This window comes from Triturus cristatus, chromosome 3_1 (genome assembly GCF_964204655.1).
Source record: "Triturus cristatus chromosome 3_1, aTriCri1.1, whole genome shotgun sequence".
NCBI lineage: Eukaryota > Metazoa > Chordata > Amphibia > Caudata > Salamandridae > Triturus > Triturus cristatus.
Window position 1 is genome coordinate 791,986,847 of NC_140583.1, and position 144,179 is coordinate 792,131,025.

Genomic DNA, 144,179 nt, shown 5'->3' on the forward strand with positions numbered 1-144,179 from the left:
CTTAAGACACTCATTAGTTACGCCTGAGATGAGAAGGTTAGTGAATAACCCTAAAAGTTTTAACTGAAAGAACAGACATTATTTTATCTCAAGGGAGGCGTACATTACATTTTCATGAATTGAGCCTTACGTGCTTAAATCGTTTGTCTTAGACCCAAATCAAAGTTGGTTGCCCCCTATCGTAATAACCCACAACAAGGTACAAAACAAAAATGTTACTTTAATGAAAATGCATTAAGGACATTTCATGTCAAAAATTATAATTTTTGAAAGCAGCAACAATTACATCTGTTCTTCACAAAACAAACCCTATTACCCCACACATTGTTTCACCGACAGTCATAATCATAGTTCCATTTGAATTGCCATTTTATTTGTTATACGTCCACGATTTTTAATGAAAGGGTAAGTTTGTTGTGCTCATCCCTAAGGACTGTGCCTTTTTCCCAACACTCTTCTCTGTTCACCAGCTGTGTCTTGGTAATATGTTATTATGTGCCCATTCTAGATGTCCAATTGGAGTCCCAGTGGAGGCACTAGAAAGGTGACTTCTCCTATCAAGGCTGGCTAGGCAAGCCTCACTTAAAAAGTTATATCTAGGGGATGAAAGAGGTCCAAGAAATGGGGGCCGGGAAGGAGCAAGTGATTCTTTACTCTTCCTTGGGGGTGGGAGTCGGTAGCAGATATTCCTGTTGAGAGGTGCTCTAACGTTCAAGGGAGTATTCTGCAATAGTTCTTTCACCAATGAGGATATGAAAGGGTTAAGGGAGAATCATATCCCTCACTCTACTTTTGACAGGTGTCCAGAAATTCAGCGCCGGGAGACAACACCGACCTTCAACTCTTGGAGAGTACCAAGGAAAAAATTGCCGCTATCACCTGTGGAAGCTGCTATGAAAAATTGATAAGATACTATATCGCTCATCCGTAGGGGGTTCCATAGAGTTGGGGAGGGGAGACTACTCCGGACATACACAACAAACTTCCTCAATGATGGCCATAGTGGGGAAGGACCGGGCTAAAAATATAAATTACACCTAGTAAAAGGGAGCACATACTGGCCACTCCACATTACAAGTTCACACCAACTCTATCAGAGATACGCTGGAACCAAAGCCAAAGATGTAATTGTGAAAAGGAGGCAATATATTGAGGACACCTATCTTCCACATCACCCTCCACTCAGGAAAAATGTGTGAATTTGCGAGAGTGGGTTTGTAATAAAAAATGAGTGAGCTTTACAATTCTCAAAGAATAAGTTCTCTCACATGAGGTCTGAAATACATATAGACATACATTTGGCTACTGTTGTGGGGCCACCATTACTCTATAGGACATCTGCTTATTCTTCTAATATCTTAATGCATTTGTTTAACAATACCCCCACCCTCAACACATTTAGGAAGAATTGGGCTAGTTCGAAACTGATATCGGTTGGATGTGCACGCCTTCCCTGCAAAAGTGTCATGATGAAAATTGCAGTTTTTCGTCTGGGGTCTTAAATTCCTTCTGGGATGATAAGAAATTCCACATTTTAAGGGATTTGGACAACTAATTTCATCCCATCATGTCTTCTTTCATTAGTAGAGAAATACAGTAGATGTGAGTGCAGCATAGTAGGTAGTATCACTGACAGGCACAATGTTACATTTTAATAAATCAGTCTTCAGTGGGCTGGGGTGGATTAAGGGAAATGAATAAGGAAATTGTGACAGTAATTTATTAAAAAAAAAAAAGAAAACTAAATATTCTGCTTCTTCCTATTCCTCTTGATAAGACTCGCTGCTGTCTTCCAGGGCAATGCAGGCTTGGGGAGGGCGTCTGTAAATCGGCCTCTTGATGCCCTCTTCCGTGACACCCCTCCTGCCGAAGCGCCCTACTGGCCGGATACCACGTCCGGTGTACCAAGAGGGGTCGATGTCTGGATCTGCAAGGGGTACAAATATATCATATTTGGAAATGTTGCAATGTGAGTCTCAGCTATGCACAGGGCAACAGAAAAAATGTAACATGTGAGACATGCAAACCTCACACAAGTTAGATAACAAAAAATGTACGTATATGTGCTAAAAATGTAGCTCGCAGGAAGGTTTATATTTTTAGTCGTGAGAATTCTTAGGGCCCGATTCAGAAAGGTGAAGTGAAACAAAAGTTTAACTTTACGTCTTTCTGTATTCACAAAGGGCATTTACTACTCGTAAACTCCCTTTGTGAATACCGAAAATCTAACTTTACGACTTTCAGTATTCACAAAGTTAAACTTTCCTCTCAGTTTTCCTTTGTGAATTGGGGCCTTAATTTCCAATGGAGTGTTATGGTGTGGAGTAGCAGAATAAGATGTAGTGTCAGGTGATGCAGTGTAGTATGGTAGCGAGTGGTCCTGCATGTGGTGTCTCTTACGCTGTGGAGTTCAGTATTGTGATATATGTTGTTGTGGAATGTGGGTGTATTGTCAACTGTGTTGTGGGTTTTTTGGTGGTGTGATGTGGTACATGTCATATGGTGATGGAACATGAGGTGCTGTATGATCATATAGGGTGTGCTATCAGAGTCCTTGGGCTCAGATTTACTAACGTTTGGCACGACACAACGCAGAGAGACAAGTTGCTGCCGTGCGCTGAGTGAAATGGAGAGTGGTTCCGTTGGGTGAAAGAATTACTTTACGCATTAGGCATAGTCAAGCGTTATTCAGATAATATGCGATATTCTACTGTAAGCAACACACAAAACAGTTCATATGCAAATCAAATTCTTTATATATAAATTACGTCATTCATATATATATGCATCGATATTTTAGTGACACAGTGAATAGTAAGTGCTCAGTGACAATGTGCGTGATATGTACAATAGTTTAAAATCGAGAATATTTGAAAATGGCCAGCGGATTCAGGAGGGGTGAAACGTCGACTATTATGTGGACCATTACATGGAATCTGCGCCAAAAGGAACTCTTCCATCACGCAGCTTTACTATTGAATCCGCTGGGCATTTTCAAATATTCTCGATTTTAAACTATTGTACATATCACGCACATTGTCACTGAGCACTTACTATTCACTGTGTCACTTTTATTATTACACTATTGCTTGACGGCCTTCCATAAAATATCGATGCATATATATATGAATGACGTAATTTATATATAAAGAATTTGATTTGCATATGAACTGTTTTGTGTGTTGCTTACAGTAGAATATCGCATATTATCTGAATAACGCTTGACTATGCCTAATGCGTAAAGTAATTCTTTCACCCAACGGAACCACTGTTTACCTTATAACTTACTGCCCAGGTTCTGAGGGATACTGGGTCACCCCATTATTTGTTTAACTAGAGTGAAATGGAGAGAGCAGGGATGTGCTATATTTACTAAGATCTGGCGGATTCATGCTATCTCTGTGCACTTTCACACTAACTGCTGCCTAGCACAGACGCAGAACCCTTGCGCCATGGTACTAAGAAGCCTGCATTACAGGCAGGATTGTTTTTGTGCAAGAAGAAACACCTTCCTGCACAAAATCAATCCTTAGAGGCATTTTCCTCTTTCTAGGTGTGCTACAGAATAGGAAAATAAAAGGACAAATAAACAACTACTGCTGTCGGATACACCAGAGGAGCAGCATAGGTTACAAATTAAACAGGAGGAATACAGGTATACAGCCGAGAAAAAAGCCAGAGCACATCACCGTGCCACCTTACATCGACTCTACGAAGTGGGTGACAGGACAGGCAGGTTGCTGGCCTGGCTAGATAGAAGAGAACAAGCTTCTAGATGGGTGTTCAAAATCACTTGAGGAACAGGGGAACGAATTAGAGACCGACAGGGAATAGCAGATGCTTTTGCAGCCACTATCGTCAACTATACACGTCGACAATACAGATTACCCAGATGGAAGCACGGGACCTGCTGTCCACTCTTAACATGCCCTCCCTCGAAGAGACAGACAGAGACAGTTTAAAAGAAGAGATACAGAAAGCGAAGTGATGCAAGCCATTGAACACTGGTAAAGCGCTGGGACCCAACGGCCTGCCGATTGAATTATGTAAAGTAACAGCTTCCACAATGGCTCTGTATCTATTACGGATGTTTCAGGAAAGTGTCAATGCAGGGACACTGCCAGATAGCCAAAGACTGGTCAATATTGTTGTAATCCATAAACATGACAACCCACCAGATGACTGCACGTCATACAGACCGATATCTCTGCTTAATGCAGAGGTGAAGATTTTAGCTAAAGTTCTGGTGAACTGCCTGGCTCCGTTGATGCGTAAGTTGATTCACCCCGACCAATCAGGATTCATGCTGGGTAGAAATACCGCACTCAACCTAAGGCATCTCTATGGAGTGTTGGGAAGAGCCGAGAGCATTAGGAAAGAGGCGGTTGTAATGTCACTGGATGCTAGGAAGGCGTTCGATATGATAGAATGGCCCTTTTTATTCGCGGTCCTAGAGAGATTGGTGACACATTTTTGACATGGGTCAGCGTCCTGCACTCCGAACCCCTAGCGCAAGTGATGGTGAACAGGGGACGATCAAAGCTTTTTAAACTTCACAGGAGAACTAGGCAGGGATGCCCTTGGCCCCTGTTGATATTTGCCCTGGTATTGGAACCTCTGGAGGTGTGTATACGGGGCGACCCACTTATCAGAGGACTTTAATGGACAGCAGATGGGAAGATAGAATCTCCCTCTACGCAGATATTCTCCTCTATCTTGCCACTCCTTACTCTTCCATACACAGAGTGCTTCACATATTTACCTTATACCAAAAACACTCAGGCTACACTATAAACTGGGATAAATCGTTGATATACATTCTCTGGGGTGCGTGGCTGTGACTCCCCAGAACCTGTATGGCTTGTGTGGTGACAGAAGGATTTAAATACCTGGGAATCTATGTAACCAAAGACCCAACAGTGATCTACAATCGCAATTTAGACCCCCCACTACGCTGCCTACAGAAGGATGAGCGGCATTGAAGGACATTACCTCTGTCATTAATAGGCAAGGCTGCCCTATATAAAATAATGGCACTTCCCCAATTTGTATACATATTGCAAAATACACCATACCTGGTCCATCCTGGGAACTTTAAAGCACTTGAAGCAGAGATACAGGCACTTCTCTGGGATGAATGAACTCCACGGACAGCATTAAACAAGTTGACCAGGAGTTGGTACGATGGAGGGATTGCACTTTCGGTGTTACAACACTGCAACTGGGCAGCGCAACCCATAATAATTAACCGTTGGGTCCATGAGCCAGCCGATAGTATGAAGAGGCATAACATGAGATCAGGGGGCTACCTTAGGGCTATTTATGGCAGGAAACAGGTGGCATCACGTATCACCCCAACATCAACGACGGTCAAAATATGGCACATGGCGCAAACAGCGCTGGGGTGGAAAGATAAGATAACTCTTGCCACGCCACTATGGGACTCGAGCAGCCTGGGACTACTGGGGGGCCAACCGGGCTTCAACAAGTGGGACCTGATCGGTCTCTACCGAGTTGGCGACCTGTAGGTGGGGGGAAGATTAGACCCTTTGCTGACCTTCAGAAAGACTACAAATTGGCTCCCACAGAGACCTTCCGATACCTCCAGATACGGCAGTCACTTCAAGGAACCATCCCAAGGGACACAGATCTCCCAGCCTATTCCCCTTTGGAAGATAGGCCCCTAGACGACTATTTAGACGAAAAGGCAATTTCATTAACATACTGGAAAATATTAAATTATTCCCCTGGAACACTGGAGAAAGCGCGTACCAAATGAGAGGATGACATAGGGAAGTTGGATGGCGAGGAGTGGCTAGAGGCACTCGCGTCTCCTCTGGAGGTGGCTATACTGTCCCGCTTTAGGCTGATCCAACTGAAACTACTCCATAGGACATATTATACATTCACCACATTAGTTAAAATGAATAGAATCGGCTCAGCACTTTGTCCTAAGAAATTTACCTTTTTGCATCAATGGTGGGACTGCCCCAAGATAAGAGACTACTGGAATAAGATTGTTGCGCGCATACAGACGTTATGTAGCAAGGAGGTGGAGGCATCCCTACAAGAGTGTCTATTAAACATTTGGGGGAAAACTGACCTAACAGTGGGAGAGAAACTTTGGGCCACATTGGGCTTTATGGTAGCTAAACATAGCACGTAAGTAGGGGGCTGGCTCCGGACCTGTGTTTAACGACTGGGAAACTAACATGGACTGGTGCATGCAAGCAGAACGGGTGGTCTACGAGGGAAGGGGCTGCCCACACAAATGGACGAAGATCTGGGAGAGGTGGAACGAGAGCTGAGGGATGGTCTGTCTGCCGGTCAGCAGCAATTTCCTATCCGGAGATGTATAAGGATGAAATATAACAGCAATATGATGGTGCCCTGCAAAAGGGGGAGGGGACAAACAGAGTGAGATGGCATACCCAAACAAAAACAAAAAACAGAAAGGGAAGGGGAATGTCCTGATATATGTACGACATGTCATTTGTAACGATAAGCCGATTGAGATGAATATTTCTGTCTTTTGTTGCTGTACTTATATTGCAAAAAAAAAAATTATTTAAAAAAAAAGGACAAATAAACATATTTCTCCTCTTGCGCGTGTTAAGATGGCGTAGCATTTCGACCCATTACCAGGTTTACTATTCTTAGTAAATCTGGGAATGTGCCAAAATCCCTGGATGGATGCGTGGGAACACCGACGCTCAATCCATGGAACGCCTTCCCAAATCAGTGTAACTCAAGGCAGCGACTTGCGCTGCCTTATGTTACTCTAAATTTACTAGGCCACACAGAGCTACGCAAGGTGGCTTTGAGTGGCATAGTAAGTCTGGCATAGTAAGTCTGACTTAAGGGTGTGCGATGCCATGCTTCATCTTGCATGACGCAATGGCAATGCAAGCCCTTAGAAATTCTGAACCTACGTGTGGGACACTGTGTTGAGGTTTTGGAAGATGCAATGTGGAAGGGGTCTATCATCTTAATTATATAAATGACATATTCTAATTAAAAGCTATCATTGTACCCATAGGAGTATGTTCTTGCAGTGGTTTGTAAGTAAAAGCAGTCCATTGAGCTTCAGGGTGAAAGACAACTTCTTGCTACGTGCGTCATCTGAAATAGATTTTTGGTCCAGGTTCACTTTTTTTTTTTTTTACTGGGGCAATACATTTTATTGGGAGATATACATCGTAGTGGGTATTTATGTGTGAATTAGTCCAGCAGCTAATTAGCTACTGTTGCAGCAGTAGAGCTTATGTGACTTCAGCCTTGCAGGTCAATGGTGTGATGTCAAGAATGGGGCAGGTAGTGGCTGAGTTCTGTATATAGCTAGTTAGGTAGGGAAGTACTAGGATGCTCAGGATTTAGTTCTTTCCAAGGTTCCCTGAAAAACCATTCTTGATCTGAAGATTAAGGGTAGCTCGTATTTAAAATGTGACCAGAGGACCTGCCAATGATTGGCATGGGATAGAAACAAGGCTCCTGGAATTTTTGCTCTAGCCACTATGACCATTCATCATATAATAGGAAGCATTGCTGTTACAGGCGAACTCTATGATTATACGATCATGGTTGAGTCATCGGGATCCAAATATGTATCCCTAACATGATGACATCTATTTACCTGACTAAAGACCAGCAGCAGATGGTACCAAAGTTACTGGAGTGAATGATGAATTAGTGTGTCCTATAAAGTTGAGGGCCCAGAGTTCCTATGTTAGCATTAGGAAGATTCTCAATATAGCCTCATAAAAATTCTTCATTGTGGACAAAGTGCCTTAGGTACTCTATGAACCTTGGGTACCTGACTGGTAGGGGCACAAAATAGCTTTGCTATTGCAGTCTTAAACTTCAAGGGTATGATACTTTACTATATTTACGTATTAATAGGTTGACACGGGTCGGTTGGCACTATATGTACAAGGATTATAAAGACAGTAGGGGTTCAGGGTTCAATAGGAAAGTCTGAGGCTTTCCTTGGGAGCAAAAGCAAATCAAACCAGCTTCAATAATAAATGTAAAAGAGATGAGTGGCAGCCAGGTCCTTTGGAATGGGCAGTAGAAAACTCTAAAACAGAGATGGGAAAACAATCTCTAGCCTGATTGACCTGGCTGTCATAAACATAGTTTACTGGGTTTTTGAAAAAGCAGTGTGTAGGAGAGTAGGATCTACTTCTTATACTTACCCCCACTTTTTGTGATGTGACACTGCTTTCGACTTAGTCTGACTAGGATCCTGCTATCCAGGACCCCAGTCTAGCTGCTTTCTCCTCTAAATTGATTGCATGTACTTTAGGTACACTCCAGATTGGATTCTGGGGTACACTTATAAGTCCCTAGTATATGGTATACTATGTACCCAGGGCATAGGTACCCCAGAGGCCTCTCAGGGGCTGCAGCATGTATAATGCCACCCCTGGGAAACCATTCAAAATGACACCACAGGTTTGCTACAGCAGCCTGTGTAAGGTGGTGCATGCACCCCTTACTTAGATATAGGTTCACTATATCTACTCCATATCACTGCACATATACCTATCATTCACCCTATAGCAGGCCTTAGCAATCCTGAAGGCAGGGTGCTGGGTTTTATTTGAGAGGGTGCACCTGCATGAGCAGAGCCCCTCTGCAGCCTTCGGAACCTATATTCCGGGGTTGTTTGTGATGCAGCCAACCATATATACTTAAGTGCATTATAACCTCGCGGTAAATGCTAACTTTCAAATGGCTGCATGGAAACATGTTGTGTTTGGTGTCAAATACCTTGGAATCATACCTTCACACCAGTAACTAGTGTGGGAGGTATGATTCCACCCTCCTAAAGGGATATATGGGACACACCGGTACACCCGGTGCCAGCTTTCTCGACCTAGGCATCACAAAATGGATGCTGCCAGCCACAGACATGAGTCCGCCCTCCTGCTGCTGTACGAAACTCGAGCAGAGGAAGGCCTAACAATAGGTTTTCTGTCACAGGGAGGTGTGATCACCTCCCAGACAGGCTTTAGTGTATTGGGGCTGGGTGGGTGCATTCTGAGAGTGCTTTGATGTCTGCACTGGGGGCACATTTGGTGTCCCTGTGCATAGTCCTGCTCAAACTGGTTGCAGGAGACATTTGCTCCTGCTCGGGTGCAAAACTGGACAAAGGACATGGGTGTAGCCACCCCTCTGTCCTGACTCTCCCAGAGGCGGGTCCCCAGAGTTTGTCCTACCCCTTCCTTGGGTATAAAGTAGGAACCCCTGACTACAAGACTTTGGATTTTACCTGGGCTAAACTCTGCTACAGAAATCAAGTACTTCGATGATCTGCACGATGCTGGATGACTGAAGAATCTCCCTTGGAGTAAAGGAGTTACTCCACTGCAAGGCAGGCACCTGAAACGCATCTGACTAGTTTGCATCTCCCAAGCTCCTGAGGACTTCGAAGATTTCTGCAACACAGGAGGTGGGTTCCCGAGGTCTCTGAGATTGATCTGTGCTCTCAGCAATTGAGGCCCTTATCCCTCGTGGGGACCGTGCAACCCGAACCCCTGTGCAGTGTGTACATTTGCAGCAGCATATGCTTTTTGACAATCCCTGAAGCTGTGCTTTGGGCTACTTGTAGTCCTGACCCCGAGCAGTAATTCCACCAAAGATTTGTGGCCTACACTCAACTAGTGTTCCGTGGGCTGGTATTTAGTGATTCAGCTCGAGGTCCCTTTGCGATCCCTGGTCCGTCGACCTGTGGGTCCCTGTGAAGGTAACTTTGACTTTCCGTGGGCTTTCCTGGTTGCTCCAGATGTTCCCTGGCTCTCCGTAGCTTGGAGAGTCCCCAGGACCTTGCTGGTCCTCCCCGAAGCATCTTTCCTCTGACCGCATGGGTTGCAGTTGCCAAGGCTTGTTGGTGTTCAATCCGGACACTGATCCCCCAGCACTCGACATCCTTTATGGGGCAGCTCACCTCCAGACTTTGGTCATCGTCGACATCTCCTGGTCCCCGTGGCTGCAGAGTCAAGCTTCACCTCTTCTCACCTGAAACACCCGACATCGGTGGGCATTCGTCTATCGTGCCCCTGGTCACTGTGAAGTGACCCAGACTCTGCCCCCTCTGCTTTCAGGTTCTTCTCAGATCCGATCCAGGCTTGGATCACACCGGACACTTTTCATCTTCCCGGCAGCAGCACTTTTTCGCATCACGCCATTGAAAACGACGAAGATTTCCGACATCACTTGACCCCTATGCACCCGGCTCCTCTGGGATAGGCAACACGGGTATCTCGGTACTCTCAAGGGTGCTGGTCTTAGAACCTTCTATGTTTAAGTGGGTTTGCTTAAAGTTCTCTCCGAAGTGTCCCTAATCTTTGAAAATTCCAACCGTGACTTTCCCACAGAGTTGTACGGAACTCGCGTCTGTGTTCTCACACTGCACCCGTCCTCTGTGGGTCCCCTGTGTCACTACCTTGGGTGGTTCCTTGGGGTCCCAGCGATTCTACGTGCTCTAGGCACTGTGTTTAGTCAAGTCGTGGTTGTTATTCCACTTTCATAGTATATGGTTTGGTCTCCCCCTGGAGCCCACTGTGTATTGTTCTATTTACTGTCGTTCTAGTGATTTAATATTGTGTGCTTTGTTCTCTAATCTCATAAAGAGGTTAGTAGAGAGTGTTTAGTAATAAATACATATATTTTATATATTCCTTGTGTGGTTCTCCTTTCATTTGGTCATTCAGAGGTTATATACTGGTAAAACAAGCTGCTTTACATTCCTTCGAGACTTAGCCTGAAGGCTGCTCTCCATAGCTACCACTAGGATAGCTTTCAATAAAGGTTGTCTTTAACCTAATCATCAATAAGGGTTGTTTGGACTGGTACAAGGTGCCCACTTTAATTAGTGGTCAGCATATACCAGGCCAACTTCTCACACAGTGGGGTGAACCAACCTGGAAGCAATGGGATACATAAAATCACAAATAACAACAAACAACTCTTTTGATATATTGGGGTCCAAAATATGAACCCAATCACTCAAGCATAGCCTTTAAGTGGTGTTTTAAAGGCAGCAGTATCGCTGTGACCATGTAAACATCTTTAGGTTCATTCCAGTACACCCAATTCAGCTTCCTTTCATAAGCTAGTTAGTGCACTATGTGATAGCGGTGATTTCTTACCTTAAGAGGTTTAGGGCGTATTTACAAGCCCCTATCACCACCACAACCTAAAGTGTCTCTCTGGCTACTAGTGCTGCTTTTTTCAAATGAGAATGGTAAAGTCTGCATTTTTTAGTTTGATTTGGGAACGATATTTCTCAGGCTTCCTTCAAATATGTTCCAAAGTACAATTTAAACATTTTGGTTTAGAATCAATATTTCGAACATTTAATAAATGTACAAGTGGATATATTGTGAGAGGCAATGCAAGGTTTGAGAGATGAAATTCTGGAGTAGATTTGTGTATTTCATCAAGTTTGGTATTGTTTGTGTAATGCCTTATACAGCTTTAAAGCCTTTGAAAAATTTGATAAATATGAGGTAATCAGATTACAGCACATTTATTACAAATAACCTATATAGAGTAGCATTTTATTATATATAGTGCTACAGATTTACCTTTCCCTATACTCCACAATTTGGGTTTACTTCCACATCGTGGCTTCAGCCACTCCCGTATGGGGAGGAACAACTCTCCGACTTACTTCTGATATCCATAGAGCGCTGGTAGATGCGGCTCTCTGCGTGGGGCAGGGCCAGACTGGTCAGTAGCAGGCAGAGGAAACAAACTGTCAGCAATTTCATTCCTTCCTCCTCTTCCAGGCCTGGGGGCGCTCGAGCCAGAATTCTATCAAACTCGTTCACCTCAGCCAGGGCGTGGCCAGGAACCTATAATCAAAGAGGACAGAGGAAGGAGTTACCAGTGCTGAGGTCAACAATTGGAGTCTTATCCATTTACAAAATCTGCAAATAACGTCAACAGATACATAGTGTTGCTTAATAGGACTGATAGTCCCATCTAGTCTGTTCAAGTCCTCACCTGTTACAGACCAGACACACCATCACTATCATCAACACTTTATTGTATTAAGTTAATAAATAACATGGGGCCGATTCACAGAACTAATCTGAGATAAAATCCTAAATTTACTACCTTTGATATTCACTAAAGGCATTTAGTAGTAGTAAAGTTAGGACTCCTAACTTTACTACTACTAGTAAACTGGGATAAAATCCTAAACTTACTACTTTTGGTATTCACAGAAGGCATTTAGTAGTAGTAAAGTTAGGACTCCTAACTTTACTACTACTAAATGCCTTTTGTGAATACCAACTGTCGTAAAGCTAGGATTTTGTCTCAGTTTAGTTGTAAAGTTATGGCCATGTCTGAACTGGGGTGGCAGAGTGGGCTAAAGAACGGTGATGGATTAAACCCAGATCAGTTGACTGGGGGTGAGTGCTTGCAATGTTCAACCCTCCGTCCATCATTTCCTTTGATTTTTTCTTTGTTCGCCATAAGTTGGCAGGGTATGCTCATACGTGAGTCCCTTGCTCACTTTGCCACTGGATTCAAGCAAGCCTGGCTGAAGACGGCTGAAATGCCAGAAACCGGTCCTAGGAAGCTTGTTTCCGGTCCAGGGAAGACATGGCTTGGCAGTTCGGGCTGGACTGTTCCCATGAGGCACAGGGTCAGACTGATTTGCATATGGCCATGTCTGAACTGGGGTGGCAGAGTGGGCTAAAGAACGGTGATGGATTAAACCCAGATCAGTTGACTGGGGGTGAGTGCTTGCAATGTTCAACACTGCGTCCATCATTTCCTTTGGTTTTTGCTTTGTTTGCCATAAGTTGGCAGGGTATGCTCAGACGTGAGTCCCTTGCTCACTTTGCCACTGGATTCAAGCAAGCCTGGCTGAAGATGGCTGAAATGCCAGAAACCGGTCCTAGGAAGCTTGTTTCCGGTCCAGGGAAGACATGGCTTGGCAGTTCGGGCTGGACTGTTCCCATGAGGCACAGGGTCAGACTGATTTGCATATGGCCATGTCTGAACTGGGGTGGCAGAGTGGGCTAAAGAACGGTGATGGATTAAACCCAGATCAGTTGACTGGGGGTGAGTGCTTGCAATGTTCAACACTCCGTCCATCATTTCCTTTGGTTTTTGCTGAGATAAACCTACACCATATCAGCCATCATCTTTTTTACATTTCACTGATTAGTTACAGCCAACTAAATGGCCCCATTGACTAATCTTTTGGCCATTTCTGCCATACCATTCCATTTGGAATTATATAGTAAGGTACGAGAACGTTTTATTCCACACTGCTCCAGAAAATTTACCATTTCCCAAAATGTTAACTGAATCCTATTATCTGGAATGGGCACCAAGTGACTCCTTCTTCCTCAAAAATATTTTCCAAAATCTCTATAGTGGTCTTGGTGGGAACATCTTTCAGAAATTTTACAATAAGCCACTTGAAATGCACATCCACCAACACAACCGCAAATCTCAATTCATATGACAATTCTGAAATAGGACCAATCACATCTAAACACACTGTCTACCAAGTCTTACCCGGATCCTCAATGTGACCCCCCCTCACTCTTGTTACCAACTCTCAATTTTTTCTCACTCTCCTTATGAATGCGACAATTGGCCACCTTTTGACTTGTTCGTCCAAGCCAGGCTACCAAAACTCACACTTAAGTTTTTTGCTAGTCAAGCCCTGACCCAAATGTCTCACAGGAGATAGATCGAACAGCTTTAGTTTCAAACCTCCAGGAGGTACAAAGCAATCTCCTCTCATCATAACATTTTCACCATACACCGACAACTCATCAAACAGCTTAAAATATGACCTCATAAACACTGATAACGTAGTCTCTCTCATAGCACACTCAGTTGCGGCTCCTCCGCTTTGACTGAGGAGTGTCACCATCCACTGCTTTTAAGCTGTGCAAAGAAGAAGCATAAAATATAAAATTATCATAACTTCAAGTTATTATCATTTTATGCTTTGTGATGTGTACTACTTCTTTGCGGGCGGGGCTGCTCTGCTCACTGAGCAGGGCAGGAGAGGAGTTGTCCACTCCTAAGTGCACAATGAATGTTTGGTCAGCCCTCTCGGGCCGCCCAAATCAGTCATGTGCACTTTCCCTGTTCTCCATGCAGGCTGAATTACAGCCTGCATGGAGAACAGGCCCAGGCTCCCATTCCCTGGATGAGCATCCAACCCGGACGCTGCATTACAGTGTTGTGTTTGGTCAGAGGAGCCTGGGTGCCTACCAATAACAATGCTGCACTGCACCTTTGTGATTGTTTTGTGGGGCCTGGCTGTGCTTCCGTCTGGAGAAGAGCAGCAGCGAAGACGCGGGACCCGGCGATATGGTACGTTTTTATTTAGTTTTTTATTATTTTTTTTTAAATATGTGCAACTCTATCTCCCCTCGTGTGAATTGCCCGCCCACCCGCGAGCTATGCCGGCCGTGACTGAGCACACTTATGGATCATCTTGATAACCTCCTTAAGAACCACATCATATTTAATTTCCTCTTCTCATTCCAAACTCGTGAAAGGACCTAACCCACTACAAACCACATCCTGAACAGATGCTACTTCTCCTTCGGCGTCAAAGTTCCTCACAGCCAGTCCATCTACCACTTTCCAATCCAATGGCATTCTTGAAAGGCAATCCACCTGTGAATTCTTCCATCTCTGAACAAATTACCACCACATATAAGTATTCTTGTCGTCTTGTAGCTAACTTGGCCAGTCTACGGACCCCCTACCTGCTCCTCCAGATGACAACATTTTGATCATGGGCTTATGATCAGTCCGCGTAGCAAAATGCAGCCGCCATAAGTACCCTCGCAGCAGCTAAAACTTTACGCTCTATTAGAGAATAGTTCCTTTCTGCCCGTGTGAGGGTGTGTGATGCAAACACAACTGTCTTTTCTTTTCCTCCATGTATTTGGGACACCTCAGCTCCCAACCCAGTTGCGCTAGCATTCACTGTGAGTACAGACTGCAGTTTTACATCAAAAGCACTAAGAATCTCTGCATTGCAAATCTCATTTTTAATATTGTCAAAACATTTCTGCTCCTCCTCCCACACAAATGTATTCCCTCTGAGCAATAGTTTTCTTAAGCTTTCCGTTTTGTGTGCATACCTCTCCACAAATATTGCTTGATTTTCTATGAGGCCTAATAACGACCTCAATTGATCTTTATTAATGTGGAAAGGTACCAATCTAATGGCTTCCAACAAACACCTCTAAGGCTTAATATTACCATAAGATATAGGTGCCGATCACGATCCGTTAAAAACCGCGTACGAACCGTCGGTCGGAGCGAATTCCCCGTCCGACTCGTACCCGGTTGTAAAACCTTACAAACATGGAATTACGATTCGCACGGAAACACCATTTCCGTACGAATCGTAAAAAACACCGACCGACGAAAATATACATACGAATGTGATCCGGGAATGCTGCGACGTGACGTCGGGACGCTTTCAGGCAGCGTTTCACGAACCAGGAATTACGATTCGAACCGACAGCAGTCCGGACGGCAATATTTTCACGGCACCCAAAAAGTGCCGCAAAAGCGAAGTACGGCGCGAATCGACCAGAGTAGGTGGCCCGGTACGCGCCAACCCCCCCCCCAGCCCCCGTAGGTACGCGCCGACCCCCCCCCCAGCCCCCGTAGGTACACGCCGACCCCCCCCCCAGCCCCCGTAGGTACGCGCCGACCCCCCCCCCAGCCCCCGTAGGTATGCGCCGACCCCCCCCCAGCCCCCGTAGGTACGTGCCGACCCCCCCTGTGTGTACACCCGTGTACGGTGCGTACCCCCCGTGTACGCTCGAGTCGAACCCCCCCGTGTACGCTCGAGTCGAACCCCCCCCGTGTACGCTCGAGTCGAACCCCCCCGTGTACGCTCGAGTCGAACCCCCCCCGTGTACGCTCGAGTCGAACCCCCCCGTGTACGCTCGAGTCGAACCCCCCCCGTGTATGTACGGTGCGTACCCCCAGCGCGTAGCGCTGGGGGTACGCACCGTACATACACGGGTGGGGGTACGACTCGAACGTACACGGGGGGTCCGACTCGAGCGTACACGGGGGGGTTCGACTCGAGCGTACACGGGGGGGTCCGACTCGAGCGTACACGGGGGGGTTCGACTCGAGCGTACACGGGGGGGTCCGACTCGAGCGTACACGGGGGGTTCGACTCGAGCGTACACGGGGGGGTACGCACCGTACATACACGGGGGGGGTACGACTCGAACGTACACGGGGGGGTCCGACTCGAGCGTACACGGGGGGGTTCGACTCGAGCGTACACGGGGGGTCCGACTCGAGCGTACACGGGGGGTCCGACTCGAGCGTACACGGGGGGGTTCGACTCGAGCGTACACGGGGGGGTCCGACTCGAGCGTACACGGGGGGTTCGACTCGAGCGTACACGGGGGGTACGCACCGTACACGGGTGTACACACAGGGGGGGTCGGCACGTACCTACGGGGGCTGGGGGGGGGGTCGGCGCGTACCTACGGGGGCTGGGGGGGGTCGGCGCGTACCTATGGGGGCTGGGGGGGGGTCGGCGCGTACCTACGGGGGCTGGGGGGGGTCGGCGCGTACCTATGGGGGCTGGGGGGGGTCGGCGCGTACCTACGGGGGCTGGGGGGGGGTACGGCACGTACCGGGCACCTGTTTGGACGTCTCCATGGTTGTTATGGGAGTTCGGTGCGGACGGTCTTTTCACCATACGGTTGTACATTCGGACGCCCGGGATGGATCGTGATTCCCCGGTCGGAGTTCACCTTTCACGTTTGTACGGTGAATCGTCCGAGGACGTGTCGGACACATTTTCCGACCCGAGGACGTGTGGGGAAATATTCCCAGTGCGGTTCGTAAGGACTTTTTACCATGCGAATCGTGATTGCCAGTTCGTACGGCACTTGTACGATTCGTACGGTAAAAAGACCCGATACGAGTCGCACGGGGGAATTTTTTACCGGATCGTGATCGGCACCATAGTGTATCGAAGATATTGAATTTGTTCCGGTAAAAATGTACGATTCAAAAATGTCATCTTGAAAATAGACATTTTCCATTTCCTTAAATATTTTCGTCATCATACGCTGAAACACACATACAGCAGACGCTAATCCGAATGGCATGAAAGTTAATTGAAATGTACCTTCAGACTTTATGACTGCTGTCAAAGCTTTGGAGTCTTCATATAAACTGATATGATGGAAAGCACTTCTCAAAACTAATTTCGAGACATACTTACCACCCTTCACAGATGATAACCGCTCATTAGTATTTGGGAGAGGGAATCTGTCAGTTACAATTTCCTGGTTTAAGGCAGTTGTCTGGGTAACTATCACTGGAGGAACCCAAGGAGAAGCCTCCACAGGTTCAATTATGCCTTTCTGCAACATATCACATAATAACTCTTTAACCTAATTTCTCACAACCAAAGACATCCTTCGGAGTTTGTGTTGTTTCAGCACAGCATCCTCTTTCAGAACAATTTCATGCACATATCCTTTCAAGCATTCTATAGTTTTATCAAAGACTCTTTGAGCACCTTTCAAGATATCTCCCAATTGAGCTTCCTCCACAACCATTACTTGATTAGGTGCCCTAGGGTTAATTATGATATTGAGATCGAATTGGTGCATCCATTCTAGAACAGAAGGACTATCTACCTATACATACACTTTGCCCTCTATGCACCACGTTCCATCCAGTATGCAAGCAACCGTGTACCCTAATAAATCAATGAATTCCCCCTGAAATCCACTAGGATTAATATCTTTAGGTAACAATCCAACTTCCATCCAATGTGCCCTAAACAATCTCTCTGGAATGAGCGTATACATTGATTCAGAATCAATCATAAGATACACCTCACACCCTACATTTAGCTGTAGGTCAACACATTCTTCTATTATCTCACGACAGGACACTTTTATCCACTCATTCTTCTACACACTGGTCTACCACCAAGATCCTGTCACCGTATCTGGAATTATCTGCCGCCTCCACTAGACTCACTCATTTATAATCTGTGCCATCTTTGTTGCTCTCTAAACATATGTGCATAACGACCTTTGCGTCCACATTTATTGCAATCTTTATTGACTGCAAAATGCCTTTTAGAGTCTGATATATGATTCATGCTCCCACACATCGAGTACATTCTTTTACCTTATCCCTTGACAAAGAAGAAGCACCCCATTTAGCACCTTTTTCATACCGCATTGACATTTCCTTCCATACTTTGATTATCATTAACCACCACAGACTCATCACTAGTTTTCTCTCTTCTGTTCAAGTCCCTCATGCAACATTGTGACTCTTCAGATACTGTCCCCATTTCAACAGCCTCTTTAAGAAGGATCCTTCACTGCCCATAACCTCTCTTGAATCTTCTTTTCTCGACATTGAATTGGTCACGTATTAGCTCATCAGTCATAGTTCCAAAACGACACTTGACGAACAGCTCCCTCAGCCCTGCTACAAACTTGTCAATTGTTTCATGTTCATCTTGAGGTTGGGTGTAAAATATATATCTTACCATAACTAGATAAAGTTCATTTGCAAATCTGATCTCCAACCTTTTAAGTGCTTCTCTGTACACATCATCCATAGGCTGACCATTAGGACCCATTGCCACCGGCAAATACTTGTAAATGCGCTGACCATCACTTCCCAATGCACTTAACAAAAAGCCTTCTTTCGAGCCGGTGACAAGTTCTGCCCATCTAAAGCTGTAATGTAATTTTCCAACATCTCCATCCTATCCTCTCAAATAATTACAGGTGACCCTGTCTGCGATAAGAAAAATGGTGGACTTATAATGTTACTCTGGGAAGCTATCTTCAACCAGTAAAACGCCGTAAAATGGGCGTCAAATTTATAATTATCCAATAAAAGTGAAGATCAAAATATACCCTAACTGCAAAAACAAATGATGAATGCTATGTTCAAGTCAATGCAGCAATGCACACTAATTCAATACACAAATAGCCTTTTGTGAGATCAAACGTACTGGGCAGTGACCAAATCCATCACAGGCATTACCGAACACAGCTGCAACATGCCGCTATCAATTGCTTGGAAAGCCACCGGTGTGCAAATCACAGCTGAAGTTGCCTGCAATTAGCCAAACTCAACAACATTCACCAACAATGGGTGTGAAGACCACCCTGACAAATGCTTGCACCTCCTTCCACAGCCTCTGGGACATCGATTAATCTTGTGCGAGCAACACTCTCCCAAATTCAACTGTTGGCAGAAAGCGGAGTTGTGCAGTAATTAACATTGTGCAAATCACCGAAACAATAACCTGCACAGGTATGTTATGGCCGGAATATACACCCAAGATGGCATCACTGTTCATTGATGTTCCTATGGCGGGCCAGGGTATGACGACATCCACTTTTACCTGGAATGCTACTGCAGCTGAACATTCACTGCCTCCACATGCACATGTTGTCAAGTGCTCATCGTGGACCACCGGTGGATGCCCCAAAGGTAACATTACTGAAGAATTATAGTACCTTCCACTAATAATTCTCCGATACAGGGCCCCACAACCTTCTCACGGCACCATCTGACTCCTCCAGTGTTGGTGTGGCTTGACCCCTGTCCATGCTGTTCAGTGTTTGTCTCGCACCACACACCAGGATCACCCAGGTTGTGTGCTGGCTCCTAACACACACATGTCACTGTGATAAATTGTCGCAAAAAATGTTGTAAGGAATATCGGGTGAACACAGGACAACAGTAATCTTTTTGATAAGATTTATTGGAGTACACAATCTGGTGAAAATCCTCAGGCATAACTGACTCTCTCGGAACACTCAGCACCTCACATTCTTCTTAATTTCAAATACTTTATTGAATTTTCATAATAAAACAGTTAAGTAAATTGATAATTTATCAATATACCCCAAAGTATGGCAACAATCAATATATATGCAAAAAATATGATAAGGAAGAGAAACTAAAGCAAAAACCAAGGAAAGGGAAGGAAAAAAAGAGAAAGAAGCGAATAAAGAAAAGGAGAGAAAAGAAACAAGTAACTGATGAAGTGAATTCCAGGGAATGCCTAACATGATATATCTTAAAAACAACATCAGGCCTGCTGTACAGTTGATAGTTATAAACAGTTATATCACAAGTTACCCATCAACTTTACATATATAAATCTGTAGAACAATTGCAGAGGTTTATGTGACTTGAAGTAAATGTCCAAAGTGTTCCACATAGCTCTGGAGGAGGCTTTCCATGGAGAATTCTGCAGAGTGATATTGTCCGCCTCTCTAAAATGAATAATCCAGGTAATCCATCCTTTAAATGAAGTTTTATGTGTATTCTTCCAATTGTTCAGTACCATCTTTACTGCTGACGTAAATAAAAGATCTAGTAGTGTTTTATCTGCTTCATTACCTGAGTCTATCATAAAAGAACCAGTTGTTAGGGTAGAAAATTCCCTCCTCAGCTCGCTTTTGAATGACTTTGAAAGAAAATCGAAAACATTGTCCCAAAAAGTTAACAAAGCCTTACAGTAAAGGATAAGGTGGGCAAGGTCTCCATTTTCTTCTTTACAATTCCAACACAATGGATCATCCCGAATATGTAGTGAGTGCAAGCAAGCGGGTGTCCAAAATGCCTTATGTAGCAACCAAAATTTAGTTTGAGACATTACCGGAGATATCTTGTTACGAGTAGCAGAACTCCACACTTGAGGCCAAATAAGTTCAGGTAAAGGGACAGAGGAGTGCATCTCCCAAAAAGCTATCAGCTTATTATTAATCTTGGAGGTTTTGGGACGAAGAAGTTTATGAAAATGTGACACTTGGTGACCTAGTTTATTAATTTGTGATACAAACAATGGTAAGGATGGAGACAGGTTATTCAATTTAGCCTTCGATATAGCCGTCCTAATTTTTAAGAAGTTATAGAATTCATTATTGTCTAAATTATATCTTTTTGAAGTTCCGTAAAAGTAATGGGAAATTAAGAATGTTCTAGCTGGTAGGGGAAAAATATACCCACATTAATCCATGTAACAAAATGTAGGTTTTTCCCTTTATATAAGATATTACGATTATGCCAAATAGATTCCATCTTAGATCCCTTAATACTGGAATCGAGTTTCTTATCTACCTGGAGAAGCGCCAATTTCGTATTTTTGAAGATAGTTTTAGTACTATTTGGATAGAGTTGGTTAGAGGTGAGAAGGGCCAAAGGATTGAGATTATCAAGAATAGATCTTTCAACTTCTAACCATACCGGAGTGTAGTGGACAGGGGGTGAAATCCAATAAGAACCCTGCTTTGGCAGAAAAGTTGATTGATATTGTTTAAAATCGACTAAGTTAACTCCACCTAAGGATTTGTCAAGCCTCAGCCTTTTGAGTCCAATACGGGCCTTCTTGCCGTGCCATAAAAATTTTGTAAGGAGAAGATCTAGCTTCTTATGAAAATCGTCCGTCAGAATAAGTGGGAGTATGTTAATAAGATAATTAATCAAAGGTGTCATCATCATCTTTATAGTTTATACTCTCCCCCAGCATGTGATGAATTTTGGTGACCGTGAATCAAGGAGTTTCGTGACTTTCTCCAATATAGGTTTCTCATTGTGATGGAGGGTATCAATTCTATTGCTTCCAAAGTCGATACCTAAATATTTTATATATCCCGGTTGCCACACCAGGCCTGAGTTACCTAAAATTTCATTGGTACTGTGAATATTCAAGTGTTTGACCTACGATTTGTCTCTATTAAGTTTATAACCTGAATGTGTCGAGTATTCTCCTATAGTATTCATCAATGCCTTAATTGAGGGTTCTGGGTTTTCAGTTATTATTAAAATGTTGTCCGCATTTGCGGCTAATTTAACTTGAGTATCAGTAAACCCTACCCCCTTTATATCAAAATTCAACTTAATGTCTTGAATTAAAGATTTCAAAGCTAAAAGAAAAAGAGAAGAGACAAGGGACATCCTTGTCTGGTGCCTTGTTGCAGGGAAAAAGAGTCCGATAGTGAGCCATTGATTGCAATGTGGGCCGAAGACATTAGATAAAGTGCCATAACCATATTTATATATGAATCCCCCAAGTTAAATGAATGCATGGAATGTTGTAAAAAAGACCACGAAACCCTGTCAAAGGCCTTTTCTGCATCCAATGTGATTGCTACTGTTGGATTTTGGTTAATCGCTATGTGTTCTAAGACATGGCATAATAAACGGGTGTTATCATATACGACTTTTAGGAAATTCTACTTGAGAGTTGCTTATTAAATGAGGGAGGACATTGTTAAACCTCGTGGCTAAAATTTTTTGCGTAAATTTTACAATCTACATTTATGAGGGAAATTGGCCTATAATTCTTTGGTAAAAGAGAGCCCTTACCCTCTTTAGGTATCACTATTATATTAGCTTTTGTCATGGAGTCAGTCGTGCGGCCTACCTTAGCTATATTATCAAATACTTTCAACATAGTCGGTCGTAATTGATCTAAAAATGTTTTATAGAAAGTGGCAGTAAAACCATCAGGTCCAGGAGCCTTATTATCTTTCAATGCCTTGATCGAGGTCTCCACCTCCAACACGCTAATCGGTTTTCCCAGAGTAAGTTTGTCAGTTTCGTTTAATTTGGGTAGCTGTAGCCTGTTCGAGTATTGAGTACATTCATCTGAGTTAAAGTTCAAATAATTTTTATATAGGTCTTCATAGAAGGATTTAAAAGTGTTTAGAATATCCTTTTGCTTAGTGTGTGTTAGGTTATTAACATCCTTGATGGCCGAAATAACATTTTGGTTCTGCTGATGTTTACGGAATTAAGCCAATAATTTTCCTGCTTTATTGGCTTCTCAGAGTTTAAGGGCTTTACATTTGTTCACCCATACCCCCACCCGTTTGCTCAAAAATGTATTATCTTCGTATTTCTTTTGAGTTAAGAGGTTAAGAATCATAGTATCATTTAATGAAATAGCATGGGAGGACTCCAGAGATTTAATTTCCGATTCCAATTTAACTAATTCAGAATTAAGATTTTTATTGATTCGTTTTAATTGTGTTTGAGATAATCTGAAATTGCCTCTTCAATTTTCTTTTTATCCTCAGGATCTGATAAAACATCATTATTAAAGCGCCATCTTTTTGGCGAAGGTACATTATATGGCTGCCAGCCAATTTAACATTGATACAGGAGTGGTCTGACACTAACTTGGGCGCTATATCTGAGTGTTCGATTAGATGTGTGAAGGAACCAGAGATAAGAATGTAATCTATGCTAGTATATGAGTTATGTGGGGCCGAGTAAGAGGTATAGTCTCTGGCATCTGAATGCTGCAAAAGCCAAGCATCTTTGAGATTAAATTTGGCACATACATTATGAATTATGTTTGTGAACGTGTAACATGATACTTACATGTAGAATTACGATCTATTATAGGATCTAGCGGAATGTTGAAATCACCTCCAACAATGATGAGGTAATTCTGGGGCAGAGTGTCCAAAGTGTTCGAAACATCTTCCCAAAATTGTGGGTCATCTAAGTTGGGACCATATATATTCACAACATGTATTAAGTCCTCACCTATCTTAAAATGAGTGACCAGTAATCTACCGTCACTATCATGAGATTGTGAGACTAATGAAATATTAGCTTTTATTTGCTATTAAAGTAATCACTCACTTTTTTTTCGATCTGCTGGAGAGCAAGCAACCTGTGTAATCTAATTATGCTTAATAAAAGCAGCATCTTCCCCTGAAAGCTTTGTTTCTTGTAATAATATTATGTCTCCTTTAGATTTGGCTAAATAATAAAAAATGTCCGGCGTTTAATCGGGTGATTAAGATCTTTGACATTTAAGGATACTATATTAAGATCTTCTGTAAGCTTATATGAGCTATTGGAAGCCATCTCCAATACCTTAGAGGGCGATATTATTTAAGCACATGTAACAAATATAGAGTTAGGAAGAACCATCTAAACATACAACCATTTTCAAACACCATTGATAAACAAGGTAACTTGAATCGATCACAAGCATATCAAAAACATTTTTGGAGAGAACAGCAGGTAGGTGCCCCTGCTTGCGCGAATCAACATACAACCAGCTCAATACTACGAAAAGAACGAAGGACAGAAAGTAAAGAAAAAGAGAAATAAATGAAAATAGACAACCACTGAGAGTGCCCCAGGAACATAGCTCAACACTCACACTAAAATTCCGCATATCCTGGGAACTCCCCCCCAAACTTCCCTCACCCCCCTCCCTCCCCAACCTACCCTTCAAACCTCGGATGTAGGAGGTGTGATGACAGGAGCGTCAAACTGTCGAACGGAGTAACCGTTTAAATCAATCTTATAATAACTTCCAGAGATTCTCTTATAAAATAAATCAGCACCACGTTTAGACATCTTATAATCCGATAAATATAATAGCAATAAACAAATCCTTTGTCGTGAAGACTTATTGATGGAACAATACCTGACCTTAGATCTCCAAATACCCACCCAATTTAAGCACAACAACTAACGGGTATAAAAATATGCAGTTCTACATCCTATGAAAAACAACTCAACGATGTATAGCACTTGTTATCAGGTTAATTAGGGATATGTGAATGTCATGACTTCCTTTTATTGGAGGAGGACTAGGCAAAATCCATGACCATGAGTTGGCGGCTCTTCAAGAAAATTCAAAGGTCTTTAGGGTCCGTGAAATAGTGACGATGATCATTGACCATGATCTTGAATTTAGTGGACCAACAAAGGAAAACTGGATGTTTTTGGCTCTGAGCTTGTCTCGCAATATGAGGAAACCCTTCCTGGTGTTCACTGTAAGCTTGAAGTAGTCCTGTGTGAAACTTATTTTGTGACCATTCCAGATCAGTTGGCGACTTTTACAGGCAAAGTTGAGGATAGCTTCAGTATTCTGAAATCTCAATGGTTTACAGATAATAGGGCGGGTTATTTGACGTGTAGAAGAGCTAAAAGTTGGCACTCTATGTGCTCTATACACTCAAAAGGGTGCGGAAATTTTATGCCACTGAACTGAGGTATCCAGTCTTCCAGGAAAACTATACACGAACCTGCTGAATCCTCTGAACCTTCTGGAACTCCTAAAATTCTTATGTTCCCTCTCCTTTTTCTAACTTCAAGCTCTGCTGTTTGTTTTTTAAGATTGGCTGTCATATCACTGATACATTTCAATTTTTTGCTGGATTTAAAAGAAACATCCTCAACATCACTGATTCTCTGTTCTGCAGCTGCCATTTTAGAATTGATTGTACTCAAGTCCGCTCTGATGGCAGTTAGTTCTAACTGCATAGTGTTCGTATTTTGTTTGGTGAACTTGGCAAGATCTGCTACTTTTTTAAGGATCTTATCTATTGTGATATTAATGTCTGCTTTGGCCTTTCTGGGAGAATCAGATGGAAGAGGGTCTCCTTTGTTTTTTTTAAACTGCATTCTGGACTCCTTTTCAGCCATGGTAGCAACCTTGTAATGGAAGGATAAAGTCCTACCCAAAGTGAGCTTGCTAGCACTGATAAAAATACAGTTGTTGACCTATTAGCGATGTGTCCCGTTAAGAAGACGTTGTATATCCGGTCCCTGCACTCTACAACAGCCTGCTTTTAAATGTTTATGAGTACTCAAGGAGCAGAAAGCTTACTTGTAGCACATGTCAATGATTTAAGGAAAAGAAAAAGAAAAAAAAAATTCATAACACACACCGAGATTTTAGAATTAAATGCTGTATTAACAATCAAGTGTCAACTATGCAAGGCTGTCGCAATTTGCAAATTCAATTGCAAAACAAGATAGGTGACTGAAGTGAAAAAAGTGACATGTGGTGGTTGGTGATGTAGACAGTACACTATATACAAGACAATTACGTGTGCAATTGGGAAGGGGGAACATTTTCTGTTTGTCCTTATGATTGTTGCACATATGCTACAAGATCCAAGGGTAATTTAAACTGCGATCATGAGCGTTGTGCAGACATATGTGTTGCGTCAACGTTGCATCATGTTCACTTTGAGTTAATTTGTAATCAGAAATATTGATGATGGGGTCTTGTAAGGTCAAGCTGATGTGCGTGCTTTGAACAGCTCTAGTGTCTTGTCTATCTTCATCAATGTAAATTCCCACTTCTCCAGGGGCAATGGCTATGGTGGTATCCAAATGTTCTGCCAAGGGTAATGTAGGTAATTCCTCTGTGTGGAGTGTCTCTTGGGTAACATCTTCTTCAATATCGGGATGTATCTCTTAATAAACATCCAAGGGGGGTGGTGTTGGCATTTCTAGTGTGTTTCCAGCAGTTTCCACATTTATTACCACTTGTAGGTCTGTCTTCTTGTGTTGATCTAGCCATGGCTGTCGTTTCTCTGGAACCTCACTCTCGTCTTGCCTCGTGGTCTGCTCTGTCCGCGGTTCCATCTCACCGGTCTGTCCCAGTTTGTGTCTCTGTTCCTCCATATCTGCTCCCCTAAAAAAGGAACACTCCCTTGCTGGTCTTGGAAACGTGGTTCTTGTTGGTATGATCTATTGCTTGTACTCGCTGTCGGTCTCTCTGTGTCGCTATCTGAGCCGCTTCCAAAGGAAGGATTTGAAAAGTTGGCAAACCTACGGTATCCTTGTCTCCCTCGGCTAGTGAAGAAACCTTAGGAATCCTGTTCGTAGTAGTCCTAAAAAGGATACCTTTAAGGTATGTTTTATACACACAGCTAATTAACAGATTAACCTAGCAGATATATTTAAAAATTATGAAATTGCCAGAGTATTTAAAAAGGTAACTAAGTTTAGTGCAGAGTGACTGAATAGTCATTATCACTCTCCCTTAGACTCCTACCATTCTTTGGAGAACTGAAAGCTTTTAACCCTCAAGCCACCTTCTGAATGAGAAGTCCTTTGCAACTTGTCTCTTGTCCTTACGCAAATAAATAATGCATATCTTTATTCTGTCACATAACACACACCTGATGGAGCTCTTTAATTAATTCCTTAGGCTGCATACCCCCCTCTCCTGTCCTGAAGAAGACCCATCTTGACGTTTTCCACATAATCGCGCAACTATTCGGGTCAAAACGTCGACGCAACACATATGTCTGCACAACGCTCATGATCACAGTTTAAATTAACCATGGATCTAGTAGCATATGTGCAACAATCATAAGGACAAACAGAAATTCTTCCCCCTTCCCAATTGCACACGTAATTGTCTTGTATATAGTGTACTGTCTACGTTACCAACCACCACATGTCACTTTTTTCACTTCAGTCACCTATCTTGTTTTGCAATTGAATTTGTAAATTGCGACAGCCTTGCATAGTTGACATTTGATTGTTAATACAGCATTTAATTCTAAAATCTCGGTGTGTGTTATAAAAAAAAAAATTATTTGTCTTTTCCTTAAATCATTGACATGTGCTACAAGTAAGCTTTCTGCTCCTTGAGTACTTCTAAGTAATTGTAACCCCAACAGAACCAATTGTTTTTGTTTAACATGTATACCCACGTTCTGAGGGACACCGGGTCGCCCCATTATTTTTTCTACTTCTAAAATATTTATGAACACCATGTTACCGAGCTTGTTCTCTATTAACCAATCTGGCAGAGAAATGATATTATCAAGCCCAATTGCAGAGTAGAAGCATGGCTCTGATGTTAAAGGTAAGGTATCCCTCGAGTAGTTCTCCTGGCAGAGGAGAAAAACAATCAGCAACTTGCCGTCACTTAGACTGTACACAGCCCTTTATGAATGTCAAGGAGCCAATTACCGGCGATAAGTTGAAAGACAGTAACTGAGCCTAACCAGTTCAGCTGCTGCTCTCTTCATTGAAGGTGCATCCAGAAAACACCATTAGTGAACACACAACTGATTAGCCAAAAGCATTATTTTAGACGGATACCTCGGGTGAAATCTCCTTCCTATATCCGCCATTTTAAAGTCAGGCATTGATTTACTCAGATATACACTAGGGGAGCTCTTAGGATGAGCCCCACACTGCATAGAATTATCAATAATAGCTCAATCTGTAGTCAAAGCCAAGTGTGCATGCTTCTTCCACTCGTTACTTCGCTCGTTTAAGAGGCGATTTAACACAGCTACGCATCGCCGCCATTTTAAAGGCCATTTTAAAGGTAGGCCGGATTGCTGGTAAACTCGCCTCTCGAGTCGCCGAAAATAGAAAAAAGGGGAAAACCTCACCGGGCATATCTTTATCAAGAAACAACTTGATCCGAAGTCAGTCATGGCCGGATATGTATTTCCCAATCAGTTACTGCTGCTATTTAATGAGCGCCCGCGATCCGCCATTTTGACCCCTCGTAATACTCTAGGGGCCGAGACGTTGGTGTTATAATCTCTTCAAAACGCCGACGCTAGGATCATTCGCTGGCACCCCCAAGAGCAGCATTCTATCAGGATCCAAATCCTGGTTCAGCGATGTTCTGCTGCAGGCATTATTTCTGGGTTAAGCGGCGCTCTTTCTCCGCACTCGACAGAGCGACGGAATTAGGCAGCCATCGGCTCTGCAGTCCAAGCCATGCCCCCCGGCGCCTCACATTCTAAAAGTGCTTATGCACACACAAAACTGACATCATAACGCTATCCACGACAAAACTCTCTTGATGTGGACTCTAGAACTAAACACACTTCCAAATGTTGTTTTCGTCTAGGCAATCTCTGTCCATCCTGTGGGCATTGAAAGCTGCTTGCAGTAGGTTGATGATTCTGTCTTGCAGACGTTGAATGCCTTGTGGTTTGTGGATTCTACATCCACACCCTGACAGACCATCTGTGGTTCCCTGTGCTTCCTGAGCTACCTTTCTGTTTTGTGTATTTTGAAAGCCCGTGCTGCTACCCATTGACCTCTATGAGTGGAAAAGAGATCTCTTTCATCAAAACATTCATGAACAAATAGAAAATAGAAAATAGAAAACGAGCAACAAGTCTGGGGATTCCGTCATTTGCCTACACACCATCTGGCAAAGTGTTTCTGATGCCGACTCTATAGGTGTACTGTAGAAGGATGAGTAGAATTCTGTATCTTGATAATCTCCTTCCTACAGCACCCTAAGCACAGAAAGCTTGAATGGCCAGTCTAAACACTGCGAAACAAAGTTTGAGCAGATTGGGAGCATACAAAACAGAAACCACAGAGGACACGGGTGTCATGGGAACCAAGTAAAGCCAGTGGAGGGTTATAAGGATTACCTGGGATGGGATTAGATGAAAGGTATAAAATAGGTAGAGCTATAAAACCAGATCGTCCTAACACCCAGACTCTGAATACTTTCCAACTGAGGCTTTATCATCTTTTGATTGTTTAGTGGGTCTATCGATTGACTTAGACTTAAAGTCCCTTTCTACTCTGGCCATTCCTAGTCCAACAGGGCTCCACTTGCGTGTGCTCTGAAGCTTCCAATTGGTAGTTAGTAGCACATTACAAATACCCTAAAGAAAGAAATAACTAGATAATAAATAAATAGGCATGTTAGCAATAGCAGCGACTGGGCATCAAATTCCCAAGCCTCCTTGTTTAGTGACTGCACGCTGAAAACTGGAAGGTGTGTTTCCCCACTGATGTGAATAAGTCTAACTTATATGTCAATACAATCACTTGTTTGTCTGAGTAGGCAACTGTCTGTGTGTCCCTGGATGAGATGGACAAAGAAGCAGAAAGAAGCAGAGAGCCCAACCTCTGTGAAGCTCTCTCAAATTAGATGGTTGTGCTGCCTCTGGTCGAGACTATTCCTTCTGGATTGAAAGCTAAGTTAAGGAGGACCTCTATTCCCAGACAGACATCTGTGGCTTCAACTATTGAGAACCAAAGGAAAACCCATTGTACCTATGGGATGACTCTATTACTGGCGCTACAGCAAGGCTTGTTGAAGATGATGAGAACCCAGATCCAAGGCCTAACTGAGGGCACCACGTATCTGGAGCAGAAGCTTTAGACCACTTATGTGGTTGAAACTACAAGCCCACGAAGATGACAGAATTACCTGCTGTTGTTTCTGATTTCTACAGGAGCTTAGACAGATGAGCATACACGAGGTTTATCAGTTGTAGAGTCAAGTGCCCTCATCCAGGGCTCCTTTGAAGCATGCATTGATGTAGCCAGGCCCCTGAACTGGTAGAATTTAGGCTTTTCCCTAGATGATTTAGACCCCAAAATGACTGGCATGTTCTGCATATTAGCATTGGCTCTTTATTCACCTTTAAAAGAGAGTGAGAAGAAATTAACCAGTTGTCTAGGCTAAGGAAAACTCCTTATATTTTAATGTGCAAAATGCCAATCACCGCAGCCATTACCCATTAATCCCTCTTTGGGTGGACAATAGACCAAAAGTCATGGCTATAACTGATATTCAAAGGATTCCACTGAAAAGTGCTGATCTCCCATATCAGAATGTGTAGTTATGCATCTTGCTTGTCCGGAGCTGATGGGAAGATTGCTAGCTGTCCTAAAGGAATATAGCATCATTATTTAAATTTAAATGATTAGTGTAGTATGTGTTTGATCATCTGTTTAAGACCCAATATTATCCAATACTTCTCTTATGGCTGTTAGCTAAAAAATATCCAAAAGGAGCAATCTAAAATACTTTCCACCCGGAAATACTTTCCACCAGTAAATTAGCCACTAGACGAGCATCCCACATTCATTCGAAGATATGCTACATAGTTGCTATCAGGTTACTTGCCACCAAAATGCACCAAGCACAGATATCCAACAGAGCACATAAGAGGGATCATCTCACATAAAAACAACACAACTCAAATGTGCCAGGCAGCCCAGAACACCAGGCCTAGACTGTCTTTAACTGCTGAGCAGAGGACTTGTTGAAGGCCTAAAATGTGAGTAGGTAATTAGAGAAAGTTCTCTAACAGACCTCATATGCTCATAACTAATTGAACATGTCACCCTGACTCAGCCTGAGATGGACCAGAATGCAGTACATGACATGACATAATATGACATGATTTGCCGTGACATTCAATGACATGAGATTACATAGGATAAAATAACAAAACACTATTGCAGCAATGTCTGGATACGTTTTAGCCTGGTTGACTTTTTAACTACACATCCTGCCAATGGAACAGGTGTGAAATACAATTGCACATGATAAGACTAGAAATTGATGGCCTCTCTACAGCAGCTATGCTCAGCATAAAACTTCGGTTCATGGGTTTCTTCAGGTTTCTTGAAGTGCCTAACAGCATGTATTGACCAAAAGGAAGGAAATCAAATCACACAATATCCAAAAATCACCACTGTTGCCGTTGCAAAGGGCTAAACGAAAAGCTCTGGGTTGTGATGGACAATAAGAGTCTGAGCAGAAACTGCAACCACACTAGGGGGGCGAATTCACAAATGTAATCTGAGACAAAAAATTAAACTTTAGGACTTTTGGTATTCATAGAGATCATTTACAAGTCATATCTTTATGTCTGCAATCGGGCAGAATCTCTGCACCCGGGCCATACTCTCCGCACCCGGGCCGTACTCTCCGGCTCGGGCTGGATGAAGTGTAATCAATGGGCCAGAATGCAATTTTTACAAAAGGGAACATTAGGAACGTGTGATAAATGGTAGCGGAGGTCATAAAAATCAGTTTGGGCAGGGAAAAGGGTGTGGCCAGACACTACATCATCTGCCAGAAACGTTTGCTCCTTTGCATCATGGTACAATGTGCGCTCCCCTTAGTGTTGACTGTAGCGTTGACACTACAGTCAACACCGAGGGGAATGCAAATTGTGTACTGGGTGTACCATGATGCAAAGGAGCAAGCTCATGGAAACCAGCAGCACCAGCTAAGTCTTGCTTTTTTAAAAAATTATTATAACCGTGCTCTCCCCCTATGTGTTTCTGGCCGGCCCTTCTCCCATCTGCATCCCCTCCACCCATCCACCAGTCTTTATCTGTGTCGGCCGCCACTGGATTACCTGGTCAGCAAGACTGTTGAAAAACAATCCCTTTGCATCCCAAGGTTATCCTTGGTTGTGAGTGTGGCCCACAAATCTGTTTGGGTGACATAGAATAATTTATTTTTGGGATATTTCAGCAAATTATCAGCCACCTGTGCTGAAATCTACGGCGTGATGGCAGACGTACCACAAACCGTTCAGTATTATATAACATTCTGTATTGAACTTTTGTCTCAGTTAGTAGACCTTCTTAAAATAGCAATTGTTGGTTTCCAAGATGTGGGAGTAGACCCTAAGATCTTTCCCATAGAATGACACTGCCCATAGGGCATCATATTGTTTGGACATCAGCACCTTAATATGTCAATTCCATAAGGCTTAATCTAGATCCTAAAAATTTCTAAAACCATCTTTTTGTGGCACTACTAATTTTCACTGCCATACATTCCTGTGCATAAATAAAACACTTGGGGGCCTATTAGGATGGCGGGCGGACGCACCCTAGCGGTTCTGGGACCGTCCGCCAGTGGTGCGGCACTCCCGCACCGGCAATTAGGATGCCACCACCACGTGGCGGTGGCATCCCCCATCCACATCATTGTGGCGGGGCAACGCATTCTCGCCTTCAAGCACAGCGCGCATTGTCACATCCTCGTGCTGTGGAGAAAGGGTTCGGCCATCTTGGGTGAGGGAGGGGTAGCGCTCCAGCTGCTCGACGCCTCCCGCCCTCCCAGAGTACTTAACCAGGCAGGTAGCGCTGCGCGCTGATTTAACATTAGTCTCTCCCCTGAGGCGGAAGCCGGGGGTTTACTCTGTTGTATGCTACTTTTAAAATATATTGTTAATTTTGCTGCTGCAATCCAGTATAATTCCTACCTGTACGCATTCTCGCCTTCAAGCACAGCGCGCATTGTCACATCCTCGCGCTGTGGAGAAAGGGTTCGGCCACCTTGGGTGAGGGAGGGGTAGCGCTCCAGCTGCTCGACGCCTCACGCCCTCCTCACACGGATATAAGGGTATGAACATCCGTCTGCGCAGCGGGCGAGCGCAGCGGGCGCGCTAGCGGCGCGCCGATGGCGCGCCAAAGGCAAGCCCGTCTGCGCCCGTCCGCGCCTGGCCCGCGCCCAGGGCCACGACCCCTGATCCGGCCTCCTTACATCTCAAGCGAGCTTATTCACGCTCGGCCTTGATGAGGTTTCAACCAATTCACTCCTTTCAATGTATCAAACACAACATCCAACAGATAACGATGGCTGCCAACCTGATTTGCCCCCATTGCAACACCACGATTCGTATTAATAACTCAAAGGCGATCTCTAATTTGCAATGTGATGACAACGAAGTGGTCATCCTTATGGCCCTCATTAATGCGCGCTCTTTGGGCAAAGATAGACAAGAAATAGCAGACCTTATAACTGACAACAACCTAGATGTCCTGTATATTACAGAAACATGGACTGATGATTCTTCGGCCCCCGATCTCGTAGTGGCTGTCCCTCCCGGCTATAAAGCCTACCGACAGGATAGGGTCGGCAAAAAGGGTAGGGGTTTAGCTATCATAATCAGAGATCGGTTTGAGGTCCGAACAGCATTTATCCCTGCCACCTCATGTGAAGCCATGCACTTTAATATAAAGTTTACAGCCCTCTTTAACTTTAAGGGAGTGCTATTATATCGTCCCCCCGGGACTAAAGCAGGCTTCCTTTCTAACCTCAGCGCAATTACTGAATCAATTGCCACTGAAGAGTCTACCACAATGATGGGCGATGTGAATTTCCACCTAGAACAAGTGAATGACAGGGATACCGCTGTCCTTATATCAGACCTAGAAACATTGGGCCTTAGACAATTGGTCACCGCGTCCACCCACAAGGCAGGACACACGCTGGATGGTATCTTTTCCAACGTAGAGGGCTTGCATATATTAAATATTCTGCCTATGCCTTGGACAGATCATTTTGCCATATTCAGCGGCCTGACAATTAAGGAACCACGCAGGAAGAAGGGTACTGCTATGAAGCCCTGCCCCTTCAAAGTATGGAAGAATCTAGACCAAAATGAATTTATAACACTACTGGACAAAACCTGCCCAACCCTATCCGATGATCCTACTATCGCCACCCGCCAATTTCACGATTGGCTTGGCGACGCCACAAATCTCCTGGTACCCACCAAGTGCCATTCTAGGAATAGAAGCACACCGACCGCTCCGTGGTATACCGAAGAACTAAGAGTCCTAAAACAAATAAGTAGGAACAGGGAAAGGCAATGGCGCAGAAGCTACGATGCCAAAAGTAAAACCATATATAAAGAATCATTGGCCATTTATAAATCCATGATTCTCGCAGCCAAAAAAACATTTTTCTCGGAGCAAATTGAAAACGCTAAAAATTCCAGTAGACAACTATTCAATATAACCAAAACCCTTACTGGTAACGCACCAGACCTCAATCCTCCACCGTCACAACCACTTTGTGACGCGCTGTCTGAATTTTTCTTCTCTAAAGTTAACGACATATACCAAGCCTTTACCTCTAAAATCAACATTAGTAAAGCCTTCCTCGCTCATACCTCCTCAAGTAATATCTTGTCCAGTTTTAGGGCTCTCTCTATTGATCAAACAACAATCATCATTAAATCTATTAAATCTGGTTCGGCTCTGGACCCCTGCCCTTCCGCAGTTCTCTCTATGGTCATGGACACCATTGCCTCGGTCATCACACATGTCTGTAATACCATACTGACCTCCGGGAGCTACCCTGATTGCCTTGAAAACACGCTGGTTAAACCCCTGCTAAAGAAACCCAGCTTAGACAAGGAGGAGCTTAAGAACTATAGGCCCATAGCTAGTCTTCCTTTTCTAGCTAAAGTGGCAAAAAAAGCGATGAACCAGCAGCTTTCAGAGTATATAGAGAAACACCAGCTCCTGGACGATACACAGTATGGCTTCCGTAAATTCCATGGTACGGAAACCGCCCTCATCAAGGCAGCCGATGACATCCGAATCATCCGTGATCAGGGCGGGACAGCACTACTTGTACTGCTGGATCTCTCGGCAGCCTTCGACACGGTCGACCATAAGATCTTGGTCGATCGTGTCGGGAGGATGGGCATTCACCATACGGCGAGAGATTTGCTCTCCTCCTTCCTGGCTGACAGAACACAGATGGTTACATTAGGACCATATCAATCAGCCAAGTTGTCACTCCCGTGTGGGGTTCCTCAAGGCTCCTCCCTTAGTCCGACACTATTTAATATCTATGTGTCGGACCTGGCAGGTATCATCAAAGCATTTGGGATGAGTCTAACCTCATATGCAGATGACACGCAACTGGTGTTGGCCATCAAGGGTGAAGGGATGGAAGTGGCAGAGCGCTTCCAAAATGCAATGTGCACGATCGGAGAGTGGATGGCAGGTAACTGCCTGAAGCTTAACTCCGACAAAACGGAGGTGGTCATCTTTGGACCCATCTCTCCGACCTGGCCCACTCTTTGGTGGCCCCCAGCCTTCGGCATTCCACCTAGCCCGACTTCCAAGGTCAGGAATCTGGGAGTCATTTTTGATGACTATCTTAACTTTATGGCACATGCAAATAAAGTAGCAGCCACAGCCCACAACAAACTGAAAATGATAAGGAAGATTATTCCATTCCTCCCAGATGTTGCTGCCAAAACACTGGTTAGCTCCTTGGTTCTTTCATCTCTAGATTATTGTAATGCACTTCTTAATACAGAATGCGGCAGCCCGCCTCCTCTCCGGAATACCCATATTTGCTCCCATTTCCGATACCATCAGGACATACCATTGGTTAATAATCAAAAACAGGATCAAGTTTAAATCCCTCTGCATAGTTTATAAGGTTCTCCATGATCATGGCCCACGCCCTCTCAAGGACCAGCTCATACAATATCGACCGACTAGACAACTTAGATCTACGACTCTCAACCAACTAGTGGTCCCACGCTCTAAAACAGTTTCCTGGGGTGATCGCCGCTTTTCAGTTGCGGCACCCAAGATCTGGAACACGTTGCCACAACAAATCAGAACTAGTCCTTCACTCTTTCAGTTTCGTAAGAATCTGAAAACCTGGCTGTTTAACCAGTAATTTTGCCCTGGTCCCTCCACTGCTGGGGAGAGTCAGCTGCTTAGTCTAGCGCCGAGACGCCCATGGGTATTCGTTCGCGCTCAATAAATGTCAGAAATAAATAAATAAATAAACGCCGCCATGGAAAGGCACTAATCCGCCTGTATGCCAATATGGATGGCCACCATATCCAGCCCCATTTCCGCCCGGTCGACTGGTCGACTGGCGGAAAACCGGCAGACGGAAAAGACCGTCCGCCGGGGTCCCCCCGCCATAGTAATATGGCAGGGGGGAAATGGGTGGCGGGCGGTGTATAATGTCGGGCGGATCGACACCGCCATAAAGGCGGTGGCGATGCACCCGACATTATAATTGACCCCTAGGTTTTACATAGAACCTAGGAACAGCGTACACCATCAGTTGCGATCACTTAATTGGCTCCCCGTGATGGATAGAGTTAAATTTAAATCACTGGTTCTGGCCCATCGTGCTCTGCATGGTTGTGGTACACTTTATTTGCAGAAACGTTTTTCCTTTTACGTTCCTTAGCGACCTCTGCGATCGATGTCACTATGCCTTGCTCAGTTTCCTCGCTTTAAGTATCAGAGGCTAGGGAGCAGCTCCTTTGTTGTGAAGCCCGCTGTTGCTTGGAATGCCCTTCCTCTTGCCCTGCGTAATATTCAGGACCCAGTGGTTTTCAAGAGGAAACTGAAAACACACTTTTTGCTTGAAATTCATTTTCCATACTCAGCTAGGCATCGCGCCGGTACACTCATGAGTATCTGTGCGTGCTACAAATTCACGTAACATAACATAATATAACATAACATAACATAGAAAGGCAAACTCTTCAGGACAGTGCACAGGAACTTAAATTCACCACACAAGTACACAGAAGCGTGCATGCACCACAGATGTGCAAAACAAAACATCAATCACGCTATAAATGCATACTGAAACTCAATCTCACCACACTGAAACACAGAAAATGAATCATAACACCTGCAAACATACCATCAATTTCACCACACATCCACGCAGAACTCAAGATGCCCATGCATTTTCATAGAGCCTCACAGGTACCCATCAGAGCTGTTCACAGAGGCTCAACCATTCTACTACCGCGGTGTCACTAAAGCGGGCTCCGCACTCAGCATGCAGATACAAAAAAAAGGAGCTGCCATTGTCCTCAGTGTCATTAAATAAAATAGTGCTCACCCACTTATAAGGCACACAGGGTAACAAGACAAGTAAAAGTTCCAGTCGTTATGGGTTGTAACCAAAGGAGACAAAGCAGTAACAAGGAGAGACTAACAAGCCTTTCTACAAATCAGAAACCAGCATTTAAGATGTACAATGACACAAGCCGAAGACAAATATGGGCGGAGAGTGTGCAAGGCTTCCACAGCATACTCGACTACTGCATGCCTCGCAGAGTGAGCAGCCCATGTGCGCTGCCACTAGGCTCGACCTAAAAAGCTCTTTTGAGTCATTGGCAGCTAAAATCCATCAGGAAAAGAGATCAGATATATCAAAAATCACTGAGGATAAAAGATGGGAGCCTGGAATAAAAGTGTACCAGTTTAAGAATACACTGCACAAGTGCAGCTGTAATTCCCTACTGTACTTAAATGAATGTGGAACAACAAAATGTATAACAGGAGATACCCTAAAGAAGCATGCATGCAAAGGTATATTATAAATGCAGGCTCAGAAGCATTAAGATCATTCAGTTATAGCTTTTTATCCCCACCACTATTCTATGTGGCTTTTGGGGATAATTAAGTAGCTACGTGTAAAATCTCTCTTATAGAATATTTTAGGAATGACTATGGAGTTAATAGGATGCACAATTATATAAAAATGGTGTAAACATGGAGAATAGAAGTATCCTGGTTTATTTCTTAAGCAGGGTGGGCCCAATTCACAAAGGTAAGACCTGCTTCACAAAGTAAACTTAGACACAAAAATTGTACTCGTAAATGCCCTTTGTGAATTCCAAAAGCCGAAAACGTAGACATTTGGTCTAAGTTTAGACCAAACGTCTAAGTTTACCTTTGTGAATCAGGCCAGTAAACTTAAATGTTTGGTCTAAACTTAGACCAAGTTTAAGAGTACTATCTTTATGGCTGCACTCAGGGCGGAGATCCGGTCCGAGTGCAGACAAAAAGATAGTACTCGTAAATACCCTTTGTGAATTCCCAAAGCCATAAACTTAAACGTTTGGTCTAAGTTTAGACCAAACGCCTAAGTTTATCTTTGTTAATCGGGCCCGGTGTTCCTCTGAGGGGAGATGCTTACAGGTCTCCTCCTCTGAAAACCTTCAGCATGGGAGGGCTCCCACATTTGCTTTGAGGTAGGGGATAGTGGTAGGGAGGGTTAAGTACAAGGGTGTTAGATTAGCCCTATATAAGTGGGAAAAAATCTATAGTCACAAAGCAAGGCTATGTGTTTGTAGAGATGTAAAAGAAGTTTAGGTTGAGATTTTACTCCCACAGCAAGGATATGGACATGGAATGTAAATAAGATCAGAGATAGACTTTAAAGGTAAAGACTTTTGGAATATATGTCTCTGAATGTGGGTAGAAATTGTATGGATACAGGAATCTCATCTGACTGAGAAGGAAGCTTACAAATAACTGGTTTCCAATTGGATTAACTTGGTAGTGGTCACTTCACACAATTTTGTTTAGTCGAGGTATTGAAATAATAACGTGAAAGGGGAAAATCATAATTTTTGAAAGGATAAAAGCTGATCCTCGAGGGAAATAGGTTGTGGCCATGTTTAATTTATGGGGTAGTACTGTCACATTAGGATCAATTTATGGCCCAACTGTGGGAGACCCATCTTGCTATCAAGAGTTGCTGTTAATTCTAGCATAGTATTCGCCTCAATACCTACTTGCCAGGAGTTTGAATGTAGTCCTAAAGGAAGTACTGGATAGATCAAATCATTGAGCACAGTCCAGACTGCCAGAAACTAGGGCTACCCTTTAAAAAATAAATCTGACCTTGAATTTCACTGATATCTGGAGAGTTAGAGAAGGCGTGACTAAGGGTTACAATTCTTACTTTAATAAGCATTGGAATTCTACAGCTTTAAATTACTTATTAAGAAGTAGCACCTAAGCACATCTAGTAGAGAATGTACAACAGCAATCAATGCAACATTGAGCTCATACAACCATTGAAAGATAGTTGAGAATGTCCAAAAATAAAATGAAAACATTTCCCGGATGGACACTTGATAGAACATTAATATCGGAAACTTCAATTGTCTCTAAAGTTGGCTCAGAGATTGTGGCCATCTTTTAGGCTAACCATTGGTCTACAGATGTTTACATTGCCTGGAATGCATTTGAGGCATGCTTTAGGGAATGCCTGACAGATATTAGAATACATTGTGCCTGGGCTGGTAAGAAGGTGATTAAATAAAGGAAGGAGGACATCCAACAAAGACATATATAGTAGAATCATTTTTGCAAAAACATTATGTTACCAAGTGGTGACATCCAAGAAAAATAGAAACATATTATACAACTCAGTAAGATAAAAATTGAATTTCAGGTGTTGCTGGATTCCATTATTACCAAGAAATAGAATGCCAGCAAATTAGAATACAATGATAATGAGAAAGCACTAGTAACATGAAAACTTAAAGCAAATAGGTCACATAATTTAATAAATCGGATCAGAGATAAGACAGACTAACTGACATATAGTTCCTAAAAAGAGATCATGGACATGTACTGGAAGGTTTTTCAAATTCTCTATGTGACATTTACCTTTGAAAACCCTGTGGATCTGAAAACATTTTACAAAATAACTCCACAGCCTCTATGGACATTATAAGACCTTTCACTTGTTGAAACTTTGATATGATATCTCTTATAGATTTCTCTATATTATTGTGTATATGTTTTCTCTATTTCATTGTTTTTCGATATATCAAGACATGTTTTTCCCACTTGCAATGTTGTTGCATTTGTCTTTTCACGTTTGCATGTTCTTTTTCGCCCTGTCATTTTTTCGTAATTTTGCACACGTTTTCCCGGCATGTTTGACTCCGCGACTTCATCGTCCGCATGAAGTGCTGTCATCACCCCACTCCCTAGATTCTGATTTACACAGGTACATCCCTCAGTAGCCATTTTTGTGGCTTGTACTGTCTTCTTTGTATACATTTTCCTGTTCTCTCCCTCTGTCCGTTTTACCTGTCTTTCCAAGATCTTATCTCCCTTTTTTCCTCGTGTTCCTACCCTCTTTATTCTGTTTCTCTTCACTTTTTTCCTCTATTTGCTTTCTATTTCAAATACCTTTGAGATCAGTCTTTTTATAAATGTTCTACAATTGATGTAATTCAGAGTTATAACTCAAAATGTTTTATTTTAAATCATCCCATTAAGAAACAGAGAATTCTTTCTCAGTTGGCAAAATAGAAATCCAATTTGGTGCTCCTTCAAGAGACTCATCTTACTGATGTAGAAGGCCACAAACTTAAAAGATGTTAGGTGGGTAATGTTCTTGTCTCTCCTATGCATTCCAAAAAAATGATGTTGTTTTATACCTCTTTAGAATCCCTTTGTGAGGCTGACTTAGGATCCTCCTGGCCCATGTCCCTTTGGTATAAACTTTGGCTTAAAATTCATAAAACGTCTAAGACAGCTTCTCTTACTCATACTCCAGGTTTTGTTTATAATAGACTCCTCTTTACTCCGCTCTCCATATCTACATTTTCCACAACTGCTGTTTCTCACTGTTGGTCTTGCCCCTGCACACATAGTGACCTCAAACATATGTTGTTTTTATGCCGCAATACTTTATTTTTTTGACACAAATTTGGAGACAAATTAACCTTAACATCTATTCCATTTAGCTTCACTGCAATCTTTTTGGGTTCTCTGTATGAGCATTGGAATTTAAGTTGTTATAATAAGAAATTGTTGGGTCTCTTACTTGCCATTGCTTTGCAGCAGATCACTACCAACTGGAAATGTGCATCTAATATTTCTTAGAAAGCCTGGTGGTATTCTATTTGCTATCATCATGGACTTTACAGAGCTTATGCTAGCTCTGCTTATGGGCTGCACGACAAAGATTTATTATGTGTACCCATTATGACATATCTTAACATGGTTAGTGCAATTCCTATTAATAATTATACTTTACGACCTGACTTTTTTAATCTTACATGAATTGCTTTACTTCTCTGACACTTTTCTTAATTTCTATACATCCACATTGTATTTGCATATATTTTACTCTCATCTAAATGCTTATCTCTACGCCACATTATATTTTTTACTGATCACCTTGTGGTATTCCATATACTATTGAACTTTTGTTTTCTTTCCCTCTCCTCCTTGCCCCTTCTTTCCTAAGCAGAAAACTTCCCAAAAATATGCTTGCATTCTATCATATGAAGCATGTGACTTTAATCTATACATACTTTCTTTTTTATTCTGCTTGTTTTATGTTTGCCCTAAAGTTTCTAATGTTTTACCGGTGTAAGATAGAACCATGACCTTTGGAACAACATCATACCGTTATAACGACCCCTGAACAACAAATGCGACTTTACAACGAAAGTCTTTACAAAGACAACCACACATGTTTTTACCATGCATGCCTTTATCAGGAAAATTGGAGTATTTTATAGGTAAGTATAAACCCATTATACACACACACACGCACACATATATTAATATTCACTGAAAAAACCATAGGTTACAGGGACATTATAGTTAGAAGTGGAATTTTAAAAAACGTAGAAAATCACTGAAATAACCAAAGGATACAGGGGCGTTGTAGTTAGGCTCAGGTTTCACTAGTACAAAACCAGCGAAATTCAGCAGTTATAGTTAGCTTAATTTAACTATAACTCGCGCCCCCACAATGCACTGCTTATGACCTCGCATATTACATCACTCATGACATGGTCAGTGACATCACTAACTTAACATAATCTAACTTTTGTAGTAGGTTAGTATATATGTTTAGCACCCATAAAATCTTAAAAACACACTCACCTGATGATGTCATCAGTGATGGTATGGCACCAACATGGAAAACTAAAATTGGACTAGAAGCTACAGTGTCTCTGAATTTCAAACCTGCAAAATACCCATTATATTGGTGGAATTATTGACCCATTTTGTTACTAAACGATGATGAAAAACTATTCACACACATCCTGGTAAAAAGATTACAGCAGGTTATTACAACATTATTTGATGAAGTGCAAAAAGGCTTTGTTAAAGGGAGACATCTCCAGGATCTCACTAAGGCTCTGATTACTTCTATCGACTTAGCGGACACTCATCCTTTACCTTTGGCTATAATTATTGATTGACACTGCCAAAGCATTCAACTGCGTTAATTGGTCTTTCTTATTAAACATTTTATATAATATGAGTGGGGCTAGGGGTGTGGCCTGTAAAGGGAAGATGGGGGATGCGTGAGATGATCACTCCACTCCGCTCTGACCTCACCATCTATCTGATGTAATCCTCCTTTGCCAGCCACACATGTAGCCCTTTTCTGACCACTGCTGCCTAGAGACATTACAGGATGAAGAGGGCCGGGATGAGATGACAAGCGGAGGTGCTGAGCGGGTCTTGGAGGCCGGCTCTGGGCAGGTCTCGGAGACTGGTGCTGGATGTGCTTAGGGTCTGGACCGCTGCACCTGGGACACAGGGCACAGGACAGAGCCCAGCGAAACAGCCAGGGATGCTGCACAGCCCTGTGATGTGGTGGGGTTCCCTGCGGGGGCATAGATTTCTGGCCTTGCACGTGGGGCCGAAAGACCGCGACCCGCGCACGATAGCCCTTGCACCAGAGTACAGCGCCATCTTTGCTGTGGGGCTGAAGCGGCGACTGGAGAAGGGAGGACCGGCGACACTGCGGAGGTGATCATGATGCTATAGGCCCACCAGGCACAGCCCAGTTTGCTCACATGTGGCCAGAGAGCCCCACCAACTTTCCCCCCACCCGGCACCTGAGGATCGACAGAGGACGCCATGGGGCTTATGGCCTGGAGGTAGACTGAGCAGTGGCAGGCAGGGTGGCCCCTGTGAGGCCCTGGAGGATTAATATGGTTTCAGTCCAGCCTGGAGTCATCCGGTGTCAATCTTTTCCAGATGATGAAAGGGGTAGGCCAGATATTGGTTACTAGTTCCTTCTGCATGTGACATGGTCCTGGGGGCCCAGACAAGAGGCTGGGAGACTCGTAGGCCTGGAGGACAAGTGAGACCAGATGGGACACGGCGGAACGGTGTGACTCAGCTTGGTCTTGCCCCCATGGGCGCTGTAGGCCCTCTGACGAGCCCTTGTAGTTGACCTACCATATTTTCTAATGCACAGCACCTCTCAAAGGGGTGAAGACTGCTGCCCACTGTGATTGCTATGAGATGAATCATGACTGGCATTTTCAGGGGGGTGCTGATGCCAGAGGATTGGCTGACTAGGGACTGGGGTGAGCAGAATCCACCAGCCTTGAAGGTCACCCTCCGACTCTTGGGAGAGACTCCGAAGTGTGATTGCCTTGAGAGGCTACGGACGGAGGGATCAACGATGGACAACCCCATGGTGAGAGGAATGCAGGAGGCAACTGCAACGGAGGGACTGCCTTCTGGAGCAATGCGGAGCAGATGACACCTGCCCTACAACAAACTCTGGAGAAAATTCTGGCTGCCATCGCGGACTCCAAAGACTCCCTTCAGGCATAGATAGGCAGCGTATCAGTGGAATTGGGCATTCTAAGGGCAGCTCATCGCAAGCTTGAAGACAAGGTAAAGGATAGTTGAGAGGCTAAGGCCGGCACAATAGTCCCTGTGACAGCAAATGACAGACGTTACCGAATGGGTGAAATTTCTGGAGGGCGGCGGAAGCTGAGGGCCGCAACTGGTGCAACAATGTGAGGATCGTGGGGTACCCAAGCGAAGAGGGTGGTGACATGATTGCATACTTGGAAAATGGATCAAAAATCTAGTGGCCCCTGCTGAACTTACCTCTTCTTTGCCCTCAACCATGTGCGTCGAGTTCCTGCAAGGCCCCCTGCCCCAGGACACTTGTCGAGGCCAGCGGTGGCCAGCAAGGCCAGACTGGCCACTGGGCGTTTTGGTGGGCTGCCAAGGTAGGGGCTGATTTCACAGCCATGTGTGCTGATTTTGTTGGTGTGGACCTGCATGTACTTCTGTTATATTACTTGTATATTCCTTTCTTATTTATGTCCCTTTCCCTGTGCCTTGTGGACTAAACATCTTAAACCTTCACCTGGATTGTCTGCCTCCTTTTTATGGATTTTACACTGGCGACGAGGATGGGATACGAACCCACGCGTGCAAAGCACAAAGTTTGGAATGTCAAAAGGGTAGCTAAATGTTTAAGTGTTCCTTCTTGAAATTGTTTCTTCTTATTGTTTTCCTAAGAGGGGAAATATGTTACATTCTTGTATATTCCTTTCTTATTTATGACCCTTTCCTTTTAATTCCCTTGTGTACTTTTGACCCTGGCACCTGCCATGCAGTAACCTGTGATTCCACCTACAATTGGAATACACTTAATTCTGTTCCTGCCTTTATGCTGAACAGTACTGTACCTTGTGGATTAAACATCTCTAACCTTCACCTGGATTGTCTGCCTCCTTTTTATGGATTTTACACCTTCTAAATAAACAAAGCAAAACAAATGGTTTTAAAGCACACTTTAAAACCATTTGGTTTTCCACTGTTTACTTAGAAAGGCCCGGTAGCCAGTCCGGCCCTGGTGGCCAGGCTGTTACATTACCGGGATCGTGATATCTTGCACCAGAAGACCTGTACGGGTGGCCCCTCCTGAGTGACTACCGTGGCAGTGAGCTTGTTCCCTGACTTCCCTGCTGCAGTGCAGCTAAAATAACTTCCTTCCTGGACGTTAAGTGAGAATTGAGGGAAGTCAGACTCAGATGCTCCCTCTTATTTCCTGCTAAGCTGCAGGTTTTGCTGGACAGGACTGATGCCAGGGAGTGGCTGGAGTGATATCGGACTAACGGTACCAAGGGCGGTGCACCAGAATGACGATCTCTCCTGCACCAGCGTCTGAGAAACAGACATTGAGATCAGACCTGGTGTGTGCCGTGTTCAGGGTCCAATGAAGGCCCAGGTAGAGAAGGACAAAGCGGCGGCGGGAAACAACCAATACAAAGCAGTCATTACAACACACTACATTTACAACGCAGTCATTACAACACAACTGCCTTTACATTGCATGTCATTACAAAGCAGCCATTACAACGCATGTCACTACAACGCATGCCATTACAACGCATGTCACTACAACGCATACCATTACAACGGATTATAAGGTAAGTAATGGGTTATAGTAATTTTTAACCCTACACTATCCAACACTTACCCTACTATTGCACTCACTGGAGTGGGAATAGCATGTTTATCCCTACACTATGCAACACTTACCCTACTGTTGCACTCACTGGAGTGGTATAGTAATTTTTACCCCTACACTATCCAACACTTACCCTACTGTTGCACTCACTGGAGTGGGAATAGTAATTTTTACCCCTACCTTATCCAACACTTAGCCTACTGTTGCCCTAAAAGTGTTATGTGTTATAAAGGTATGTATTCTAATGGTATGCATTGTAATGGAATGCGTTGTAAATGTAGTTTCTAAAAATGCGTTGGGATGGCATGCGTTGTAAAATAATGCATTGTAATGGATGTTGCGATGTAAAAAACGCGTTGTAAATGTTTGCTTTGTAATGTGTCCTATTCAGCTGCGGCACTGCGGGCCGCCACAGGGCTTACCCGGGACCAGAACATGGACTCAGATACAGGGACTCATTCTGATGGACATTCTGTCGACTTTACCTCGGATGACACCTCTATTGGTAAACAGTGTATGCCTCGTGACACTGCAGAGAGTGCAAGACTTGATTTGAATATCTGACCATTTGTTGGGAAGGCAGACACATGGGAGGGAGGTGGTACATGGTAGGCTACGTGATACCCATACATTACTACTAAGTGAATGGGAGGAGAACCTCCTGGCTTTGGGGGGAACTCGCCTGGTGTCCCTGTGTTATCATTACTATTATTATTATCACTTTTGTTATTGTTTTTGTCTGGGGGACCTGGCCTTCAATTGCTGCTCAGTGTGCCTAAAAGATTGGCCAGCGAATGGCTGTGGATGGGTTTCATTTGCTCTGCTCGCCCTGTTCCTGGCATGTGTGAGATGTATCTGGCCAGATGTGAAGGTGTAGGCTTGGAGTGGATGGTGGCGCGTGCTGCTTGTGAGGCTTACCCATCCCGCACACCCACTCATAGCCAATGACCAGTGGATAAATGTTGCATGCCACATGTATTTTTTGTCTTGCCTTCGTTTTGGCGGCTAGCCGATGCCAGACTGCTCTGGGGTTGGGGGTTTGTATACCTGTTATGTGGGTAATCCTATTATGTGGGTTCCAGAGTTGGTGAGGTCATTTCCTGGGAGATGTGGATTGTGGGGGAGGAGGGTCCTGAACTAGCTTACCCTACATGCCTATGGCCACGACTCATGCTGAGTTTAAACTAATGACCTGGGACATTAGGGGCATGGGAATTGCAGCCCGACAGCGCAAGATATATTGACTCCAGTAATGTTGAAGGGGACAAGTGTACGCCAAGGGATACTATGCTCAGGGCATCTTGATCTGAGTTTGAGCAGGCGTCCCCTTTCAGACCGCACAGGTCCGAGTGGGCAGAAATGACAGATATGTTTTAGTGGAAGGGAGATTAGATGGTAAACCTCTGGCGCTTGGATATGTGTATGCCCCTAACCAAGACCAACTACCATTTCTGACCCACCTGTCGGTGCAGCTAGGTTCACTGTGTGACCAACACCAGCCTGGGGAAATGGCCACACTCGAGCAGACAACAGGACGCAGATAGACGTCCCTTAAAGTTCGTATTCGGGCCTTGATCGTTGTTCCTCATTTCATATCCTGACGATGCGAATTGGCGTGCATGTCAGTTCAGAAGTCTGTTACATTCTTTTCCATGTGACTAACAACAAGAAGTCACCAGTTTAGAAATTAACTATTACTACCTACTGACCAGGACGGAAGTACAACCGGCGCAGAGGTTACAAAAGAACTCATTACTTCAAGAAAGCCCTGAGGAAGTCGTGGGTGTACATCACCTGACTGAGCAAATACGTGTTGGCTGGACCAGTAAAGAAGAAAATAAAAGCACAAGAAAACTAGTATTGTTATGAGCATCTATACTGTATAGCACTAATGTTTATATGCATATGTGTGCTCGGGCTTTGAGTTTTTTTTAAGACAGATCCCTGGGGATCACACTTGGGAGATTGGGTGGTCCCCCCCCCTGAGCACCATTATAATCATCACTAGAGGCAACATAACCGTTAAGAGTGAGCGCCAACATCACTTGGTACCATATCACCCAGCTTGTAGTCACCAACACCAGCCTTGACCGCTCTACCGTACTGCTCCGAGGAGCACCCGCACACAGGACTCCAAAGGGGTTTCTAGACTGGGTGACCAACTGAGTGTTCAAGGATGTTTTTTTGAGGACACAACACGGTGGGGAGAGGGATTACTATTTTTACTCTGGTCTATATGCCCTTCGTGTCTGCCTAGATACGGCACTCTGCGCTTGTTAGAAATTGGGCCTCTAGTTGCCAGAGGTATGCACCCTGTGCACGTAGGGACCACCACTCTAGTCAGGGTAAGTCAGATATACAGTGAAAGATATCCTGTGCTCATCCTCTGGTAGCTTGGCACAGAGCAGTCAGACTTATCTAAAGCGGCAATATGTAAAGTATTTGTGCAACACACACACACAATAACACAATGAAAACATAACAAAAGCACTCCACACAGTGTTAGAAAAATAGGTTATATTTTTATGAGTAAAACAAGACTACAAACAACAAAAATCCAATAAATAGAACCGGAGTTATGAATTTTTAAAAGATAAGTCAAAAAGTAGGGCTTAGAAGCAAATAACGCTTAGAGGTTACTTGAGGTCATGCTAGACAGGGGTAATTCCAAAGTTCAGGCCGACCGCAATGGAGGGCAGGCCAGCTACAGGACTCATGCAGGTTCTGCTGAAAAAGTACCTTGGAGGGAACAAGCATCGATGTCAAAGACTTGATACATCTGTTTCGATCCGTGTAGGTGATAAACACTTTGTCGACGAACCCCTTTATAATGCAGGCACTGCACCGTTGTCGAGTCCGTCGAAGCAATGTCACCAATCAGAATCAGCGCCATAGGGCAATGCGTTGGTTCCGATCGCTACAAAGTAGTCACTGTGTCAATTTTGATGGTTTTGGGAAGCAGAAATCATCTTTCAATTGCCTAGGACTGGTTTGGCACCACTTGGCAGGGCAAGACTCACAGATGGCAAAGTCCAGGTGCTGTTGTAAAGTTGAAAAAAGTATTTGATGGCCCTGAGACTTCAGAAGAGGGGGCAAGCCTTTGGAGTCACTCTTGGTTCTGATGAGATGGATCCAGTCCTTGTCTTCAGCAGGGCAGAGATCATCAGGCAGCAGGGCAGCACAGCAAAGCAGACAACAAATTCTCTCAGAGCAGCAGTCAAGCAAAGTGGCAGAGTTCTTCACAGGTCCAGTAGAGTACTGTCTTGGTGGGATCAGAGGCCCAGTACTTATACCCAGTTGTACCTTTGAAGTGGGGGTGACTTCACAGCAGGCCCTTGAAGTGGATAGGTCCCCCATTCTTCTTAGCCCTGGTTCCTGTCTATCAGTAGGGGGTAATCACCCTTTAGTGTGGGAAACAGGACAGTGCCTATTCAGGTGTAAGTGCCAGCTGCCCCCTCTCTTCCTGCCCAGGAAGAGCTATCAGAATGTAGATGAGTTCTCTGTCACACCCAGCCTTCCTGTGTTTGTGGCTGTCTACAGGGAATGCACAAGGTGTAGCTGTCAACCACCTCAGGTGTCGCCCACCTCAGGTGCGCATTGGAGACAGGCTGCAAGGCACACAGAGCAGTGAGGCCAGAGAAATGTCCCCTTTCTAAAAGTGGTATTTCCAAAAGAGTAATGTTAAATCCAACGTTACCAGAAAAGAGGATTTGTCATTATCATTCCAAAGACATCAAATATGATGCAGCTACTCCTTTCAAAAGATGAATTACAGCTTAAAAGTGTTTTAGGGAATTCCAATATTAGCCTATGAGAGGAGAAGGCCTCGCAGTAGTGAAAAACAAATGTAGCTGTTTGTCACTACCAGGACATGGAATACTTAAACTTACATGTCTTACCTTTCATTTACACAGCACCGTGCCCTTAGGGATATCTAGGGCCTACCTTAAGGGTGACTTAGGTGTAATAAAAGGGGAGTTAAAGGCTTGGCAAGTAGTTCTAAATGCCAAGTCGAGGTGGTAGTAAACTGCAAACACAGGTCCTGCAGTGGGAGGCTTGAGACAGGTTTGAAAGGCTACTTGTGTGGGCGGCACACTCAGTTCTGAAGGCCCACTAGTAGCATTTAATTAATAGGCCCCGGGTATATGGTATACCACTTTAGATGAGACTTACAAGTAAAATAAATATGCCAAACAGGTGTAAACCAACTATACCATGTTTAGGTAAGAGAGTACATGCACTTTAGCACTGGTTAGCACTGATAAAGTGCTCAGAGTCTTAAAACGAGGTCAGAAAAAGAGAAGGAGGAAGGCAAAAAGTTTGGAGTGACTCTTTAAAGAAGGACATTTTTCCAGCAGTGCTCCTTTGCCAATTTGTTCATCACACTAAATACCCTGGTTGCGCTATATCGGATCAGAACCCGCTCCTGCTGGCACTCTAGTTGGGTGCACCCAGGCCAGCAATGTCAATGTGGCCTCTCTGTCCCAGTGCCTTGGATGCTGACGACTACCGAGAGGGCCTAAGGGAAGCCATCTTGGACTACTTTACCTATAACCTGGGCATGGCCTCTGATTGTATCGTCGAGTGGGAGTCCTTTAAGATGATCGTTCGTGGGGAAATACATGGGTGTGAAGGTGGGTGCTCGGAGTGCTGTCAACTGGGAACTGGTGTCATTAGATGGGACCATATCTGATCTGGGCAACCACATAGACACCAACCCTGCCTCTGGAATGAGATTGGCGGAAGCCAGTGAACAATACAATGTCATCCTGTAGATGCTCTGATGCCATAACTATAAAGACTATATTGCTAGGGCGCATGATAGTGAGGGTCAGGCCGGCAGGCTGCTGGCCTGGCTCTTATGCTCTGCAATACATGGGCCCTCATTACTTGCCTGACCCCGCGTCATGGGAGACTGGTGCACTCCAAAGTGGAGATCAATGGCACCTTTTTGGCATATTTTACTGGACTCTATGGGAGACAATCTGAGGGACCAAGAGAACATGTGGAAGTCTTCTTGCCCCCCCCCCCCCGGCACTACAGGGCCTAGCTCCAATTGCCATGAAAGAGCTGGGGGTCCCATTACACCGCAAGATATCATGAGGGCCATTTGGGACATGGTGTGGGGGAGGACCCTGGCACCTGATGGCCTACCAGCGGAATTTTATTCTGAATTAGCTGGGTCGCTGGCCTCAAGACTGGCGGACATGCATAACAATGCTCCACCAGGGACGTGTTGGTTATTCCCCTCCCAAAGACGGCCACACAAGGTTGCCTCCCACGGCATATCATCCGTTGTCCATGTTAAACATGGATTTTAGGCTCTTAAGCAAGATATTAGCCATGAGCATACTCCCCCCCCCCCTCCCCTCCGCCACTGCTCTCCTAACTGAGATGCTGGATGACAGCCCACTGTTTGAGGTATTGGTTATATTAGTGTTTTCAATGTTTTTGTACTACTATATGTACGCTGCACGTCTGGATGCTACTTGTTGTGGTTATGAACGTCCTACTGGCGGAAAGGAAGGCCAGGGAAATTGGGGGCGATGTGAGCAATGGTATAAAAGCCTGTAATTGTTTCTTCTCTATACAAAACCTATACCCTGTAAAATTAGAGAGACAGCTGAAATAAAAGCTTTTTGAGGACCGGGATACAGTTAGAAGGTGGCAATTATGACAACAATTTAGATATTTTCACATCAAAACATGGGTCAAGTATTTCTAACCTAGCAGATATTTTAACTAATTTCACAGCCATCTTTGGATATAAAATGAATCAGGATAGATCTGAAACAATGTTGGGAAACTGTAGTTTTAATACTCCCACGGTTATAAATGAGATTAGATGTTTGGGTGGTACAATCTGATGTATGTGAATTATTGGCAAACAAAAACTGAGAAACCACATTGGAGGAAATCAAACATTGTTAAAACAATTTTAATGAAATACAAAAAAAATCAAAATGTAAGGGAAAACCTATCAAAAGAAAGATAATTTTAAGGAAAAATCCAAAATGTTGTTAAATTTGTGTGGAGTTTAGGACTAGCGAGGGTTTTTGGGTTCAGGGATAGGTAATGTTTAGGGGTGATGAGGAGTTTTAGGTGTCAGGAATGAGTGGAGTTCAGGCAAAGAAAGGTGAGTTTAAGGGTTGAGCCATGGGTAGCATTTAGGAGTGGTGAGGCTTTTTTTTACATATCCAGAATGGGTGGAGTTTAGGTGTAGTGAGGTTTTCTTAGGGTTCACAGATGAGTAGAGCTTAGGGGTGTGAGGGTGTTTTTAGAGTTTAGAATAGGTGGAGTGTAGGGTGCTGAGGGGTTTAGGGTCCATGGTTTGCAGAGTTTAATGCTGGTGAGGGTTGTTAAGGTTCAACTATGGGTAGAGGTTAGAAGTGGGGAAGAGTTTTTAGGGTTCGGGACTGGGTGGAGTTTAGGGTGGTGAGGGATTCTAAGGATTCAGGGGTATGTGGATTTTAGAAGCAGAAAGGGTTTTTTAGGGTTCAGGGATGGGTAGAGTTTAGGAGTGGTGAGAGATTTTAACGAGTCAGGGTTGGGTGGGGCTCATGTGTGTAAAGGGGTTTTTAGGGTTTAGAATGGGTGGAGTTTAGGGGTAGTGAGGGGTTTAGAATTTCAGTGATAGGAGGAGTGTAGGGGTAGAAATGACTTTTAGATTTCAGGGATGGGTGTAGTTTAGTTGTGGTGAGGAGTTCTTAGGGTGCAGGGATTGATGGTGTTTAGGGGTGGCGAGGGTTCAGCGAATTAAAAGCATCTAAAATTGTTGTTTGACATTGTAAATGACATAAATCTGAAATAATATGCCCTGTAGTAAAGCACTGAAATAAATACCCCGGAGAAACTTTCTGAAAGCAAGATCTGCACCCAATGCAGTTACACCTTAAAAAATAAGCAAACAAATGCCATTTTCGAACAAAAAGACATTCCATTAATTGGTTTCTCTGAAATGGTAAATGCCCTTAATTCTGACATTTTCCATTAAACGGGTTAAATGACATGGTTTCTCAGTTAGGATTTTCTATTAAATCGGTTTTTCTATGAAATGACATACAACCGTACAATCATACCCAAAGTGGGAAAGATAACATATAAATTTTAAAAGAATTACTGAAAAAATGACAACTCTGCTGAATAAATTACAGGGTTACTATTACTATTATACAATGAATAAATATGATCAAGAGGGTGATTCTTCCCTAGTTTTAGTCATCATTGAAACCACAACACCCCATTTTGATGAAACCGAGATCCCAAAAACTCACGGCATGGCCATTTCCTATATCTGGGGAGGAAGTGGACATTGAAACAAGGCACAAAAAAAGGTAGCAGTGGAGTACGGGGTAGCACATCAATTATGAAAAAGTATCTTAAAAAAAAATTCATGTGTAGTCAAGTACCAGTGTTGGTGCCACTCAAGGTGACATGAGACACCCCGCTACCATGGATATCACCCCATAGAAGTACCAAAGAACTCCTATGTAACTTTAAACAACACAAATTTACCTCGGCACTCTTTAAGTTTTTATATCACTATCATTGAATAGTGTAGCTAGTTTGTAAGAATAGCAATGTGACAACTCACAGGTAAATAGTTCAAACAAGTCAATTCAAACAAGAAAAATCTAATAACATCATTCCATTTCCAATTGTTGTGACCTCATACTTAACAGCGAAAAGCAAGTATATATAATGAGAAGCTACAAGTGTTATTTTCGCAGATGATTTTACGGAGGTCCTATTCATATGTTGTCACTGATGGAAACAGCCGACACGTGTTTCGTTACGTTGGTAACTTCTTCAAGGCATAAATTTCCAAAAAGCGTCAGTCCAGATAGATGAGAGCACTCTCATGAATAAGGGAGACATCCATAACTTGCGTTGGTTTGCCAGATGGGGGATATCACGATCGAAATACGGCGCGGTGCGCCGAAAATAGGAAGGCATATCACAGACCTAGATGCCATACTAGAAATTCCAAGACCTACACTTGAATCTTGAATCTTTTAATCTTGCGAACCTACGACAAATATATGAAGTAGGATTGGCACATATTTGTAAGACAAAGACTTGGCATAGAATTATTGGAAGGTTAAATACGGAAAGATACCTTCCTCAAGTCACTTGTTTCCTTATGACTATTCGACTAATTGGAGGTTGACACTAAACACATGTCCCCAAATATGACTACGCAAGTTATGGATGTCTTCCTTAGTCATAGGAGCGCTCTCATCTATCTGGACTAACGCTTTTTGGACATTCAAGCCTTGAAGAAGTTACCAACGTAACGAAACACGTGTCGGCTGTTTCCATCAGTGACAACATAGAGGCTATATGAATAGGACCTCTGTGAAATCGTCTACAAAAATAACACTTGTAGCTTCTCATTATATATACTTGCTTTGTGCTGTTAAGTATGAGGTCACAACAATTGGATACGGAATGATGTTATTAAATTTTTCGTGTTTGAATTGACTTGTTTGGACTATTTACCTGTGAGTTGTCACATTGCTATTCTTACAAACTAGCTACACTATCCAATGATAGTGATATAAAAACGTAAAGAGTGCCGAGGTAAATTTGTGTTGTTTAAAGGAAGTGGACACAGGGCCGTTTCTACCAATAGGCAAGGCTAGGCGGCCGCCTAGGGCGGCAAAAGGGGGAGGGCGGCAAAAGACATGAGTTTGGGAATATCTAATGCATTAATTCTTCTAGCCTAGATGACAGGGGGAGAGAGTGATGGTAGTAAAAGGGAGGGAGTGGCATTTTTCCATTCTCGCCTAGGGCGGCAAAGCACCTAGAAACGGCCCTGAGTGGACATTGAATAGGTTGGAAGAAACTAACTTTCTCCCTAAGAAAAAGTGGCTGTGCTCTTTAAAACGATCTACTGATGGGCCTCTAAAATAAAACTTGTATTGAAAGTTTGCAGTTTGATAATTAAACATCATATGCGGAGGACAAACCTGTCATACGTGCTTTCTTTGACTCTTCAGCAAATTAACCAGCATGACTATGTCTATACCCAGCCGAATGAACTAGTTGTCGCAGTATTAGGACAAAAAAATAAAACACAAAAAAACAGAAGTAGCACTGCTTAGAAGAATAGACATTACATATGTAGACACACGGTACTATAATGACAAACATACAAACATATATTACATTGCACTACTTAACACAGGCACTAAAAACAAACACACTACGTCTACCCGCACCCATTCTGGGCCACAATTAGACCAAGCCTTCCATTGGTGCATGGCACTCACTGGTAAACAAACTTGCTATGTTAATGCATCACAATAAACATTTGGCACACAAATTCACAGAGGCAAAGCACACATATGAACACAAGCACCCGAATTACACAGAAGCCCTTGTGATAAAAGTATTGTACGCTAATGAAACAGGTAGACCATAACGCACACCTGCACACAAAGTCACACAGGACTTATGTACAACAGGAGACACACAGCAGCATGCCTCCACACACACAAGATCCCAAGAAAGCTCCCAGAGACGCAGTCAACAGATCCTTTTGCCACCTCTCTCTCTCTCTGCCTCTCCTCCATTTCTCATTCTTTCTCCCTTTCCCTCCCTATGTAGGTCTTTCTCTTTCTGGGACACATACACAAGCACATAGAGGAATGCATGCACGTGTGCACACGGTTAATGCACCCAAAAATAAAGACGTGGAATGTTATGATGCAAATGTGAAACACATAGGTATTACACACATATTCACATCGCATGGACACAAAGGAGTACATAACAGACTCAGAAACACTGCACAGAAACAAACTCAACCAATAGGAACTCTAATATACCTCAGTAAAACAAGCACATTCATCACAGACCCACAATGTAGCAATCCAAACACACAATAAAAGTATAGACAATGGACGTTTCACTCAGCAACGAACCCATGGACACTCCAAAGACTCAAACATACCACGCAGAAACTCACATCAGAAACCCAAGCACATCACAGACACACACATATATCATTCTCAAACATACACCACAGGCATCGCATTCATCACAGACCTACACATAAGTACACCAAAGACACAAAACCAACACACACACCACGCACCCACTGCATCTAACACTTCTCACAAAATTAATCCAATACATCAAACAGACAGGCACACCTCCCAAAAACACATACAAACCAAAACGAAATCTTCTTTCTATAAAACGGGCAGTCGGATAAAAGCGTACCTAAAAGAAACAGACACATTTCACAATTTCAAGTAAACTTTAAGGAAGCACAACACACTGAAACATGCACATAGCATCTTGCAAACAAACACCCCCCAAACATAAACATATATTTCAGGCACAAACGAATCACGCAGAGATGCGCACATACACTCACACCCACATATATCAGATGCATAAGCGTATCAACACAATCAAATACATAAACCTCAGAAACAAAAACATCACATGCAAACCACCGCTTAAGCACATTACACAAATGCCTATGTCATGTCATACTCCAGCATATGTGTTGTGGTGATCTCCTAGTGTATGTGAGCTCTGTGTAGGACACTTGATGATCAGTGTTCCACCGGTAACTCTTGGAATGTTCTCCTCCGGGCTGGTAGTTGCCTCCTGGTGTTGCTGTAAGGAGCATGAATAAAGCATCTCTGCTCTACCTCATCGCTGTGATCGATGTGTACCACTACAATTTTGGCGACTAGGATAGGATTAGAACATTCCTAGAGTCACAGGTGGAACACTGAACATCAAGTGTTCCACACAGAGCTCACATACACTAGGAGAGTACTACAATATTATGTAAAAAGAGACAAATGCACAGCTTAAGCCAAAACACAGGCAAGATCAGTGATTTTGTCTGTGTTTTGGTTTCATCAAAGACAAAATGCACGATGCACCCCTCAAAAATAATCCCATATAAACACTAGCGTTAAAATAAAGACCTAATTTATCAAAACAAGCACTAGATGGTCACGTGATCGCCTCATTCTCTCATACAGAAGATGCACACAGAAGAGTGCATGCACACTTATGTGTAAACACACACTTCATGGACCCAAGCATGAATCACAGAAAGAAGAAACACATCGGTGTGTGATCACATACACCTCTCTCTCTCCCTTACTCTCTCTAGCTCTCTCTCGTTCTCTCTTTTACACCCACTAACACCACCAAACAGACTCCCGGTGCATGAAATGGAAATATAAAAGTGCGGGTACTCCTTGTCCCGGAGCATCTGTTTGCTGCTGAGAAGTTCCGCTAGCATCCCATTGAAAGCACTGGAGCAGGGCTGAGAAGTGCAGCTACTCCCCCTCCCAAATGAAAGAAGTGCAGGCACTGAGTACTTAATAGTACTGTACCTGTGCATTTAAAGCACTTCAGATCCCCACACAGATGAAAACCACAAAGCCGGCTAATAGAAATAGCCACTTCGTTCAAACACAAATATACCTGAAAGAGACAAACAGACATGCAGAGACATAGCGCAATCAGGAAATACTGAGAGAAACAATCACGCCAGTTAGGGGTGCAAATCATAAATGAACTCATACCTATCCTTACTAGCAAATGCACATCCCAGAAATATAACACACACCCCACGGACCAACTCAGTGAGGACAAGATGAGAACCCAATTTGCAAATATAGAGTTCCATCACACAGATACACACAAAGTACAGCATAAGACACTGCTCACAGACACACGCACAAGCGCAGCACATCAAACGTAGATGCACACACAGGAAAATACGACATACTTTAGACGGAATAAAACGAACACGAAGAGACAGCACAGGTACTAACTAACAAGGGCATGGGCACATTAGAACAACAAACCGTACCCATATACAAACAAAAACACACAAAATATAAAAACACAATAAACAGCAGTAAACACAGATAAACAATAACTTGAAAACGGACAAAAACCACTTTGAAAACACACCCACTTCGAAAATGTACGTTGTTACAGAGAGATACACCTCACACGGTCGGTCCACACAAACCCTTCAACACACGTGCAACGACCCTCATACGCGGCACTTTATGTGTGCGATTATCCTGTATCACAAAACTTTTACCTTAGCCCGATACCCTGCACTCCTCCGAGTATATCGGCATCCTGCCCTACTCCAGTGCCTCAAAGCCAGGCGCAGCTGCTTCTTGGCGCTTCTAGGTCGGTGTGAGGCCCGGCACTCTAGTATTCACTATACTGACGTTGTTTCAACAGTCCGGTGTTCAATTGCTGCAGGTAAGCATGGGAAGGCAGGAGTCTTAATTCTGAAAATCCTGGCGGCTTCTGCAGCAGGGTGGTTTGATCCTCATTGCGCCTGCGCTGGTCCCTGCTGCCGGTACCGCCGCCGTGCCTGGGACAGTGCCGGTTGTCTGTGTCAGCTCACAGCCAAACTCTGGGGCAGATTTATGAGCCCCTTACGCCACTTTTGCGTCACTTTTAACATGGGAAAAGTGACGCAAAAGTGGCGCAAGGGGCTCATAAATCTGCCCCTCTGTGCCGAGTTTAGGCGCTGCTCACTGTGGGGCAGATTTATGAGCCCCTTGCGCCACTTTTGCGTCACTTTTCCCATGTTAAAAGTGACGCAAAAGTGGCGCAAGGGGCTCATAAATCTGCCCCTGTGTTTGGAGCCTGTTGCCGGACCTCGCTGTGCCTGGCGCACGGTGCAGCGCACTCAAGCTATCTGGAGCAACTGCTTTTAGTCACTGCGCCGCGGCATACCTCTCTTGTACTCACTATGTTTGAGGAGTTGCTGCAAGAGAGCACTGTACCTTTGCTGGGTGACACGCGGAGTCTGGAAGAGGTCGCTGCTGGTACTCACCGTGTCTGGGGCAGTATGACGCTGGTACTCACTGTGCACGAGAACGGCAGTGACGATTATGCCGCATGGTACTCAGAGTCTGGGGTCAGTGTACTGCTGGTACTCACTGTGTACGGAGCAGTATCGTGTGGGAACTCACAGTGGGTGCGAAGGGCAGTACTCGTGTTTTGACACAGTTCTCCGCGTGTAATGACCGTGCGCGTGGTGTTCGGGGTACCGCTGGTACTCACTGTGCTCGGAGCAGCGCTCTTTTGGAACTCACTGTGCAGGAGAAGGGTAGCACTCACTGTTTTGGGACAAATCTACATTTTTGTGTAGGGTGGTACTCAGAGCTTGAAGTCACTGTACAGCTGGTACTCACTATGTACGGAGCAGGATTCTGTTGGAACTTACAGTACTTGCGAAATACTGTACTCACTGAGGCTGCGTCAGGTACTCATGCACGTAGACAATGACACCGACTGCCTGGCCCTACCTAAGGCAGGAGCAGCGTGCTGCCTGCACTCACAGTGTGCTGCCTGCACTCGGAGTAGGCGCGAAGAGCCGCACTCGCTGTCTGGGGGCAGTTCTCTGCATGTAATGACTGTGCAGTGCGGTACTCATAGTCTGAGGTCCGTGTACTGCTGGTACTCACTGTGTCAGCACCAGTACGTTGTTGGAACTCACTGTGCACGAGAGGGACAGTACTCGCAGGTTTGGGGTCGTTTTCTGCAGGAAATCACCCCAACTATGCAGCGTGGGGGTCAGAGTTCGGGGTCAGGGCACTGCTGGTACTCACTATATCTGGAGCAGTGATCTACTGTTGACTGGCACACACCGTAGTTCCTAATGGCAGTACTCAATGAGTCAGGGACAAGCCCCTCACGGTACTCACTGTGTCTGAGTCACCGAGCCACTCGTACTCACAGTACTTGACAAGGGTATTGTTTACCAAGCCGGGGGCAGGTTGCTTCGGGCAGTCCAGCGCGTGGATAATGACCCCCCGGGTACTCACTGTATGATCTCCCGGCCTGTGCAGGGTGGCGCTGGGAGTCTCGTACAGGACTCTGCCGCTACTCACTGTCTGTGGCAGTAGGGTGCTGGAACTCCCTGTGTCTAGGGAAGGCCCTGGTGGGACTCACTAAGTCTAGGGAGTACCCTGCCGGTGGTCACTGTCCCTGGGCAGTCTGGGACAGCTCCCTCCTGGTGACAGCCCCCTGCTGGGCTTACTGTGCCTGAGGGAAGGTGCTCCATGCTGCCGTAGGTACTACTCACTGTGAATGTGCTGCTGTTCACCCGGTCCTCACTAGGGGGCAGACTGGAGCCGCGTCCCACACTTCAGCCGGTGCCTCCTGTTGCGGGTTCAGACTCCGAGTCCACACTCCGAGCCACGGTTTTATTCCCTGCCTCGGGGATGACGTCAACTCTGCAACAAAAAGGCTGAGGTTAAAACAATATCTCACCGCACCCGCCTCCTGGCCCTCGTCCCCCAAAACATTCATCCGATTTTTACCACTTTCGGGAGCGGAATGTACCCGCTCACAAAGCCTCGCAGGCGGCTCTTTCATCCATGTGCTGAAGGCACCCTTTTAAGCTGGTTTGTGCTGTGGGTTATTTGCAACGACGTGACGAGCACACTAGCATGTGACGGCATCACTTGTGCTTTTACATTACATACATCTTTGTGCGTAGATTACATACGCCCTTGCTTTTGCGCACATAACTTGTACCTCAGCTTTATTTGTGTGTGTTATATATTCATTCGTGTTTAAACACGCGTTATATGCATTTATGTGCTTTCACAACTCGTGGCAGTTTGTAGATGACACATGCCATTGTGTTTTCCATAACGTGTGCTGTATGTGTACATTACATAGGCTTTTGGATCCCTGTGCATAACACGAGTGTAGAGTGTAGCAGTGCTTTAAATGGGCAGGTACTGTCTAGTACTGAGCACATGCACGTTTTTAATTTAAAATGGACCGTATTGGCACTTCTCAGCTTTATCAAGGGGTTGCGTCGCTTTTGCACCAGTAACATGGTGACTGTGCGTCACTCTTTTTGATGCACCATTTTGATGCACCGATGGCCCAGAGTTGCAGACCTATATGTATGAGGCCACGCAAGCCACTTTGCGTGGCTTTTCATGGCCTCATAGATACGGAGTAAGGCACAGCAGTGCAGGTCGCTGTGTTGCCTTACTCTGCATCAAAGCAGCATTCCATGGGCGTTGTGGAGGGAGGGTATTCCAACACAACATACATGCATTTTGATGCATTTCCAGATTCACAAGGACTTGCAAAAGTGGAGGAGAAATAACTTGGGGGCATATTATCAAGCCAGGCGATAAAATTATCGCCGCTTTAGCGGCAGAAAACCGCCGCTAAAACGGCGATAATGGGCTTGATAATATGCTCTATGGAATTCCAATTGAAGCCCATGTTAGATGTCCTTCACATTTAACATGGGCTTCAATTGGAATTCCATAGAGCATATTATCAAGCCCATTGTTTTATCGGCGGTTTTCTGCCGCTAAAGCGGCGATAATTTTATCGCCTGGCTTGTTAATATGCCCCCTCGTGTCGCCTCGTTTTTAGGTCTCGCCTGACCCAGCGCATGCGCTGGTCTGGCGAGACTTATTGAGAGGGCTCCAAAAAGTGCTACCAGGCCAGCTTAGAGCTACAGTGCATGTGCGCGGGTGCGCGTGCCGCGCTTGACGTGAGCACTTTCACTTTCGCAGCCGTTTTGATGTTTGATCGCGATCGCGATCACTTTCGCGGCACGGCCGCTTGGCATAGCCAATAGGTCTCGCTTTTGGGACCTTATAAGTATTTAGTTATGCAACTGTTGCATGGCTAAACACTTATAAGGTCCCAAAGGCGAGACCTATTGGCTATGCCAATGCTTGTTTCCTCTTTCTATGTGTGCTGCATCCTACAGCACACATAGAAGGAGCAAAACACCTTCATTGATTGTTTTTGTGCAGGAAGGTGCGCCTTCCTACACAAAAATAATATTTCCTACACGCAGACAACCTTGCATCAGCAGTTTAAGGCAGCCAAACAGCACAAGCGCAGTGGGAAAGGACAGGCATGCCAGGTATATCATAAATAGGATTGACGCAGGACAGCGCAGCAAAGAGACTTACTGAAATGCCCTGCAACAAAAACTTGTAAATGAGGCCCTCCCTATGTGTGTGTGCCTTTATGTGTGGCCATGCGTGCTTTAGTTTTTTTTTAAATCACTTGTGGATTTGTGCGTCTGTGTACCCTATGATTATATTTCTGTGTTTAAATACATCCCATGATCCTTGGCATGTTTACAACGCATGTTACTTTGTGTGTACATTGCGCATGCACCCCTACATGTATACAGGTCTGATTCATATTTCTTTGTATACATATATAATGTATTCGCATTTCCACCACAGTACCTTTGTGTGCCTTTACATGAGATCTGTATGTGCAAACATGCACCTTTGTGTACGACGTGTGCCTTTGCTTATGAGCGGTGTATATGTATCATATCTCGTAAGTGCGGGTAGTCTGCCTTTATGGCAGTACAACACGTGTGCACATGGAATGAGGAAAGAGGGAGGAAACATGGCGGCCGCGAGCTAGTGGTCGCGGCACCCGATCTGTGTAATGCCTGGCGCTCGGCATCACAGAGCCTAACAATACGATCCCTATACGCTGATTTATGGGACTGAAGTGATTGGGGTTTCTTTTTTTACCTTCAGCTCCTAGGGGGGATAACTGCCACCGTAGTCACCGTAGTCTCCGTTGTTGCTCTCGCCGCTGTTTTGCACCGTGGCGTCCAGCCCTTGCACTTCTTGCACTCCATCAATGTGCGGTTCCTCTTCCGGGCTCTCGCTGCAGCATTCGGCTCTCTCTGGCGTTCCTTGCTGGATTCGAGCGTCACGGGAGCTTCGGAGAGCGAGGAGCAGACTGCAGAGCTCTATGCGAGGCTGGACGCGGGATAGGACGCTCAACTCGGCTCTTGTGAGAGGCATCACCCTGGAGGGAGGCACAGGAAGCTTTCCGGCTGAGCAGCTGCCGATTACCGAAGGAGTGTGTGAGGTGGTAAGCCCACTAGGGGGAACGGCAAATGTCAAGCAACCCCAGACTGCCTGTGTCACCCGAAGCTCTAAGCGCCAGGGCGGACAGGCAGTTGCCCAGGATAAACAAGACCTTAAAAACAGAAGGAAGGGGGTAAAAAAGAGTGTAGTTAAACCCTGCAAAAATATCGTCACCACTGTCACTACTACAGCTATTGTTAGGAGACCACAGCAGACGACGGGTTCAACGAGCAAGTCGCCTGGCCAGACAGACAGCCCGGTAGTCTTCTCAGGCGCCACTTTCCCAACGGAAGCAGTTCCTTCTGTTCCTGCTGTATCCTTTGAACCAGCAGCCACCCCAGTGGCAGGTAAGGTATATACCTTAAAACAGAAGCGAAAAAGCCAACTGGGGGGGGCTCTCAAAATAACACCTTCCTTGAGATCTTATTTCAAGGTGTTACCTCAGATTTTGGCGCTCCCCAAAAGTCCAACTTCTTGTACTAGCTCAATGCAGGACTCCTTAGAGCTTCCTGTCATGAGCTCCTCGGAGCTATCAAGTAGTCTTTCTCAGAATGACCTGGCCTTAGGGGAGCCCTCGCAATCTCAACAGGGGGTTAAGTCTCAGAGCGGGGGCGCTGGAACGGAACTATCTGATACTACCGAATTGCAAGATGACACAATTGTGCCCCTTCCCGGTGGAGAGCTCTCTCTGTTTCCAATAGATGAACACCCAGAGTACTCCATTGGGCAAATGCTGAGAGCACTATCTCAGGACATTAAATCAGGTTTTCAGACCTCAACTGCCAACCAGTTGGAGATCAGGAGTTTCTGTGAGTCTCTGGAGACAAAAATTGACCTTCTAAATACCAGAACGGGAACACTAGAAAGCAATGTTACAAATTTAACCTCGAGTCTTCAACAAGTGGAGGATAAAATAGAGCTCTTAAAAACCAGTGAAGCTAACCAAGCGGAGAGAATGGAGGCCCTGGAAAACAACAGTAGAAGGAACAACCTCCGACTTCTTAATGTTCCGGAGGAAAGAGAAGGGGGCGATATTAAGCAGTTTATTGTTTCCCTTCTAAAAGAAGCTCTGGGTCCAGATATATCGGAAGAGGAGTTATTGCGAGATATACAAAGGATCCATAGAGACCCATTTCGCAAATCCCCACAAAGACAGAAGCCCAGGAAGATTCTAGTTAACTTCATGACGTATACCCTTAAGGAGAAGATATTAACTCTGGCTCTCAAACAGAAATCAGTTTCAGATAAAGGTTTCTCTTTTCAGATTAGGTCAGATCTTTCAAAAATTACTCTTGAAAGACAGTGGGAGCTAGGTAAAAGACTGGAAGACTTCCGTAAGCTGGGTGCTGTGGCCCAGCTGAAGTTTACCGCTGCCTTGAGAGTAATGTACAATCTTAGATCTGTGGAGGCAGCGGATGGGCTTCTTCAACAACTCAGGGGAAAGTAATCCAAAAGAAAAAGGAAAAGAAAAGAAGGGAAGGGAAGGGAAAAAAAATAAATAAGGTTATTCCTTTATTTGTTTGGCTTGCGGGATGATAGAATGGGATAATAAAAGAATAGTATAGGCATGAAGCTAATTACAGTCGAGTGCTTTGCATTATGCAGCTAAGGTGCCGAATTCTGGACGAGGTCCAGACTCTTGGGGCAAGGGTTTCCATGGGTGGGTGCTTAGGGGTGGTAGGGGTGGCAGGGTTGGGACGAGGGCACGGGGGGGTGACAGGGGTGGGTGTTGCATTGGGAAAAAAGAAAAAACTGTCCTCATTCTCCTCATTAGAGTCCATTCTGTCCTTTTTTTGGGAGTTAGAAGCATGATAAGTTTGTGTGGGATTTACAGCCAAGAGGGTTTTTTTTTGAGGATGACTCGGAATCATGAATAGCTTAGGCATTCTCTCCTGGAATGTTAATGGCCTGCGCACTAATTCAAGGAGGCATCGGATCTTCCAATATTTACGGGATAGTAGTGCGCGGATCATTATACTGCAGGAGACGCATTTAACTGAGTCAGAACTATCTGTTTTTGTTAAGAGGTTGGGCTGGTTGGATTTTACAATTTGTACCACTCAATCTGTTAATACCAGGGGTGTAGCTATACTGGTTAAAAAATCGGCCCAAGCAACACTTCTTTCTAAAGTCGTAGATTCAGGGGGGAGATGGGCCAAAGCAGAGTGTCAAGTAAAGGATGTAAGAATAACAATTGCTGGTTACTATGGTCCAAATCAGGACGACCCTTTATCTTTCAATGGCATGACATCTGCTTTAATAGCGTTTTCTAGCCCAGTCATCTTGGCAGGTGATTTTAACCTGATATTGAATCCCCTGTTAGACAAGACCTCACAGTACAGGCCATCTACATCTCACAAAACTAGAACATGCCTTACCGATTTTATGAAACAATTGGGTTTCTTGGACATATGGAGGATAAAGGCAGGGACTAAAAGAGAGTACTCTTTCTGCAACTACAAATACGGGCATAAGTCTAGGATTGACTTTATTTTAGTGAGTCAATCAATAAATAGCTGGGTAGAGGATATTTTCTATCTTCCGTCTCACCTCTCTGACCATTCTGCGGTCAGTCTAGTTATCAACAAACCGGCACCCCCAGTAGAGAGGACATGGTCAATGGACCGTACTCTACTTATGCAGGAAGAGATATTAGTGGACCTTCAGGTAGAAACTGAATTATTCTTAGCTAGAAATGCCCTAACTGCTTCAACCGCTACTATATGGGAGGCTCTTAAGGCCTATTTGAGGGGGCATATTATAAGTATCTCCTCCCATAGGTCAAAGAGGTACAAGGCGGACATCGCAGATATCGAAAGTAAAATCAAAGCAATCCAAGTAATTATTGATCTGGGCAACCGAGAGAGTATTGAGGGTGCACAAGAGACTCTACGGTCCCTGAAGGGGGACCTGGAGTCTGTCCTTAATTCCAGACTATCACAAAGATGGGAAGCTAGTAAGATCGCCCATTTTGAGTATGGGGAAGGCGCCGGGAAACTTCTTGCCTGGAAAATTAGATCAGACCGGGCAAGGAATTATATTAGCTCAGTTTCTAAACCTGGGATATCGTACACCTCTGACGAGTATATCAAAACACAATTTTTTTTTTTTTTTCGGATTTATATAAGGAAGAGGGAAACCATAACCCTGCTAAAGCTCAGTCCTTGTTAAACAATATAAACCTTCCTGGGTTAAATTCAGATCAACAAACGAAAATCGATGCACCTATTACATATGATGAGGTATATAGGGCTATAATGAGCTCAAAAAAAGGGAAAGCAGTTGGGCCGGATGGCTTACCTTCGGAAATATATATATGCTTGGCTAAAGAGATCGCCCCTTTTCTAACTATCTTGTTTAATGAAATCTTACAAGAAGGTACTCCTCTTCCTCCCTCGTGGAATAAAGCGACAATATCACTAATATTGAAGCCTGGGAAATCGGCTTCAAGTTGTGAATCTTACAGGCCAATCTCAATTTTGAACACCGATTACAAGATCTTCGTTTCCATCATGGCCAGTAGATTGGGAGGAGTCGTAGGTGCTCTATTACATCCAGACCCAAAGGGTTTTGTTAAGGGCCGTCACCTGTCTGATTTAACCTATGATTTCATTGGAGCAATTGATATGGCTTCAGCATGGTCTCTTCCTTTGGCGGGAATGACACTGGACGCGGAGAAGGCCTTCGACAGGGTCAATTGGCTGTTTATGTCGGAGGTCTTGGCCAAATTCAAACTAGGCGATAAATTTAGACGAGTCATCTCTCTTATATACTGCAATCCATCGGCTAATATCCTGGTTAACGGTTCCCTCACAAAATCTCTTGCGATAACAAGGGGTACGCGTCAGGGATGCCCTCTTTCCCCTTTACTATTTAATTTATATATTGAACCCTTTGCACAGATGTTACGAGATGACATTAGGGTGTCTCCATTTAAATACGGAGAGTGGGAAAGGAAAGTGGCACTATATGCCGATGACATCCTTATTCTGACAGACAACTTAAATATGGCGTTCCCAGCTGTTATCGAACTAGCCCAGAAATTTGGATCCGTTTCAGGCTATAAGATTAACACCTTGAAGATGGAAATTATGGCCTGGAATATGTATGTAGACTCCCACCTTCCTTCCTTAAAAACTGATATAAGATATCTGGGTGTCCATGTTCTTCATGAAATCGATAAGATTCCCTCTCACAATCTACTATTAATTATAAAAGAAACCAGAAAATTATTGAAAAATTGGGCCAATCTACCTCTGTCTATGTTGGGTCGGGTTAATCTGATAAAAATGTCAATTTTACCAAGGTTTACTTTTCTTTTTGATTGTATCCCCTTATTTTTTGAGAGTGCTCCTCTAGCAAAAATACAGAGTGAACTTAACACCTTTATTTGGGCTTCTAGAGGGTCCAGGACCGCCTGGAAGAAAATAAGAAGACGTAGAGAGAAGGGCGGCCTAGCAGCCCCAGACCTGCAAATATATGCTCGGGCCTTCCAATTCGCCCATTCACGGATGCTACTAAAGGTTCCAACAAGTAGCGGTATGGGTTTGATGTTCCTGTCCATGCTAAGAGTGAGTGGCTTTTCCGAAGATGGCTTTCTATTTAAATATGGAGATCCCAAGTTTAAAAAAAAAGTTAGAATAAAGGTTTTATGGGGTTTGTTAAAAACTTGGGTTAAAATGCGAGCCGCAATGAAGATGGGGTATTTCTCTAACCTAGCTCCAATCTGGGACTCGCCAGGGACACCTGAGTTCCTTAAGGATAGTTTGTCCTTACCACTGAGGGAAGCCGGTATAGCGAGGTGGGGTGAACTTTTCGTGGAGGGCTCACTGATCCCTTGGGAGGCCCTCCGGGAAAATACTGGCTTTTCTATCTCTAGGTTCAAATTTCTCCAACTCTCTAGCTGGGCCACCACAAATCATGCTATTGGAAGCAATTACATCTTAGGTAGGGATACACAGTTGGAGACACAGGCCGCGCAGAAACCTCCATTTAGAAAAGAGGTTGGTTTTTGGTATCGCACTATTCTTGAAGAGATCGATGGAGACTTTAAACTCCCAACTTCACTGTGGAATAGCTGCATCCCACAGGTTGATCTTGAGCTGCTGTGGCTTAATTCATGTAAGACACTATGGGATATTGTAAAACCTGCTTGGTTAAGAAGGAATCACATCTTCACGATCCATAGAGCCTACTTTTCACCACAGAGGCTAACTAAATTCGTAGAAGATCTTCCTGTGTGCTGTGCTAGATGCGGTGAAGAAGCGGCTTCAGACGTCCACATGTTTTTGACTTGCCCTCTTTTATCGAGCTTTTGGTACCAAGTGGGGAATGTTCTGTCCAGCTCTTTAGGGATATCTATTACCTTTGACTTACCTCTGATTTTCTTTGGGTTAATACCCAATCTGGCTGGTCCACCCAAGCATCTGCTATTTTATGCCATCTTAATAGCAAGAAGAGAGATTTGTATTAAATGGAAAGACCCCAAGCCTCCGGAATTTTTAGACTGGCAGGCTTCTCTCTTAAGGATATCCAGGATGGACCTTATAAGACCAGGAAGTAAGAAGAAGCAGGAATTCTGGAAACTTATGAAGTGGTGACGGGGTTTTTTTTTTTTTTTCCCCCTGTCCAATGATTTCATTGCCCTTCCTGCCTAGACAGATTTCCTCTTTCCTAAATATAGGGGATGGATGAGTTGCTATTACCTCTCTGGCTTAGCAATTGGGTCCCTCAGTGGATATCGCCTTCGGCTAGTGTTTGAGAAGGAGATGCACCGGTAAGCTTGTCTGTTGATAAAGTTTACAAATCCAGTGCACTGAGGCGGTGTCATTCTTCTCTTCTCGCTCCAATGCCTGGGTGGCTCCAAATGGGCTGAATATGAGGACAAAAAGCAAAAAAAAAAAAAATCACGTGTGCACATGCCTGGGTTTTCTTGCGTGTTTGTCATTGACACATGCCAATGTATCTGTGAACGTTTCGATGCGCGTCGGTGTGTACAGGTCTGCAAATTGTGAATCTGTGTGTGTGTGCTTGACTCATGGGCATGTCTGTTGTTTTGTGAGTTTGACGTTGCCCTGAGAATGGCATGTATAAAGCGTAGTGAGTGGATGGAAAGGCGGGTGGGGGGGAGAGGGGGACTCAACACCCAGGAGTCAAAAGAAATGCAAACATTACTGATTACAGGTTTTAGTCAGAAAATGAAAGCGCCATGTTGCATTTGTAGACGACGATGTTCGTCATAATCTACCTTGGTTTCTAGCGCTGTTGGGTGCCTCGGAATGTAGATTCGTGTGTACTGAAGACAGGCCTTGGAAGAATGCGATTCTATGCCGCGGCGTTATCCGCAAAATGATGTATTCGCCGCACCTGCCGCATAATCCATCATCTTTTGTAAAGACAGGTCAGATTTCAGTTGCGTGCTTTATTTAGGTATACGACTGATAATAATGAGGTGAAACCTTTGACTATACAGGGTTCACGTGCATTAGAAATGTGAAGTAACAGTGCTTGAAAATATTCCACATTATTCAGTGTATTTTGCCTTTCTTGCCACATAATTTAGTCAACTCTAACTCCGAAGCAGGGGCGGCTCCTCCGCAATGGCAGAGGGGCGTCGCCCTACTGCCTGGCTCAGAGCCAGCAAATGAAAAATAAAACGATGTTCTAGCATCTTTTATTTTTCATTTGTTGGCTCTGAACCAACTTGTGCAGGGAGGGGCGGGGCAGGGCACGGGAGGAGGAGTGCCATGTGCACTCCCCAAGTGCGCATATGTGTTTGGTCGGCTGTCTCGGCAGACCAAAACAGACATGAGCATTTAGCATTCTCTAGCCAGGTTGCATTGAACAGCCGGGTTGGAGAAACCTCTACAGACTCCCTGGCCTGAGCTGAGCTTCTTTTTAGACCGCTGAGGCCAATTCCCGCGCAGGGATTGGATGGGACTCTGTCCCAGGGGCTGCTGGGACCCATAAGAGAAGAGGAAGCGCAACACCAGTGGCAGGCAGCTGTTTCAGGTACGTTTTTTTTATTTTGATATATTCTAACTCCCCCCCCCCCCATGAAGAGAAACATGCTTGCTACAAGAGTTGAAGTTTGGTCATCAGACTCATCATAGTCTAAGATCGAGGGATATATATTGAACATATTATTTGTAAATTGTCTGTTAAAATTTGTGGTGTTGGACCATAAAGCACTATCAGCCACACAAAAGATAGGTACTTACTAAACTTCTGTTGGGAAAGTGTACTAGTTGAAATTGCTGTTTCGTTAGTCCTTTGGCGCTGAGGAATAGACCACACCAGTCAGGGGAATTTCCTGCTGGACAAGAATTCACTCTGTGTGAGAGCATCAAGAGGATGCTATTTCTCATTTTCTTTAGTGCTTGGTGACTTTGAATTTTCTTTAGAGGAACAGACAAGAGTTATCATTTTGTTTTTGAAATAATTTGCTAATGCGAAGCTGATTGTTGTTGAGAAAGATCTGCTGTGAAGTGCCATAGGGTGCTGCACTGTTATTGGTTGGTTGGAAGGTGTGCCGCGCTGGGATTGGTCATTACATTAGAGAGTGCCACACCATGATTGGCCAGTCCAGTGGTGTCGTGCTGAGATTGAGAGCTAGTTTTGTTGCATATTTTATTGTGATTTGCTGAGAACTGCAAGTATTTCAATTGAAGTTTATTGATACTATGTTGCACGACATATAGAATAAAGATGACATTTTTCAAAAAAGTGAGAACTTTGCTTAGCGATGAAGTTAGAATACCTATCCATGAGGGTGAGGAGACCAACCCGAGAGCATGCCTGAACATTATATGGTAACCTAGGTAGGTGTACACACATGTATCTGGATTAAACGATGGAATAAGATTCCAGCGAATGAAGGGTTCTTACAGTTTCCCCCACATTGTACTTTTAATCTGAGGATAAGTGTGAATTTGAGGTGAGTGTTGTATGAGATTAAACCTTCATAGAGACCTGCACAATATGAGGCTTTGAATGCATGGGAGCGTGCGGCACATGTGAAAAAAAAGGAGAGGTATAAAACCAAACCAAAAATATAGTCACAAGTTGGATTGACACTAGATCAGATGAGGGACATCAAGATTGGATGGAGAATGTAATTGAGAATAAGGATGTAATCCACATTAACAAGGGGCAGAGCAGAGAGGAAGAAAGTATGAGGGGGTATGGAATTCAAGAGAAGAAAGATGAGATGAGTGATAGTGATTCCGGTGATGACTTTTTGGATGATCTGTTTGCTTTGCGAGCACCTCCGGATAATGTTGTTTAGCTGGTTGGATCAAATCAACAAGCTGGAGGGACTCAGGCAGCTGTAAGACCCCTACCCATTGCTAATATACGTGCAAGTGCACCTGTTGATCAAGGATTCCCTGAAGGACGTTTACCCATTGCTACACCAGCTCTACCATAAGTAACTCCAATTACTGCTGTCATTTCCCCAGACCCAGTTGCATTTACAATTACCACAGTCCCCATTGCACCAGGCACTTTGGATTTGGGAGTGAGACTCTGAATTGGAGCAACTCCCATCGTGAGTGTGCCTGTTGTGGAGGTTGACGAAAGCCACAAACAAGAAGTCCCAGAGGATGATGGACCAACAAGAGCATTGGAAATTTTGTGGTCAAAGACAGAAATTTAAGACTTCTAGGAAACTGTGAAAGGAGGTTTGGGGCTCGAGTTTATAGATGAATATAACAAGATGTGCGTTTGAGGTCCAAGAGGTACTGGAGGGAATAGCAGCAGAGTTTGGGGTTGACCTATCTAGGAGTAAGAGCCTCAAAAATAATTTTAGAATGTTCATGAGTGAGGAATTCTCCAAGAAGATATGAATACCTGGACTAAAATTACACCTGAGACAATTAATTGGTAACATTTAAAAGTGGATTGATATATAAAACATTAGGGATCTGTGGTCCCAAAGGAATGGAAAAAGAAAACGGCAGATGACTTTGGAGGGCCAGAATATGCAAAGAGCAATGCTGATTCAGAGGTTAGGGCTTACCCACTGAGAGAGGTGCTTGTGGGTGGATATGTGCATGTACCTTGGAGTTACTGTGATTTTTTATATTTGCAAATCAATTTCCAAAACGGAGAGAAAATCCTGTCCCAGGGTGACTGGTGTGTGAAGATTCCAAAAGTGCTTTGGGAGGATTTGAATACTTTCTTTGATATTGCCATTCCTAGTGATTTTTGGATGAAATGTAAAGTGTCAATGTAGTGGCCAACCGAGGAGACATGGAAGGTCTTGTAAAGGAATGACCATATGCCTACTGTCATGAATAAATATAATTGGACAATTAACTTTTTAAAGACCAATGTGCCACAGAAACAGATTGATTGGTTGATAATAACTAGAACTACTTAAGTGTACAAAGTGTCCTTGCAAGCTTATTATGAGAGACTTATACAGGCTGTTTGCTGTAACACTTTTCTCCCTAAGTGGGATGGGTATGCCCAGACGTGGGTCCCTTGCTCACTATACCACTGGATTCAAGCTAGCCTGGCTGAAGAAGGGTGACATACCCTGAAACCGATCCCAGATGCTTGTTTCCGGTCCAGGGAGGACCTGGCCTGGCAGTTCGTTCTGGACTGTTCCCATGAGGCACAGGGTCAAGACTGATTTGCATATGGCTGGGTCCAAACTGGGGTGGTGAACGATGGATTTAACCCAGATCTTTTGACTGTGGGAGAATGTTTGCATTGTCAGCATTCCGTCTATCATTTGTTTGCTGTAACACTTTTCGCTCTAAGTGGGATGGGTATGCCCAGACGTGGGTCCCTTGCTCGCTGTACCACTGGATTCAAGCTAGCCTGGCTGAAGAAGGGTGACATACCACTGGATTAAAGCTAGCCTGGCTGAAGAAGGTCAACATACCCTGAAACCGGTCCCAGTATGCTTATTTCCGGTTCAGGGAGGACCTGGCCTGGCAGTTCGGTCTGGACTGTTCCCATGAGGCACAGGGTCAAGACTGATTTGCATATGGCTGGGTCCAAACTGGGGTGGTTTAGAGGGCAAAAGAACAATTGATTTAACCCAGATCTTTTGATTGGGGGAGAAGGTTTGCATTGTCAGCATTCCGTCTATCATTAGTTTGCTGTAACACTTTTCGCCCTAAGTGGGATGGGTATGCCCAGACCTGGGTCCCTTGCTCGCTGTGCCACTGAATTCAAGCTAACCTGGCTGAAGAAGAGTGACATACCCTGAAACCGGTTCCAGTATGCTTGTTTCCGGTCCAGGGAGGACCTGGACTGGCAGTTCGGTCTGGACTGTTCCCATGAGGCACAGGGTCAAGACTGATTTGCATATGGCTGGGTACAAACTGGAGTGGCGTAGTGAGCAAAAGAACGATGGATTTAACCCAGATCTTTTGACTGGGGGAGAATGTTTGCATTGTCAGCATTCCGTCCATTATTTGTTTGCTATAACACTTTTCGCCCTAAGTGGGATGGGTATGCCCAGACGTGGGTCCCTTGCTTGCTGTGCCACTGGATTCAAGCTAGCCTGGCTGAAGAAGGGTGACATACCCTGAAACCGTTCCCAGGATGCTTGTTTCCGGTCCAGGGAGGACCAGGCCTGGCAGTTCGGTCTGGACTGTTCCCATGAGGCACAGGGTCAAGACTGATTTGCATATGGCTGGGTCCAAATTGGGGTGGCGAACGATGGATTTAACCCAGATCTTTTGACTGGGGGAGAATGTTTGCATTGTCAGCATTCCGCTCATCATTTGTTTGCTGTAACACTTTTCGCTCTAAGTGGGATGGGTATGCCCAGACGTGGGTCCCTTGCTTGCTGTGCCACTGGATTCAAGCTAGCCTGGGTGAAGAAGGGTGACATACCCTGAAACCAGTTCCAGGATGCTTGTTTTTGGTCCAGGGAGGACCTGGCCTGGCAGTTCGGTCTGGACTGTTCCCATGAGGCACAGGGTCAAGACTGATTTGCATATGGCTGGGTCCAAACTGGGGTGGCGTAGTGGGCAAAAGAACGATGGATTTAACCCAGATCTTTTGACTGGGGGAGAATGTTTGCATTGTCAGCATTCCATCCATCATTTGTTTGCTGTAATACAGCATAGTGGCATTGAGAACCCTGAAGGGGAAATTTGGGAAATGTCATATTCCAGTTCCGTCTTGGGTCGCATTCTATGATTAGCTCACATATTCAGAAGATTGTGATTTCTTGGCATTCAAAGCAGTTGGATGTGATCCTTCGATACGTAAACTATAGCAGTAATGATTTGGAAGCAAGACAGAAGAGAAGCAAGGTGAAGTTTGTGTTAGCTAGCTCAAACGATGTTAGCTTAAAAACAATTTCAGTGGCCTGTATGTGGCAAATTCAGTTCATAGTCATGGTACTGGTGCTGGAATGCAGGGAATTTGACATCAAGGTGGTGGTCAGATAATGCAGAATGGAAATGGTGTCCCACATGCTAGTGGACAAGGGATGCTGGTTACCTCGAATTCAGGGATGGACATTGCCATGTTGAAAAAGACTACTCTGTGTCCTTATTGTAACAAAGTGGGCCATTGGAAAGAGGAATGTAGGTCTAATTAACATTTAATGCAAATCGATGGTTAAATGCAAAATATGAATGGTATGTCAGTTCAGAATGTGCAAATGCACAGACCACAGAAACCTAACATTCCTCAAGAACTGTTAATGCAGAACAATATGAATGACCCAAGGTTTAATGTTAAACTGAATTCCATTGTTTAGCAAAACCCATTTAAGAGCCCTGACAGCTTCCAACAGTGCCTGGTCTTAGAAAGTTTTGAATACCCCTATTCTGATTAATCACAATGATGGTGCCTTAGAGTGGGAGGCACATTTCGTACTTGGGACAGTCTTTGAGGTAGACCAATGTGGTCCTTATGTAGCTGGAGGGGTGAATGACTGCCCCATGTAGTTTCTTATAGACTCAGGAGCTACCCTTTCTACTGTAAGAACTGTAGAATCTCAAACCTATCCCTCTCGTCCAAGTTGTAGGCACATCTGACAAACAACTTGTGAATCCTGTGTCAAAGTCCCATGAAGATGGGTCCCCTTGAAGAGGACCATCAGTTTGTGATTATGTGTTTAGAGTCCAGTCAACCTATTGGGCAGGGATCTTCTTTGCAACTTTGATTGCGTGATCATTGTACACCAGATGATGTTGAGCTTCAGGTGCACGATGACGATGCTGACTTTACACTGACCACGAAAACATCAGCATTTAGAATATTCCTAGCTTTGACAAAGGAAGACTTTGGAAAGATTCCAGCACAGCTGTATCATGAGATTCAAATTTAATTTATTGGTTTCCAGGTTGAACTCAACAGCATCCTCAGCTCACACAGTTCACCAGCTGTTGCTCTCTACCATTCTAGATTCCTCCCATGTCATCAATGACCCTAATACATTCCAAGGTAAACATCAAATCATTACAGACTTGTCCCCTGATTGAAAGAACTCTGTGAAGGCGGATGCCTAGGAATATACTGGCAAAGATATTTACCTGATCAAAGACGTTGAACCCATGACAATAACAATTAAACAGAATGCAGAGTATCCCAGAATGCCCATTACCACCTCTCACGAGAGGCGGTGGCTGCCTCTACTCCCAAAATTGAGTCCATGTTAGAGCAAGGCATCTTAAAAGAGATATTAGGGAGCCCCTGCAATTCTCATATAATGGGTTTACATGAACCAAACAAGAGACTTATATAGGATCTTAGAAAAGCTACTATTGCTGTCCCATGTTGTCCCGTGGTACTGAATTCTGCTGTTATTCTGTTTCAAATACCTTGTAATGCTGAATGGTTGATGGTCATTTACTTGTGCTAAGCCTTCTTTTCCATTCCTTTGCATGACAGTCAATTTCTCGTTGCATTTTGATTCCAAAATAAAGTTCTGGCATGGTGCCAGATTCAAACACAAGGAGATGATGGACAGAGCGCTGGTGTCAAATTTCACAGGGGTATACAGAGAGCCCCTCGATCTTCAATCATATACAGAAAAAGAATCTGGAGACATTGTAGTTGCCGTGCAACTCAGTCCTGATCCAGCACATTGATAACCTATTGGTGGCATCGACAATAAAAGATAGGTGCAGGCAAGACACCATTGCCCTGTTGAATTATTTGCCCAAAATGGGCATAAAGTGTACCTAACCAATTTGCAATGTTGTTCCAGGAAATCCTGTATCTGGGGCATCAGCTCTAGGAATGCCTGACTATGAGAAGGACTTAGTTTTTTACTGCAGTGAGACGATGGGTGGTCCCTTGCTGTACTCACACAAACCTATGACAATTCCAAATATGGTCTAATGGCTAGCGTGGTCGACCTCGAAGCTGGGAAACCAGGTTCAAGTCTTAGCACGGGTGCTCAACATCCTCTGATTCTGGGCAAATCACTTAATCTCCCTGTGCCTAACAAACAATGAGTGTGTCTGTTTGTAACGCAACTGGTGCTCATGTAAAGTGCTCTGATACCTTTGGGTCGCGTTTGTGCTATATAAAACTCCACAAAACAAAACACCCTGTTACATATTTTTCAGCATTCTTGAACAAGTAGCCATAGTTTGCCAGGTTACCTAAAGACTGTGGCTGTGGTTTGTGTCAGCATTCAGCAATGTGAAGGGATAGTCATGGGCTATTCCCTGACAGCCATGGTTCCCCATTCCATAGAAATTTTGCTCACCCACACTCAAACCCAACACATGTTCAATAAGCAGACTAACTCGTTTTGACCAAGCTATGCTCACTGCAGAGAAAATCACTGCAGAGGTGCTCCTGTCTCAACCCCACCACGCTGTTGTCTTCGCCTGTGACTGCTGAGAATGATGAAAGAGTTGACCATGACTGTCTTGATGTTACAGAATTGAGTGTCAAGCCGTAACCAAATATTAAAGACGTCCCTCTGGAAGAGCCTGATTATATGTTGTCTGTGGATTGCTTTTATTTAAGAGTTGAATGGAGACTTTTCAAAGCAGCACATGCCATCTGTACCTTTGATGGTGTGGTGGAAGCATCCATCCTGCATAATGTAACCTCTGCACAGGTGGATGAACTGATTGCTCTTACTCGAGCCTGTTGCGTCTCTGACAATTGAGAGTCACCATCTACACTGATAGCTAATAAGAATTCGGGGCGGTCCATGATATTAAGCAGTTGTGGTCCCAGCGGGGTTTCATGACTGCCTTTGGCTCCCTCATCCAAGATGGAAACTAAGTTATGGACCTTTTGAAAACAGATTTTACTGTCAAATTGCACATATGTCGCAGGGCCCTGTACCCCAGAGGCAACTGCAGTATCAAGATGTACAAAAGCAAGAAAGCAATTGACCTTTTCAGAGGAACACCCAAAATACCAAACATGACATGGCGATTAGGATAGTAAGCCCCCCCAACTGCCCTCCCCACACCCGCCCCCGAGTTGCGCGAAGTCCACTGAGTCCAGTCCATATGCAAGCTATATAGGAAAGAAGTAAGAACAACAACAGCCTTAACACACACGCACCCCATGTTGCCCCCCCCCACTCTTCCCAGTGCCGGCTCCAGTTATGGACCTTTTGAATACTTTGCAGTTGCATTCTGAAGCATTGGTTGTGAAATGTGCAGCACACAAAAGCGGATGTGATTTTTTTGACCCCTGGCAACAGCTATGCAGATGAAGTAGCCAGATACTGTGGTCTTGGGTCTTGCACATTCAATGGAGACTATTTAAATCGCTTGTTGACTGCTGCTGATAGTAAGAGGTAAAGTGTCTACAGGAGGCAGTCCCTGAGAGTCAACAGGAGGGATGTGTCAGAGCAGGGTGTGTGAAGAATCAAGAGGTGTTTGGAGTTTCAACAGAAACCTGGATTCCAAGTTGTTTCCAATGCCTAGATACTGTCATAGCCTGACACACATACAGAGAGATGCAAGGGTGCATGTGTTTAATTCACACTGATTTAATCCTCGTTTTAATGTCATTGCAGAGAATCAGTGTCAATGATGTGTCACCTGTAAGAAGTGAAATAATGTTAGACAAACTGTGGTGACATTGAGTCATATAGGAAGGTCTGGTGGTCCCTTCAATAGCAGGCAACTTGATTTTGTTGAGATGCCCGCGTCCAACCGACGCTTCATTCATATATATATATATATATATATATATATATATATATATATATATTATCTACTGGCGGTCGCCAGTAGATAGTTATAGTTAGGACCGTGTTTCCATAGGAAATCCGCAACATTCTATTTGGAATAACTTTGGCGCCGGTCGACGAATCCTCGCGAAATTTTCAAAACGAATGGGGCGCTACGCTCCGCTCCTACCCTGAAAGTCTCGGGGGGATTCGTCAAGCGGGGGCTGAGAAAAAAGGGGGGTCCCGAAACGCGTTTTCCCCATGCATTTTTCCATAGGACCTTTAGACACAGCTACAGCCCGAACGGCTGAACAGAATTACTTGAAATTTGGCAGAGAGGTAGTCCTCAGGTCAAGGATGTGCCTTTTGTAGGTCTGGTGTAAATCTGTTCAGTAGGTCCTGAGAAAATAGCATTTAAATCAATATATATATCTGTAAGCGCGCTCCGTGCGCTTACCGTAAGCTTACCGTACGCGTACGGTGCCGTGCGCGAGCTTAATTCTGATTGGTGGTTACATGACTGTAAACATTCGAATCGGTCGAAATCAGGAAGTGTCGGCCGCCATTTTCTGTCTCTCGCACTGAGAAACAAAGGTGGGGAACGTGAAACGGGGGCAACGAAGAGAGTTGCAGACCCCCTAGTGTTTGTCAGGGGGTCCAAGAAGGACCCAAAAGTACGAAAAATAAATTTAATAATTTTAAAAAAAATCGCGGGGTACGCGTACGGTAAGCTTACCGTACGCGCACGGCAAAAAAAAAATAAAAAATAAAATAAAGAAGTAACAATCACATTTATTAAAGAAATTAAAGGACCCACAAGGGAGAAAAAAACAAATGTTACTGCGTAAAAAAAGGCGAGGCGCGCACGGCATGGACTGCGCAACGTGGGCGCTCGGTGCGCGAAGCGCACCTAGCGCCTACAGCGCGCGCACGGAGCGCGAAGCGCCCCGTGCGCGCAGAGTGTGCGCATAGTGAAAAACCAGAAAAAAAAATAAAAAATAAATACATAACTTAGCATTTAAAAAACCGTACAAATTCACTGAAAAAACCATAGGTTTCACACACGTTATAGTTAGGAATTATCATTTACAAAACCTTGCAAATTCACTTAAAAAACCATAGGTTTCACACATGTTATAGTTAGCTGTACATTTCACTCGTAAAAAACCAATGAAATTCCACGTTATAGTTAGATCAGGTAACTATAACTTGCGCGGCCGCAATCCACAATGTGTAATTTCAGATGTCATCATTGATGTCATGAGTGATGTCACTGACCATGTAATGAGTGATGTACTATGTGACGTCATCAGCAGTTTATTGTGGGCGCGCAAGTTATAGTTACCTGATCTAACTATAACGTGGAATTTCATTGGTTTTTTACGAGTGAAATGTACAGCTAACTATAACATGTGTGAAACCTATGGTTTTTTAAGTGAATATATATATATGTACTAGTTGTAGTGTGTATTTTTTATGTTGGGTGGATGCTTAACCGACCAGGAGAATTTACAGTCTCTTTGTAACCAAACTGTTGTAGAGGGAGCTGTTCCCTCGGTTTGATCTTCCAGTTTCTTTGGTGTCAGATTGCGGAACGCATTTTAAATAATGAGGTTATGGTGATTCTGTGTGTAGCCCTACAAGTGGATCAGAGACTTCACTGCAGTTACCGGCCTGAAGCATCAGGTATTGTCGAACAGATCAACAGGACGTGAAAGACCCAACTTGACAAAGTGTGTGCGCTCACATTCCTTAAGTGGCTGGATGCCCTTCCTCTGGTGATAATGAGTCTCTGAAGAACCCCTGTCACGGGGGACAGGATTGTGCCTGCATGTAACCCTCATCAAGAGAGTCATGAGACTTCCTGTTGTGCCTGCAGCTGTGCTTGTGAATAAAACAGATGATATGGTTCTTGACTACGGCAAAGGATTGGCTGATGTGGTACATTCTGTCTCTCATCAGGTCAAAGCAGCAATCCCCCTTCCGAGCTGAGAGCAATGCCATACCCTTAGTCTGGTAGACTGGGCGACTGGGTCCTGGTCAAGAAACACTTCAGAAAGTCGTATCATGAGTCTCATTAGTGTGGACCTTTTCAAGTCATCATGGTGACCAACACTGCTGTGCAGTGCTATGGCCTTCCTAAATTGAGTACATGCTTCTCACACCCAAAGAGTGAGACATGCTGAAGAAGAAGTGGTGACCACAACCACTGATTTGCTGAGTCAAGCTCCATAGCTCATAGAAAGACCAGAGGGGAAAGAACAGTGTGCCCAAGTTTCTCAAAGCCAATCAGAGACAAGTGCTGAGCCTTTGGTGAATGAGTCAAGAGTAGCCACAGTGAATCGAGCTGAAGAGACTGGGAAAAACAATTCAGATCCTGAAGAAGGGCAAAGTAGTGAATTCAGTGGGGTGAGAGATTCAAGAAAAGAAAGCTGGCAAGGAAGTGTGAGAAACTGAGCGCTGTTGTATCTGCCAAACTCACCCCAGAGAGGTGAGTTTGGTCCATGAGGAAAAAGAGATCAGTGTACAAAGTGATAGTGAAGATGAACAGTCAGTAGTCAGAAGATCAAAGACATACTTTGCTGTGAGTGAAGCTGACTCATGAACACATGAAGTTGAAGGTCAACGAAAAGTGCTTGAAATGCCTCCATGAAAAGGGCTACCACAGTGAAGATTGATTGAATTATGTCTGCCTAAATCCAAGCAAAATTTACAAATGAACCAAACTTTGCTGATACCTCTGAACATCTTAAAGCCCAGGCTCCAGCAGAAGAGTAGGGTTGTCACTTCAGAAGAGGCTAATGTACAGTTAGGGATAACTTGTAGAACAATCAGAATGGCTTTTTACTTTTGTGTCTGACTTTGAAGAAACCATATTATCTAATTCACCAAAAACTCACTGAGTGGTACTAAGTTTTGTGGCAGTTGTCTTTGTTTTCCTCATGATTTGCCTATTAGTGGGCATAAATTCTCATATTGACCATGCTTCCACTGTAGATAAGCCTAACGCAACTCGCCTAAATGAACAGTATAGATTTAATATGATGAATTTACATGAATATACTTTCCAAGGCAATTATACAAATAATATGTTCTTTAACCTGCTGCATGAATATTCTACAATCATGCATGTGTGTGATTGCTATATTTGTGCTTACTTGCCTGCATCTACTTTCAGAGGGAGTGACCTACCATCACTTAGCTCTTATATATTCCCTTTCCTATAGTATAGGTGCCTATTTACAAACATTTGAATCCTTGTTATATTACTATATACATGGATACTGTGTGGCATTTCTTTGATAATAGTTTAGTAATATGTCTAAAGATGAGAAAGAGTTTACTGAAGAGTTGAAGGACAGAAGGCAGGAACTCGGGCACAATGCAAAGTGAAAGTCTCTGGATGAGGGGGAAAAGGTGGAACAAAAGCTAAACAATGATGGAATACGCCCAAAGTTAAATTTGGATGTGCAAAAGCTTGATTAATGAGAAGAAAGGAAAAGGTGAAGAATCCCCAGATGATTGGTTGGAGTGAGCACCTGCAGAGATTTGAACTGCTTGGTGGACAGGTGTTTGTTAGAAGTGTTCTGTCATTTCGGGAGTTTAATATGTGTTGGAAGAATAAATGGGGGATGGGAGCACACTGCCTCACCTCCCAGCACAGTTCGCCCCTTAGCATTATGGTAAATGCAGTTCACAGTGATTTCTTACTTGAATTTTAGCTGTAGTGGTTCACCAAAGTTGGTGCAGGTTAGTGCTGTGAATCTCTAGACACATGTGTTTCTGGATATTATCCGTTTTCAGTAGAGATAAAAAACGAAAATTCCTTCTGGGGTTGCTGGAAAGGCTGCCATAGTCTCTCAGGTCTCAGTACCTCTCTCTGGCGCACAGGTGCATCGCCAAGAGCTCGTCAGCTCAGTGGCTCAAGGGAGCCTTTTCAAACAAATGGGGGATGGGAGCACACTGCCTCACCTCCCAGCACAGTTCGCCCCTTAGCATTATGGTAAATGCAGTTCACAGTAATTTCTTACTTGAATTTTAGCCGTAGTGGTTCACCAAAGTTGGTGCAGGTTAGTGCTGTGAATCTCTAGACACACGTGTTTCTGGATATTATCCGTCTTCAGTAGAGATAAAAAACGAAAATTCCTTCTGGGGTTGCTGGCGATGCACCTGTGCGCCAGAGAGAGGTACTGAGACCTGAGAGACTATGGCAGCCTTTCCAGCAACCCCAGAAGGAATTTTCGTTTTTTATCTCTACTGAAGACGGATAATATCCAGAAACACATGTGTCTAGAGATACACAGCACTAACCTGCACCAACTTTGGTGAACCACTGCAGCTAAAATTCAAGTAAGAAATCACTGTGAACTGCATTTACCACAATGCTAAGGGGCGAACTGTGCTGGGAGGTGAGGCAGTGTGCTCCCATCCCCCATTTGTTTGAAAAGGCTCCCTTGAGCCACTGAGCTGACGAGCTCTTGGCGATGCACCTGTGCGCCAGAGACAGGTACTGAGACCTGAGAGACTATGGCAGCCTTTCCAGCAACCCCAGAAGGAATTTTCGTTTTTTATCTCTACTGAAGACGGATAATATCCAGAAACACATGTGTCTAGAGATTCACAGCACTAACCTGCACCAACTTTGGTGAACCACTGCAGCTAAAATTCAAGTAAGAAATCACTGAGAACTGCATTTACCACAATGCTAAGGGGTGAACTGTGCTGGGAGGTAAGGCAGTGTGCTCCCATTCCCCATTTGTTTGAAAAGGCTCCCTTGAGCCACTGAGCTGACGAGCTCTTGGCGATGCACCTGTGCGCCAGAGAGAGGTACTGAGACCTGAGAGACTATGGCAGCCTTTCCAGCAACCCCAGAAGGAATTTTCGTTTTTTATCTCTACTGAAGACGGATAATATCCAGAAACACATGTCAGAGATTCACAGCACTAACCTGCACCAACTTTGGTGAACCATTGCAGCTAAAATTCAAGTAAGAAATCACTGTGAACTGCATTTACCACAATGCTAAGGGGCGAACTGTGCTGGGAGGTGAGGCAGTGTGCTCCCATCCCCCATGTGTTGGAAGAATGCTTATTTATGGCTTCCTGCAAACTGGATTGTTAGCTGTTACCTAGCTTTAGTGTTTCCTAAGGCGTATCATGTAAGTAAATTAGATGATAAGGAAGAGATGTTTCATGGAAGTCACAAGTGAAGTGCTTCGCAAATAGTAGAGGACATCTTTGGTGCTTTGATTCCTTCTGTTGTGGTAGTCTTAAATGACCTGAAGATTAGACATTGGTCGATTGTCTGGCATCCAATACTGCTGGAGCATTGTCTGCTATTAATACAGAACTTGTGGCCATTAGGGCCATGGTTTCACAAAATATAATTGCTTTAGATATCTTACTAACAAAAGACAGTGGACCGTGTCAGATGGTTACTTATCCAACAGTGCTGCAATTATGTGCCCGATAAGAGGAAAGAGATTAAGAGTTTGTTAATAGCATTACTGGAATTTTTAAAGATTTGAAGTAGTTGGAACCAAGTGGTGCCTGAGAGGCTATTGGGAAAGGTTTTTTTCTGCAATAGGTAGCTGACTTATCGGCTTAGATAGTGAATTACTGGTGACTATCTTGATTCCCATAATGATCATTGCAGTCAAAGCTATCTATTCATTATTGTGCAGAGGTGGATTGGAGGGGTCAATGTTTTAAGGAGTAAGGTAGGAGAATCAGAGAAAAAGAAAAGTGGGAGAAAATGAAAGAGGGAAAAAGTATAGCTTGAGGGGCTGCAGTGTCATCTTTACAACAAGCTCAAAAAAGTCTTAGAGAAGTCTAGATGTAAGCAGCAGAAGTCAACAATAGACATTTGAAATGTAGTCATTAAGGAGACTCATGAATGTTTTGTGTGATGGTTCTTCACGCCTTCAGAATTGCCCTCTGTCACTATTTCTCATTTTGATTAATGCATGCACTAATGCAGATTAAAAATATATTAATGTATGTGTGATTTTATGTTAAGTTTGATCATAATTAGTGATTCTCACTTTATATTTAACCACAGTTAAAGAGTGTTCATGTTCAGTGAGCAATAGTTAATGTAGGCCTCAGTTGCCCAACTCAAGCTAGCATTTGAAATGCAGTGGCCTAGTTCGCACCTTTGCCGCCCATGGCGGTTCCTGCCTTTGCCGCCCGCGACGGCCATAAGAATGGGGGGAGGTACTGAAGATATTCCCATGATTGCTTCCCCGCGGCAAACGAATGGAAGAATGGGAGAGGAGGACGCCACCCACAAAACTCGTGCCACCTGGGGCGGACCGCCCCCTTTCCTACGCCATTTTTAAAGTGTGCATATTCGCTGTTGTGATTCTTTCACCATTTCTCTCATTCCAAGAGCTGAACCGCAGTAGCTTGAATAGGCTGATTGTTTGTAAAATGTTTTAGTTTCCCTGGGAGCTGTTATTGTTGTGATTTCACTGTAACTGAATAATCGGTTTCTTGCACCTGTGTCTGGTACGTGCTGACCATAATTCCAAACCAACATATGGCCGCATCTCAACTCATTGGACATCTCACCTTACGGCCTTTATAACACTGGCACTCTGAGTACATGTACCCATTTTTTCAGTTTTTTATAGCTCCAACTTGGCCTGAGGGCATTTGATGACTTTACATGAGCACCAGATTACTTTACACAGGGTAGGAGAGTAAATGATTTGCCCAGGATCACAGGCTGTTGACCCCATGCCAGAACACAATCTGTGTCCCCAGTTCCAAAGTTAGCAGCTCTCGTCATTAGGCCACAGAATCTCCCTCATACGATATAAAGCCACACCTCACTACCACAACAGAACTTTATTTCCCAACTTACATTACCATCTATTGACTAGAACCCACCTTTGTAATGTTGGTGAACAGAAGAGGGACATTCCAACATACTCTATGCCCTGAGAGTGATTAACTGGAGAACCTGCGTACAAACCCTGGTGTATGTAGGCTCGGATTTACAAAGACTTTGCATCAAGGTGGGGTCAGGTTTTTGACGCAACCCAGAAGCAAAATAATTTTTGGTGTTCCCAAAGCCACACAAATGATGATTTGCTTGGCTTCGTAAGAAAAATAACGCAGCACATTGCACTTGGTTGCGTTACTTTGCATCAAGTAGGCATTTCATAGGTGGTGCCTGGACGTTCCCGCACATCCACACATGGATTTTGACGCAAACCCATATTGACATAGGTCCAGATTTACAATGATTTTGATTGCGAGTTTTTAGTCCTTTCTTGACTTTGCCCTGCCGCATAATCCTTTTTCGGTAATTACAAAACCACACAAATGTCAATTTGCGTGCCTTTCTAAGAAAAAAGTAATGCAACACAGCATATATTCTGCATCAGATAGGCGTTCTATGGGTGCTGCATAGGTGTTCCGTGTATCCACATATGGATTTTGACGCAAACCCATATTTACAAAGTGTTGCAGGCATGGGTTTGCTCCAAAATGGTGCACCTGCCTGAGGATGGCATAACGAGGAAAATGTGTTCATTCTTCTTGTTATTTTCTCTTTGCATACGTACTGCATTCTGCTGCAAACATACAAAGAGGAAAAAGCTAGGGGTGGGCAGTGAACTCCGTTCCGTCGGCTGAGTTTGCGGAATTTTGTCACTCCATGCTCCACTTTGAGTGCGGAGGGTGGTATAAAAACTTCCCCAACGGATAGCGAAGCTAAGTTTAACTGCACGCTCACCTATGCAGTAAAACAGCACTGCAAATGCCATGTGACTGACAGCTACACCTGCTTGCCCAACTCTAATATTCAATCTAATATTTATTAGCACTGCGATTTTTGCCATTTTGCTGTTGTTAAATGTTACTCTGCATTTGCTGGCGATCTGCAGACCACAACAGTGTAACGCGCTTATGATTAGAGGCGTCCTGGTTTACCTCTGTCAGGTCTATCCCGCCCTCCTTTGGCCATTATTCCTAGCACCAGAAATTCCCTGCGTGCAGGAGGGAAGCGAGAGTCTGGGCCAGGGTTTGCAGGCAGCACTTCTTGGTGAGGTAGGGGAGCTGGGCTTGGCGCGGCCTTCTTCAGGTTAAGGTAGAAGGGAGTGGCTTGAGAGGTCCTGAATGGTGAAGAAGAGGAAACGGGCCGCTTCTTTGTTGCTCCGGAGTGCTATGCTCTTGTCACGCCTCCAAGGCCCTCAGGAGGAGGGGCACAGTTTACAACAGCTCCAGTGGCCCTCCCACCAGGATTGCGTCACCCACAGGCCCTGTGAAGCCTGCATTGCGCATCGCTTCCCCTCACCTGCAATTCGTGCATCTGAGCTTCCCACTGTCAGCTCTGCAAATCTGGTAGGAAGAATTTGTTCATTGTAATTCTGCTCACACTTGATTTGTGAGGGGATCCTGGGAGTACGGGTGGGTCTTTCTAAATCACACAGAAGGGGACAGACCCCCTCTGTCTGGCCTCGGTTAGAAAGCAGCAGCGGTTTCTTCATGAGGGCCGAGTAGTTTCGCCTCACCCCACCCGCTGCCAGCTGCGCTAAAGCAATGTGAACAATGAAATGGCAATTAAATGATTTTATTATTCACAAAGCGCCCCGCAGCAGTCAGCCTGCCCAGGAGCCAGGATGAAAGAAGGGCATGTCCTCTGTTGTTCGGACGACTGGTGACATGCCTGGCCTGAAACTGCAAAAGTGTGCAAGTCAGTTTGGCTGTCTGTCTTAAGCTGGCCAAAGTGACAAACTTTGCAGGGGATTGCAGGGATTGTAGCAAAACAGACATGATAAATTCTACCTCTCTTATAATCATCCCTGGCTGGAGTTGTATGTAAACAATACTCTGCCCGCCAGTGGTCGAAGTGGGGGAAAAAAAGTAGGGGAACTGTGGGCGGAGAATCAGAGGGCGGGAATAACCCAAGGATTGGCTCAGTGGGCAGAGCCAGAGGTGTGGCCAGAATGTGCAAATATCCCAATTTTTAGTATTTGTTTGGCATTTCGCTGCCCAGTTTAATCAACCAATGGATACACATGATTATATAAGGTTATAATGAGTTATTGACAGTAAAATGTGTTCACAAAGTGGGATATGCTTCTAATCACAGAATGTCCCAAATACGATAAAATGTGGAAGCACAAGCAATTTTTCGCAGAGCCATGGAGTTTATCATCAGCACTTCTCCCTTTTTCCACAACAGCAGTTCCAACATGAATGGCAAAATATCCTAGTTTGCAAATGTTTTCTATATACTCTGGCTCTGCCATATATGCCTCCTAATGCAAGATCTGCTGCATGATCTGACCATTTAAACTAATAAATTGTTTATAGCTCAAACGTATCAAACGTTAATAAAAAATGTGACTTGTTTTGCTGCGGAGTGGATGGCTTATTGCAAAGGTTGCCTGGTCACCTTTCTCACTGTTGCATTTGTATGTTACACTGGTGCTATTAAGGCAAAATCTTTCCAAAGACTGTTAGCATGTGTACACGTCAAAATAATAAAATATCAGAAAATATACTGCATTACGCTGCAGCCTTTTTTTAAATGCATAATTTAGTCAACACGGTGGCATAATTTTGTCCTCCTTTGCTGCATATTTAATTCCAGTGACCCCACAGCAAGCAGCACATGTTAAAAGTGCTTGTGAATGAAGCAGAGAGACTGTGAAGTTTGCAAACTTAGTTTGGTGTGCGCGCCAAATCCTGCATTGCCAATCCCTGGTGAGTTGCAGCTACTACTTCTGAAACAAGGCCAATGGAGCTAACTATGGTTGAGGCAGACTGGCCTCAAGGGCAGGGCCGGTCTTAGCACTGGTGGTGCCCTCTGCATTAATGTTTGTTAGTACCCCCCAATGACCACCTCTGCCATGGATTCCCTCACTACCACCCTTTAACAGTGCCCCTCAAGTCTCCATAACCACACTCTCTCTCAGATGCATTTATTTTGATTTACAGCGCCACTCATACCAGTGTAGGGTGTCAGAGCACTTTACATCACACACATTATTCAGAGACAATCAATATGTGTGTAAATCACTGTATAGAAAATGTTACATAAGACTAAGGACTAGAAGGTGTAGGAGTCACATGACAACCATACTACTAGGCGGTATAGTTTAATAGTGATTGGTCTGGAGAAACAAACTCAGAATTTTAAAACATAATACCATGGTTGGGGGTTCTCTTTAATAATCAGAATTGATTTCTGTCCAAAAGAACACTTTTTGCAACATTAGGATAATCAAAGACTGGGGGGAAAAACATAACGCTCTAATCTATACCTTGCTGTTTGTATGCAGCTCTTAGATGAAAGTTAATAGCTCACTGTTCTATGTTAGGATTTTAACTTATAAACTGCAAGTAACAAAAGGATCTCTCTGACAAAAGCAGTAGCTCACTGACCTATTTACATTATGAGCACTGTGTGATCTGTGTAGGAAGGTGGAATCTGACTACATTGTTGCCCCCACTTTTTTCCTGGTTTTTTACTGGTTTTCGACTTAGTCTGGCTGGGATCCTGCTATTCAGGAACCCCAGCCTATCTGCTTTCTCCCTTAAATTTATTACAAGTACTATAGGTACACTCCATATTGGATTTTGGGGTACCCTTATAAGTCCCTAGTATATGGTATACTATGTACCAAGGGCATATGTACCCCAGAGGCCTACCAGGGGCTGCATCATGTATTGTGTCACCCCTGGGAAGCCTTCCTAAATGACACCACAGGTCTGCTACTGCAGCCTGGGTAAGGTGGTGCATGCACCCCTTACTGAGATATAGGTTCACTATATCTCTCCATATTACTGCACATATAAACCTATCAGTCACCCCTATGGCAGGCCTTCCCAATCCTGAAGGCAGGGTGCTGGGTTTTATGTGAGAGGGTGCCCATGCATGAGCAGAGCCCCTCAGCAGCCTTCAGAACCTTTATTCTGGGGTTGTTTGTGATGCTGCCAAACCATACACTCTTAAGTGCATTATAACCAAACGGTAAATGCTAACTTTGGAATGGCTGCACGGAAACATATTGTATTTGGTGTCAAACACTTTGGAATCATACCCCCACACAAGTAACTGGTGTGGGAGTATGATCCCACCCTTCTAGAGGGAGAGACATGACAGCACTGGTATACCCGGTACCAGCTAACAGATCCCTGGCATCACAAAATGGATGCTGCCAGCCACAGACACGAGTCTGCCCTCCTGTTGCTGGACGAAACTCCGGCAGGGGAGGCCTGGACAATAGGTTTCCTGTCACAGGGAGGTGTCACCACCTCCCAGAAAGGCTTTAGTGTATTGGGGCTGGGTGGGTGCACTCCAAGAGTGCTTTGAAGTTCAGCACTGGGGGCACATTTGGTGTCCCTGTGCATAGTCCAGCTCAAACCGGTTGCAGGGGCTACCAGCCCCTGCTCTGGCGCGAAACTGGACAAAGGAAATGGGTGTAGCCACCCCTCTTTCCTGACCCTCCCATAAGTGGGTCCCTAGAGTTTGTCCCACCCCTTCCTTGGGTATAAGAAAGGAACCCCTGGCTACAGGACTTTAGATTACACCTGGACGAAACTCACTGAATCCTGGAACTTCGACGATCTACATTGAACTAGATAAGGAAAGAATCTCCCTTGGAGTAAAGGAGTTACTCCCCTGCAAGGCAGGCACCAAAGACAGAACTGACCGGTTTGCAGCTCCGAAGCTCCCGCCAGACTCCGAAGAATTTTGCAACACAGGAGGTGGGTTTCCGTGGTCTTAGAGGTAGAAAAGTGCCCACAGCAAGTCTGAGGCCTGTATCCCTCGTGGCGACCGTGCAAACCGAACGCCTGGACACCACGTCACTTTGCAGAAGCATCAGCTTTCCAACAACTTCTGCAGCTAAGCTTTGGATTACTTACAGCCCTTACCCCGAGCAGCATTTGCACTGAAGATTGCCCGCCTACACTCCACGAGTGTTCCGTGAGCTGGCCCTTTGTGTTTTCTCTCAATGTCCCTTCGCGATCCCTAGTCCGTCGACTGGTGGGTCCCTGTGAAGGCAACTTTACCTCTAATTAGGCTTACCTGATCGCTCCAGACGTGTCCTGACTCTCCATTGCTTGGGGAGTCCCCAGGACCTTGCTGGTCTGCGGATGTCTGATGTTACAACGCATACTTTTACAACGCATGCACTTACAACGCAATTTTTACAACGCAACATCCACTACAACGCATTCCATTACATCTCATGACACTACAACGCATTTTTAAAAACTACCTTTACAACGCATTCCATTACATCGCATACTACCTTTACAATGCATACAATTACAACGCATAATATTACATTGCATTTAAGGTAAGTTTTGGATAGTATAGGGGTAAAAATTACTATTCTAACTCCAGGGGGTGCAACAGTAGGGTAAGTGTTGGATAGTATAGGGGTAAAAATTACTATTCTAACTCCAGGGGGTGCAACAGTAGGGTAAGTGTTGGATAGTATAGGGGTCAAAATTACTATTCTAACTCCAGGGGGTGCAACAGTAGGGTAAGTGTTGGATAGTATAGGGGTAAAAATTACTATTCTAACTCCAGGAGGTGCAACAGTAGGGTAAGTGTTGGATAGTATATGGGTAAAAAGTACTATTCTAACTCCAGGGGGTGCAACAGTAGGGTAAGTGTTGGATAGTATAGGGGTAAAAATTACTATTCTAACTCCAGGGGGTGCAACAGTAGGGTAAGTGTTGGATAGTGTAGTGTAATAATATGCGTTGTAATGGTATGCGTTGTAAAGTTAGTATGCGATGTAATGGAATGCGTTGTAAAGGTAGTTTTTAAAAATGCGTTGTAGTGTCATGCGATGTAATGGAATGCGTTGTAGTGGATGTTGCGTTGTAAAAATTGCGTTGTAAGTGTAGTGCGTTGTAAAAGTTGCGTTGTAAAGGTTGTTCCCCCTGGTCCGCACCAAAGCATCTTTTCTCTTTCTGCGTGGGTTGCTGTTGCCAAGGCTTGTTGTGTTCAATACGAGGACCGACACCCCAGCACTCGACATCCTTTGTGGGACAGCTCAAATCTAGCTTCTGGTTATCGTCAACGCCTCCTGGTCCTCGTGACTGCAGAGTCAAGCTTCGCCTCTTCGCACTTGAATCACCCAACATCGGTGTATTTTCGTCTACCGTGCCCCTGGTCACTGGTAAGTGACCCAGACTCTGTACCCTCTGCTTTCAGGTTCTTCTGATCTTTGATCCAGGCTTGGATCACACCGGACACTTTTCTCCTTCCCGGCAGCAGCACTTTGCAGTAGATCGCCATTGAAATCAACGACGATCCCCGACACCATTTGACACCTTTGCACCTGGCTTCCCTGGGTGAGGTAACTCAAGTACTCCGGTGCTCCCGTGGGTGCTGGCCCTAGAACGCCCTAAGTCTAAAGGGGTTTTCTCAAAGTCCTCTCCTAGGTGTCCTTAACTTCTAGAATTCCGTGACTTTCCCTAAAATGGTACGGGGCTCGCGCCTGTGTTCTCACACTGCACATGTCCCCTGTGGGTCTCCTGTGTCACTACCTTGGGTGGTTCCTTGGGGTCCCAGCGATTCTACGTTCTTTAGGCACTGTGTCTAGTGAAGTCGTGGTTATTATACCACTTTCTTAATATATGGTTTGGTCCGCCCCGGGGGCCCATTGTATATTGTGCTATTTACTGTCGTTTTAGAACTGTAATACTGTGTGCCTTGCTCTCTAATCTCTTAAAGAGGTTAGTAGAGAGTGTTTAGTAATAAATACATATATTTTATTTATACCTTGTGTGGTTCTCCTTTCATTTGGTCATTCGAGAGGTTATAATCTGGTAAACCAAGCTGCTTTACACTCCTTCAAGACTTAGCCTGAAGGCTGCTCTCCATAGCTACCACTAGGATAGCTTTCAATAAAGGTTGTCTTTAAACCTATAATCAATAAGGGTTGTTTGGACTGGTACAAGGTGCCCACTATAACTAGTGGACAGCATATACCAGGCCAACTTCTCACAATCTGTATGGTACATGTTCTTTGCAGCAGGCACATTAACCCTCTGAGCTACCTTTCCATGAATTAGAACTTCCACTAGACACAATGATCTCTCTCTAGGAAGAACATTAAACACCAGAGTCATCATGACATTTTTATTGTTGCCGAAAATTGCTGGAGGCCAGGAAGAAGGCAGCAAGCACTTTTAAAACCTTAATATACTTGCAAACATAATGCCTCCACCCAAAGTCAGCACCCGGTGCGGTCACACCGGTTGTACTGCCCTAGAGCTGGCCCTTCTCAAGTGTCCTGTGACCTCAGTGACAGAGTCACTGTTGCTCTAGGGTGTGCTGCTTCATTGGCCTGTCTGCAAGACTGGAGGTGAACTTCAATATGGATTGTGGTGGACAAACCTTGAAGGTTAACCCACACTTGCCACTGCTAGGGTCCACCTGCTGGTGCTAAGACACCAGCGCTTCTAAGATCTTGCGAAGCCTTCTAAGGTCTAGCATGGGATTGTGCTCTCTCAGGAGAGTCGTCTGGTGGACTGGTTATTAAGGTTGAACCTGGTTCCCCGTTCCATATTCAGCAGTTCTGGCCATAGTGCCACATCCTCTCCCTCACTGAACACCATACTGCCTCACTGAGAAAAACCCACACTGCCTTTAACTACAACCCAATTGCTGCCAGCTATAAACACCTAGATGTGGCTCAATTTAAATGATGCAGAGCAATATGCAGCCGAAAAAGCAAACACTCATAGGGAATGCAAAATTTAGCAAACCATGTGAAATGTAAGCAGGAACAACATGGTTACCTTAATGCGTTTACACTCACTATTCAGAAATCAGTGAGTGCTCTTGCCTGAAAAGTTAAGGACATGACTACAGGGCCCTGAATGGACCCATTTCAATGCCCATTGCTTATATCATTACAAAACGTAAGCAGTATGGTAAAAAGACCACATCCCTGGACGCAGAGCCTCAGTACACATTTTGTTTTCCAATCCACACTTTGCAGTAACTCCAGGACTGGTGCACTAGTTGCAAGCCCAGGGAAAACAAAGACAAGAAAACAAAAATAGCGCTTCACTGGCAAACTCTGTAAAAGTGGCGCTAATGTGTTTGGGTGTGAATAAAATCAATCTGGTCAGTTTGCTACCAGCAGGCGCGCATCACCCATTGGACTCAAGGGGCTTCAGCCGCCCCCCCCCCTTCCTCCGTCGTGTGTGGCAGCCCGGGATGAGGCAGCTTCCCGGGCACCCAGACAGCCGCACCCGAGCACTTCACAGGTCTTTTAAAGACCATTTGCATGTTAATGAGGCCTTGCTGTTGTTTCACCCCTTCTAAGAGCCCCTGCAGCTCCACTCTGCCTATTGCTTAAAGATTAAGCCCCCCCCCCCCCGGAAATGTTTTCTTTGCCCTCTGGCTACCAGTCTGTCTTACTTTACTTCGTTATTTTTCCTATTTTTAACCTTGTATTCCAGATGCTGCACTTTGGAATTAGAATACGACATTTTCAGCAAAAATTATTTTAATTTTTGGATCCATTTCACAGGGGAGGAAATAAGAGAAAGGAGAGGAAAGAAAGTGAAAACCCCGTCTTGAAGTCATGGTTTTCAGTAAGAGAAGAACTGCTAGACAGAAAGAGAGGGAAGAGGGAAAGAGTTGGGGGGAGGGGGGGAAGCCAGTTGAAGCTACAGAGCAGAAGTGGACACTGTATTTTTCTTCTCTGGGTAAGAAGAAAAAGACAGGGTCCTGTTACTTCTCTGCCGCCCTTCCTCGAACGCCAGGAACGCCGAGCTTTATAAGCCATGCCGATTTCTTGCGTCCCGGGACGCATTTTCAAAATAAAAAAGTAGGGGAACGGAATCGCTGGAATTGAAGAAGTAGGGGCACGCCGTGCCCTGCCGTTCCCCCCCCACTTCGACCACTGCTGCCCGCTAACGGAACCCCGTGGAATTTGGTGGAGTTTATTGTTAACTCTGCAGAATTCCGCAGAGTGAATCTTTGTGAGTTCCACCCAGGCCTAGAAAAAGCTTCCAAGGATAGTTTTGGTGCAGGAAAGTACGCCTTCTTACAATACAAACTTTATTGTCTTTACTCCGCCTGCCAAATTTAGAGCTGTCCATCTGCCCAGCAGACATCTCTATACATTGGTAGGAACTGCTGGCACAGCGGTTCTTGTCAATGTAGAGAAGGTCTAATGGACGGCTGGCTGTCAAACATTTTCAAAGGTTTTATTTTTCAAAATAAAATTCCCAAAGCGAGAGTTTGTTTTTGAAAAAGTAAAAAACACTAATAACCCCCACACCTGTGTTCTCCCATGGTGTGAGGACTATTTCTCTTTTTTACTGTGCGTCGCTGCCAGTATATAGCTGTTGGTGACAGACAGTAAAAAAACACAAGCTGTCCCCGCTCAATAGGGCAGATGATCAGATGGCTTAGTTCCGACGGGAGCTACACCATCGGGCCCTCCAAGGAAATTTACACAGCGTAAAGATTGCTTTGTTGGCATAAAACTTGCAGTCTGCTCTACTAAAATTCATGTGGGCGTATCTTGAGTTTGATTGACAGGGTAGGTACTCTGTCACTGTTGCACCAGAGTAACCTTCTGCCAAATTCTAAATTAACCCCAGAAGCCCACATGATGCAAACTAGTTCTGGCCATGCTCCTCATGAGAACAGTCCACCCTGAACCTTCGTCACCTCATACATTCATTCACCCTGCGGCCCACCACTTATTCAGTTGGGAAAGTTGAGATTTACATCCCCGAATATCACTGACTAATTTACGCTCCATGGTACATGGACAGATTCTGTCGTGAGAGCGGAGCTTGGTTACCCACTATGTGACAGGAAAATGATTTATCTGTGTCCCTGTCAGGATCACTGCATGCCATGCCTAAAAATTAGAGCCCCAAGGCTCAGGTCCAGGAGGCTGAGGCAAGTGTATGCCTCAGGTAGCTTCTGCTGGGAAAGGAAAATACTGTAACAGGGTAACACTGGAACCGTGAACATTGGCAACGAAAGGTCAACCAAGAGTAAGAGTGCATTAGAAATCATCCATCACAAGATCATGGGGTTTCAGTCCCGAGCCAGCCACAACACCAAGAGAAATAGCCACTGAACGAGGCTATTGCAGACCAATCGGCACCATGTACATAGAACTAGGCCAAGATGTGGGACTCGCGTCCACCCATCAAAGCACAGTTTGCCTATTAAACATTGCAGACAATCCAGTCACAAGGACATCTTAAGGATTTTGGGGGCCCTGGACCAGACATAAATAGGGGGCCCCAATTAAAAGCAACTTTGGATTTATGATTTCATTTCAGCTTTGTCGTACCCTCTTTAGCCCGGTCACTGACACTGCACAGGCAGACTGGTCCAAACTCTGAATGTGTTTCAATTTAATATTTAGGGATAGTGATGTTATGTTTATCAATTTTATAGCAGCAGATCCACTGCCATTTCTCAAATGTGAGGTGAGTTTTTGTTTAAGGATGTTGCAAAGTGTTGAAAACCAAATACATTTATCTGCAATGTAATCCCACACATTACCTGTATTAAATAGATAAAGGAGGAGTCACGGGCTCAGTGCTCAGGTGGATCCAATCCTTCCTCACGGACGGGGGTTTTCAGGTTAGACAAGGAGAACACTACTCTCGTAGGGTCACTCTTGATCAAGGCTTTCCCCAGGGCTCTGCACTCAGCCCCACTCTATTCAACCTTTATGTCTCCCCTGTTGCCTCTATTGTGGAAAGTTACGATCTTCAACTAGTTTCATACGCCGATGACACACAGCTGGTCATCTCGCTGTCACGAGCACCTGAGGTTGCGGCATCCAGCTTCGGTGCCTGCATGCAGGAGCTTGCATCCTGGATGTCTAACAACTGCCTGAAGTTAAATGGGTCCAAAACGGAAGTGCTCGTGGTGGGAGGTGTACCGAATGTGTGGTCATCGGCCTGGTGGCCAGCATGCCTGGGACCCACTCCAGTGCCTTGTCAGCAGGCTAAAAATCTGGGAGTACTGTTTGATACCGACCTCTCATTTACTGCCCAGATCAATCGGGTGGTTGGAATATGCTTTGGCATGCTTAAGAGCCTATGGAAGATTCTTGACCTACTTCCAGTCAATGCCAGGCAGACCCTTGTTCATGCTTTGGTCACCTCCAGACTTGACTATTCTAATCTCTTGTACCTGGGTGCTACAGCAAAAAGCCTAAATCGTCTCCAGGTACTTCAAAATGCCACAGCCTGGCTGATACTGAGGCTTCCTAGAAGATCATCCTCTAAAGCTGCCTTGAAGTCCCTTCACTGGCTGTCGGTCAGGGAGAGGATTATCTTTAAGGCACTCTGCATGTGTCATCGCATCATAATGAGTAGGGCGCCCTCACCCCTTTACAATCTCATTACTCCCTATAGACCAGAGAGGAGGCTCAGATCCTCGGATACGGGACTTGTAGTTGTCCCCACAATTCGTAAGGCTCGGATGGGAGGGAGATCTTTTAGATTTCTTGCGGCCAAGAATTGGAATTTGCTCCCGATGGAGCTGCGCCTCGAACCCTCAGAGACTAAATTTCAAAAAAAATTAAAAACTCACCTTTTCCGCTCTGCACTGATGTAACCTCCTTGCTCTAGCCGCCTCTCTTTTCTTCTCAGCGCGGGGACACGTCGGTGTACGTAACCATGCGCTTTACAAACTTCCATAATAATAATAATAATAATAATAAAGAAAATGGTATTTAAAATCTGTTTCAAAAATCATTCAAGGTCATCAGGGCAGGACTATGTGGAGATTGGAGAATGAAGCCGGATGTATCAGGCCCCCCTGGAAGACTGGGGCCCTTGGCCAGAGCCCACTTTGTCCCTACCTTAAAACGTGCGCGACGGATAATATCGCCACAGCTGACCAGGTGAGGCATAGGGCTGTAAAAGTCAAACCCCCAATGGGAAGCACCCACAGAGGCCACGTACAGGCTCGCAATGCCCATTGGGCTGAAAGCGCTTCAGTCCCCCCCGCACCCTCCACCCTCGTGTGTGGCAGCCCGGCTAAGAAGAGCTTCCCGGGCACAAACACAGCCAAAGACCATTTACTTCCTAACGAGGCTTTATTGTTTTTTCACCCCTTCTTAGAGTCCCTCCATCTCCACTCTGACTATCGCTGCAAGAATTAGCACCCGCTGAAATGTTTAGTAGCCTCTACCCCCGACCCCCCAAATGTGGCTCTAGTTGCGCCTCTGGCCACGTATGATATATTCCACAGCCACACTGGTTGGTTTGCATGTGTCAGGATCACCCACTTTCTCAGAGTCCTAGCCGTCCAATCTACCCACGTTCACTTTGCCTGGTTGGGTAATTGCCCCTCATGGCTACTGTACATTGGGTAACGCGATAACTGCAAGCTTGTAGCGTGTTAACAGGCCAAGTAATTGTGGTTCATGTGTTTTTTTAACAAACAAAGTGCAACATCCGAAAATAATATTATCAAATAGCAGGGCCTCCTTGACTCAGGGACAATCAATATGTTGTTTTCCTTTTTCACTGAGTGTGTCTGCCAATCAAAGATAAGAGAGTCCTCTTGTCTTGTTATTAGTGCATTCAGTGTCGAACTGGCAGAGTATTCGCTATCCAGCATTGTCTTGTTTTCATTTCAAGAATACGTGCATTCTGTCCTGGAGCGTATTACATACAGCAGGGGCGCAACTGGACCCGAACTTCAGGGGGAGGGGCTAACACTCCCAGCCAGGGCTGGCCCTAGCACTGGTTGCACACACTGCAGCAAGTCTTTTTTTGGTGCCTCTCCCCCATTTTCTCCTTCTTCATGAATTCCCTTACTACCACTCACCAACATGCACTTCATCTCTCCATAGCACCTTTCTGACAAACATTTCATTTTTTTTATAGCACTACTCATAGTTTATTCACACTCAGTTCTGTGATCTGCATGGTACACGTTATTTGTAGCCTCTGCGCTGTGAGGGTGGCAGGAGTGCCCTGTGAGTGCACAGTGAGCGATGCAACAGTGTGAGAGTAGGGTAAGAGGAGTGACTGCAGGGTGAGTGAGGTGACAATGAATTTGGGTGCGGATGTAAATGCAGAGTGGGGCGAATGAATTCATGCTTGTTGATGGGCCTGTTTGAGTGAGATTGCAGATTGAGCAGTGAGGGTGTCAAGTGGGTGAAGTGTCACATGAGTGCAGGGTGAGTAGTGTACTCGTGTGACTTCAGGATGAGGTACAGGGTAAACAGCGTATGTGCATTGTGAGTGCAGTTATTACTGTGAGTGCAGGGTGAATGGTGTGATTGCATGGTGATCAGTGTGAGCGCATTGTGATCGCTGTGAGTGCAGAGTGAGCGTAAAAGTGAAGGGCGAAAATGAGGAGTGTGTTGTCTGAATGCAGGGGGCATTCCCAGACACTTGAAGTAACTCATCATGTTATTGACGGCGGCGTAGGGTTTTAGATATAAGTTAAACTATTGCTATTATGGTATTAATCAGGGATCGAGGGTGGAGGAAATAAATGTGCTGATCCTGCAAAAAACTTCCAGTTTATGATTAGGGTTGCCAGTTCATTATTCTGTCACCTAAAGATGTGTTTTCAGCACTTATCTGTGTATACTTTTAACAGCAAATAAGCACTTTTAATTGTATTCTAGGGCTACCTGAATGATCAATCACTGATAATTTAAGGGAACAAAGAGAGAAATGTCACATTACAAATGAATGCATTTTTTTTTACTTATAACTATTTAGGTGCCGATCACGATCCGGTAAAAACCGGGTTCGAACCGTCGGACGGAGCATATTCTCCGTCCGACGCGTACCCGATCGTCAAAATATACAAACATGGAATTACGATTCGCACAGAAACACCATTTCCGTACGAATCGTACAAAACCCCGACCGACGAAAATAAACGTACAAATGCGATCCGGGAAAGCGCCGATGTGACGTCGGGATGCACGCAGCCTGCCATTCACGAACCAGGAATTACGATTCGCACCGACGTCATCCCGCACGGTGAATATTTTCCGGCTGCCAAAAACTGCCGGGAAATCAGGACGACGCGAACAAGGAGTACCGGTACGCGACGGACAGACAGGACGACGCGAACAAGGAGTACCCGTACGCGACGGACAGACATGGACCCGAACCTACGTGTCCTCCCGGCCCTCATAGCAGTCGACCTCCTCTACAGGTTCCGACGCAGACGCCGCAGAAGGTCAGAACAACAAAGGGAGGGAGGAGAGGGGGGGGGGGTGGCAGGACCAGGGCAGGCCACAAAAGCCCCACCAAAGTCACACAGCACACATGCCCTGGACATACCTGACCCTCAGGCCCTGGTCACTACGAGGGGGTGGGGGCGTGTCCAGCTAAGCCAGCGACCGCCACAACAGAAGTTCTTGACGACGCGAACCGGCAACACAACCAGACAGGTACGTCCCGTACCCACGCCTTAAGAGCGTGGGTACGAGTCGTACCACGCCCACACCTACGTCACCCCAACAAGGGCGGGACGGCTCGTACCCACGTGGCAAAGGCCTGGGTACGGCCCGCACAAGCATCACATAGCGCGGGGACGGATATGTACGGACCGTACCCCCACCCCGTATGCATGGAGCGTACCCCCAACCCCAACAGTGTAAGTACGACACGTACCCCCACCCGCGTATGCAAGGAGCGTACCCCCCACCCCAACAGTGTAAGTACGACCCGTACCCTCACACGCGTACGTATGGAGCGTACCCCCAACCCCAACAGTGTAAGTACGACCCGTACCCTCACCCGCGTACGTATGGAGCGTACCCCCACCCCAACAGTGTAAGTACGACACGTACCCCCACCCGCGTATGCAAGGAGCGTACCCCCATGCCAACATTGTACGTATGACACGTCCCCCCACCCGCGTATGCATGGAGCGTACTCCCCACCCCAACAGTGTAAGTACGACCCGTACCCTCACCCGCGTATGTATGGAGCGTACCCCCACCCCAACAGTGTAAGTACGACCCGTACCCTCACCCGCGTACGCATGGAGCGTACGTCCCACCCCAACAGTGTAAGTACGACCCGTACCCTCACCCGCGTACGCATGGAGCGTACGTCCCACCCCAACAGTGTAAGTACGACACATACCCCCACCCGCGTATGCAAGGAGCGTACCCCCATGCCAACATTGTACGTACGACACGTCCCCCCACCCGCATATGCATGGAGCGTACCCCCCACCCCAACAGTGTAAGTACGACCCGTACCCTCACCCGCGGACGTATGGAGCATACCCCCCACCCCAACAGTGTAAGTACAACACGTACCCCCACCCGCATACGCATGGAGCGTACGTCCCACCCCAACAGTGTAAAGAACGACCCGTACCCTCACCCGCGTACGCATGGAGCGTACCTCCCACCCCAACAGTGTAAGTACAACACGTACCCCCACCCGCGTATGCAAGGAGCGTACCCCCATGCCAACATTGTACGTACGACACATCCCCCCACCCGCGTATGCATGGAGCGTACCCCCCACCCCAACAGTGTAAGTACGACCCGTACCCTCACCCGCGGACGTATGGAGCATACCCCCCACCCCAACAGTGTAAGTACGACCCGTACCCCCATGGAGCGAACCCACACACGTGTATGGACAAAGCGTACATATTGTTAAATAGGAGGGGTGTGTGCCAATCACTCCCAGCAGTGCCCAGAGTCAGGGGGGGTGTGTGCCTATCACTCACAGCAGTGCCCAGAGGCAGGAGGGGTGTGTGCAGAGGCCTCCCACCAGTGCCCAGAGACAGGAAGGGTGGGTGCAGAGTCCTCCCAGCAGTGCCCAGAGACAGGAGGGGTGTGTGCAGAGGCCTCCCAGCAGTGCCCAGAGACAGGAGGGGTGGGTGCCTATCACTCCCAGCAGTGCCCAGAGTCAGGAGGGGTGGGTGCAGAGTCCCCCCAGCAGTGCCCAGACACAGGAGGGGTGTGTGCAGAGTCCCCCCAGCAGTGCCCAGAGTCAGGAGGGGTGTGTGTAGAGGCCGCCCAGCAGTGCCCAGAGTCAGGAGGGGTGTGTGCAGAGTGCTCCCAGCAGTGCCCAGACACAGGAGGGGTGGGTGCCTAACACTTACAGCAGTTCCCATGTAACGCAAAGGGTGGAGTAGCCACAGATACCATGCCCACAAATGTCAGTCAGGTGCACAAAGACCCTGCAGTACATGTAACCACATGTGTGCGAGGCTGGGAGTATACGCATGCATAGCGCAGAAAAGAAAACATGTCCACATGAAGTCATGTCAATAGTCCACATACACAAGTACAATGACTATCAAGAATGCCACGAATGATGCAGGTGGAGACATCGCACAGCATGCATGTGCAAAGTAGAAGGAGTCCGTCACACACCCAGCTAATGTACACACAGCTCTGCGCTAAATATTGGGAACACCCTGCAGGGAAGATGTCAGGGTACACAGAGGAAGGAATACACCTTTGGACAATTTCACCATGCAGCAACTGCTAACATGAACACAGAAACCTAGCTAACACCGTGTAATGGCACACAAATCCCAGGGTCCCCCCTATGACCAGCACACTACTACATTTCCCACACAATCAACACATGATCACCACCCAAAATCATGTAGCAGCCCCACCAACAGCAATATCAGAAAAGCAGTAGTGTTCAAAGGAAACAAAAATGGCTTTAATCAGCATGATCAAAAATTGTATGTTCGTATAAGGTTCAATATTTACAAAGCCCATTGGGCAGTCCAGAAGTCACAGCTGGATGGGGGACACAGTGGGATGCGTGTTCCCTAGCTTGCCTGCACAGTTACATTCCGTCATCTTCCACAGGGGTGAGGGCATCATGTGGGGGGGAAGAAACAGGCACCGCAGGGACAGGAGGGTGAAGGGTAGGCGTCGTGGGTGCAGGGATGGAGGACTCCACCACAGGGGGTGGGGCAGGGCCAAAGGCGGAGGCCAGGATCTCGCTGCACACCTTAGCAAGGTCCTCCAGGGAATCCCCTGCACCCGAAGGAACCACAGGCCCCAAGGAGGGGTGGGGTCAGAGGGATGGGTCGCAGCGCCACTGGGGGAGGGTGTAGACAGGGGGGGGGAATCAACCACCCTGACCGAGGACTTCCTTGACTGCTTGCGTGGTGGCGTCACTGTTGGGCTCAGGGACAGAGCGGCCATGAAGGAGTCTTTGGGGGAGATGTGGCCAGGAGAGCTGAGGGGAGGGGATTTGGAGGGAGTGGATTGGGTGGAATGCGGACTCCCACTCTGGCTGCGTGTCACACGTTTGCCCCCCGACCCAGTGGGTGTGCCTACTTCACCCTGTGTGTGCGTGTCAGGAGGTGTGCGGTGGACCTTCCCTACTGGTGTGGTGCCTGTGTGTGTTGTGGTGGGTGCATGCTGACGTCTGGGTGTACGTGGGACAGGCATGGGAGTGGGAAGTGTGGATGGGGCAGGGGTAGGGGGTGGGACGTAGCGCTGCAGGAGACCCACTGCTGCAGTCAGTGTCGAGTCTATCGACCTCAGCAAGCTGCGTTGGTCAGCCTGCGATGAATGAATGCCCTCCAAGTATGCCTCCATGTTGTGCAGCACTTGGCTGTGGCCATGGAGGACATTAAGGATTGCAGCCTGACCAACCTGCAACTGCCGCTGGATGTCCACAGACTCGGCATTGGCGGCAGCAGTGGAGACAGGGGCAGGGGGTGCGGTGCCTGGCAAGAAGGAGACATGTGGTGACCGGGCACGTTGGGAAGGGAGACGAGCAAGTGGGAGGCGGCTGATGGCAATGGAGGGGGCGGGGCGAGATGTAGTGCCGCTGTCAGCTGCTGGTGCAGCCGCCGCCCACTCGGAGAGATCATCCTCGGACCCGTCAGCTTCATACTCTGTTGTGCCAGTCGACAGGTCCCCGGGTTCACTCTCCTCCGCCTCAGTCCCACTTGATGTGCCAGCCCCGATGTCACCGCTGGCACTGGTGCTCGGTCCCTCTGCTCCGTCTGTGCCCATGTCTCCCTCCGTGTCCCCCGACGATGCTGTGGGCAGGGTGAAGAGACAGAAATTAATCATACACCTGTATACATATGTCACATGAGTCCAATCTACATAGGTCACAGTGCATAGCCTGAAACAAAAGAAGAGTTACATCTACAAAACAAGGTACATATGTAGGGCATGCAAGACACAGTTGTTTGACCCACAATGCCACCGAAAAACTATAGAGAGCATGACACAATAGCAAATGAGATGGAATGGAATTTTGACTGAGGAGCAAGGCCCTGGGGACAATCCAGCACTGCATCTGCACCACACAGCGTGGCAGGAAATAGGGATGAGCAGGGACCATATCCAGGAACAAGAGGCACATGCAGCATAGGTTATACTGAAAACATGCCCACCATGACTGGCCCACTGCACCTTGAGTGCATGTCCAGACAAACATCACACACTGGCCAGTCGTAGCAAGGAGATATCAGGTTGTGACATGAAGGCCATGCCCACACCACCCACCCCCTACATGAGACTATTATTTGGAGACACAGGAAGCACTTACATCCCTTAGTCTGGGTGAAATACACATGGGAGGCAACAAATCAAGGTTGCACACAAAATACCCAAGGTGCGCCTGTCCAAATAATCATGTACAAATGGGCATCATCAGATGATTGTAACAAGACACACAGGCAATGTCCACCGTGAGTATGAACAAGGAAAATCAGGTCAGGCTGTACAGTGTACACTTGTACTACATTTCACGTCAATATACATTTGGCCAGGGGACAATGGCACAGAGCACAACCTATGCTGTAGACACAGAGATTGTCAACATATTCGGATTACACACATGATACCTAGGAAAATATGCCCCTGGGGACAGTAGTGGCCACACAACTCCATGCTCCTGAATGGGAATGACTGCAACACACGCTACCATCCCCACACTATGCGTACCGCACACTCATGCACATCATGTCACAGGCCACCACATAGGACATGCGTGCTGTAAGGCCTCACACTTGAGAGACTAACTCCCATGTCTGGACTCAGCATTAGTGCCAACTGACATGGAACCCACAAGACCAGAACTGGACAGGGCACAGGCAAGGTCCCAAAACCTGTTACACACTACCCCCACACATGATGCTGCAGGCATTGTACACGTGGAGAAGGTGCCAGGCTACATAACCTTGTGACGGAGTGACTTCACACAGACCAGGGAACACATTGCAAGGAGGGGAAGGGAGGCAGGAGAGCACTGCAATACTGTGGGTAACAGGATCTGCACAGCACCATTAAACCCTGGCAGTGCATCCATGGAACAGTGCACTTACAAATGCTGGTGAAACACAACAAACACACATGTACCTACCCCCTTCCTGCTGCTGCATCTCCTGTAAGCGCCTGTCCAAGTCTGGAAATACCACCGCCAGCACACGCTTGTGGATGTGGGAGAGACGGCGGCGCCCGCGGTTCTTATGGCTCTCAGGTGAGTCCCCCAGCAGGACCCGTGCGATCCTCCGCGTCCAGCACCGGATATCCTGCCAGCGTTTCCTCACCTGGGACAGGCTCCGCCTCCGACCATCCGCACTCCTCACGGCACTGACGGCGGTCAGCCAGATCTGCTCCTTGGCAGAGGCGCCTACCTGTGAGGATGAACAAGTAACACTACATCAATACACCTGCAACATGTCACAGAGACACATATGGGAACAAATTAGCTGGTTACAACAAGGCATGTCATGCAGCCAACGCATTGCACCTTTGCCATAGGGACATACTCCTCTGGGGAAGGGCAAAAGCAGTACGTGCCAGTGAAAGTACACAGGTGGAATGAGGGCAAAGACACAATCAATTATCAAGGCTCACACTGTGCATCACACCCACCCCTCCTGACTCTGGGCACTGCTGGGAGGACTCTGCACACACCCCTCCTGCCTCTGGGCACTGCTGGGAGGACTCTGCACCCACCCCTCCTGCCTCTGGGCACTGCTGGGAGTGATAGGCACCCACCCCTCCTGTCTCTGGGCACTGCTGGGAGTGATAGGCACCCACCCTTCCTGCCTCTGGGCACTGCTGGGAGTGATAGGCACCCACCCCTCCTGTCTCTGGGCACTGCTGGGAGTGATAGGCACCCACCCCTCCTGTCTCTGGGCACTGCTGGGAGGACTCTGCACACACCCCTCCTGCCTCTGGGCACTGCTGGGAGGACTCTGCACCGACCCCTCCTGCCTCTGGGCACTGCTGGGAGTGATAGGCACCCACCCCTCCTGTCTCTGGGCACTGCTGGGAGTGATAGGCACCCACCCCTCCTGTCTCTGGGCACTGCTGGGAGTGATAGGCACCCACCCCTCCTGCCTCTGGGCACTGCTGGGAGTGATAGGCACCCACCCCTCCTGTCTCTGGGCACTGCTGGGAGTGATAGGCACCCACCCCTCCTGTCTCTGGGCACTGCTGGGAGGACTCTGCACACACCCCTCCTGTCTCTGGGCACTGCTGGGAGGACTCTGCACCCACCCCTCCTGTCTCTGGGCACTGCTGGGAGGACTCTGCACCCACCCCTCCTGTGTCTGGGCACTGCTGGGAGGACTCTGCACCCACCCCTCCTGCCTCTGGGCACTGCTGGGAGTGATAGGCACACAACCCTCCTGCCTCTGGGCACTGCTGGGAGGCCTCTGCACACACCCCTCCTGTCTCTGGGCACTGCTGGGAGACATCAGGCATTCCCCCCCCCCTGGGATCCCCCCTACAGTACATAGCATGTGTGTCACACCTGGACACAATGGCAGAAGTCACAGTCACAAAAAAAGGGACACAGTCTGTGCTAGTAGCTCTGCACTCACCTGATACCCTGGTCGCCCATACAGCATGGGGTACTGTGGGAGGATCACATCCAGCAGAGCCATGTTCTCCTCCAGGGTGAAGGGCTGTGACCTCTCCACAGACCTTGACATGGTTCCAGGGAATCAGTAGCAGCAGCTGGGTCGTGGAATACAGAGATGTGCGGGCAAGTGCTCCCTCATGGGACCTGGCTGCCTTATATCTGCCTTGCTGTCCTGTTTCATGCACAGGAGTACAGAGTGATTGGTCACTCACATTTGCATCCTATGTTTCCTTCAATCCCTTCAAACCTAGCACAGTCAGTGGGTTCTTTTTTTTTTTTTTTGAAACCGTTTATTACAAAGTTCAAAGAATATACAAAGATGGGCCTACAACCTTCAGGCCGGCCGCTAGCAAAGAAGAGAAGCATAAGATACACACAGTAGAACGCAGGCTGCGGCAAAGGGAAACATACAGGAGTTAGCCGCGTTGATGTCCACATCATCCGGACCCCACATGACGGTTTCTTTTTAACCCCTTCAGTGCCCATGACGAGCTGGACTCGTCATGGGCCGCGGTGGCGCTGTGCCCATGACGAGTCCAGCTCGTCATAGACCCCGCCCGCTAATGCAACGGCCGGCACTGGGCGGGGAAAGGGGCGGGCACTGAAGGGGTTAACATAAATAACAACAAACAAAATCAAACCACAAGGCAACCCACGATCGAAAACAGCAGCATGTGCTCCCCTAGAAGGGGGACCCTACCAATCCATAGGAGTATCAAGGGGGGGGAGAAGGTCAGAACAGGGACTGGGTGGACTCAGTGCCCGGTACCGGAGAGCTAAACCGGCTAAGGGGACGGGGCAGGCGATGGATCGGGCAGTAACGGCGGGGCACAGATTCCCCCGCGGTAGGCGTTCCAGGGGCCCCATACTTTCACCCATGTCCCAGGCTTACCTCTCGCTACATACACCACCTTTTCCCGAAACATGCACCAGTCCATATTTTCCTTCCAGGCCGAAACAGTCGGGGACCTCTGGGAACCCCACAGTTGAGCAATATCGCGCTTGGCCACCATATATCCCAGAGTCACCCACCACGTCTGTGGCGCCGAATAGTCGGTTGGTTCCCACACGTTCAACAGGCATCTCCTCGCTTCGGGCAGCAGCGGCACACGCGTAACCACCCGCAGGACCTCATGCACACCACGCCAGAATCGCTCCACCTCTGGGCATTCCCACAAAATATGAAGAAAGGTCCCCAAAGAACCACACCCACGCTTACACAACCCGTCCACAGCATAGCCCATACGCAATAGCCTTGGCCCCGTTATGTAGACCCTATGGAGTATCTTGAGCTGGACGAAGCGAAGGCGGGCCGGTATGGCCACCTCTTTCGGGGAGGCCACCGCAGAGACCCAGTCCTCGTCGTCCAGCTCCAATCCATCGGCAACCCAAGCCTCGCGAAGATCAAGCAGCAATCCCGCGCGGTCATTGATCAGTTTTTTATAGATTAACGAGATCGTGCTTTCCGGTACATGTCCATCCAGCACTCTATCCTCCAGAGGGGAGTACTCCGGGATGGAGGCGACGTCCGGGAAGACGGAGCATAGTGCATGACGGATCTGCATATACCGAAAGTACTCCCTGTCTTGCAACTGGAATTCTGTCTGCAGCATCCCGAACGTTTTGAATCCCCCCCTCGTCCAGAGATCCCCCACCCTGCTGATGCCTATCATGTCCCACTTCTCGAAGCCCTTCGAGGTCCACAGGGAGCCCAACTGCTCAGATGCGTACAGTGGTGACGCCCGGGTCAAACGATCCTTCCAACCCATCGCTACATTAGCCGCGTGCCACACTCGTACCATGACACGCGTGGGGCCCGTCAGACGTGCGTCGAGCGAGCTGGAGTAGAGCGCTCGATTATAGTCACCACTCGGCAGTAGCATCTTATCCATTTCAAAGGCCGGGTTTAGGGCGGGCCCGTATATGCCGTGATTAATCGCAGCCAGCTGGGAGGCCCAATAATACCGTTTAATATCCGGGAGGGCAATCCCCCCGTCATACCACGGGAGCGTCGGCTTCGCCAGGGCGATACGCGGTCTCCCGTCCCAGAACAGGCGGCGTTGCAAACTCTCCACCTCGCGGAAGTAGCGCGCCGGGACGAGGTCCATTGTATTCTGCAGAGCGTACAGGAAACGCGGCAGCGACATCATCTTAAACAATGCCGCCCGGCCGAGCGGCGAGAGCGGCAAACGCCGCCAACGCGCGACATCCTCCTTCAGGCGCTGGAGGGGGGGAAGCATGTTTCGATCATACCGGGCCTCCGCGTCCAGGGTGATGAAGATACCCAGGTACCTAAATCCCTGCGGGGCGATCTGGATAGGACAGCCCCGCGGAAGGATAGGAGCCTCCCCAGAGAGAACATACACGCACGATTTAGCCCAGTTGATGACAAGGCCGGAGTTACGACCAAATGATTGCAATACATCAACCAGTACTATCAGTGATTTACGTGGGGAAGCCAGGTACAGGAGAATATCGTCAGCATATAGAGACACGCGGTCCTCATACTCGGGGGTCCAGCGGAGACCACGAATAGAAGGTTCCCACCGCAGCCACTCCGCCAGGGGCTCCAAGGCAAGCGCAAAAAAGGAGCGGCGATAACGGGCAGCCCTGCCGCGTGCCCCTGCCCAACTCAAACGGAGCCGACACTCTACCGTTCACAACCACCTGTGCCAGTGGGCCAGAGTACAACAATTTAACCCAGCTGATAAACCCTGGGCCAAACCCAAATTTCGCGAGCGTCGCCCAAATATATGGCCATTCAAGTGTGTCAAACGCCATAGTGGCGTCTAAGGATGCCAAGATGGCCGGCTCCCGTATGAACGGGACACGTGCGAGCACCCCATGCAAACGCCGCAGGTTAAGCGCTGTGTTACGATGGGGAATAAAGCCGGACTGGTCCTGGTGGACCAAGTCACACACCACGCCGACCAGCCGATTGGCCAAAACCTTGGCGAGAATTTTGGGCTCCGCATTCAATAACGAAATGGGTCGATAGGATGTGACCCGGTCCCGTGGCCTCCCCTCCTTGTGGATAACCACGATGGTAGCCAGACGCTGGTCTAGCGGGAGGGAACCCACCGAGTGGGCCGCAAGGAACATAGCACGGAGATGCGGCGCCAGCGTATCCGGTCGCAGCTTATACAACTCGATGGGAAGACCATTAGGACCCATGGCCTTGCCGGAAGCGACCGAGCGTATGGCGAGGGCAATTTCTTCGGAGGTTGGAGCGGCGTCCAGCAACACTCTGTCCTCCTCCGAAAGGGAAGGCAGCGCGATATCTCTGAGCAGGGCATAGGAATCCTCTTCAGAGCGGGAAGACACTGGGGAATACACCCCACGGAAATAGTCCGCGAAGCAGGAGAAAATTTCCTCCGGTTCAGTGACACACACACCATTCGTTTTCTCAATCAACGGGACAACTCGACTCGCTCTCTCTTTTTTATCCAGCCACGCAATCAATTTACCAGCCTTATCACCCACATCATACAGTCTCCCCTGTTGCTCTCTACTGAGGCCCCTGGCCGCCTCCGTGACGAGGGCCTTATAGGCCGCTTGCTTGAGGTGGAGAACATGTAATTTGTCATCCGTCACCCCACATTCTAGATCACCCTCCAACTCGGTTATCTCAGCTTCAACACGGGTCACCTCCTCCCGCTCGCGCCACCGGGAGTGGGAAATAAGGGACAGGGCCTCTCCTCGGAGTACTGTCTTGAACGCCTCCCACAGTGAGACCGCCGATGACACAGACCCCACATTCTCGTCAAAATAGCGCTTAAGGGATTTAATCAGCTCTGCGCGAATGGTGGGGTCACGCAGGTACCAGGGATTGATCGGGACCACTCTACCCTCTCCCCTCGGCAAAATATCAAAGTGCAACAAGAGCGGGGAGTGGTCCGAAATACCCCGTGCCAAATGGCGCACCTCTCCCACCCTCCCCACATAAGCCGCTGGGACCAGGACATAATCTAGCCGTGAGAGACTACCATGAGCCCCTGAATGGAAGGTGTACTGTAGCTGCGTGGGATGTTTTAAACGCCAACAATCCACCAGCCCCAGGGTATCCAAGAGGCCAGATAACCACGCTTGGGCCCGGGGGAGATCCCTAGGGGGGTGACGATCCACAGTTCCGGAAACTACAGCATTAAAATCCCCCCCCCACCACTAGAATCCCCTCCGGAAGGCCAAGGAGGAGGCGCCCCAGGTCCGCAAAGGTGGTCGTCTGCAGCCCCGGTGGGACATATACTGACACAAAAACGACCACTCTGCCCTCCATTCTGCCCACCAAAACCGTGTAACGTCCCCTATCGTCATGGCGCACCTCATCAATCTCCAACGGGAGCGAGTTTTTAACCATAATGCCCACACCCCTTGAACCAGACGTGAAGCCCGAATGGGCCACAAGGCGGTAGCCCCGTCGATTCATAGCGCAAAAGGAGTTGCCAATGAGGTGCGTCTCCTGCAGAAAAACTATATCGGGCGAAATTCGCTTCAAGAACTGCAGGACCACACCTCGTTTTATCCTGTCCCCCAGTCCATTAACATTCCAGGACAACAAACTCAGTCCCCTACCCCCCATCATAAACAGAAGTCATCGCTCGTCCCCCAGAGAGCACTGTAGAGATAACACAATGATACGTTTGCCTTGTGGTGTAAACGAACAACACCCCACCCCAACCCACCCACTCCAACAAAACTCCCCCCTCCCTGCACCCCTGCATGAGCCCGAACAGCCCCCCCAACTTGCAGTGTGCCTGTCGCCCCTATAAAATGAAACTAGCTAGACCCCCTAGAGGAGGAAAGAGTACCCCTTCTAGACCCCACACAACCTCCATGGGAGGGGAATGTACAAAGACAGACGCTTGATCGAAAGTAGCATCGTATTCGTCCAGAGTGAGGCCCAATATTGACCCCTCAGTCCCGATTCAGTGGGCCGTCTCCTCCCGCCGCCCCCCCCCGCCATCTCGATCACGATCCCCAGACAGAGTGTCCAGCCAGTCCCCGGCCGCTTCGGGACGATCAAAAAAGTGCGTGCGACCATCCACCTCCACTCGCAGCTTGGCCGGGAAGAGCATGGCGTACTTTAAGTTCAGGTCCCGGAGTCGGCGTTTGACGCCCAGGAAGCTCAGTCTTTGCTTCTGGACCGCTTGGGTGAAATCAGGGTAAAAGTTCACCTCCATATTTTCCAACTTAACCGGCCCATGTAGTCTGGAAGCTTGCAGGATAGCGTCTCTGTCCCGAAAGTTAAAAATCCGGGCAATGAGAGGTCGCGGAGGGGCTCCGACCTTCGGCCTTCCCCCGGGAACCCTGTGGGCCCTCTCCACAGCAAAAAATTTACTCAGTCCCCGAGGCTGGAGATGGGTAGCGATCAGGTCCTCCACAAATAGATCCGCCGCCGCTTCCTCCCGTCCCTCGGGTACTCCGATGATGCGGATGTTATTCCTCCGGGCCCGACTCTCGGAATCCTCGAGGCGCCGATCCATAAGTGCGCTCGCCTGACTTAGCCGGCGTACCTCCAGTTGTAGTGCCGCCACCTCAGTCGTAAGGCCCGATGCGGTTTGGGCCAAAGAATCAACTCGATCGTTGGTCTTGGAAAGATCGGCCCTCACCAGGCCAACATCCACAAGGACCGCGTCGATCTTCTGTGCCAGGGTGTCGAACCGCTGGCCCACCGAGGCCTTCATCTCGGAAATGGCGCCCATGACGTCGTGGAGAGTCAGATCCGTGGGCAAGTCCGGGGCATCAGAAGGGCCCTCAGGGGACTTGTGCGGTCCACCGGGAGATCCCCTCTGGAGGGTATAGCGGTCCATGCTGTTGGCCTGATGGACGGTGCCACGCCGGGTCGACTTGGTCTTTGACCGATCCCCATCTTGTTTCGTGGCCATCGCCGCTGGTCCCACAATCGCACCAGCAACGCCGTAGAGGGCAGGCAATCAGGGCCACGAGCTCCGGGGGGGCCACCCCAGATCGGCGGGGTGGGCCACAGCAGGCAGGCAGGCAGGGTCCCCCAGCGAGGCCACACCAACACAAAAGGCTCCGCGATCTCACTTGCAGAGACGGTGAGAAAGTGAAAGCGAAAGTGTGGGGTACGCGACTCGCCAGGCCCGGCCCGCCGTTGTTGTTCACTTTGCCACTGGGTCACCCCCCAACGCAAATCCGGGGTTCGGCGAGAAGAAGGCCGCAAACTTCAATCGGCGCTCACTCCGGCACCCGAGGTCCGATTCGAGAACGGAAAACGGGTACCACCTCAGCTCAGGCTCACCAACACAGTCCCCTCAATCGAGGCAGGATGAATTCAGGATAAATGTAGGAGGTTGCGGAGGTCCTCGGGAGCCTCGCACCTACGTGGCCATCTTGGTTGCGCGCTAGGCTCCTCCCCCAGTCAGTGGGTTCTTATTGTGTTTTTTTCTTCAGCATGATGTCAACCCCACAAACACATTGCAACAATGTAGATTCATTCCAACTGACTTCTGCTGTGCACCTTCCAGAACAAATTCAAACTTAAAACTTGGTCTCCATGACAACCAGCATGCATGTAGGCCTTAATACTTGTCCCTCATGTGTCCCCTATGTAATTTTTAGCTTCACACACAGGTACGGTGCGTGACGGGGCCCTAGGGCACCCCAAATGCATAGCAAGGGCCCGTACAGGCGTGCATACTATCACTATCAGTATGGGTGTGCTCGCGTATGCGTACTCGTAGTGGTACGGCCCGTACACACGCCTGTACGCTCACTATCACTATGGGTACGCATACGCGAGCACACCCATAGTGATAGTGAGCGTACAGGCGTGTGTACGGCCCGTACCACTACGAGTACGCATACGCGAGCACACCCATAGTGATAGTGAGCGTACATGCGTGTGTACGGCCCGTACCACTACGAGTACGCATACGCAAGGACACCCATAGTGATAGGGAGCGTACGCACGCGTGTACGGCCCGTACCACTATGGGTGTTCTTGTGTATGCGTACTTGCTGACCGTACACATGCCTGTACGCTCACTATCACTATAGGTACGCATACGCGAGCACAGCCATAGTGATAGTGAGCGTACAGGCGTGTGTACGGCCCGTACCACTACGAGTACGCATACGCGAGCACACCCATAGTGATAGTGAGCGTACAGGCGTGTGTACGGCCCGTACCACTACGAGTACGCATACGCGAGGACACCCATAGTGATAGTGAGCGTACGCACGCGTGTACGGCTCGTACCACTATGGGTGTTCTTGTGTATGCGTACTTGCTGACCGTACACATGCCTGTACGCTCACTATCACTATGGGTACGCATACGCAAGCACACCCATAGTGATAGTGAGCGTACAGGCGTGTGTACGGGCCGTACCACTACGAGTACGCATACGCGAGGACACCCATAGTGATAGTGAACGTACGCACGCGTGTACGGCCCGTACCACTATGGGTGTTCTTGTGTATGCGTACTTGCTGACCGTACACATGCCTGTACGCTCACCATCACTATGGGTACACATACGGCAGCACTCCCATAGTGATATGGGAACGTACACAGGCCCTCTTAGCAGCAGTACGGTGGTATTCACACATCACAGTGGTGACAGGCAGCACACAGGAAGGAATAGGGCTGACATACTTGTCCATGGATGGACATCAAGGCATTGTCTGGGCAGTACTACATGTGTGGGGCACAGGTGTGACAGGCTGTGATGTGGCACATTACTCCTGAGTCGAGAAGGCACCAGATGTATGATGAGATGTGTACAGATGTTATGTGTGACGGTGCAATGTGTGCCAGGCATGCCCTTGACTCCTTTGACATGTGTGCATGTCGTACTGCACACTTGGGATGAGCGTCACTGGCATGGCACGGACACCAACACACGGAAGTGTCCCCTGATGCCCGGTACAGGGGTTACCACACCTGACATGTCACTACCCACGGTGCACGATGTGACTATGTCATGTATGTGTGGGGGGTTCCCATTAGGTTGATGTCGGAGCACCCTCAAAAGCTGCAGCTGTTGCAGCAACCAACATGTGTCTGTGTGTAGATTGACATTGCACACTGTTCCGCACACCATGCCACATGTGGTATCGGATGTGAGGTGCATATGTATGCATGGGACACGGAGTAGCGTAACAAGGACATGTCTGCATCCTCTCTATGAATGTGGGGTGAGTCATGACATGTACACCTTCATGGCAAGGTGTGTGGGCTGTCCTAGTGTAATGTCATGTGACCTGTGGCTCTAGTGTTCCGCTACCAGTCTCTGCAATCGACATCCTACTTCTGCTGATGTGTGGATGTATGTCACTCCTGTCTTGCGTCTGGCTGTTCACTTGCACTGGGACACAGCTAATCCCATGCCATGGCATGTGGAGGTTCAGAATCTCCGTGTGTAGCTGGGTCTTGGTAGGAGTGTCACCTGCCAGCCATACGTGTCCAGGGCATGTGGCACATACCTGACTCCGTATGTAGCATATGTGTATAGACAGATTAACATGTGCTCAGTACAAATTATTTGTTGTTGTGGTGCACTCACTCTTCCTTGTCACTTCCAAATTACTGCAGAGCGCCGCCTCTTCCCCGAACAATTCCGGACGTGGCTGACATGCGGGAGAATGATCGTATCCGGTGCTACCGCTTCCCCCAACGGTTGATTCTGGAGTTGACGGCGAGACTGGCACCACACCTGCAACCGCTGCACAGGTATCCTACGGCACTGACACCCAAGCTGAAGGTAATGGCAGCCCTACATTTTCTAGCCACGGGTACCTTTCAAAATACCATAGCTCATGTTGGTGGCATGTCCCAGAGCATGTTCTGTTGTGTGCTGCATGATTTCTTAGAGGCCATGTTGATTCACCTGGATGACTTCATACATTTTCCTACCCCAGAAATGTTGACTAGGGTCAAGCGTGGATTCTATGCCCTGGGAGGGATGCCCCATGTCATTGGGTCCATAGATGGGACACATGTTGCTTTGGTACCACCACAGGCACAGGAGGTAGCGTACCGGAATCGCAAGCACTACCACTCCATCAATGCCCTTGTGGTGTGTCTGTCCAACATGGTGATTTCACATGTCTGTGCTCGTTTTCCAGGATCAGCACACGATGCCTACATCATGAGGCGTAGCAGGGTGCCTGAAATAATGACGCAGCTGCGCAACGAACGAGCATGTGTTGTTGGTGGGTACAGTCTGTCTGTCCTGTATTTTGCGTAGACTTCCAGCACGACCGCTTCTCCTGTCCTGCTTATGTCCATGTGCTTTCCATGTAGGGGACGCTGGCTATCCCAACATGCCATGGCTGATCACACCTCTCCGCAACCCCATCACGCCGGCCCAGCTCCGCTACAACACCGCCCATGGCCGGACAAGGCGAGTGATAGAGAGGACGTTTGGCTTCCTGAAGAGCCGATTCCGATGCCTCCACAAGACCGGCGGCGCCCTCCCATATGCCCCGGCGAAGGTCTGCAAAATCTTCATGGTCTGCTGCATGCTGCACAACATGGCAGTTGAGAGAGCTGTGCCACTCATCCTGGATCAAGATGACCAGGACTATCCACCCGTGGAGGACGAAGGGCTTGGCAATGGGGCTAGTGATGTGGAGGATGTGGAGCCGCAAGAGGACATCCGGACTCGGCTCATACGCGACTTCTTTGCTTAGTGGTGAGTACCAGTGTCTGAGTGTGCACGCATTGGTCCCCGTGTGGCATGTGTTGCGATGTGTGTCTCCACCTGCATGTATGGCACGTGAGTCAGAGGTGTGTGTGGGTGTGTCACTGGAGTGATGGTGCCAGTGATGGTTGTATTTCCCCAGTCATAATTGTGACCTAGCATGTTGTCATCCATACATGTGTCGAGTACATGCACATGCAAGAGGCTGTGCTTTTTGTGGCTGACTTCTTGTGTGTCTCTCTTCCCCAGGTACTTGCGCATGCCGTCTGCTGGTTGCATTGTTGTGGCACTGCTATTCCTCATGGACACGTCATCGTGTGCTGACTCAGCGTTACAGGCACGGACACGTTTGGAAGTCACCTTAGGGTAAGGGATGCATCAGGGGTGTATAGGGTGTGGCAGTTGTTCACAATGTATGCACACTGCCCCTGTCGATGTTTGGTTCCTCTGCAGACATGTAGCATCACCATGGTACACAATACATGCAGCTGGGTACACCTGAATAGATGGTCAGACTTGTTGACAGTCATCAGTGATGGGATAGTGGATTGTGATGATGGCATCAATGTGTGTAACACTGCCCTCGGACACATACGGTTGGCATTGGCTTGACATGCTGTGGGACTTCCACATCAGCGGATCAATGGTGTATGGCAGGCTCTCCGTGAGCAGCTGGGGGTGTTTAGCTGTTAGCCGACACTTGTGTGCCAGTTCCATGGCTATCACGCATTTGTGCTGCAGAAGGGGGGTGCCAGTGTTGGACCCACATGTTACTCCACCTGAACAGTTCATGTGTACTTCGAGTTGCCTCTGCAATCCCGAATACATGACTAATAAAGGTGTCCCTATGCCTCCAAGGTGCCTCTTCTCAGTTAATGCTGGTGTGTTGCCACGGTGCATCCGGCATGTCTGGCATGGTTTTCCGTGATAGTGGCTATGTGTCTATGTGTCGAGTAGCAAGATGCAAGCTGTGTGTGTGGGATGAGAGTGTGTATTGTGATGATGTCCATGACTGTGTGGGTATTGTGACATGTGCCATCCCCATGCATCCAACGTTGGCCAGGCCCCCATTATCTGCATCCACCGGACTCAAGCTTGCAGGACATGGTTCTGCCACCTGTCTACACATACCTGGGTGCCCCCCAGGACACTGGACAGGATCCCTGACCTCTGCGCATGACTGTTGCTGTACTCAATATGTCTGTCAGCACGGTTGTGCGGCCACCCCCTCAGCTGGTTGGGCCCATCACGGGTGTGTATGGTGCTCCATGTCTGTCTTGCCTCATACACTGTGACCCGTGTGTCCTGTGCCAGACTCAGGCCCCAGGGTGTGGATGGTTGAAGTCAAAAGAGAACTCAGGCATGTTTAGAGTTTACAAGACACATGTAAGGTAATAATGAAACCAGCAGGCATCTTCTCTTCATGGTGTGACTTTTTATTTTAGTGCGGGGGGGTATGACATGAGGGGCTTTCTGGGTGTTTGGAATCCAAAGTTCAGTAGGGGAGTTGGTGTCCTTGCCATTGGAAATCCTCAGAGTCCATGCCACAGTCTTTGTCAACATTGGTCAGACAGTGACCTGCAAGGCCATGTGGCAGAGAATGTCTTTTGATGCTGTGCTGCTGTTGCTCCAGTGGGCCAGGTGCCAGGCCAGGTGTCCTGGGAGATGGTGCTGAAGCGCCGACCCTCACGGTCTTTTCCGTGGACGACCCGCCCTCCTGCGGGGACCCTCAGAAGCAGGCCGTGACGATGTTTGGGATGCTCCATCGGATGTTTCCTCCTCCTCCTCCTGATCCCTCCCTGTGGGTGGTGATGTTCTACGCCTTCTTGCACAGGGAGGGTTGCCCATGTTGTCGGCCATCCGACGGAGTGTACTGTGAATTCCCGTGAACACCGTCACGAGCTCAGCCTGTCTGTCCTCCATCCTCCGTTGGTGTTGCAGTAGACAGGCATGTTGCTCCGCATGTTGCTGGGCCTGCTGGGTTTTGATCTCATCGAGGGTCCCCTTCATATCGTTGAGGGTGGACACAACCTGGGCCTTGCCCGTGGTGTCCTGCCGGTATGTGTCCAGGATGTTTCGGACATGGAAAAATACCGGTTCCCCAGCCAACTGGTCAGGCTGGCGCCTCCGCCGTCCTCCACTCCCACCACCCCTGCCCACTTGCACCTGGCCTGCCCTTGTGGGCACATCGGGTCTCCGGGACCCCTGAGGGGTGGCATTGGCATTGTCGCCTGCCTCCTCCTGGGTGCCCGGGACACCGTGTCCCTCCTGGCCAGCCTGGCTGCTTTGTGGTGGTGGGGCAGGGATCCTGGGTGTCTCCTGGGATGTGGCAGGAGTGGGGGTGGTGGTTGGCCCCGTTGTACCTGACGCAGGTGCTGCAGGTCGTTGGACACCAGAGGGGCCAGGTTGGTCGGGGTCGTCCACAGAGTGGTGAGAGTCGTCGCTGCCGGTGGGATCGGCTTCCCGCAGAGCCGGGTCCTGTGAGTCTTCCCCCCCAGTGTTGGGGGGTGAACCACGAGGTTGACCTGTGTGTGAGAGAGACAATTTTAGTTTTGGTCCATGCAACATCCATGTTTCATCAGTTTCAAAGTTGGAACATTTCCTCTGGGAATTAGGATCTGTCTTGCATTCCACTCACAGTGCACTTGTGCATGGGTGTGTCCCTTGGGCACCACTTTGGCGACTTTAACTATGTGTGGCACAGTCTTACTTGCTGCGTCAAGTGTGACAGCAGTCAGCAGTGGAGTGGGCAGGTGTGGCGAGCCGTGCATTGGCGCCTTCCGTGTTGCACTGTACGTGGGCACATGAAGTTGTTCCACACACTTCAATGATGCAGGTAGCTGTCGTTGTGCTCGTGCACAGGTTGTGACATGGCCCTGTGTTTTGCCATGGAGGAGAGGGGGGGTGCTGGCACTGGCCACCCTTGTCTACATGCTCGCAGTCCACCTGCTGACGAGCAGACATTCCCACACACCAGAAGGCTGATTTGCTCTCCCTGTGTCTCCCTCCCTCTGTGTCCCCCTCTCCCTCCCTCTGTGTCCCCCTCTCCCTCCCTCTGTGTGTCAGCCTCCTCCCTCTGTCCGTCTTCCTGTGTCTCCCTCCCTCTGTGTCCCCCTCTCCCTCCCTCTGTGTCCCCCTCTCCCTCCCTCTGTGCGTCAGCCTCCTCCCTCTGTCTGTCTTCCTGTGTCTCCCTCCCTCTCTGTCCCCCTCTCCCTCCCTCTGTGTGTCGGCCTCCTCCCTCTGTCCGTCTCCCTGTGTCTCCCTCCCTCTCTGTCCCCCTCTCCCTCCCTCTGTGTGTCACCCTCTGTCACCTCAGCCCAGCTTCCTGGGCACACACTGTTAGCAGTTCTTTGAATGGCCCTTGGATTGTTGCTGTGAGTTTGTTTCTGATCTCCAGGCACCCATTGGGTGTAGTGTCTGTGTGTGCGCTGCTGCTGTGGTGGTGTGTGCTGCCACTCTTTCACAGTGTTGGCTGTTCATTAGCTGCTGTCATGTGCAAAAACGTGCCTTCACCCCCATGTGTTAATGCAAGGCGTCCGCCATTTGCTGGCAAGTCTTTCCTGTGTGGGGACACACTGTTTGTCTGGCTGTGACCTAGGCCATATGGGCAGAGGGCATTGTTGTCTGCTTCTGAGTTGCACTCTGTGATTTTTGGGGCCCACCCTCCCGCCATCCGGGTTACCGTGTCATGTGTTGGTGTCTTCTGTGGCCTGTGACTTGACATTGTCCAGCTGGGTGCATGGGGCATGGTGGCGCCAGTGGCATGTGCGTGTTCATGGAGTGTGGTTGAGTCATGCGATAGCTTGGGGTGGTTGCGTGCCTGTTTGTGAGTTTGGTTGTGGATGACGTTCCCCCCATGTGAGGTGCGTTGTTTGTGTACTCACCCGGGTCTCGGAGTCCTCCTAATCCCTCCACTGCCTCCACCGGCAGTATGGCCATCACCCTCTCCTCCCAGGGATGGTAGTGTACGGGTCTGCGGGACGGCCCTCCTCCAGTGACGTTGGCCTGGTTGTGTTCATCCGTCATCTTGGCTCGGTCCCTCCTCCGCAGATCGTACCACCTGGCTTGGCATTCCTACTTGTTCCTTCTGGTGTCCACAACAGCATTCACAGCATCGACGATGGTCTGCCACATGGCTGTTTTTTCTGACATGCTGGTCTGTCTGACCAATGTTCCAAAGAGGTGTGGCTTGACTCTGAGGATTTCATCGACAAGGACCTCCAACTCTCGGTTACTGAACTTTGGATTCTTGTTAGAGGGCATGGTGAGGGGTGTGGGTGTGGATGGTGGGGTGTGTGTGTGTGTGGATGGTTGTGGGTGTGTGGGTGTGGTTGTGCAGGTGTGTGTGTGAATATGATGAGGGGGTGTTTGTGAAGGTGGTTGTGTGAAGGTGTGCAAGTGTATGGTGTGGTAAAGCTTCTAGTTTGGTGCTGTAGGTTGTCTGTGGGGTCTGGCAGCAGTGAGTCTGTTGCAAAGGCTCATGGTTTGTGTGTGTGGGCCCTTTTTATTGGTCCATTGGTGGGTGTGGCTGTGTTTGAAGTTTGGGTGGGTGTGTTATAAGGAGTGGTGGTGTTTTGGGCCTCTGTTTGTTTTTGGCAGTTGCAGGTCAGTGAATGTGTTGTTTTAGTGGTTGTTGGACATGTTTAGTGGCTTTGTGCCATTCGAATGGTGTATTCTTGTGTTGTTTTGGTTTGTCCTGGTTTTGTACGTGCGTTTTTAGCGTGTGTACGGGGTGTACATGGGCCATTTTGTTGTACAGTGCTGTCCTTGTGTGTGGCTTGGTACGACTCGTACATGCGGTTGTGATGTTGGGGCCTGGGGTGCGCTCCGTACTTAGGAGGTTGTGGTGGGGGCGCGACTCTGACGTACACGGGTGTACATACACGGGTGGGGGTATGACAAGTACAGGGGTGTAAATACACGAGGGGGTAGGACACGTACACGGGTGTATAGACACGGGGGTACGACACGTACAGGGGTGTACATACACGGGGGGTAGGACTCGTACACGGGTGTACAGACACGGGGGGTACGACACGTACAGGGGTGTACATACACGGGGGGTACGACACGTACAGGGGTGTACATACACGGGGGGTACGACACGTACACGGGTGTAAATACACGAGGGGGTAGGACACGTACACGGGTGTCCAGACACGGGGGTACGACACGTACAGGGGTGTACATACACAGGGGGTACGACACGTACAGGGGTGTACATACACGGGGGTACGACACGTACAGGGGTGTACGTACACGGGGGGTACGACACGTACAGGGGTGTACATACACGGGGGTAGGACACGTACACGGGTGTACATACACGAGGGGGTACGACACGTACACGGGTGTACGTACACGGGGGTTCGACACGTACACGGGTGTACATACAGGGGGGTAGGACACATACACGGGTGTACAGACACGGGGGTACGACACGTACAGGGGCGTACATACACGGGGGGGTACGACACGTACACGGGTGTACATACACGGGTGGGGGTGTACATACACGGGGGTACGTCTCGTACGTTAGGGGGCTGGGGGAGTGTTGGGCGCGTATGCGGGCACATGTCTCCATGGTTGCTATGGGCGTTCGGTGCGGACGGTGTTTTTTCCATACGGTTGTAACATCGGACGCACGGGATGGATCGTGATTCCTCGGTCGGACATCACTTTTCACATTTGTACGGTTAATCGGCCGAGGACGTGTCGGACACATTTTCCGACCCGAGGACGTGTGGGGAATAATTCCCAATGCGATTCGTATGGTCTTTTTCCCATGCGAATCGTAATTGGCAGTTTGTACGGCACTTGTACGATTCGTACGGTAAAAAGACCGGATACGAGTCGTACGGGGAATTTTTTTACCGGATCGTGATCGGCACCTTAGTGTCAAAGATGCAATAACTGTTCGGTGTTTCCGATTTCTGTCATCAGGAAAACATGCTTTAAGTTGGAGAAATTTCGACTTAATGTATTCGCTCAAGGCGCAAATAAGAAACGTAATGTCCACTTCTGCTATGGTGCAGCGCAGAAAACGCCATCGTGAAACAGTCCCTGGTGTTGTTGTGTTACTATCCCAATGTAGCTATAGTCCAAAACCCAATGTTGGAGCATTTCTTGGCCTGGATTTTTTATATTCCCTAACAGGGTTCTGGGTGTTACCTGGCCCTGTTTCACTGTACTCCATGACCAAGTACCGATATTTTCTGACCTTAAATGGGAGACCCATCTCATAGGCACTATGTTTTCCCAGACCCTGTGCCTTGGTGTTTGCTGTCGGGGCATAGCTACAATTGGTGCATGTAGGACTTATCCCTTTTTGGCTAACGTCCATAAACTTTTAGCTTTTCCCCTTGACCTTTTTTCTGACGTGGTGTTGCCAACTTAGATGCTTCGGACACTTTGTCACTGCCGATCCCTGTATAAAGTGTAATGGTAATTGGTTGTCCATGATTGCTATGTTTGCCTTACTACTAAAGTCCCTAGTCAGACCCTCCAGGATATCGCGATTTCGCGGCAAACCGCGAAATCTGCACTTTTACAAAAAAGCAGCGCTTTTTTTTAAAGTGCCCGTGAAATCGGCACGTTTGTAAAAAATGTGGATTTTTACAAAAGTGCCCTCCCAATCCAATTGGCGATATCTCACTCTCCCCCGAGATCTTGCTCCCCCCGCGATATCTCCAGACCCCCTTCTATTGGCGGGGGGCTCTCGCCACGGGTCCAACCAATAGAAGGAGGGTCCTCACAGCAGGGCAGGCGAGGTGGTGTATATTTACATTCCTCACCTGCCCTGCTGGCCCTGCTGTGCTGTTCCCGTCAAAAGGACTGCAGCTACTGCTCACCTCATCGTCGGCCCAGGTAAGGAAGCTGTGTTGTGGGGGGCCTGCCGCCTGTTCAGTGAGCGGCTGGCCCCGGGGGCATTCTGTTTTTGGGGCCCGTCGCACACTGGGCACGCGGCGGGCCCCTCCTGGCATTTTTTTTAAAAATGGTTGTGGGCCCCAAAAACATTATGCCTCTGGGGCTCGCCGCAAACTGGGCACGCGGCGGGCCCACAACCATTAAAAAAAAAAAAATGCCAGAAGGGGCCCGCCGCGTGCCCAGTGTGCGGCGGGCCCCAGATGCATAATGTTTTTGGAGCCGCCGCACACTGGGCACGCGGCGGGCCCCTCCTGACATTTAAAAAAAAAATGGTTGTGGGCCAGCCGCGTGCCCAGTGTGCGGTGGGTCCCAGAGGTATAATGTTTTTGGGGACCGCCGCACACTGGGCACGCGGCGGGCCACTCCTGGCATTTTTTTTTTTTAAATGGTTGTGGGCCCGCTGCGTGGCCAGTGTGCGGCGGGCCTAGAGGCATAATGTTTTGGGGCCCGCTGCACACTGGGCACGCTGCGGGCCCCTACTGGCATTTTTTTTTCTTAAAATGGTTGTGGGCCCACCGCGTGACCGGTGTGAGGCAGGCCCAGGGGGGCATTCTTTTTGGGCCCGCCGCACACGGGGCTTGCAGCGGGCCCTGGGGGGCATAATTCTTTTTTTTAAACAAATGTTGGGCCTGCCGCATGCCCGGTGTGCGGCGGGCCCAGGTGGCATTCTTTTTGGGCCGGCCGCACACGGGACACGCGGCGGGCCCTGGGGGGCATAATTTGTATTTTTAAACACATATATGTAGCCTTGAAGCCAAACATAGTGTCTACATTGTAAATAAACCAAATATACATAGCTTCAGCTTGTTAAATACTTTAAAAAACGAAGATATCTGTGTTTGTTGTAGGAAAAACTGCAAACTAAAATGTCGCAAAATTGCCACTTAATTTCCATATTTGTGCCGCTAAATTTCCATATTTGTGCCGCTAATTTGCTAATGCATGCCGCTATATCCTGGGGGGTCTGCCTAGTAAAGTGCATTATGTGTGCCAGGGCTGGTAATGCAAATGCTACTAGTGGGTCTGCAGCACTATTTGTGCCACCCACACAAGTAGCCTTAAAAAGGAACCTCAGGTCTGCCATTGCAGGGCCTGCGCGCAGTTTGTTAAACTGCCATGTTGTTCTGTCAAGTGCACTCACTTGCCAGACCTTAACCTTCCCTTTCTATGCCATCAGACACCCCTATGGTAGGTCTAGGGTACCCCCTGGACAGTGTGTAGTGCATGCTGAAAGGTAGGGCATGTACTAAGGTGTGTGTCATGTCCTGACAGTGAAATAATCTCCATTTCGTTTTTCACTGTTGAAAGGCAATCTTGCCCATAGGACAGAATGGAAAGGCTGTGTAATATGTTTTCCAGCCTATCTTCCCAAAGGCTTAAGATAGAAAGGTGACGTTTAGTAAGCCTGAATTCACAGTGTAATAACACCTCTTTTTATGTAGGTGGTTTTTGCATTGTGTGTTCAGAAGCCACTCTTTTAGCAGTGGCTGAGTTTTTGTGCTCTGACATTTCTGTGTGTCTCTGCCCGGCTGTGGATTGACTGTCTGGATTTGAAAGTGATAGGATCTGGGGAATGTCTTGACTGAGGGGAGGAGGTGAGACAGCAACAGGCTGACCTGCATCTGGAGTGTAGGGAGAGGAGAAGCCCCTGGAGGTTAAGAGGCCTGGGTTGCTGCTATAAAACAATTGGCTCATCTCCTGCTGAGTGATTGAGAATCCAGACCCCCACTAATCAAAGGAAGAAAGGTGTCACTTGCAGAGAGGCACCCAGAACTGGTCTGAACAGGGGTCAGTGCCCCATGAAACACAAAGACTTCAAAGCCATTGAGGGGTATAACTATGAGAGCTGAAGCCCCTGAACTTTGGAGAATGGCTTGATCAAGTGTGAACAAGACTGGAGCTACTTCGTAGTCAAGAGGACCTTTGCCAAGGAAGAAACTGAAGGATAGGACTGACCCTTGCTGTGTGTTCTGGGGCTGGCCTGCAGGTTGCTGTTTTAAACAAGGAAAGGCTAAAGGGAATTTGCTGTGTGCTGTGTCCCCCTGCCTGAAGGACTTTGCTGTGTGCTGTGTCCTGACGCAACTTATCCCCAAGGGCCTGCGGTGAGCTGGCTCCCTGTTCGGAAACACAGGAACACAAAAGTTTATATGAGAGTCTCAGCAGCACTGTGTGTGCGTGCTTGATGCAGCCTGAGACCCTCGTAAGAACTGCCCTGTGGTCATGGGCTCCAGGAGTCCAAGTGAGTCTCAGTGACGCTGTGTGCGTGTGCTTTTTTCAGCCTGAGGCCTTCATGAGGATTGGCCTGTGATCACGGGCACCTGGAGTCCAAGCAAAGATCAGCGACGCGGTGTGGGTGTGCTTTGTTCAGCCTGAAGCCCTTTGTGAGGATTGTCCAGTGTTTGTGTGTATCGGAATCCAAGTGAGTTTTATCAACGCTGTGTGCGTGTGCGTTGTGCACTGTGAGACCTTTGTGAGGATTTGCCTTGTTATCGTGTACACCAGAATCCTAGTGAGTCTCATCGACGCTGTGTGCGTGTGCGTTGTGCACCGTGAGACCTTCGTGAGGATTTGCCTTGTTATCGTGTGCACCGGAGTTAAAGTGAGTCTCGGCGATGCTGTGCGCGTGATCTTCGTGCAGCCTGAGACCCGTGTGTGGAGTGCCCAGTGATCGTGCACCCGAAGCGTAAGGAAGACTCAGCAACGCTGTGTGCGTGTGCTTTGTGGCAGCCTGAGATCTTTGTAACTAAAGCGGCCCGGACCGGCAGTCCCAGAGGAGCTGAGTTGCCGGCCCGAGCCGCCATTGCCAATTCACAAAGCTGCATTTGGAGGCCCAGCCGCTGGAGGAGAATGAGTTTGCGCCCCCCAGGTAACATGTGTCGACTCCAGGGGTGGGGCGCGGGCTCAGTGGGAGACGCTCTCGGCCTCTCTCTTGTGTTAGCAGCGCGAGCCTCTGCTTCGGCTCGTATCGCAGCCCGTATTGCTAAAGGAGTGGTGGTACCAGGGCCGGAGTGCTAAGCTTCACTTTTTTTATTACATCGTACCGTGTTGGGGGCAACTGTGAGCGGCTGACTGCAAGTCAGAAGGAGAGGCGGATAGACCGCCTAAGACCCCGTGACCAGGGCCTGAGTGTATTACGCATTATTCCATTTCTGCAAAACAGAGTACATGACTGTCGTATTACACATTGCATCATTTCTGCATAACGGCGTACCTGATTAGAGTATTACGCGTTGCATTATTCCTGCATAAAGAACTACCTGATTAGTGTATGACGCATGGCATTTTATCTGCATAACGAACTACCTGATTGTCGAATTAAGCATTGCCTTGTTTCTGCATAACAAACTACCTGATTAGCGTATTGCGCATTGCATTATTCCTGCAAAACGAATTACCTGATTAGTGTATTACGCATTGCCTTATTCTTGCATTACAACATATCTGATGATTGTATTACGCATTGCATTATTTTATCTTGCAAAGTGCCTGATTGTTGCGTCACGCATTGCATTCTTTTCATTGCAGAGTGTCTGATTGCTATGTTACGCATTACAGTATTTTTACATTGCAAAAGTGCCTGATTCTAGCATTACGAACTGTATGACATGTTATTAGGAGTACAGGAGAATGTTTAGAAGTGCTCATTATTATCGCCAGAACTTACAAGGGCTGGCTGGCCTAACAACCGGCCAGGAGAAATATTACACAACCTCATATGTTGGATTTATATTGTGTGGTCTTATCGTATATCTTTTTACTAATTTTTATGAAACTCGTGAGGAGTCTAATTGTGGTGTCATCATTGGGTTGTTGTGAGCGTGGTTGCAAATACTTTACACATTTGCCTTGAAGAAAAGCCTGGCTGCTCGTGGCAAGCTACCGAGGGGGTGAGCGGGGCTATCTAAGGAGGTGACCTTCCTCTCCCTGACGTTGGAACGCAGGTCCCTACGTGGCGTAAGGTGCCTACCTCAGCCCAACCAGGGATCCCGGGTCTAACAGTGCAGTAGGCTTAGTTGCACCAGGGCCCAGAGCCCTGAGGGACCCATTGAACTCTGAAAATACAGGATTGTACTGTCAAACAACAGTCAAAGGGGCCATTGTCCTTGTTACCCTCCTGTTTCGCCTCCTTGGTGTGGGTGATGCCCTGTGTCAATGTATATCTTTCCAGATGATAGAAGCATTTGATTCCTGTGGAAAATGTCTACCACTGCATGTGTTTATGTGTTCTCTTTCCCAATGCATGTGTTCCCTGGCCTGTATATGGTGTGTCTGCCACTCCAGTAACAAAGCATTTCCTGTCTCAATTTTAGTGTATTCCATATCTAAGGGATTCATTACAAACGCCCCCAATTCCCATTTAGTTAAGTTTAGTTTAAGAGCTTATAAAGTGCAGAAATCACCCCTGGAGGGGTATCTCTGAGGTAGTGCAATGCCAGGGCTACAGACAGTTAGACCACAAGGAGTTCAGTTTTCAGGAGTTTCCTAAAGTGCAAATAAACATCACAGCTTCACAGAGTATGGGGTAGTGAGTTCCGAAGCCGTTGACATTGAAATTCCCAGTGGGGCCAGTAATCCCAACAATCAGTCCTATTGGGAATTACAAAGTGTTGGGGGACACTCCATGGGCCTGGAGTGTTTCGCCAGCACACTTTGATTGCTTTCTATTTGCAGCTCAGTCATCTTTTACTACGTTTACCATTTCTCTTTTTTACACCCCGAACTGTGAAAAGTTATTCACTTTTACGGCCCGATTCCGATCTCCCTCGGAAAGCCCTGCGGCTGACTCGCGCCCGTAGAGCTTTCCGAGCGACTTGTGCTCCTGGGCTCAGAGCGACAGAGAACGATGCGCAGATGGACTCGGGTCGCTCGGAGCTCCATTGAAGTCTATGGGAGCCTGGTGTACGTTGCGTACATAGGCTCCCAAAGACAATAAAAGCACATCTCGGACATGGGCGCCCGCTGTCGAGGTGTTGGGCGCAGGGCTTGGCCGCAAACCTGGAGCTGTGGCCAATCCTCCATTATGCACGGCCTTTGGGAGGGGGTTGGCTGCAAACATATTACATGTAATAAGACATTAATTTTTGTGAAATAAAACATTGAAATTGACTGCAAAAAGCAAATGTTAAAGTGGAGTTATAAAGGGTTCACTGTCAGAATATCGACACCTAACATATCTCCATACCACAATATCCAGTTTTAAATATCAATGTCAAAAATATCGACGTCCTATATTTATAATGGCAAGTACAAAAGTATCGTAATTAGATCCTGGGAGTTGCCCGATAAAGTCCATAGTGGAATGGAAACAAGAGAATCCATAATGTAAGGCAGCATTAATTGATGGTGTTATGCCGTGTTTTGATTGTAATTATTTTGGTTAACTTAAGAGGAGTTTGTGCTACTGTCAGTTCTGACTTCCCAGTCTGAGTTCTTAAACAATACTGCAGTGTGGAATAATGAGTGATGACAGCTCACGTTATTAAACGGAAAAGAACCATGCTTGTGACATTTACCTACGCAGGTTTTAGTTTCAAATAATACAGGCTGTCACCTTAAACTGAAGGTTCCTCCCACTCAGGCAGCATATGGAGTAATCAAAGAACTGATTGGAACAGAGCTGCAGCAGAATTGTAGTGCATCTTCCATGTTTGCCACTGTTACCTATTTAATTGCAGTATTGAGAAGGCATATTTTAGACTGACAAAGGCTAGTGGAGGGGTACATTTTACTATTCCTACTGCAGTCAATGCAACAGTAGGGAAAGTGTTGGACAGTGGCGGGGTAAAAATTACTATTCACACTCCAGTCAGTGCAACAGTAGGGAAAGTGTTTGATTGAAGAGGGTTACAAATTAGCATTCCCACTTCAGTCAGATGAAAATGTACAGCACACAAAATATCAACAACAACAAAAACGTATTTAAGAAACAAACAAAAATATATAAATTAAACAATTGTTAAAAATGTAAAAGTATTTAAGAAACAAACAAAAAATATAAATAAAAAAGTGTTAAAAATTTAAATACAATTATATTTATTATTAAAAAAATACTTTTTAAACAAATACATTAATTATTACATAAATGTAGTTTATTTACTTCCTACCCTATAACACCTCACAATTCACAACCCACATCTAAATTAAAAAAAAATTACTTCCCGATTTAACATAATTGATTATCAATGAAAGAAATATTACTAATTAAAAAGCAAATTAAAACATACAAAAATTAATTAACTTCCCACCGTTTACCCCTGTAATCCCAACAACCCACAGCTAAAATTAAACTGTAAAAAAATGTATTACACAATTGAAATGTATTTTTAATTAACAAACTAATAGTATTTAACAACTAATTATAAAGTAAATAAAAGGAATTTACTCCCCACCCTTTACCCCTATAAAACCAAAACCCACACGTAAAAAATTAAATAATCACCCTAATAAATAATCAATTAATTAGTTAACATTAAGTAACAACTGATTATTAATCAATTAAACATAAATTACTTCCCACCCTTTACACCTATGAACCCCACAACCCACATTTAAATTTAATTACACAATTTCCATATTTGATTTTCAATTAATTAATATTAATTAACAACTAATTATTAATTAATTAAACATAAATTACTTCCCACCCTTTACCCCTATAAATCCGACAACCTGCACCTAAAATTATTTACACAAATTCCATAATTAATATCAACTAATTAATTCATATTAATTAACAACTAATTATTAATTCATTAAAAAAATACTTCCCACCCTTTACCCCTATAGACCCTACAACCCACACCTAAAAAAACTATACAATTACTATAATTAATTACCAATTAAATAATTAATATTAATTAACAACCAATTCATAATTACAAATAAATTACTTCCCACAAGATCTCAAATATTAATAAATAAAACAAATCATTCATTTATTATAATTAAAATACTTTCTGCCCTATTTCCCTATAAACCCACAACCTGCTGCGGAACTAAAAACACAAAATGTAATTAAAGTAAAATTGATAACTATAAAAATATTTCACACATATTAAAAAACATAAACAATACTTGTACAAAAAAATACATCGCATACATTTAAAATATATACTGAAATACATAACACTAGTTTAAAAATCGATATTTTAAACAATTATATTTTTGCAAACTGTAATAATGACTTTAAAAACGATATTACTTACCTTAAAATCGATATTCTTGACCACGATATTCTTGCTGTTCATATTTCTGTGTCACGGTATTCACAACTCGATATTTGCGTAAGTCATCATTTCTAACTTAATAGTCCGTTTTGTGAATGGATGCGATAATATTCTTTAAGAACAGGCAGTGCTCCCAGGGACTACTGCCTGCCCTTAAAAAATGAAACGGAAAAGTTTTTCTTTTTTTAATGCATCCCATTTTCCAGTAAGGGAAATGGCCTGCATTTAACTCCTTAACCGCGGTGCAAATTCCGCCACGGTACGGGAGTTCTAATGAGTGGATGGGGCTGTGTCGGCCAACGGACGTGCGCAGAACTAGCGAGGGAGTGCTCGCGACGGCCGTTAGCCGACCCGCGCACGGAATGGGTTAAAGAAAAAACTGCTATTTAAAAAGCTTTTTATTTAAAAAGCAGTCACAGACATGGTGGTCTGCTGACCCCAGCAGGCCACTATCCCTGGGCGTGCTAGCCATTCCTAATGGGATTTCAAATTGCACCTGCCTCATGAATATTAATGAGGCATGCAATTTGCGACCCCATTAGAAGTAGCAAAACGACGCAATTTGTGACTCGCAAATTGATAGGTTCGTACATCTGGCCCTTACTCTTGTATATTCTCTATTTGTTTTTTGTCCTAAACTTCTGTCAAAAAAGAAAACCGATTCAACAACTCTTTGTGTTCGCGCAGCCCTAGAATTGTGCAAATTATGCCAGGATACATTTTGGTCAAAAAGCAGGCCCAGATATGTGAATGACTTTTCTCTCATCTCATGCCCTTTCTCCACCCCCAAAGTAAAATGACTTAAGTTGTATATGTTTTGGACCAATACTCATTGGAAAGGACTTTTGTAGGTTAGTTTTAAGATCCAGATTCCCAATACAAATATAAAATTTGTCTAAGATAAGCTGTAGGCCATTAGCAGTTTTTGCCATTAGGAGGCATCATCTGCACATAAAAGGACTGGGAGAGCTCTGAACTTTATCATACGCACATCTTTCCCCATTTTGGTCAAATGTGCTTCTAAATCATTCATATAAATTAGGAACAAGAGCGGGGTCATTGAGCACCCTTGCCTTACACCTAAATCAGACCGAATACTATGAGTAAGTGCCCCATCTCCACATACTTAACCCTTATAGTAGTGTGCCAGTGCCATCTTTGTAAAAGTCCAATTAAGCCCTGATTGATTCCCAACCTGGCTATCCCATCCCACAACTTCCTTCTATTGACCAAATCCAAGGCTGAGGAGAGGTCCATAATCGTAAGGTGAATGGTACCCTCCTAGCTTTGACATATTTACCAGTGGTCAATTGTAAGTTAAGACACTGCTCAACAGTCCCAACTCCTGGACAGAATCTATACTGGCCTCCTGAAAGGCATTGGCTATCCTGTGGCCAAGCTTTTAGCTTGGCAGCAAGAACCCTCCAAAGAATTTTTAAAGAACTGTCCAAGAGGGAGATGGGAGGATAGCATACAGGTGATTTCCGAATTTGCCCTTTTAAATATGGGCACAGCTACAGCTTCCGACCACGAGGGGTGAGATCCCCTAGTATCGCAGCTTTAAAGACATTAGTCAGTATTGGGGCCCAAAGCGAGGAATTTTCTTTAAAAATTTCTAGTGGGACTCTGTCTGGGCCTGGGGCTTTTCCCACCGCACCATGGGTAATAGCAAGGCTGACATCCTTTATTGTAATGGAATTTCACAAAGCTGCATACATTTCTGAGTTGTGAGCTTCTGCTTAATTAAAATCCCTACCAATCTTTATATAATCTGGATTAAACATTTTCCTAATATGATCAGCCCACACTTCAGCTGGAATTACTGTATCTAATGTAAGCTTGTCATATCCAGTAAAAAGGTTTATTAACTACCTTTCCGAAAAGAGGCTCTATCCTTCAGTCTGACAGCTTTGCCCAGCTCGTCTCAGGCTATGTTTCAAAGCTCTAATCTCCTAGCCTCCAGTGTAGTTTTATAGGACCACCGTGCATCCAAAATATCTTCTCTTTTAGGGGGCGTTTTAGATAGAACTACTTTCTACGTCTTATGGGCCACGGTACATCCATGATTAAACCAATTTACCGGGGCCAAAGCTTCAACTGCTCTATTATTCCTCAGTCCTTTTTCGACCTCAGCACAGAGGGCCTAAATGCATCTAAAATGACCTCGGGGGATTCCACCATCGAGGTCAGAACAGAGAAAAATTTCCAATTCCTCTTGACCAAACTCACCAAATAATTCCCCTTCTCTACTAACTCCCATATAATCCTTAAACCTTTGATGTGAGTGTTGATTAGCGGTATGATCTCACAAATTCCTACAGTATTCATCAGATGCAAGTCTAGTTACAAACGCGGGGTATTATGGTCACTCAAACAAGAGGCGACAACCTCATATCCCAATGTAGCGTCAACCAGGTCGGAGGATACAAAAAATGAAATCCATCTCACTTCCCTCAGTAGCCATAAATTCTTTTGCAAAAACCAAAATCTTAGCTACCATTATCTTATTCATAGCATTTCCAACTGGTATATGTTGGAAATGCCTTTTACCTTGGTCCACATGGAGAGGGATCATTACTGCCACATAGCTTAATATTACATTCGCCCCCTCAAGCTATAAGTATCTCTCTGTTATGGTCTTCTGTAAAAGTTTCCAAGGTGGACTCCACACACTCAATTACCTCCAATACCCTCGTATCAAATACATTACTGTACACATTTATCAGGGTGACATCATATGTATAGGGAATCTGTAATAAGATCACCTGGAAATGGGTTGAATGACTGCTAATCCTAGATTAAATGCCTGTCAATTTAACAGAAATAAAAATAGCTAAGTCGCCCTTAGCTCGACCTGACCTCGATGGGGAGGCTGCGCGACAGAAAGAATGGTACCCATCCACCCTAAAATCAGCCGGGGACCACATTTCCTGCACAAGAATAATGTCTGCGTTTGCCGATTTCATGGATCAAGCCTGGATTTGTCAACTCATTGTTGAGTCCAGCTTTGTTCCAAGATAGTATTATTAGGCCCCGCTTTCTTCCCAAGAACAACCAGAGCTGTTGGAAGGGCTGTGGAGGGCCCCAGTATCTCACCAGGAAAAGTTATCAGATTCTCTGGCTCCCTAGGCTCAAAAGTTCCCAGCCTCATTATGGCCTCTTGAGGTCCTGGTTTCATGGCTCCCTCCAGCTTAGAGGCGGCCGACCCGTAAGCAGAGAATCGGCCAGGGACCAGGGTTCAATTCCCGACGCGGCAGGGTCGTGGACCAGGGTCAAAAGGGACTCGATAATTCTCGCCTCGGTACCTACTCTAACCAGGAACACACTCGGCAACTCTGGGCATTAAGCTTGCCTCATCTCTACAACGGCCCCCCACAGACGCCAGGGATGCCTGGTTTCACCTTGGAGATACCCAGAAAGGGACCATCTCACAGGGAAAACCAGGACGGGTTCCCCAGCGGTCTTCAGCGCCAGGATACTCCATGGAGTCACAGTGCGCTTTACAAGTACACCCACACCCACCCACTATCAATTGTATGGCCATTTCTATAAGTGATATATTTGTTCACTTTTTCCTTTTTGTATGTGGCATAGCGTATTTCTTCAAATCCATGCTTTTACTACATGTATTGCATCTAACACATTGAAAAAAATATTTATATTTACGAGCCAGCTCTCTTTTGTGTCATCTTGAAAGGGAATGTGTCGCAATTCATCCTTTATTGATTTGTCTCCTTTGAAAGTCAAACTTGGTGGTTTTCCAACTTTGTTCCCAAGGATGTCATCGGTCATTATTATGTCGCAGTGTTAATTAATCAGATTTATTATTGTTTTTGAATCCTGAAGATAATCCAATATTAGTTGAGCTGTCTCTGTGTTATCTCCTTTTATTGGTTTCTCATTGAATATTTTTTTTCAGTCTTTCAGATCTTTTCTTTGCTATTTCCGATAGAGAGTCTGGATATCCTCTGCTCATGAACCTTTCACCCATATCCCTTACTCCTTTTCAAAATCTACATGAATGCTCCAATTTTGTTGTATTCTGATTAATTCTCCATACGGTCTGTTCCATTCCATCCTTTTTTGGGTGGAGGCTTGTGGCGTGTAACACTCATGGCGTGTAAACACACTGTTGCCTGCTGTGAGATTTCTATATAGTTTTATTTGTATAGTTCCATTTTTGATCTCCATTCTTAAGTCCATAAAACCTATTTGTGTGTCACTGAACTGCATGTTCAAATCGTTTTTGTACATAAGGTCAATGAACTTCTACGCACTTTGTATGCTTCCAGACCAGAATAAAAAGTAATCAATAAAACTGTGCCATTTTACTGTATTTTTAGTGTGTTCTTCAATTTCTCTTTAATGGGCTATACAATTGTATCTCAAACTAAGAAAATGGACTGAGGCTACTGGTAAGGAAAAATATGTGCCAGGGATTAGAAAGAAGCAGAAAGCAAACAAAACAAAATAACAAAGGCTGGATCTCCCTCGATGCAGTAATCCAGTTAGGGGTAGATATAATTTGAGGACTGTGATAATATCAGAAAGCCAGATTGGTATCACTATCCTGATAGCCGTTCTTCCCGTTCTTAACAGGACTCTGTGGACAGTAAAAGGGCAGTAAAGTGGACAGACTAAGTATTGCAGTAAATATGAGTATATTAAGCTAAAAAGTGAATCAGGACTTGAAGCTGAAGCTAATATAAGGATGGAAGAGAAATATTCAGACTCAAAGCCACACTTTAATGAAAAGAAAGAGGCTTATCCAGCAAGAAAAGCATGTGCTACAAACTACAGATACTTCTGCATGACAAAATGTGGGTAGTAGCACTTCTGAGCAGTGCAGCAGAAGTGACAATAGTTTGCCAGATTCTCAAAGAGCATCTATTGGTGACTTCAACTTAAGAATGCATACAGTTTGAGATGCCGGAGGGACATGTAAACCCTCCAGACTGGGTTCATGATATAGAAATACACATCAAGAGTGATATACCGCATAAGATAATAGATATATTCGTGTCCCATTTATTGGATGCTTATGACAGCATACTTGCAGAGGATGATTGGCCTTTGTTTTCTGTGTGGGAAGCACTTAGAGATGAGGAAATGATAATGCAACCATTTTCTTCCTTGATACCTGAGGAGCTCGGGGAAAAATGTGCATGTGAGTAGACTCTGAAATAGGCTCCTGTATTGTATAGTCACAAAGCGGGGTCGGACAGAGAATCAGTCACACATGTGATTCCTCTAAGGAGTGATCCCCGGGTAGAGGCCAGTGTCATTTGAACCCAGAAGCTTAGCGCCATATAAAGGCTATATTAGATTAGCTACAACATCAAGGCATTATAGTACCTTGCCATTCCAAAATGAGAATTCTTGTTTTCAGTACTGAAACCTGACAATTTATAAAGAAAAGTCTTATGTTAAAGAAATTCAAATGCACATACAGGAACACATGCTGTACAAAATGCTCACTGTTCACCACCATTGTTTGACTGATACTGGTGGCAACTGACTCTGACTGTGCCCTGGGCTTTGCTAACCAGGTCCAGGGCCAGTGCTCTGATGTAAAAGGTGTATGGTAAATATGTATAATTACAATTGGCAATGATAGACCCTGTAAGTCCCTACTATATAATAGGGCAACGGGATTCAAACTACGTATACGTCCCTAGTATAAAATAGGGCAGAAGGGTTTAGAGGCCCAGTAGATTTCCTGCACTGGAGTGGGCACTACTGTGTTGCCTGCATTCATTTTTGTAAAGGCAGCCTTGCTTTGCGGACTGTCTTTAAAAGTAAATTACATGCAAATTCGCATTTGGTGGTACTAGTACTACCAAAGTGGTTATCTGCCTTATTTTTACATATAAGTCGTCACTAAGGTCTTCCCTAGGTGCCCCAGGGTTGGGGTGCCTTGTAACTATAAGGAGGGACATTATAAAAGATGTAGGAATATGTTATTAAATTATAAATATTGCTAGGACAGAACTAAATTATAGTTCAAAGACTTAAAAGATTGGCAATGATAAATCCAACAACTAATACAGAAAATACGTCATAGAACTTTCTTTTCTGGGAGCCAAAATCCAGCCTTCAAGTACTCTCTTCTGATTGGTCAGCCCTAACAGGCTTAACCAGACTGCTTTGATGAGGTGATAAGTGGCCACATAGAGCAGAGGTATCTGATGGAGAGAGTTCTGCAGCTGCAGAGGATGGGTCAGAAAGGGGTCTGGGTAAATCAAACTGGGCTTCAGAGAGAACAGGACAGTAAGAAATGCCAGGCCTACCACCCCCTCTTCCTGTAACCCAAGCCAGATGGCAGGCCCTGGAACGGAATTTGCACGAGGTCAAGGGGCAGTGGTAATTGAAAAGAGCTACCCCAATGAGTTAATTTAGCCAGCTCTTACTCCAAAGAAGCGAAAATCTCCATCTTGAATTTTAAAGTGCAGTGCTTTGTGGGACAAGAAAATGCCACACTTTGGAGGAAGCTGTCCTGCTTTGGGTGGCAGTTGACACCTCATTGGACAGAGATGCCCCCTGTTTGGCACGCCAGACTATTGATATAATATGTGAGAGTTGCAGAGCATCTCTGTTCTAGCTCTTTTTTTTCATTTGAATTTGCTGTCCGAAACTACAAGAAAAAGGATTGACCTGCTGGAATCATAGTCTGCACCACACAGGCTTACTTCCTGAAGAACTGCTCTTATTGCACACTTGGAAATAAAACCCTGAGGACTTTGCCTTGCTTCAATAAGGATTAAAGAGTAGACTCCCTGAAAGCAACAGGTTAACAGAGCTTCCCTGCACAATCTCCATCAAGAGAACCCCAGCTTGTAGTGCGTTCAGTGGACTTTTATGGATTTGGCTAGGTTCATTGTGGGAACTGTAGTCCGGACTTCTAAGGACAGTCTCAGAGCTTCTAGACCCTTGGATTTGTGTTTCGGACACTTTGAACCCTCAAGAAAGAGGAACTTCAGGAAGAAGTTCCAGAAGTTTGGGAACATTTGGAGGAACTTTTGGAAAAAGCTTGATAAGTGGACCAGTCTGATGTTGAGAGTCAAGACGACTACCTTCAACCGTGACCCGGCCTGGATTTCAGGTTTGTCCTGCAGAAAGCTCTGGCGCTCAAGATTTCCAGGAGTTGACCAGGAATCCTGCTGAACCAAGTCGGCAAATCCGCTTGACGAAATGCTTTAGTCACAGTCGAGAGGAAATCCTCCAGAAAAGTTTCTAAGTGTGAATGCAAATTTTTGAGCAGGACTGCCGCTTAGTGTATCCGACCAGGGCTCCATCGCGGTCAGCCTCATACTTTGATTTTGCCCCAGTCAAGTGCAACCAGATGTCCCAGGTTGGTGCTATATTTTTTTAACCACTATATAGTGGTAATCTTTAAATATCCATATCTTAGGTTTCCTGCATTGGATTATTGTTGTTTTGGTGTCATTTCAACAATACAAATATTTTTTATTTTTATAAATTGGTGTGGAATTTTTATTGTGTGTTGTGTCTTACCTTTTTAATGTTTTGGTGTATTTAAATGCTTTATATACCTGTCTCCTGAGTTAAGCCTACCTGCATGCAGCCAGCTACCAAGGGTTGAGTCAGGGGCTATTCTATTGAGACCTTGTCTGGACCTTATATTTTAGGGTGGCCTTATTGCTGGTGGTAGTCGCATAATTATCTCTGCCAATAATCCATCCTCCAACACTCACAGTACTGGATTAATGACAAATCTAGTGAGAAAGAAATATGAAACTACATTAGACATACCAGATGGATTTTTTAGACCAAATATATTGCCTGAATCCCAGTACCTAACTGCCTTCTCATTTGTGGTTTTCAAAATGCATATACACGACTGCCAAAAGGGTTTAAGAATATACCTAGGCTTTTTGCAGCAAGAATTCTGGAGATCTTACAAGGGGATCCTGAGGTGCTACATATACATTATGGATGATAACTTGACTGAACACCTGGCTGGGGTCTACACGAGAGTGAGTCTTTTGGCCCCACATGGGTACAAAATCAATTTTAAAAATGTAAAATTGTATATCTTAATGTGATTGTTGTTGGATGTGAGATATCTAGTGAGGGCAAAGGTTGACACCTGACTTCCCACAGAAGTGTGCTACTTTACACCCTCCAAAACATTAAAGAAGTTACAAATCTTAATGGGGTTTCTTACCTTTGGTAGAGTTAACTTGCCACATTGTGCTGAGTGAGTAAAGCCGTTGTACGAAGTCATCACTCCTATTTTCTCTAAAGAATGTTTGATGAAAACACACAGGTATCTTACATGGACTGCGAGCAGATATTAGAGACTATGGGGTCTATTAGGATGGCGGTCGGAAAGCCACCCCGACCGCCATGGTAGCGTAAATCAACCGTCCACCGGTACCGCGGCAAAACCGGCGGTCCGATTAGGATCAACCGCCTAAAATATCCGACAGCGGTTGAACGAGGCCACCAAAGACCGCCCGTAGCAGGCGGAGCAGGCGAAAATTCATCCGCGGTGGTCAGATTTGCAGCGGAAACACACCTAACCGCCGCCAGGACAGCGGAGAGACTGCACGGAAAATTAGGATATCTCCGATGTGACAGCGGTACGTTCCGCTGTTTCTGACCGCCGCGGTCGCAAACAGTGATGAATGGGAGAGCCTGCAGAAGGGCTGTAGCATAGCCATTTCTGCGGACGCTCCACCAAGTGCACACAGCAAACTAGCCCTGCCCCCCAAAACGCCTAACACATCCCAATGACACACCCCCATGACAACTTCAAAAATACAAATCCCAGCACAACCCACACAACACACCCGACAGCAATACTCCATTTTGATACACCCACATAGCTGAGCATAAAACCATCCCCTTCCCTGACCAGAATCCTTTGCAATACTCCAAAACTGAAGGCCCCAACACCAGAGCACATAGGAGAGGCAAATATGCACACATCACACCAGCACAATAACACACACACACACACACACACACACACACACACACACACACACACACACACACACACACACACACACACACACACCCCCACACACACACACACACACACCCACACACACAACCACACACACACACACACACACACACACACACACAACCACACACACAACCACACACACACACACACACACAGCCCAAATTCACACACACACAGCCCAAATTCACACACACACAGCCCAAATTCACACAGAGAGTGAGTTGTCAGTCATGGTAGATGAGAAAATCAGAGTAGATCCACAAGTGTTTGGTATCCTGGTCCAACAGACTCAATTAGCCACAAGAGCACAAATGTGGGCAAGTATAGTCGACAAGGTCAATGCAGTAGGGACCACCCCACGCTCCAAAAAGGAAATCATGAAGCGGTGGCATGACCTGAAGAGGGTTGTGAAAGAAAAGAGGAGCAAGAACCGTGAGCTGGCTCAGTGGACTGGCGGTGGCTCTCCCTCTGCACCCAAAACATTCACTGCATGGGAGGAGAAGGTGCTTGCCATACTGCATCCAGAGAGTCTCACAGGAATAGCCGGGGGAGTGCAGGCTGGTAAGGACAAACAAATGTAAACCAGTACACTACCATGTACTGCCTTGCACAACTACAAAGCTACACCTCCTAGGCCCAGGTACATTCATATGCACCACAATACCCAACACAGGTACCACAGATGTAACATCCACTCCATCTAAATCACCCCAAAAGGTAGCCTGCAACATTCCCAGGGTTGCATGTGTAAAGGCAGCCAGCACTACTACGCCCACCATGCCCCCTTGTTCCCCAGATAATCAAGGTACTCCCTCCCACCCAGAAGCATGTGTCAGCCATTGTATTGTTCACCTTCACCTAACAGGTAGGTAGCCATCTTAACAGGGAGGGGTATGTGTGTGGCCAGCACAACAACTCCAAACAGTCCCCCCCTGTCCCACCGATGAGCAGGATGTAGCACTGCACCACATCGAGAAGCATGTGGCAGCCATTGTATTACAACAACCAAACTTACAGGAAGGTAGCCATCTTCACATGTTGTGCTGTTTGGGGGTGGGAGGCCTGCACTACTTCTCCCACCATTCCCCCTTGTTCTCCAGGTAATCAAGATGGAGCACTCCCTCCAACCCAGAAGCATGTGGCAGCCATTGTACAGTTCACCTCTACCTAGCAGGTAGGTAGCCATCTTAACAGGGAGGGTGTGTGTGTGAGGCCAGCACAACAACTCCCAACAGTCCCCCTTGTCGTACTCCTGAGCAGGATGTAGCACTCCACCACACCCAGAAGCATGTGGCAGCCATTGTATTGTTCACCTTCACCCAACAGGTAGGTAGCCATCTTCCCAGGGAGGGCTGTTTGAGGGTGGTAAGACCTGCACTACAACTCCCACCAACCCCCCTGTCCCAACCCTGAGCAGGATGGAGCACTTCCCCCCACCCAGAAGCATGTGGCAGCCACTGTATTACAACAACCAAACTTACAGGTAGGTAGCCATCTTCACAGGGAGGAGTGTTTGGGGAGGGAGGCCTGCACAACAACTCCCACCAGCCTCCCTGTCCCACCCCTGAGCAGGATGGAGCACCCAAACACACACCCAGAAGCATGTGGCAGCCATTGTATTACAACAACCAAACTTGCAGGTAGGTAGCCATCTTCCCAGGTTGTACTGTTTGGGGGTGAGAAGCCTGCACTACTATTCCCACCATGCCCCCTTGTTCCCCAGCTTATCAAGATCACTCCCTCCCACCCAGAAGCATGTCGCAGCCGTTGTACAGTTCACCTCCACCTAACAGGTAGGTAGCCATCTACCCAGGTCGTGCTGTTTGGCAGTGGGAGGCCTGCACCACTACTCCCACCAGGTACCCCTGCCCCACCCCTGAGCAGGATGTGGCACTCCCTCCCACTCAGAAGCATGTGGCAGCCATTGCATTGTTCACCTTCATCTAACAGGTAGGTAGCCATCTTATGCTCTCTTGTCCCACCCCTGAGCAGGATGTGGCACTCCCTCCCACTCAGAAGCATGTGTCAGCCATTGTATTGTTCACCTTCACCTTAACAGGTGGGTAGCCATCTTATGCTCTCATATCACCACCTTGAGCAGGATGGAGCACTCCACCACACACCCAGAGAGATGTGTCACAAATTCCACCCAAATGTGACAACAGAACAGGTAAGTATACAGTTCATGCACCCCGCCATTCCTCTCAAAAAGCATGGAGCCAAATGACAACACCAACCCTCACATCCCAACAAAACTGACACAGATACAATATCAAATCACAGTGTGCTGACAGCTAAGCGTATGTACCTGTCACAGTCACAAAAGTGTGACTCACCAAATCCCATGTTGAAGCAAATCATGGCACAAACATGCACAGCATTGAATGCTATCTGTAAGTACCATGGGGGCTGAGCTTGAAGGACCATATGAAAACAAATCCAGCATGGCCTATAGAATAAATAAATCAAAGCACAGGACATGACAAAGGTATGCATGAGATGACAATGGCTAGTTCATGCGCAGATGTAACGCCTGCCAGGCAGAGTAATCAGCAAAGATGGTTCACATCAAGTTGTATTGCCGCCAGTTGTCAGATGACAACATGTCCTCATAATCACAAAATCTGCACGTGGGGCATGGTATCCATTGACATGTCACACCATGGCAAATTTATGTATGTACCTCCACATCATGTCATGATGCACATTACTGTGCTGACATACAATGTGATAAATAGTTAACTGTGTGTTGAACAACCTGTAAATAAGATACATCGAACACCAAGCCTGAGGGGTGCACGTCAATGACCATTTCCCCTCTGTACCACAGGTGACCAAGAACTGACTGCAGAGGACGACAACATCAACCTGCAGAGCCAGTCTCCACCCCCGGAGCATGGACTCTCGGATGAGGACACCCTGGATTTCGAGGACGCGGAGTTCGAAGATGGCCCATCTGGTGAGCCAGGGCGCAACAGGTCCCAGGACACCACTATCCCCCCTACCACCTCTGCAGCAGCAACAACATCTATGCTGACCCCTGCTGTAACGACTTGTGCGGCCTACACCACCACCATCACCAGTGCTGGCTGCAACACTCTCCCTACCCCATAGGATGACCACCACCACTGAGGAGGGCAGGGAGAGTAGGCGGGTGCCTACAGTAGTGAGGCGGTACAAAAGGGGGTGGTGATGGACGGAGCATCAGAACCAATCAAACACTCACACCCAGTCAACAGATCTGGGTTTGATCCATCACCGTTCTTTAGCCCACTCTGCCACCCCAGTTCAGACATGGCCATATGCAAATCAGTCTGACCCTGTGCCTCATGGGAACAGTCCAGCCTGAACTGCCAAGCCAATGAAGCCATGCCTTCCCTGGACCGGAAACAAGCTTCCTAGGACCGGTTTCTGGCATTTCAGCCGTCTTCAGCCAGGCTTGCTTGAATCCAGTGGCAAAGTGAGCAAGGGACTCACGTCTGAGCATACCCTGCCAACTTATGGCAAACAAAGCGATACAAAAGGGGGTGGTGATGGACGGAGCATCAGAACCAATCAAACACTCACACCCAGTCAACAGATCTGGGTTTGATCCATCACCGTTCTTTAGCCCACTCTGCCACCCCAGTTCAGACATGGCCATATGCAAATCAGTCTGACCCTGTGCCTCATGGGAACAGTCCAGCCTGAATTGCCAAGCCATGCCTTCCCTGGACCGGAAACAAGCTTCCTAGGACCGGTTTCTGGCATTTCAGCCGTCTTCAGCCAGGCTTGCTTGAATCCAGTGGCAAAGTGAGCAAGGGACTCACGTCTGAGCATACCCTGCCAACTTATGGCAAACAAAGCGGTACAAAAGGGGGTGGTGATGGACGGAGCATCAGAACCAATCAAACACTCACACCCAGTCAACAGATCTGGGTTTGATCCATCACCGTTCTTTAGCCCACTCTGCCACCCCAGTTCAGACATGGCCATATGCAAATCAGTCTGACCCTGTGCCTCATGGGAACAGTCCAGCCTGAACTGCCAAGCCATGCCTTCCCTGGACCGGAAACAAGCTTCCTAGGACCGGTTTCTGGCATTTCAGCCGTCTTCAGCCAGGCTTGCTTGAATCCAGTGGCAAAGTGAGCAAGGGACTCACGTCTGAGCATACCCTGCCAACAGTAGTGAGGCAACAGGTCCGTGGCAGCAGGGCAGGTGGGAAGGCAAGGGTCCGTGGAAGCCAACAGGACACTGGGACCGAAGCCCTGGACAACACCACCAGAGTCCTTGGGGCCTATGAATGGGCCCTGAGGAAGATTCACATGAGCTCTGCCTGCTGCTGAGGTCTATCGACACCCGCATGGGCCAAATTGTGGACCTCTTGAGCTAGTTAGTGGCGGTTCTGAGGGACAGGCCTGCCGCACAACCAACACCTCCACCTCCCTCCGGTCGCATGCAGGATGACAGTTCCACATCCCCCCCCTGTGGGCACAGAAAGGGGGGGGCTTCTCAGACCCCACTGGCCATGCAATCGAGGCCCCCCCTACCAAACGACCAAGGAGCTGTCCAAAGAAATCCGAGGGAGGAACCCGTGGCAAAGCACCTGCCAAACGCCAGTCAAGGAGCCAGCCACGATGGCAACCCTCTTCACTATTGCATTGACTTTGTTGACTGTCCTTCCCCACACTGCCTTGTTAATGGCATCTGTCTGTTGGACTGGGTCACCACATCAATGTGGTGACTACTCGATTGTCTCATCTACCATCACTGACAACTCACAGCTTCACTATGCATCTCTTTGTTTTAAATGTCCACTCCCCTGTCACATGTACCCATTGTAAATAAACACACCTCACACACACATGTTGTTGTGTCTGCTCCATGTTTATTCCAGGATGTGCAGTCTTCACAATGATTACACCTTCCTCCTCTCCACTATCCTCGTCACTGGACATGGGTTGGTTTGCAGTCGGGGGCCTTGGTTGCTCATCAGCATCCAGGAGCAGGGGGATCTCCTTGCGGAAGGCCAGGTTGTGGAGCATGCAGCAAGCACCTACAATCTGATACACCTTTTTGGGCGAGTACATCAGTGCACCTCCAGTCTTGTCCAGGCAGCGAAAACGTGACTTCAGGAGACCGAAAGTACGCTCCTCCACATGACGTGTCCTCCCATGGGCATCATTGTAGCGGACTTCAGCTGGGGTCCTGGGATTCCGCAGTGGGCTCAGCAACCAGGGACGGTTGAGATATGCTGAATCACCTAGGTGTGAAATACACAGATCAACTTTGTAATGTAACTGTGGCAGAGCACAGCATGTCACACACACCACACGCTACCTGCCTCTTCGTACTCACCCACAATCCATGCATGCACCGGAAGCAGATTATCCATCCGTCGGGGCACAATGCTGTTACGCATGATGTACGAGTCATGGGCCGAGCCAGGGAATTTGGCACAGACATGTGAGATGATCATATCCGCCTGGGACACCACTTGCACATTGATGGAATGGAAATGCTTCCTGTTCCTGTAGATGAGCTCACATGCCTGTGGTGGAACCAGGCCAACTTGTGTGCAGTCAATGGCACCAACAACATTGGGGATGTGCCCAAGTGCATACAAATCTCCCTTCACAGCTGCCAACTCATGCCTCTTGGGGAAATGGATATATCTGTCCTTGTAGATCATCATAGCGGACAGGACATCACGTAGCACCGTGCTGATCCAGAAGCAAAAAAATGCAGGGCCGCCATCACCTTAGAGGTTGGTGTGAAAGCACTTTGATATGTCCTGCGAGGCTGCAAGTGGGGCTCCAACATAGCACATGGGTCTTGGAGGGTGTCTCGAGCCAGACAGAATTTCCGTATGACCTCCTCATCCTCCATGTCTGCCAGCACTGTGAAGGGACGATGCACATTTGGTCTCCTAATAGGTGAGATAAAAGCAGACACATGTCAAAAAAATCCACCAGGAGATGTGTCTGAAATCTTACGTTTTGACTGACACAACGCCAACAATGACTAGTATCACAGTGCACCTTACAGCACAACACACATGAAGGTACACCTTCAGCTACAACA

At 46.4% G+C, this 144,179-nt stretch overlaps 1 protein-coding gene across 2 annotated transcripts; it reads right to left on the bottom strand.

Moving 5' to 3' along the window:
• Positions 1-290: 290 nt before the first annotated feature.
• Positions 291-59,601, bottom strand: PRLH (prolactin releasing hormone). 2 transcript variants are annotated; one of them, XM_085646401.1, is made up of 3 exons: positions 59,517-59,601; positions 11,678-11,861; positions 291-1,927 (listed from the first exon to the last, which is right to left on the bottom strand). In XM_085646401.1, exons 2-3 carry the CDS (start codon positions 11,775-11,777, stop codon positions 1,761-1,763), a joined length of 267 nt encoding a protein of 88 aa, XP_085502527.1. In that variant the 5' UTR covers positions 11,778-11,861; positions 59,517-59,601; the 3' UTR covers positions 291-1,760. The 2 variants fall into 2 exon arrangements, with proteins under 2 accessions (XP_085502527.1, XP_085502528.1); XM_085646402.1 differs by lacking the exon at positions 59,517-59,601 and adding an exon at positions 57,510-57,561.
• Between the last annotated feature and the right edge of the window lie 84,578 nt (positions 59,602-144,179).

What these genes read in the sequence shown, in the direction of transcription:
- PRLH (XM_085646401.1), bottom strand. Translation starts at nt 11,777, where the DNA reads ATGAAATTGCTGACAGTTTGTTTCCTCTGCCTGCTACTGACCAGTCTG. An exon ending in GCGCTCTATGGATATCAGAA is followed by an intron (nt 1,928 to 11,677) that starts GTAAGTCGGAGA and finishes TACCCCTTGCAG; the next exon opens with ATCCAGACATCGACCCCTCT.